The sequence below is a fragment of the Heterocephalus glaber genome, unplaced genomic scaffold (genome assembly GCF_053883595.1).
Source record: "Heterocephalus glaber isolate CG9 unplaced genomic scaffold, H.glaber_assembly_v1.0 deba00001608, whole genome shotgun sequence".
Lineage (NCBI taxonomy): Eukaryota > Metazoa > Chordata > Mammalia > Rodentia > Bathyergidae > Heterocephalus > Heterocephalus glaber.
The window spans coordinates 3,196,122-3,340,300 of record NW_028258379.1 but is presented as its reverse complement, the minus strand read 5'-3'; positions in this window follow the sequence as shown (position 1 = coordinate 3,340,300).

Below are 144,179 nucleotides of genomic sequence, written 5' to 3'. Positions count from 1 at the left end.
TTCCTTGTAATGTTATTGTGCTCATAGTTTTTTTCCTGCTCTAGGGGAGTGATGGATGGCTGTGAAGCTTAACCCAATTTTATGTCAAGTTCTTGCTAATCTCACATAACCCTTTCATAAATCTAAATAATTTGCTGCTGCTCTGAAACCCTCATGTGAGCTTTGGACAGGTTTTGGTCTAAAATTATGTATTATTTCAACCTCCTTTGAAAATGTAAAGGCTTTCATTGTTTCCATAACTGAATTATGCTTTCATATCTTTTACACTGTTGTAGTGGGTATTGCTTAGCAACAAGTCTCCTAGACCTAGGAAATGGAGCAAGCCTTCTTGGCATAATATGCCCAACCCCCAGCCCCATCTCCACACCCCCAAGATAAATTCACTGATGTGAAGCTCAGCTTTAATGAGCTTCAGAATGATTTCTTTTCACCTTTTAAAGTAAGTTTATATTGCTACAAAATTAAACATATTAACTCTTAGTTATATAATAGCAAAGATTACAAAGATAACAAAGCTTACAAAGCAGCACAGCTCACCCAATGGGAACCTAATAATATACATTTAAACCCCTTTTCCTATGGAAATTGATTCATGTTAACATTTTTAAACAAACACCACCTAACAAAGCAGAGCAATGTCACGTCACTACATTTTGCTGCCCTTTGCCTGTAGGTTGAATAGGTGACTTTGATCTTAGGATAGATAGAAACACTGGTAAAAATATCCAATAATCATGGCTTACTTTAAATCAACCATTTTGAATCAGCCAGTTGTGTAAAATAAGCACATAACATGGACACTGTCTATTAAGGATTTAGCTCCCAAGCTGTGCAAACATATTATGATAATTTACTGGCACTGGTTTTAGCTATGTTTTTGCCTTCCGTTTAGCCCTGACTTCACGGGCTTCTATGGGGAGGATTCTTTACTCACTCTACACTGTTGTTCTCTTGAGTGGCAAGTTTGAGGTGAGTGTACTTTTCTTGTGGGATTAATATTTAAAACTGGGTTAACATGCTTAAATATGTTAATAGAGAAAAGCAGTGTAAGTCACCATGAGAAGGATGATTGTCTCAATGTGTGTGAGAACATCTCAGAAGTCTGGAAGAATCACTCTTAAAAATTAGACAATTTCTTTTGAGAAATTTTGTTCCTTATAGCACATCAATAGCCATGAGTCCAAATTTTATTTTTCTCTTTTCCCAAAATACTAAACTTAAAATATAAAATTGATTAATTCCTTATAGAAATCAACATAGAAATATCTATCAAATTGTTCAACTAGGCCAACCACACACAGAAAATATTTTTTTAAAAAACTAATAACTCCCCAGAAGCAATTGGTGTGTGAAAATTAATGATAAAAATTGTGAGCCTTAAAATAAGCAATAATACAGAAGTACAGCAAGTATTAGTTAAAAGTAAAATCTGAAATGTCAAACATATGGCTATATTAGACTAGCATAATTTTTAATATTCTAAAGTTTTTAATTAAATTCAAAAATATCCAACATTGGCTTCTTGTATTAATTTATACACACAAATATACTCTGAAGAAAATGTAATTGCTCTCTGATCTTGGACCCTGCCATCTATAATGAATATTTTATTATGGTATGATTTTATGAAGTTAAATGTTTCTTTTGACAAGGAACATTTATCATACACAAGATTTGGATTGTTCACCCTCACATTGCCATGTTTTTTTTTCCTTAGTCACTCTGATTCCTGTTGGCAGCTCCATTAGGTTGAATGGTAGATCATTTGACTGCTGAATAGAATTTCTTGTATTTTATTTTGATGTTGACTTTATGAGAGATCTACCAGACTATTGAATACTCTGAACAGCTTTTCAAAAAGACTTAAACTTGTAAGAGGCTAATCATGCTCTCACTTTTTTTCTTGTTTCCTCTTACTTCTCAAAGAGCCATTGCTCAAAAATAAGAGAACTTCTCTCTGTCTTTCTGTTGAGAGAATAATTATTGCAACGTCACTATGTCACAGTGGCCATGCACCATTTTTGAAATAAAAACAGACACAGTGATGGGAACACAATGTGTGACAGCTAATGATCACAGAGACAAAATTTTATTTTTCTTCTCAAAGAGAACAGCCTGTACCCTGAAAGTTTAAAAAGTTACATTTTTCTTCTCAAAGAGAACAGCCTCTACTCTGAAAGTTTAAAAAATTACATGGAGGGAATTTTCATTCATGAAGTGGTATTTCATTATCAATAAAGAGGCTGTAACAGAATATCTACACCTTCTAAATTGGACCTCTGCCATAGGCTTCAGTCTCCTGCTCAGTTTATGACACAAGCTGGAGGAAAAAAACCCCTAAAAGACAGAGCTAAGAGACACAGAAAGCAGGGAGCCAGGGCAGCCAATGCTACTTAATTAGCAAAAGTGCCGGTCCGTCCAAGCCACTAATTTTTATTAATAATTAATTGGGGTAAAGGCAAGCTATGTGTGAGGGTGGTATTACATGCAAGGATATGCAATCATGCAGTTTCTATGGAAATTAATAGAGGCAAGGCTTGTAAAAGAAAAAGGCAGCATTCTCAATTTAGGAACAAAACAGACAAAATATGTGATTGTAATTAGAACATTGTCCTTCTAGTTAACAAGGTTTTAACTGTGGTTGTGGAATTGGGATGTGAGTTACTCTGACCTCGGCACATAGGCTTTGGCTGGATTCACTTCTATAAACAAGCCATTTGTGGGGTTAACTCTTTACAGCCTGCACTGCTTACATCTTGCTTTAGGCATAATCAATATTGCAGCCCCCTGCAGATAAAATCCTCAGTTAATAAGAACCGAAAATATTTAACAATTTCATGCATTTTTCTTTTGCAGCAGCTATGGAAGCACCATGCAGGTCCTTGATGCCAGAAGCATCCCTGATGGGCCCAGAGTTATTTAATTATTACAGGATTGTATGGACTCTCTGTGAAAGGAAAACGAGAAACTGAGGGCACTAACAAACAGCCAATCTCTAAGGAGAGGGCCTTTTTGTAGCCTACAATGACTTTACCTCTTTCAGGAGAAGACCAGACATAGTTAAGCCTCAGGCTGAGGGCTTGAATGAGCCACAGTTTTGATTATCAGTTAAGGTGGGTCTGAAATGCCAAAGGGAAAGTTCTAGGTGGAAAGACTTGGAACTCTAAAATATGAGATGAGGATATGTAGGTGAATGCTCCTGAGGAAGCTGGCTCTGTAGAATGCCCTGAATCTTCAGGGATTGAAGAGGGCTCCTCCTCTTCCTTAGTAAGAAGTACTCTTTCTCCTCTGCTAGTAGATTATACAGAGGCCTCTCAGTGCAGAGCAATAGGTGTCCCACTCAGACACTACCTCCACCACTATCATGACAAGTAGGCAAATAATTGCATTAGATCCAGATATAACTGGGCCAAATCCAGACATAACTGGACATGAAAAAGGACAAATGACTATGTCAAAAGAGGTGTAGAATTAGCAAAAACCAGACACCTTGATGTATGCCTGTAATCCCAGCACTCTGGAAGTCTGAGGTAGGAGGGTTGCAAGTTTAAACCCAGCCAGGAAACTTAGTGACTTAGAAAGACCCTGTCTTGGAACAAATAATAAAGGTTGGCTGGGGATGTAGTTCAGTGCAAAGGCCCTGCATTCCCCAGTAAGACACACACACACACACACACACACACACACACACACACACACGGAATTAGATAGTGAATACTGCAGTGCTCCAGTATTTTGAGGATACTTGATCAACCTAGGCAGAATGTAAGATGAGACAAGGAAGAACTCATAGCCTTTGAAAGACATTTTCTAGAGACTTCTGGACCAGGTAGTCCACGGGATCAAGCAAACTCATTGTTAAGGAGGCTTTTAGAAGCTTGCAAATGCTGAGTGGAGTGGAGAGGACTCTGAGTTGCCCAAACAGTGATGAATAGAGCCCAAGGGACTTGGCCATATTGTTATTTTTTAAAAATTGTGTTCAACTTGAAGACTTATAGAAGATTATGTTCCATGGGAGGATACAAAAGGTCATTAGGATCTTGGAGCAAGTCAAACAATTATGTTTCCTCCAAGGAATGGTTTAGCTTTGTTAGAGATAAAGCAGTTGACCTTGGAGCACCAAGGGACCATTAGTCTGGGTCATAAAACTGGGTAGCACTAAGTAAGAGCCAGCCTTCATAAACTGGAAGAGTACACATGGGAATGAACCCAAGGGGGACATGAAGAAGCTACATAGATGGATATCTAGACCACGATAACCTGATATAGAAGCATCAATAGCCCTTTCCCAGCTCTGGCTGGATTTGTTATGAGTGGTAATACCACTAAAAAGGAAAAGAAAGGAAAAGCCCAAATTTAGTTTATAATTGGCTATCTCAATAAGTGTGTACAATCTAAAAACGGTAGTGGCTGTACTCAAGTCAAGTGTCTTTGATGCACAGAGTCACGAATAGTATACCTGGTCATACTTTCTATACTTTGTATGGAAGAAGTAACCCTGGGTGAGAATATCCACATATTTATGGTCAGGGGTCAACAGCCTAGCTTAATGTTAAGAAGCCTGAAAGGAAAACATCTAGATAACTGAAGCCAAGGAGTTGTGATTACCAGTGTGTAGATGAACAGGTGGAAATGATACAAGTCACTTCTGGCTTTTATCAGACAGCATCTCTCATAGAAGAGGCACTGAAAAAGTAGGCAGGAAAAATATGCAGTAGGCCTATGGATGTTAGTTTATCTTTTTTATTGGTCGTCATTAGTGGCATTGGCGGCACATGACAATAGCAGCCATGACAGCAAATATGGTGGCTATGTATGGTGCAAATAGTAGGGATTCTCATTTATCAAAATAGACTCAGCTTCTGATCCTCTGAAAATCTTACCTGTTACTAACATAGATCAGTGCTGCCCCTCTGATATGCCAAGATTCTTGGAGGATACCAAGTCAACTTGGTTACAACTTGAAAAATTCACTACTTCATTAGACCTTTTCCATCTTAGAAAGGTCGATGTTTTATCTCAACAGGATGTACTCCAAGTATACAAATATAAATTTTCCTTTTCTGCCCACAATGCCTCTGTGACTACAGAATGTCTGAATCGCACAGTCAAGGAGTCTCATACAGCATGTTATCCAATGAGGGAACCCACTTCACAGAAAAGAAGATGTGGGAGGATCACCATGGAATGATCATCATGAGATCACCGCTACCAAACAATCCACTGTCTGTTTCACATACCACACCACCAAGCAGCAGCAGCAAGTCTCATAAATCACTGAGATGGATTTCTCAAAGTAAATCTCCAGTACCAGTTCAGAGGCACTTTGAAAGGAAGGGGGAGTCTTCATGGTATTCTGTCCCCAACGGATAATATATGAGTGTAGAGACTAAAAAGTCAAAGCATGAATATTTCATCTCTAGAAGTTCTATTTGAGCCATTCTTTCACATCTTTAACATGTCTATGGCTTTCTCTACTTTCTTGAACATAAGGGATAGAGTTACAGTGATGTTTTCACTTTTTACAGTTCTAGAATTTATTTTTACTTCCTTTTCAAGTATCACTTTTTATAGTTTCTAGTTCCCTGTCAAAAACTTTAAACCTTGCTTTTATGTACTTACAGAATAAGGACAATGGTCTTACAACCTATTCCTGGTCATTCTAATATTGCTAATTTTTATGTTTCTGTTTTTATTTTTTATGTCTTTTGTTTCTGTTGTCTCTTCATGCATTGCATTATTTACAATAACTCATTGGAAATGGCATTTTAAAAAGTTATTTGGAGAAATAATTTGAATTCTAAGATGACAACATTTTCTTTCAGGAAATATTTTTTATTCTTTTCAGTCAAATGGTTGGGGGCTCTAGTAACTCAGAGCTTCTTTAATAAAATGTATATCTTTAGATTTTTCTAGGTTACCCAGATGATGTGAGGTAGGCCTGAATACTATCCTAAAACTTTCTTATTCCCACTCCAATATTATTTTTAACGACTAGCCCTTCAAGATCAAACAGAGGACATTTATGAGAATCTTCATCTTTGGTGAGTCCCAAGTACTGGGTTTGTCTTTCCGTATCTTTTAGGACACTAGGGATGTGGCTTAATGTCTTGGCTGTCACTTGTACATAAATGACCTTAGAACAAAATCTGTCCACATACTTTTCTGACCTCTGTAGATACTCAGCCTCTGGCCTGATCATGTTTTTAGCATCTACATATATTTTGAAATGGACTGTAATTTTTCCGCCAAAAAAATGTTCAGTTCTTTTCAGTGTCAAGTTTAGTCTGAATTACCTAATCTAACATTGGTGAAGAAAGTGGAAGTCCCATGATACTTTAATTCTAGAAATCCATATTATATCAGTAATATTTGAAAAATAGAGAAAATGTGGTTTGACAATGTGAAAGAAGCATATTTACTGATTTCAATTTGAAGTTGAAGGGCTATTCTGGGAAAAAGTCTATGATTCTAAGTGGCATCAGAAATTAGAATGAAAACTAAATTTTCTGAAAATAATTTTAAATAGGATATGTTAATGTTTAGATGATTACATTGGGAAAGTTTACTTTAAGAGAGAGTGAGCTCCCTAAACTTGGATAAATCCAATTAGCAATAAAATAACCATCTGTCCATGACTCAAACATAGGACACAAATTGGAGTAGGTGACATCCAGGGTTTCTTTCTAAGGAGAGAGATCCTAAGATTAGTTGATTCCAAGAGGAAATAGAACTGATCTCTGCATCGTGTTTGCAGCCTAGGAAATAGCAAGTTATTTCATAAAAGTAGTTCATCTTAGGCTAGAAACTCTAGAAGATAACTTTTTAATCTTTTTTGCCATCTCTGATTGAAATGTCTCACAGGCATAGTTCTATAGATGAAGCACATTCTGTCTCTGCTCTCTGGACACTAATTTTCATGTATATTCGCTGCCATTCAAGACCTGGGATACTGTCCTGTAAACAGGGAGTAGCTATTAGCACATTCATTAGGATTCTTTTATAGTCCTATCAAGAAAGATAACTATATGTTAAATTCAGTGCCTCAAGAAATCCAGTGCTCATATTCAGTCAGAGATCTTGTTACAACTGTAAACTAAAACTTGTACAGAGTACATTTGCACACTCTTCAGGTATTTAAGCACATTCTCTTTTACTTAGAAGGAAAGTGACTGTTAAGAATGAGAAATCCAAAATATAAATAATGTAAAAAGCAAAATAAAAGAGAGACTGTAGGAGACAGGGGGATTAACTCTGTGGAGATGAGAAAAGAACCTGGGGAAGGAGAGAAAGGGGAGGGCCAGGAAGGGGAGTAAACATGATCAAGATGTGATATGTACATGTACAAACCCCCCAAAATGAATGTCATTATTTTGTATTGGAAACATATACTACTAATAAAAATTAAATAATAACTCACCCTTTTTTAAAATACATAATTCACGTGAAGTATTATACTACATATTTTAAAAATAAAAGAACCTTAAACTCAAGCTAAGAAGTGATTCTTTGGATAGGCAGTAAGACTTTAAATAAAGCCAAGGTTAATATATTTTCTAAGAACTGACAGGCATTGCTTGAATGCAAATGACATTATTTCCTTTTCAAATCTATACAAGCCACAGTTTATTCTAAATCATCTTGATTTCCCCATTGCTGGTATCAAAAATAGAGGAAACACAAGTTTTTTTATTTCCTAAAGTATAATGTACATGACGAAATATTACACCCTGCATTATCTTAATGGGCAGAGTCATCCTAAGAGAATTCTGATATCTTTATTCAATTTGTGCTTCTGTTGACAATATGTTAACTATGCCATTCAAAGAACATGCTGCTGAGAGCTGATTTCCCTTCCATGGGTTTATCTAACTAAACAGAGAGGAAAGTTTTCGGTTGTCATGTAGCTTTCCAGGAATGCAGCAGCGCATTATGGAGATGCAAGGATTTGTGTGGAGTTTTCCTTCAGGTAAAACATTATTTGCTTTATCAGCATGGAGAGAAATGCCCTGCCACTTCTGTCCAGCTCTACTGCTATTGTGTCGCATCCTTTCCCAATCCTCACATATTTTTCCTTTTCTGTTTGTTTTTCTAAAATGAGAGCTCTCTCCTAAACTATGGATATGACTTTGCCCTTACCCAACAACAAAACTTCTGGATGGCTGACTACAACTCTTGTATCTAATCAAACAAAGCTTGGTGGCTATCAGAGGAAACAACGGAAGTAGGCAAAAAATGAAAGGGAAACAAGGAAAAGAGTTTTTAGGCATTACAGACACATTGATGTTCTTGTAGTCAATACCTCTCTAGGAAAGAAAGGCAATTTTAAAAAGTTAATATTTGTTAATTATTTTGACTTTTATTTTGCTTGGTCTTTCCTACCAAGTAATTTTAAAACATAACTTTTAACATGTGGGTCAATTTTCAAATTGGGCTATAATAATCTCATTTCATAGAGAAGGAAACTAAGGTCCAAAAACATTAAATGATGCTACCAAACATACCCTGGATGGTGATAGACTAGGATCTGAAACCAACTCCTTTATCCTCAGAATTCTATCCACCAATACCTGTTTCAGTTGTTCCTCATATAATACTCTACACAAGTACTAGTGAAATAACACAGAGAGAATAAAAGCTAAAATCTAACTTTCAAAAACCAGTTTAAAAAAAAAGGCCCATCAACATGTAATTTATCAACTGTGCTGTCAAGGTCATAATAAGACTCCTAATAAGAGCATTGTTATAAAGGAGCAAGGCCCAGGTAGAATTATCACATAGATATTTGTCAGAGCATCCACTAGTATGCTGTGATTTTACAAGTCCCTACCCTTTCTAGAAACCTCTCCGTTTTACCTTCTTAGTCACTTTTCTGTCATTAGGACACCATAACCAGTACCCACAACTTAAAAGGTTTGTTTGCCTCACAATTTCCAGCAGGTTCAGTCCAGAGTCCAAAGTGGCTGAAAGAGCCCTGCTCAAGGGCATAGCAGAGGAAAGTTGTCCAACCCATTGCAGCCAGAGAGAGTGAATGGAGGAGCCAGGGTCAGGGATAAACCCTTTCAGGTTACACCTCAGTTACGCACCACTTCTGACCAGGCCCCTTTTTGGAAGAGCATAGTCAGCTATGAATCATGAATGGACTAATCCACTGATGAGTACAGTGCCCCCACGAACTAATCACCTTCCAAACACAGGAAATCTTGGGGGAACATTTTAGATCCAAACCATAACATCTTCTAGACAGATGTACCATTTTCAGCATGTTCCTAGCATGTTACCCTAAAATCCATCTTAGGTTAAGGTTTAGGGAATTTTTCTGAGTTATGTGGAAAATATAGACTACTTCTCACTCCAGAAGCAACAAAGCTACTCACTTTACCAGCCCTCCTATAGAAAGTGCTTGAGCATCAGACTTGGTCTCAGATTATTGATACAATCTACTGGGATTTAAAGTGTGAAATGAGTGACTCAGAGAAACAATGATTGTGTAGAGGAGAACTATTTTCGGATGTTATGGTTAGGCAGAGGCAAACACCGGCTAGTGCAGCAATAGACACAATGTCTGCAGTGGCTTTTGAGGATAGGACTGGAGGTGGTAATCAGTGATCTCTGTGAGGGCAGCAGTGGTCTTGATGGCTGATTCTCTAGGTGTGGCTTGGCCAGGCTATATTTTCTTACATGTTTACAATACATAGTGTTTACCTTTATCTCAGGAAGTTAGTATGTATACATAACTTATCTTAATTCCTTTGTCTTCTCCTACCCCTCCCATACCTTTGTGTTCCTTCCAACTCTTGGTTCCCTTCCAATTTAAAAAGCTCTATTTCATCTAAGTAAATGTAAAAGAATTGAAATTACCCTCTGTATATTATCACACCATAGTGCAATAAAGTTGGATATCAATAACATAAGAAACCACAAAAACACCACAAACACATGGAAATTGAATAACACCCTCCAGAACAACCAATGGGTCACAGAAGAATTTGAAGAAGACATTAGACAGTTTCTACAAGTAAATGATAATGCCAGTAGAACATACAGGAATCTATGGAACACAATGAAAGCCATTCTACAAGGGAAATTCATAGCAGTGAATGCCCATATTAGGAAAACAGAGAGAACTCAAATAAATAACCTGATGCAGAACCTCAAGCTCCTAGAAAAAGAATAGTATAACAAATCCAAAGCTCATACAGGAGAGGAAATTATAAAGATCAGAGAGGTGGGGGATTTAGCTCAGTGGTTTCGCTGCCTGCTGCACAAGCCCAAGGACCCAAGTTCGATCCCTGGTATCAAAAAAACCCAAAAAAACAAAAGATCAGAGGAGAAATCAATGAAATGGAGACTAAGAGAATGATACAAAAACTCAATGAATTAGAGTTGGTTTTTGATAAACCTTTAGCCAACCTTATCAAAAAAAGGAAACTAAAGGCTCAAATCTATGCAATTAGGAATGAAAAAGGTAAAGTCACAACAGATCCAACAGAAATCCAGAGAATCATCAATATCTACTTTAAAAACCTGTACTGTAATAAAATGGAAAACACTGAAGAAATGGACAGATTCCTAGACAAATACGAATTGCCAAAGTTAAATGAAGAAGATATACAAATTCTAAACACCCTGATTATAATCAGTGAAAATGAAAATGTAGTAAAAAATTTACCAACACAGAAAACCCCAGGGCCTGATGACTTCACTGCTGAATTCTACAAGACATTTAAGAATGAACTCTTGCCACTACTCTTTAAACTTTTAAATGAAATTGAAAGGGAAGCAATACTTCCAAATTCATTCCTGAAAGCAAGTGTTACTTTGATTCCAAAACCAAGGAAAGACCCAACCAAAAAAGAGAACTACAGGCCAATCTCCTTAATGAACATAGATGCAAAAATCCTCAACAAGATACTGGCAAACAGAATACAGAGGGTCATCAAGAAGATCATACTACCTGACCAAGTCAGATTTATCCCAGGGATGCAAGGATGGTTCAACATTCATAAATCAATAAATGTAATACACTGTATTAACAGAGACAAGGACAAAAACCACGTGATCATCTTAATAGATGCAGAAAAAGCATTTGACAAAATCCAACACCCATTCATGATAAAAACCCTACAGAAAATTGGAATAGAACATCTTTATCACACCCTGATTAAGGCTATCTATGAAAAACCAACAGCCAACATCATACTAAATGGTCAAAAACTGAAAACTTTCACGCTAAAATCAGCAACAAGACAAGGATGCCCGCTATCACCACTCATGTTCAATATAGTTCTGGAAATGTTAGCCACAGCAATTAGATAAGAGAAAGAAATAAAAGAAATATAGATAAGAAAGGAAGAAGTTAAACTGTGATTATTCGCTGATGATATGATACTCTACATAGAAGACCCAAAAGACTGTGCCAAAAGACTTCTAGACTTAATTGACAGATTCAGTAGAGTAGCTGCACAAGGACAACACAAAAATAGTAGCCTTCTTATATACAAATAACAGACTCACTGAGAGAGAAATTAGGGAACCAATTTCCTTTACAATAGCATCCAAAAAAATGAAATATCAAGGAATCAATCTACTGAAGGAAGCAACGGACCTCTACACTGAAAACTATAGCACTCTGAAAAACAAGATCGAAGAGGATATAAGAAAATGGAATGGCATCCCTTGCTCCTAGGTAGGAAGAACCAATATAGTGAAAATGGCCATACTTCCAAAACTACTATATAGATTCAATGCAATGCCAATGGAAATTCCAACAATACATTTCACAGAACTAGAGAAAACAATCAAAAATTTCATTTGGAAGGAGAAGAGACCTAGAATAGCAAAAGCAATTCTAAGCATCAGAGACATGGCAGGGGGTATCACAATCCCCGACTTGAAACTATACAACAAAGCTACTGTGATAAAAACAGAATGGTACCAGCAAAGAAACAGACCTGAGGATCAGTGGAATAGATTAGAAGATGCAGAAGCAACTCCAGACATATTCATCCACCTCATCTTTGACAAAGGAGCCAACCACCCTCATTGGAGGAAAGATAGCCTATTTAATAAATGGTGTTGGAAAAACTGGATTTCAACCTGCCAAAGATTAAAACTAGACCCATATCTATCACCATGCACTAAACTAAGATTGAAGCAGATTAATGATCTAAATATCAAAACAGAAACACTAAACTTGCTGGAAGATACATTAGGTAGAACTCTTGAAGACATTGGCATAGGTAAAGACTTTATGAACAAACCCTCAGTAGCATGGGAACTAGCACAAAGAATCAACAACTGGGATCTTGTCTTATTAAAAAACTTCTTCACTGCAAGAGAAACCACCAACAGAGCTAAGAGACAACCTACAACAGAGCTAAGAGACAATTTGAGGAAAAAATTTTAGCAGCAGTACCTCAGCAAAGGACTGCTGTCTACAATATATAAAGAACTGAAAAAAATCAGACCCCCCAAATTCAAAGACCCAATTCAAAAATGGGCATCTGAAATGAACAGACATTTCTCAGACAAAGAAGTAAAGGCAGCAAATAGGATAAATCTGACTTGGTCAGGTAGTATGATCTTCTTGATGACCCTCTGTATTCTGTTTGCCAGCATCTTGTTGAGGATTTTTGCATCTATGTTCATTAGGGAGATTGGCCTATGGTTCTCTTTTTTGGTTGGGTCTTTCCTTGGTTTTGGAATCAAAGTAATACTTGCTTCCAGGAATGAATTTGGAAGTATTGCTTCCCTTTCAATTTCATTGAAAAGTTTAAAGAATAGTGCCAAGAGTTCTTCCCTAAATGTCTTGTAGAATTCAGCAGTGAACCCATCAGGCCCTAGACTTTTCTTTATTGGTAAATTTTTAATTAAATTTTCAATTTCACTGATTGTAATCAGGGTGTTTAGAATTTGTATATCTTCTTCATTTAACTGTGGCAATTCGTATTTGTCTAGAAATCTGTCCATCTCTTCAGTGTTTTCCATTTTATTAGTGTACAGGTTCTTAAAGTAGGTATTGATGATCCTCTGGATTTCTGTTGGATCTATTGTGACTTCACTTTTTTTGTTCCTAATTGCATTGATTTGAGCCTTTAGTTTCCTTTTTTTGATAAGGTTGGCTAAGGGTTTAACAATTTTATTTATTCTTTCAAAAAACGAAGTCTTCAATTCCTTGATTTTTTATATCATTCTCTTAGTTTCCATTGCATTGATTTCCCCTCTGATCTTTATAATTTCCTCCCTTGTATGAGCTTTGGGTTTCTCTTGCTCTTCTTTCCAGGAGCTTAAGATTCAGCATCAGCTTGTTTATTTGAGCTCACTCTGTTTTCCTTGTGTGGGCATTTACTGCTATGAATTTCCCTCATATAACTGCTTTCATTGTGTTCATAGATTCCTGTACATTATATTGGCATTATCATTTATTTGTATATACTGTTTAATGTCTTCTTTAATTTCCTCTGTGACCCATTGGTTGTTCAGGAGAGTGTTATTCAATTTCCATGTGTTTGTGGAGGCTTTGAGGTTTCTTATGTTATTGATCTCCAGCTTATTTGCATCATGTCTTATAACATACATGGGATAACTTCAATTCCTTTGCATTTACTTAAACATGTTCTATGAGCTAGTATGTGGTCTATTTTAGAGAATGACCCATGTGTAGCCAAAAAGAATTTATATTCTGATTTTGTGGAGTGGAACACTCTGTAGACATCTATTAAGTCCATTTGTTCAAAAGCTTGGTTCAGTTCTAGTATTTTGTTGTTGATATTTTTTGGTTCTTTTTTTTTTTTTCTTGTACCTCGGATTGAACTTGGGACCTTACTCCTGTGAGGCAGGTGGTGGAATTACTGAGCTAAATTCCCGACTACTGTTGTTGATTTTTTATCTAGATACTCTGTCTATTTGTGCCAATGGGCTTTTGAGATCCCCCACTACAATTGTATTAGTACTTATTTGGTTTTTCATGCCCCTTAATTTGTTTTGTATAGTTGGGGGCATGTGTATTTGGTGCATATATATTCGCAATTGTCATCTCTTCCTCTTGCATTGTTCCTTTCACAAGTATGTAGTGTCCTTCTTTGTCTCTCTTAATTAGTTTTGGTTTGCAATTTACTTTTTCTGCAAATAAGATAGCTACCCCTGCTTTTTGGAGGTTCCTGTCACATGGAGAACTGTTTTCCATTCTTTTACTTTGAGTCTATGAGTTACTTTTGGAACTAGATGAATTTCTTTTATACAGAATACTGTTGGGTTTTGCTTCTTAGTCCAGTCTGCCAGTCTATTTCTTTTGATTGGTGAATTCAGGCCATTAACATTGATTGTTATGACTGATATGTATTGACTTATCGTTGTCATGTTATCTTTCTGTTGTTGGTTCTTTTTTATTTTTTTTTCTTTCCTTTTAATTTCTTCCCTTGCCTGATAAATTTGCTCTGTTGGGCCAGAGATATAACCTTCATCATCTTTTTTAGGATAATGTTTAGAATTGTTTGGAGTGCTGGTTTGGTATTTATGAAGTTTCTCAGGTGTTGTCATGGAAGTATCATTTATCCATCAGTTTTGAATGATAGTTTTGCAGGATACATCAGTCTAGTTTGGAGGTTGTTTTCTTTTAGGGCTTGAAATACCTCACTCCAGGCTCTCCTTGACTTGAGGGTTTATGTTGAAAAGTCTGCTGTGATTCTGATGGGCTTTCCTTTGCATGTGATTTGTTTCTTTTCTCAAAGTGCTTGTAGTATTTTGTTCTTCTGCTGTGTTTCTGGGATCTTGATTATTATGTATCTAGGTGTAGATTTTTTTTTATCATACCTAGTTGGAGCCCTATATACCTCACTTATGTGTATGTCAAATTTGCTCTGTTTGGGAAGTTTTCTGTCATTAATTCTGTGAATAGTTTTTTTATGTCATTTGTATTTTTTCCTGCTTATTCTGGACTCCTATCAGTCTTATAATAGTTTTCTTTGCATCATCTAGGAGCTGTTTGATTGATTTCTCATGGTCCCTTAGTATTTTTAAGAGATCTCTCTTTTCTCAGTCACTGACCACCACCCTGTCTTCTATAGCTGATATTCTGTCTTCACATTGACTCAGCCTGCTGTATATGCTTTCAGTAGAGTTTTTAATCTCCTGGATATTTGTTCAAATCTGCTTCATGAATTCCATTTCTTTCCTATGTTGGGCATTCATGGTTTCCATTTCTTTCCTATGCTGGGCATTCATGGTTTTCATCATGGTCCTGAACTCATCTATTTTTTATCTGTTTCTGTTCTAGAGTCTGTAATCATGTGTTTGATTCTGCTCACCATTTCTGTAGTTATCTGGGAAATTATTTATGTTTTGAATTTTTCTAGAGCCTCATTCATCTGTTTTGTTACTTCCTATGCTATAAGTTCAGGGTGTTCAGGTGGGTGATTATCAGGCTTTTCCACTTGGTTTTCCCCAAAATCTGCCTTTGGTGGGCTGGAAGTCTGTGTTTGTGCCTTGCTTAAATGTCTTTTCATTTTTGTTTTTGGTACTGTCCTTGGTTTTATTCCTGGGTTGATACTTCAATATTACTTATTGTAAGTATCTTTGCTTGTATTTAGAACCTTTACAGAATGATTGCTTCTCAGAGGTGTCTTCCAGATATAGCTGGTCATTAGGTTTTGAGCCTCTAATGATTCTGAAGCTATCCCATTTTCATTATACCAGGAAGGACCACTGACTAGATCAATCACAACACCTTAGCCCAAGTGATACAATCAGCAACACCATAGCATCAAGCACAGCTTAGAAAATGACAATTTGTGGTAGTTATTAATCTACCTATCACCTTTAACTGTGTGAATTAAATCAAAATCAAGGACCAGCCCAACATATGTTTGTGGTACATAAACTCTTCACTATAGCAACTTTACCCTTCAGGATAGGGACTTAGAAGGAGTTGGGGAGGGAGGTAGAAGGATAGGGAAACTTTAGCAGTGAGGCCAGAGGACACATGAAGATCACACAATCTTTAGGAAACTGTTGGAGACAAGAGGAAAAGACAGAATAAAAGAACAAAGACAAGAACAAAACAACCTAACAGCAATAAGGAAGCTAGAACCCATTTACTTTCCTATAATACTAATGACAATCGAGACAAGGAAAAAGAGAAGAAAAGAAAAAGAAAGAAGAAATCCCAATTAGGACCAGAACAGGAACAAAAAGGGAGATGAAGAACAATATGGGACAGTGAGAGAATGAGAGAGAGAGGGCAATGAGAAAAAGAAAAATTTGAAGAGTAGAAAAAAATTAAAAGTAAGAGAGAAAAAAATAATTTTGAAAATAGCAATAAAAAAATAAAAATGAAGGGCCTGAAGGGCCTCCTTCAGGGCATGCCTCTAATGTCACAATAGACAATGTGGGCAGCAGTTTCCAGATATAAGTCAATAAGTCTCAGCAAGCCAGTAGCAGACCCACGAGATTTAGGCAGATTTCTGGCTGCAAGTCCCAAGTTCAGCTCCTCGTCCTCCTGCAGGGTTGAACTCTGCAAGGTTCTACTGCAGATTCCAGCTGCCCTTTCCCTGAAGATAGTCCATGTTCTGATGGGAGGTGATGATCCCTCCAACTTACCAAGTACAGTGGTCTGGTGTTCCTTTATTGCAGAGATTCTCTTCACTTTTCCAGTGGGCTTCAATTTTCATCATGGAGCCTGAGAGAGGCCCTCTTTCTTTTGTTCACTTCTGTTCTATCTTCTGGAGCTCAGGACGATGGCCTTTTTTACCCCACCCCCACCCCCCACCGTGGCTCTGTAGTGTGGAACCAGGTACCAGCGCAGCCAGGAGGCTAGAGGCGGGGGGTGGGGGGTGGGGGGTGCAGCACGGAGCCCAGCTGCATGGGCTGAGGTCCTCACCTTCCGCTCTCTGGTCGCTGGGAGGTGGGGCATGGGCAGTAAATTTTATTTTTAAATAACTTTAGAATGTAAGGACATTGCAGGAAAATGTAGCAGGATGTTTAGTGCATCCTTCACTCAGCCACCTTGAAGTTAGTAAATCGGAATAATCTTAGTACAATATCAAACCAAGTAGCTGGTATTAGGAAAGTCATGCTCATGAAGGTCTTCTTGGTTAATGTGTGCCTCTGGGAGAATAAGTTCTGATTTGCATTGGCTGTTAGTGTGCTGGCTCCTACAAGGAAATCCTAGGATGTGATGCTCATAGCTGACTCACAGACTAGAGCACTGATATGCTTTGAGAAAATAACCTAATATATTGGCAGTTTATTACTTCTTCAGCTCTAGGTATGAGTCACAGATGGGAAATTCACTTCATGTTGTTTCACCAATTGTACTTGAAGTTAAAGTCCATGGCATGAGATATGCTCATTATCTAAGTATTATTGGGAGCCTTCTCTCTCATAGACCTCACAAAAGGATACTGTAGGAAATAATGGAAAGAGAGAGGGATTGTTGTGGAGTCAGCCTAGAGTTCTAATCCTGGATGTACCACTTGTTTTAAACTCTTTTAAAATTACTTTGATTGCAGCCGGGATTTTAGCTCAGTGGTTCCGCCACCTGCCTCACAAGTGCAAAGTCCTGAGTTCGATCCCTGCTACTTACATAAATAAATAAATTTAAAAAATCAATTTGGTACATTTTTGACATGCATAATAATTACATTCATCATAATATATCTTAATTCATTTTTATTCCCATTGCCCTCCCCTCCCTTCAATCCTTCCATTCTCCATTTACAAAATTCTGCTTCTATATTTTCCTTCCATACTTTTTTATTGTTTTTTTCATCCTTATTCCCTGCCTTCCCTCCCCCCTCTCTGCTTCTCTTCCCATTTAAATATAAGCATTATACTACAGCAATATATACACCCCTGTGTTTATAGCAGTACAATTTGTAATAGCTAAATCTTGGAAACAGAGCATATGCTCATCATTGGGTGAATGGATAAAGAAAATGTAGTTTTTGTATACAGTGAGGTACTACTCTGCTATAAAGAAGGATAAACTTGATATACTTTTAGGTAAATAGATGCACCTTGAGAACATCATTTTAAGAGAATAAAATCAGACATGGTTATTAACTCAAACACTAGGCAAGGCCTCATTCTGAGCATTAGTTCTCTTTCCTGCACCAAAGGAAAAAAACAACAATTTTTTAAGGATTATTTTAAGATTGCATTCAAGAATTTACCCAATGTGTCCAATATTTATTAAAGTGTTAAGTGTAGTTTTGCACTTTTCTTAGGTCATGAAAAGTGTTTGTAAAAGCCACTGACTCACCTCAAGAAACCTACACTTAGAAATTATCAAAAGTATCAAATGGAAATATTGAGTAAAATTGCATTTTGCCTAATACTAAAAGTTATCAATCACATTTTAAACATTTACTTTAAGTGTTTATCAGTTGCAATTTTTTCCATGCTTAGTATACCAAATATTTAACATTTATTGTCCCAAAGCTAGATTCTAAACTAGACCTTCAATTTGAATGGCATTGGTGAAGATTTGTGTCCTCTATATAGCTAGAAATTCACCTTTCAGAAATTTTAATTTTAATTTTCTGTGCATTTTTATTATTCATGTAATTTTTCTCACTGTAATCTATGCTGCATGACTGGTCATACCAAAACATACCCATCATATTTTGGGGTACCTCCTATCTTTTTAAGGCAAATGATGTGTTAGACCATATTGCCTATTTGTCTCATGATGTAAACTATATACAACACTTAATGGATTGGAGAATAATCCGTGTAATCATTAGGAAACTTTGTTAGTTTGTAGTTTCTAGATACGTATAGACTCACAGAAAGTTTCTCAAAACAATGTACAGAGACACCTCCTGTAGTCTTCACTCAGTTGCCCCCAATGGGAACATCTTGGCAGAACCATCAAAACTAGGACATTGATGTTGGTAAAATCCACCAATCTGATTTGTTGTTTAGAAGTTTTAATTCCTGTGTGTATGTAATTATATGTAACTTTATCATATGCCTAGCTCTGTGTAATCAACAGAATTGCTGTACCACAACAACACTCCCTCTTACTACCTCTTATTTAACGACACCTACTATCCTGTGCATAAGCCTGGCAGCCATTCATTTGTTCTTCAACTCTATAATTTTATTTCAGTAATGTTATATGAAACAAAGTATCTACTCTTGAGATTGAATTTCTTTTCATGAACATGTATTAATTTTTCATATCAATGGGGTTCAATCAACTTTAACATATGAGAAAGAAAGAAAAGTATTTGTCTTTTTGTGTCTGGCTTATATTACTTAATATCATGTCCTCTAGGACAGGGGTTCATTCTTTTTATGATGGAATAATGTGCCATGGACAGACATATCACTTTTTTAATCCAAGTACCTCTTTGGTATATTGATATGTATATATGATATTAATATGCATTATGGATATATATCATGGAGATATATATGGATATATATATATATATATCCATAAATGAGATGGCTAAACCATACAGTAAATCTATTTTTATTAGATGTATTTTTGAGGGAATTCATATTGTTTTCCATAATGATTGTGTTAAGTTGCATTCTATCAACAGTATATGAGAAATCTTTTTTTCCATATCCTGCCTTTTCTAGCTGTTCTTTCTTTCATCATTTATTAATTCATCATACAGCTCTTATACATATTTTCTTAGACTTATACCTAAGTATTGTGTTTTATTTGGAGCAATGATAAGTAGTATTGACCCTTATTTTTATTTCTAATAATCGCACATAGAAATGCAACTTTTAGGGCCAGGGATTTAGGTCAGTGGTGCTGCCGCGTGCCTCACAAGCACAAGGTCCTGAGTTTGATCTCCATACCAACAAACAAACAAACAAACAAAAAAGAAATGCAACTTTTCATATAAAAAAACACAACTGATTTTGGGTGTTGATCTGTTATCATGTAACTTATTATTTCTAGGAGTTTTTATAGATTATTTGGGATATTCTGTGCAGAAATAGGTTTATATTTTTTCAACCTGTACTCCTTTTTTAAAAATTCTTTTTGCATTATTACATTGACTTGACATTTCATTATGATGTTGAATAAAAATTATAGGAGCAGATATCATCTTGTTCTCTATTTTAAAGGAAGAAAATTTAGTTTTTCACCATTAATTGTGGTATTACCTATAGTTATAATGAGTATGCTTTTTATGGCACTAAGAAAGTTCCACTATGTTTCTAGTTTGCTGAAAGTATCATGTATGAGTACTGAATTTTGTCAAATAAATCTTCTGTATTGTTGTTTATTATCTTGTGATTTTTTTGTCTTTATCCTTTTGACATGAATTACATTAAATGACCTTCTAAACTTGAGCCGTCATACATCCTAGAGTAACCTCTCTTTGTTGTGGTGTGCTAAATTTTTTTTAATACGCCAATGGGTTGACCGATATTTTCTTGAAGATTTTCATTTTAGGTTCACAAGATATACTTTTCCAGCTCCCCCACTGTGAGGAGACACAGACGCCATAACCTTCCATATGTAACATTGTTTAGCACATTCTTAGGCTGTTTGAGTTGAACTGGGAAGTATTTATGTTTCATGTTTTGATATTATCAGGCAAACTCCCAAAATCTCTGTAAAAACAATTTTAGCTATTTGGACTCTTTTTTTTTTTCTATTCTATTCTTAAACAATGAAATTCACAGAGATTTTAAATTTTATTTTTAAAAATTCTTTGCTTTAGTCCTCAATGGGAAAATAAATTGTTGCTACATAAATGAATTTAGGTTGTTCCAACTTCTATCATTAATCTTCAATTTTGTGTTTTTAAAGGGTTTTGGATAATGAAAACAGAATCAGTAAAGGAGTACTCCAGTATGAAAGGTCCTGAAGAGGAATCACATTCATATCTTGATCCTAACCAAAAACTGGTTTGAAATTCATGTTTGTATTTCCGGAAGTTTTCAATTTGACTCTATATATTCACTAGTGGGCCCTATCCAGGCACCTTAATTTGATCTTGTGCTTCTCTTTGTCCTTTAGTACTACTTTGACTGAAAAAAAAGAAAAAACCTAGACGTGTCCCTGAGGAGTGTTGTCCTGCTTCCACAAGGCTGTGAGGGGTGCCCTGACATTTGCTCATGCATAATTCACTTTACTGCACTTTTGTCTTTGCTCAGACAAGGAATTCTGATTCTTGAACTGCTGACACATTGATCTATTGTTGACTTGAAATGTGTGACTGCAAAGACAATGTTCACAATTCTTCAGCAGTGTGGTCTGAAGAAAACCGCCACACACACACATGCCACATCAAGCCTGTCTCTCCACACACCATGTGGTCAGCTGGCTAGTGGCCAGGGGACCCTCACAGAGCTCCCCTGGAGTCTTGTGTAACCACATGCTTGTCACTTCAGATGCAATCAGACCAGGGTTTCTCCAAATCATTAAAACCTTCGAATAAAAGCAAACATGTTATATCTATTACTTTTTCCTCTTTGCAACTTTCTTCCTCAGGACAGCATTATTTTACTTGTTGATGTAAAGGTGGGGCCTTTTTCCATTCTCAGTTTTTAAAAGCTGTACAGAACTTGGCTGGGGACCATGGTCACGGTATCACCCTTGTTCTCCCTTTCCCGGTGCCTTCCGTTTCTGTTAACAGTTATCTGGGTCTACTCCATCTTTACCCTTTATGTCACTCAAAATTGTTCTTTCTCATTTCTTCATATTTGAAATTCTCGTGTTTCCTTTTTTGATCCTTTTCATAAAATTGGAAAGCCTCTGTCGTCTTGAGACTCCATTGAGTTACATCACTGAGAAAGAAGTTAACAATTGGGAGAGAATTTGCCTCTGCTCGAAGGCATGTTCATTTCTCTGATATCTGACCTCAACTAAAGTCTATCACATGGAAAGAGGGCAAGTTCAATGCTCTACATCATATGACATTTTGCTTCTGATAGAAAAATACTCCATCTGATAGGTCGGAACATTAAAAATAGTCACTGTATCCTGTACTTATATCTGAAAAAATGCAATGTGAAAATTTGCTCCCATTTCTTAAAATAAATTACCTGACTTCATATTTGTTTTGGCTTTTGTAACTCTTCTTCCAGGTCAAAAGTAGTCACCTTATTTTATCAGCATAAAGAATTTATTAGTATCATTCTGAAGATGATATTTTTATACACTCTACTAAGGATGCTGCTGCCAAGAAAGCACTGCTTGTGGATGCTTAGTCTTCCCCATGAAATTTAAATTAGAATTACTTTATTTCAGACTCTTTTCTATATTTAGGCAGGGGCAGACTTATGATTGGCAGGACATGAGAAAAGGGAAAAGAAGGTAAAAGCACAGCAAATGCAGTTTTACAATGTTCTTGTTCCTAAATCATCTAAACATTTTGTGATTAACATATCAGGTATAAAATTTAAAATCAAATGTAAGAACTAAAATATTGGTAGAGAATGGACCAGATTTATTGCTTTTCCAAGGTCAGGAGCACTACAGGATGCAGTAAATGATAGCTCTCAGCTCAAAAAAGGTACCCAAAGCATTTATAATGAACTATATTTTCTAAAACCCTGAGGATAAATATCACCTTAATATATAATAGCACCCCTTCTGTTAGTCAGCACCCCTTTGGAGAGAAGCTGCAGGAAGAAACTCAAATATTCTTGGAGAAAGAGGGGCAATCACTAGTTTATATAAAGCAGAAGAGATGCATATAGTGAGCAAAAACTAGAGCCAGGGACTTGCCACCACCAAGACATCTTTTGTCTTAGCCTCACTTCTTTATCTCTCTTTTTTCTTTCCGGGACTGAGGATTGAACTCAGGGCTTTGTGCTCGCCAGGCAGGCACAGTGCCACTGAGCTACATCCCCAGCCCTTCTTCTAGACAACATTCTCTTTTACTGCAGACCAATTTCAGTAGTTTGTGCTTTAAAAATAATTTTATGTTCATTCTGAATAAATTGGGACTCCTTATGCCAATGAAATCCTGTACATCCTAAAGTAAATAAAAACTTCCAATAAATACAAAAATGACTCTCTATGCTCATTAGAACCCTAGAAAAATATTATGAAAAATTACTGCGATGGCCCCTGAATGAATGACCTGATATTTAGCCAAGCATTATTCTGTATATGACTGTCTTTCAGAGTTGATCTTTCAGAGTTGATTGGCTTTCCCAGTTCTCAGGCCTTTGGACCCAAATTGGAAATACACATCAGGTCTCCTGGGTCTCCGCCTTGCAGACTATAGATCAAGGAACTTCTGGTCCTCTTTCATTGTATGAGAAAATTCCCACAATCAATCAACCTATCTGTCTGTCTATCTAACGAACTTCTGGTCCTCTTTCATTGTATGAGAAAATTCCCACAATCAATCAATCTATCTGTCTGTCTATCTATCTATCTATCTATCTTCTTATTGGTTTATCACCAACTGGTTCTATTTCTGTGGAAAACTCTGATACTGCATTAGTATATATTGCATTATGTAAATACATATGTGGTTTTGAAAGCTGAGAAGTCCCAAGGCTGCAAGTTGGATAATCAGTGACCCAGCTCAATCTGAGTATGAAAGACAAGAACCAGGAGCACTGATGTTTGAGGTCAAAATATGATGGAGTCTCAGCTCAAATAGGAAGAACACATTCACTGTTCTTTTGTTTTTTCTTCTATTCCCACCTCAGCAGATCAGATGAAGCTGACGCACACTGAGAGTGATCTGTTTACTCAGTCTACTAAAGGCCAGTTTCCTTCAGAAATACCCTCATAAAACACACCCCAAGACAATGCTTTATCAGTTACTGAGATATTCTTTAGCTCAGTCAAGTTGACACATAACATTAAAAGCAAGTATTTGATGTGTGTATGTATCCTCATGTCCTATTATTCTGCTCCTCTAACAAACCCAGGTTAATACAATTATACACAAGTATAAATTCTCTGCATATTTCCTATACCAGTGTACTTTTAAAAATAACAATAGAAGGTTACTTTTACCCAGAGCAAAAAACAAAAGCTAACATTTATAACGTGCTCCTTCTCTGGTTTGCTTGTATTATCTCATTTGATACTCATAACAACCTTATAATGTCAAAATAATTATTATTCCCTTCTTATGATGAAAAATTGCACCACAGTTTCTGTATGCTTTCCAAGGCCAAAACGCTAATTAACAGTGGAGTAGGGATAACTAATATTTTATGCAGAAAGATTAATAAATGCTAAATATTGTTTTAGGGAGTATTTATATGTCCTCACTATTCCATTAGAAATCACTTTATATTTTATTCTACATTTGTCTGCTCTCTCTGTGGTTCTAATATGGTGACCTTAGTAAGATGAATGAATCAGTGAGGTATGCTCAAAATAGATGGTACACATTAAATACTATTCCCAGCTTTAAAAAAAAACCATGGAATAGAGAAAAAACAACAACAACAAAGATAATTATGATGTCCAAATAGCCATCATCAATGCAATGTTAAATCACAAAATACCTTAGAGTTTTCACTGTAAAATTGATATCTTTTATAGATCAAAAGGACAATCAGCCAAGAGCTAACTCTAACTTGTTATTCACAATGGAACAGAAACAAAGTGACTTCTCTTTCCCAGCCCTAAAAAGCCCATTCTGATCTTATGCGCTGGCTGTGTACAAAGTCAAAGAAAAAAACAAAGGAAAATAATTATTCTAACCCCAATAAACTAGAAAATTTTCCTTTGATTCTTCTATAAAATCTCTAATATTCCACATGTTAAGTGGAAAAACATTTTCTGTTGATTTGCTCTTTAAGAACTAAAAACAGATAAAGTGCCTACAAATGTATTCGTGTTGAATATTGCTGTGATTAAGTCACTACAAAATAGGCTACCAGAGTGAAGATTTTTCACATTATACCTTTATTATGCTATTCTTCACTCTGTCAAAATATTTTGTCATGCATGCAAAGGTCTCTCTTTTGTGAGTTATACAGATTTTTTATCTCTCAACTTATCACAGAAGTTTCAATTAATAAAGTAGCACCCTTACATTTGCAAATGAAGTAGTTCAAGCTGATGCCACTGGCAGAGCAGAGGTACCTGGGACCACATGCTACCTGATTTAAGAAAGTGTTGTAATTAGAAATGTATCATTCAGAAAACTGCAAGAATATGCTCATGAACTGGCAACCCCTTTTGCTGTCATGAGCACAAATGATGACAATTTAACACATATTTAAGAACTTGTGCACCCAAATTTATAGTGCATTATTCAAAGTTCATGGTAACGAATTATATGCCACTATTTAATCTACAATGGTTACTTTTCTTATTTCCCACAGTTTTGTGATTTAATGTACATTTAAGTATTTTGCATTTTCTAAACCAAATTTAATGTACTTCTAACTAAATGTATTTCTAAGTATTTTTAAACAAGCTTGAGTGAAAGTTACAATGTTTTCATAGTATGTGTCTTTAGCAATGTTTAAATAGTTTTTGTGAAACTTTCAATTTATATAAGTATATCTTCCTTTAAGCTGGGCCAATATTTAATAATCCCTAAATTCTTCATTCTTTGACAAAGCTTTTAATAAAATTCAAAGCCAAATGGAAAATAGTGCAAAATTTTATTCATGCAAGTCTATTAACTCATTTCACTTACGTCAACTATTTTTTAAAACTAACATCTTGAAGATAAATTTTTATGTAGGCTTTTCATATGTACATCAAAGAGAACACTTTCTGTGGATAGAAGTAATGAAATGTAAGTGGACTACTTAAACACCACTTGAATAGTTACACACAGTGCTGCCTGGGAGGGCTTGTGTATAATCTCTGCATGTCTATATGCCTGCTCATTTCTGTGAATGCTGTTAAAGAAAACCAGAGCTTGGCCACAGCTAAAGCAGTAAAAACAGATTCTATCCAGGAACTAACATAATCAGGGAAAAGGGATGACTGCAGTGCACAACTGGCCTTCATTCCAAGTACGGCATAGGGGAGTGAGGATTTATAGCCAAGGAGCAGGGTAAGGGGTCATTGATGAAAAATTACCAAGAGGAAACAAAATCGGGAGTTGGAACGGGGGACTCTATATGCAGTAGTTAACAAGATTCTTGATAAATACAACAGAACTCTATAAGGATTGGCACAGAAGCCCAAGGTTGGAGTCTAATCAAGCAAAGGGATTAGAAGAGCCTGAGTAAATTTGGTCGAGGAGCAAGTCTTTATCAGTAAAACAGGAAGAGCCAGTAGTAACCTGAAGCCTTCCCTCTTCCTGCACCTGCTGGTAAGAGGCAGATGACAAGGAGGATCAGAAGTCTTGTGTGAACTTCCATGTTAGCACTTGGAGAGTACACTGGCATTATGGGACAATGTGGGCCTTCTGACTCTGATGTGAATAATTCAACAGGCAGCAAACAGCCAACCAATTGAAATAGCCAGAGACCTTGATTTTATCTGGCTTTTAAAAATATTGTTTGATGCAGCCATCTATTTGTCGAAGAATAGAAATAATCTAAAATTCTTATCAACATTCTGTTATAAGACCCATACTAGACAGGTAATTTGTTCTAAGGAAGAAAAAATTGTTTCAAAACAAAATAATAACAGCACATCTGAAGCAATTCCTTATCATCTAAATAATTTTCTAGAAAATTCTTCTGGAAACTAAAATCAGTAAAAGAAATTCCCAGATCTGGATATCTTTGAATCATTACTTTTTTTTAAACAAAAAACATTTTCTTTATTTGGTCTTTTCATAGAAGTAAAAGCCATTCAGAAGAAAATTATAATTTTTTAAATTATATTTTTATTGGTGTATTTTTTTGTACCAGGGATCAAACTCAAGACCTCTTTTGCTTGTGAGGCAAACGATGACAACACTGAGCTAAATCCCTGGCCCTGGTACGTGTTTTTAATACATTATGATTACGTCTATTGCAGTGAGTTGGTACACGTGCATGACACTTTTCAATTTCTTTTTTTCTTTTACCTCTTCCCTCCCTCTCCCTTCTTGCACCTCTTGGACCCCTTCTGTTTATACATCTTGGCAGTGCATGATGATCACATTCCTCATAGGACTCGGTGCCCCTCCACAGCGCTTCACAATCCCCCGCCCTTTTAAATCTCCTTTCTCTCCCCACCCTCCCCCACCTTGGTCTTTTGGTTCCATCCTGATATGTCAAAGATCTATCTTGCTATTTTCTATTGACTATTCTTAATTTTGTACTTTATTTAAATGTTGGCATTCTCATATAAGAGGAATGGTGTGATACTTAACCATGCGTGTTGGATTTACTTCACAACATTATAGTCTCAAGGTGCATCCATTTTCCTACAGATGACTCATTTGTCCTTCTTTATAACAGAGTAGTACTGCACAGTATGTAAATACCACATTTTCTTTGTCCATTCATCTGGTGATGGACAACTAGGCTGTTCCCAAGATGTAGCTATTATGAATTGTGCTACTATAAACATGAGTATGCATATGTCACTATAATATAACTTTAACTCTTTCAGGAAGATACCTAGAAGGGGAATAGCTGGATCAAATAGAATTTCTATTTTTAGCTTTTTGAGGACTCTCCATACAGATTTCATAGTGGGTGTATCAGTTTACACTCTCACCAAGAGTGAAGAAAGGTTCCTTTTTCCCTGCAGCTTCCCCAGCATTTGTTATTACTCCACATCATTTAACAAGTTTTCTTTGAAGTATGTTTTTATGAATCCCTGAACAGATATCACCCTTACAGAAACTTCAAACTTGATGTTCAATCTGTTTCATTAAATCTTCTAAAATAGAAAAATAAATTCAACTGAGAAGAAATCTGCCTCTCCACTTCAGTTTTTAAATTGATTAACAATTGTAGATTCCAATACTGCCACAATTTCCAGAAGTTTTAAGCCTCCAATGCATAATTTTTAGAGTAACAATTCAGAAGGAAGAAAATGGTCAAGAGTGAAATAGTGTATAGTTAAAATTTTAAAAATTAGGAGCCTGATACTTATACAAAGCCCTAATGAAATTTGAATGTCCATTATGCCAAAGATCCATCTCAGCATTTCCTATTGTCTATTCTTTATTTTGTACCTTACTTATATATTGGAGTTTCTCATATAAGGGAAGCTATGTGATATTTAAGCTTGTGTGTCTGATTTACTTCACTTAACATTATGGTCTTAAGGTGCATCCATGTTTATGGGAGCACAATTCATAATAGCTACATCTTGAGAGCAGCCTATTTGTCCATCACCAGATGAATGGATAAGGAAAACGTGGTATTTCCATACTATGCAGTACTACTCTATTATTTTTTGAATGAAAAATAAAAGCCAAATGAAAAATATAGAATATCAATAAAATTTTCCCATAGAAATATCTTAATGCTAAAGTGGACACCTATAAAGCAAATTCATCAAAGTGGGTTATTTTCATTACAAAAGGATAGTTACTTTAGTAAAGGATTTCACATAGATTTATTTTCCTTTGTATAAATGCACTTAAATATTAAAGGTTAGAAGTCACTACCAACTTAACACATGTAAAAACAGAGAGCATAAATAATTTTACCACACATGTTAGTAAAACAAAATGAATACTTTGGTATACAAAAATCCTTTGATATCTCTTAGCTGAATAAAAGTATAGTAAGTGGAATTTCTGAGAATAAGGTGTATATACGTTTATATTTTCTCCTGAAAATATGAAAAAAGTACACAGAGATACATTTTCAGTGGTCTTCATCAGAATCTTTTTTTAAAAATTCAAATTTCCTAGAACAGGGAAGTAGTTAAATAAGTTACAATATACCCAATGCAAACAGGATACAATTCTATAAAAATATTAAAGAAAATAATGTAGCCAATGGCTGCTCTCCACACCCTGCCACTAGTGAGAAAGATACAAAAGGAGAGGGAGAGTAATACCATTCCTATGAGGAATGCCTGTCCCTGATCTGCATCTGTGAAGACTTAAGATCCATCCCAGAGAGCACAGCATCACTGCATCAACAGGAAGCACAAAAAGACCCATAAATGTTGGGAGCTCTAGTTTCAAAAGTCCTCAGAGGAGACAGATACGACCTCCCTCGGAGAAAAATCTTTCATGTGGTGTGCATCTTGCAAATAGGGAGGGGTGGTTACTCTGGATGCTCTGGATGCCACCAGCACCTGCTGCTACCCCTTGGACCTTTGAATTATACATCTGAGGCAGCAGTGATAGAGAAGGGTGGTCTTTGTGCACAGCTCGATGTTCCGGTCAGGGAATGGACCACCACCAGTGCAGAGCCCTGAAGCAAACCTAGGTCCAATGTGGCTTAGTTATATCTCTGACCATTAGTGTGTCAGTACCATCCCAGTAGCTCAAACTCCTGCAACCCCAAGGAAAGAATATTTTGTAACAGACTCCATGAGCTTCTGAGAGATCTAGTCATCTTAGTGGTTGAAAGTAAAGGTTGGAAGCTAAGAAACAAGACAGAGATGGATTCCACGTGAGTTCTGGACACTGGTTGTCCAGGTGAGCCCAAGGGAACAGGGGGGCCTCAGAATGAGGAAGTACTCCAAAGTTCAGGGAACTCTGAAGCATGGGACTAGGCAGGCCAGCTGGCCCAAGTCCACATGTAGCACTGTCTCTGCTTCAGAGACTTGTGAAAGAACTCAAAAGATATTTTAGTGTCTCCCAAATATCCAGTTTATTTGCTTGGCTAGAACTGGTATAATAATAGATTACTCCATAAATTGTTTGCATCTTTTTGGCTGTATGTAGTACTACTACTTAGATTATGAGATATCAGTAGTTTGGCTCCATTTTTTATGTTTGACTGATGATAACTTCCAACCGCATCTCTTCTCCCTTCCGCTACTGGTAGTCTAGAAAAACTGATAAGAATTCCCAAGAGTGCCCTCCTGTGACTTTGGAGAGAAGTTTAGCCAATTAAGCCTTGTTCTAAATGCAGGAGCAATTATAACAGCTCTGCATCCTAACCATAACAAAAACCAGCCCACTCTCCTATCCCTGTCCTTTTTAAGCCATTTTGAATACATTTATAGCCTTCCCTATTCCCCCAATAGATCTTCATTATGTGAATTATAATTTTTTTCATGCTGTCTTAGTATAATTTTCAGTCATCAATCTTAACATATGAAATAAATTTGGGGTGGGATGGGAATCTATGCACCTCTATGAGTTCACCATAAAAGTAATAAAATTAACAAACCTGATATTTGCAAATGCAAGAAACAGAGATTAGTAATTGCAGGGTAGCCTGTAGCCTGAACTGTTATAATTAATGAGGCTGACCAGTTTGGTTCTTCACAGGACTATCTCTAAGATGCAGACTTACAGTGTATTTCCTTACAGTATTTTCTTAAAGTACATCTGAAGGTTGACCAAGGGGGAAATCTGCTCTCTGTAATGGTTAACAATCACAGTTGCTTTGAAGTGCTCATTCTGAATGTAACATGATGCACCATACCACAAACATGTACAAAAAGAGGAAGGGGATCAATGGAAGGGTAGTGAAAGGATTGAGGGAAACAGAAAGGAAAGGGGATGAAAAAATGAATTATGTGTTATTTACATCTAACAAATTCACACATGAAATGCAAACATTATGTCCTATGTACAGGTAGTAATAAATGAAAATTTTAAAGTAAATAAAATTTAACCTAATACAATTGCAACAGCTTCAGAAACATGTGTACTAGCAGATTGCTTTGGGAAAGGAACATATGGTATTTAAAAACTGTCAAATAGTTACATATGCCTTTCCTAATCAAGCCTATGATTTATTTGTAATAATCTGCTCCCAAAGCAAGACTAGATGTATTACCTCCAGGTTTACCATTCACTTCCAAAATTTATCCAGAGATTCTATGAGTGCTGTATAAACACAGACATGACTCGCGTCCAAAATGATGGATCTAGAGGACTGACTACATGACATCACTTTTTTGAAGTAGTAAAACCTATTTCTCTATAAACTACAAAATGTTAGGGTAATGGAAAGATCAGGAGACAGGGATTCTGAATTGTGTTCTACTTCATGATCCCTACTAGGTAGGTTTGGGTAGCATTATTTAACATTTCTATAAGCAGATTTTGATGTTTCCTTCATCAGTAGAAATCTGTTATCAATTCTTTCTTTATACATAAAATGAGCCAGAGGAAATGTGCACAATACAGACAACAATATTAGTGCAATGTAATTATCACAATATTGGACTTCTGTCAATTAAAGTCCTACGTCATTAACATTTGAATTCAAAGGGATAAAAGTAAAAGCCATATAACCTCTTCCCTCCAATATTCTGGTGATTTCACCTGCCCGAGGTCATACTTCTGAATGAATATCAACCAGGATTATGACACGCACACCCTGATTTCTGGAAAAATCACTCACATACATAAGTCTTATAATGTGGGCCCTGAAATGCCTTTCTCTACTGTCTCTGAGATTTATCTAATGGGTCATATGAATGACATTGTTGGAGTGCTAAAGTGCGAGAAGGTTGGGAAGCACTGCATTAGAATCACTCAAAATCTTGGCACTAACACTTAATAGTGAATACTTTCAGGCAAGTACTTATTTGATTTTATAAAAAGCTTTCAATACTTTTAAAAGTAAACTGCATGTCTTGGTACTGTGATACATTAAAAAAAAGTGTAATTAAAAATAGTGAAGCACGTGGAGGAACCACTGAGCTAAATCCCCAGCCCTAAATAACACACAACTTTCTTTTTGGTTTTTTGTTTGTTTTTTGGTATCGGGGATCGAACTCGGGTCCTTGGGCTTGTGCAAGTAGACAGTGAAAAAAAGGCTTGAGGCAGGTTGCTTTTTGTTTTGTTTTTTGGTACCAGGGATCGAACTCGGGACCTTACCCTTGCGAGGCAGGCGGTGGAACCACTGAGCTAAATCCCCTGCCCATAAAAACTATGAGAAAAGAAAAAAACATGGAAATGACGTTTATGTAAATAGGGAAGGGTGAAGGGGGTAAAGGGCACACAGGTAATGGGGAAAAAATAAGAACCAAGATATATCATGTACAGGTACAAACACCAATGATAAATGTAAACGAATTGTATACCTAAAATGTATCAATAAAAGAACTTAAAAAAAACGGTGAAAAAAGCAGATGTTGCTTTTGAAATTTTCCTAAAAGGAGGAACACAGCGACTTACAAAGGGCATTAGTATACATGTGAATGTTCTGATGAATGTTCCACCAACTTTCCCTTCTCCAATTTATCTCTGATGACAGTGGCCTCTCCTCCTTTCTTCTGAATGAAGATTGTCCCTCATGTGTAAGTAGATTAAATTCCCATTTGTTCATGTATCTCTATTAACATATTTTAAATGAAATAATACAAGAAATAATAAATACAAGAAAATTAAGTAAAAATAATGACATAGGTGAAGAAAATACAGATATTCCTTGTCTAACAACCTACCTGTTTAATGACTGTTTGGACTGAGGACTAAGATATGCTGTGAAGACTTAGAATCCACCAATTGGACTTATAACCTACCGGTTTTTTTGTACAGTTCTGTACATCTTGTTTACAAAGCTTCAATGACTTTTCTGTATAATACATATTTTTATACTATAATTTTTGCTGATTATACCATACAGTATTTTACCGTAATTTTATGTTATCTTACACATTACACTATTATAGGTATGAGTTATGCAAATAAAATCAAATTAATCAAGTTGGAGTTTCCTTTGATCATTCCTTTGTTCTGAATATTGTAATGTAGATACTCTATACAGTCTCTCATTTAGTGACCAATTCATTTAATGATGTAGTCGTAGAATTTTCATTTGGTCATTAAACCAGGAATGACTGTGTTGCTGAATTTGGGAGGTGTGAAATGGGAGAATGAAAGAAGTAAAGTTTAAACAGAACAAAAGGAAGATGAGAAGGAAGAAATAAAAGATCCTTTTAATGTGTAAAAGAAAATTAATAAAATTAAATAAAAGTAACAAATGAAGAAACAAGAAAAATCGAGTAAAAATTTGAAAAGAATAAGAAAAATGTAATAAAAGAAAAAACAAGAAATAAAAGAGAAAAAGGGGGGAAAACCCAGCCCCCTATAAAAAAACAGTGAAGGAAAAAGATTCATGTTTGTGAGTGGTTCATTTCCAGGGTCTGCAGTACTAGAAGCCACCAAGAATGGGAGGATAATGAGTCACTGCTAAGACCCATTATATTTCCACCTTCGTGATTTTACATGTAAATAGGGAATCCTGCCTCACTTTTCCTGCTGAGCATGGTTCATCAACGGTGTGTACCCTAGCACTGTATCCACTCCTGCTATTCCTAGTTTCTGTGTCCCCCTGTGCACTTCAACTCATAGCTTTCTAGCTCTCTCTGCCTAGCTTTATGGCCTGTGGGGTTGTGAATTGCCTCCCACCACCAGGTGTCCAGAAGTCTCTCTGTCTGTACACACCAGGTTGTGTCAACCACTGAAGCTAAGACATATCCCTGACCCTCCTGGCAGATGGAGAAAGCAAACAGACCACTAAGCTCTGTCAATTGCAGTGGGGAAGAGGCTCAACCGGTCCACTGGACTTAATGCTAAGACTCTCAGAATGAATGTCTTCTCAAATCCACAAACATCCAGCCTGGTTTCTCACCACAGAGAGCACAGTCCTTGTGTCATTTTCACTCTGAGCTTACCTTTTTCAGGGGGCCTATATAGATCCTGTACCCTTCTGTGACTATCTCTTGTGGTCATTTTTCACCCAGTCACTGTAGTGAGGTAATGCTAGAAACCCTGAAGTGTAGTTGTTCTGTAGCTCAGTCTTAAACACTTAACTCCTTCCCAGGGAGCTGCACTGGATTTATTCTCCAACTCTATCCTGCCATGCGGAAAAACTTACTTTCAGAGTAAAACCCCATATTGTTTCTGCAGTTTATTAACCATGAACTTTTCTTGGAGCTAGTGCTGAGCCTAGTCTGTTGATTCTTTCTGGAGATGAGACCCTCTTCAGGCTTACCTTGTGTTAGCAGAGACAGATTTCTTTCCCTAGGAGCATAGATTAGCTTTCTAGTATGCTTCGTTCTTTTCTTTGCATTGTGCAAAGTGTCTCCAGCTTCTCAACAGGTTCTAATTTCTATGACAGCTCTCTCCTGATTCCCAGAGATCTACTCTTCCTTCACCAAGTTGTTGTTTTCCGTGTTTCTTGATTCCAGGTCCTGGAGGGTTGTATTTTGATTACAGTCTTCACTCCCTTGGTTTCATCTCTCCCTTTTTAATTTATACTGAATTTCTGTGTTTTCATTTTCCAGGCTTACCAAAATAATTCTCAACCTGATACCAGCCTTTATGTTAATTGTTTGGCTTCAAAATTCTCTTTCATATAGATGGAATATTTCAGACTCCAAAATTTATATAAAAATCAAATTTTTTTTCCTCATGAGAGATTGTCATTTTCCTTGCCAGAAAATAAGAGAATAGAATTTTTACATAAACACATTTGAGAAATATGTATTTATGAGGGATGACTTCCTAACAAATGGGAGAGAAGCTATATAACATTTTGAGGTGTAAGATAGAGATAAGATATTCTACTATAAAAGGTAACTCATAAATCTTACTTAGAGACCTCATCTATGATAATGGAAATATAGCACTTTCTTATTATATAAGGTAGAATCTGGAGAATGAGAAAGGATATCCCAGATCCCTTCCTTTGCTCTTGTACTTGACCATAAATCTCTGAAATTATTAGTAAACCTCGATACTAGGCAACATTTCTGATTTTCCAGTGTCTGTGTAACTTTACTCCCCAGAAAAGGAGAATGGATGAAGAAATTGAGCTATAATTGGATACATAAAAATATATAAAGGTGCCTAATATAATTGAAGTATATGATAGAATGCTGTATAGCAAGGTCAGCAATGTTTTTTCTCTTAAGGGTCAAGTAGCAAATATTTTGTATGTGGAGGTCATACAGTGACTGTTGCTGCTATGCAACTCTATTGCAGCATGAAATCAATCTTAGGAAATATATAAATGATTAAGTACTGTGTAAGAAGAGGGAACAGTCTGGAACTGGCCTCAGAAGAGTAGTTTGTTGACTTCTGATTTGTAGGACTGAGGATGAATAATCTACACTTATACCAAGAATATAGATGGATCTCACATATATAAAGTTGAGCAATTATAAGAACAGGTAATCATATATATAGTGTAATTCTATTCTATATAGTACAAAACCAATTAAATTAATGCATTTTGTTGAAATCAGTGATTAGAAAAAAAAGGAAGCATTCCAGTAATATTTTCTTCTAATTTTAGTAGAGTCTTCTTTTCGACTCAATTTTTATGGCTCTAGTTCTTCATATTTCTTCTCTTTTGTACTATTTCATCAATATAATTTTAATTACATTTTACAGATTTTAAAATTTATTAAAATTGTTTAAATTTAATAAAATTACATTTTATTTTTATTTTAAAAATCAAAATTTTAAATTTATTTTCCAATTTTATTTTTTAAAGCATTTATTATGTACAACATATTTAAAAATGGATGTAGAATACCTAAATCTTACCAAGTAATTTATGCACTACCTCATGGTTATCATTGTTGTGTTGAGAATGCATCTACACTCTTAGCCTTTTTAAGAATATAGCATATTATTTTTCACTATAGTTATCATGAAATATCAGCACACTATTAAAGTGGCTATGATAAAAAAGACAAAATAGCAAGTGTTGATGAAGATGTAGAGAAAGCAAAACTCTTGTAAACAGTAAGCATGTAAATTAGTACAGTCATTATGGAAAATAATGTGAAAGTTCCTAAAAAAATGAAAACAAACCTAATATATGATCTACCAATCCCACTACTGAGTTTTTCCACATATTTACACTGGGATTACTGGATTTGTTTTTTACTGAGGTTTGAGATGAGTTCTGAAGAGATCACCTTCAGCATTATGTAAATATTCTAGAACCAGATAAAAGAAGAAAAGAAAAATTTATAATTTCTTAAATTTAAGTTGGGTAGGTCAGAGTCATTTTATTAGTTAGAGACTGCAACATAAAGATGATATCTCTGAAGAATGAAGAGCAAGAACAGAAATAAAGCACTCTGGGTTTCACTGGAGGAAGTTGAGAGGTTGGAAGGCTCTTAGAAGAACATCACAGTAGTCCCAGTGAGAAAATGAGGACTTGGTCTAGAGCACTAAAAGCTGAATTGGAAAAGAGAAGAGACATTAGAATGAAACTTAAGATACAGAATCACAAGCTATTTGTGGTTATGCCACCCTAGTAAATCACAGAATATTTGTGGTTATATCACTTAAATTAATTGACTGAGCCGTGAATCACTGAATCAGTTTGAGTGAAGTCATTTAATAAGTTCCACAAAGTTATTTTGTGATTGCTAAACAACCAGTGATCCCAACCTTGCCAGCAAACTAGATCTGATCTGATCAATTCTGTTTGAATTTTTTTTAAATTACTACAGTAAGAACACATTGCCATTAATCCCCCTCCACATAGTCCCCCTTACTTCAAACACACTTAATAGATCATTCTTGCCACTTTCTTAAGCAGTTCTGGAAATCTTTCATGAGTGTCTTTAGTTGTGCTAGCACTGCTGCCTCAATTGATTCTAAACATTTAGTTTTCATGATGATCTTGTCTTTGGGGATGAGCCATGATTACACCATGCCAGATCTGGTGAATAAGGTGAATGAAGAAGCACTGTAACATTTTTTACAAGACTGGCTTTCTAATTGAAGTCACTTGGTAGCAATCTTCACTGGATTTTTTGATAACCCTATGTAAGGACATTCACAAAAGCAAGCTTCCATAACTGTTTCAGAAGGTAGTAAGACTGATGGGACAAATGTGATCAAAGTGAATGCAAATATTTTGGGGAAAATTACAGTGTGTCTTTTACAGTAATGATTTTTTAAAATTTTAAATATTCACCATGTATTCTGACTATGCTTTGTAAAAAAATTTTTTCACAGATTGCAGAACTTGGCTAGAGAGTAATGTGGATGATTTGCCCTGTTTTATAAAGTTTGGACCCTTGGGTGGAAGAACTGAATGACTGATAAAGGTGGAAATTACTGGGAACAGAGTCTACCAGGAGGTTTTCTCACAAATATGTTTGGCATCTGGCTGAGAAATTTTGAAGCAGGGGCCTTGCTGAGGCTTTCAACTACAGGACTTACCTGGGGTCTTTCCATGTGGTTCGGACTTCTCACATAATAGCAGATGGATTCCAAAAGAAACCATGGAGTATTAGGAAGTCAAACATTCAAAGATACATGGTAGAAGCAACAATGATTTTTTAAAATTTAGTCTAAAAGTTTACACAGCATCACTTTCACTGCATTCTATTATGAATAGGTTTGCCCACTGAATCTAGCCCAACCTCAAGTAGAGTGGAGCTTCCTGACTATGGTCATCTTAGTTACTTCTCTTGTTGCTGAGACAAAATACCTGACACTCACAAATTAAAGGAAGGAGAGGTGTATTTGGCTCACAGTTTGTAGAGGTTTCAGTCCATAGTTGGCTGGCTCCAAGGCAGAGGGGCATCGCAGAGGAGAAACAGTCCATGCAGAGCAGGCAGGAGGCTGTAGCAGTAGCAGGAAGCCTCTGTTTCTCTTTAATCCCATCCAGCTACAAGCCTTTTGGATGGTGCCACCCACACCCAAGGTGGGCTTTCCCATTATCCACACCCATAACTATGCCAAACCAACCATTGGACTAATTTACTTACCACACACCCTTAATTCATATGCACACACCCATAATACAGCCACTCCAAAATCCCCACCTATGAGCACAGGAGGCTTTGAGGGACATCTAGATACAAGCCATAACAGTGGTCATGGATTTTGGATGCTAAAGAATCCACATGATTTATCTGGATGATTCCAGTGGCATTGGACTCTAGACTGTGAAGTGTCCTCCTATTGAAACTAAAGGGGGAATTTGGTGCAGGCATTGAGTCTTACTTATTTTAAGCATTGAATGCCCATAAAACTGATTTTTCACTGTTTACCATAATACATGATGTTTAATTATTTTAGCGTACTGGATTGAATAGAAAATATAATGGAAAGTACTTTATGACTTTCATTGCAGTGAACTGGCAAATCTCAGACTACTTTTTCAGATACAGTATATATGAAAAAGTCCTACAAGAATTTTTAACCAAACTAACTAGATGTATCATAATTATAATAGTAAGAATAGGAAAAAGGAATTTGTGCAACAGCAGAAGTCTTGATATGAATGAATGGTGTTTTTTCTTTAGAAGAAAAATTTTTTCCCAAGTACAGTTATCTTTAAACAATTTCATTAGCATTGGGGGAAAAACCTGTACTCTCTCAGTCAATTGAACACAATCCAAACCATGTATCTGTTAGAGTAAAACACCAGTTAAAATACAATGTGTTCACATGAGAAAAAGATACAGTCATTGCCAGTAATCCTTAGAAACTCCACTGCTGTTATAACTAGTGCATTAACGGGCTCATTTAGGAGAGAACACAATTTGATTTTCAAAAAGATCAATGTGCTGAGCATTCTGACAGTAATAAAGTCCTCATTGCTATGCACAGTGTCTAGGTACTGCTGAACTCTGCAGTTTAAAAATTAGGAGGAATGATGATGACCTGGTATGATTCTGGTATACCAGTGCTATTTATTGTACTTGATATAATTAGTAATATATTTTATCTCCTTGGTCAAAGGATCCTTCTCATTACATTCTGTTCCTTTTAATGAAATAATTGTGACATATTTCCAATATTGTTTGACACTCTCCTGCTGTGGGATTTTCATGTAGAAACATGGGACACCTAGGCCTTTTTCTCAGGAAGCAGCTTTATTCATGCTGGCACTGACTCAGTGGAGTCATATCCAAAGGCTAAGCGCCGAACATAGTGTAGTTGCACACTTTCATACAATTTTTGTGTTTTTGTCTCCTTTATATGAGCATACACTAACATTTTAAAGTTTGGTTGGGTATACATTAACATCCTACAGTCTGGTTGGGCATGATTTATGTTAGAGTTACATCAAACTACACTGCAAACACAGGTTGGTATCCTTACATTGTAAAAAGTTTCTATCTTGACACGTCTGGAGAGGCCCTACCACATTCCTTCCCCCTTTGATGCTCAGACCCCATCCTGTTTTGTATTGAAGAGCATCATCCTGGTTTAGAGGTTTGTATTTCCATAACACCATCATGTGTGCAGCCATTTTTCTTTCAGACATCACTCAGTGAGGCTGGAGTCAGAACATATAACCAAGGGAGCCAGGCAAAGCAGGATCAAACAGGTTTCCAAATCAGGAGTGTGATACCTATGAGTGTTTTGAATCCGCTGATCATTGAAAACCATCCCTAAACAGTTCCCCGGGGTCCTAACTTTTCCAGGTCTAGCCTGGAACATGAGCAATTTTCCTCATTTGATCTGTAATCTCCTCTGTGATCTTTCCCTCATCATCTATTTGTAGGCAGCAGTTGCTTAGGTTAAATTTTCCATAAACACCTTCTTCAGAACCAAGCAAATAATCTAAGACCAAGAAATTTTGATAGATAGCAGTGCACATTTTGGTCTGTTGTTTAGCTAACAAGTTAAGAGCTCTGGCCGTTTCGTTAGTTATTGTCATGTCCAAGGACAAGGTATAGCCTGGCCACCCCCACCCACACTTACCCAGGCTGAAAACTTTGCCACCTGTGTGGGAAGAGCCCTTGCAGACAAACTTGGTACCGGTGGGAAAAGACCATCACGTCCCAGCCCTGGGTTCCAGGAAACATCCGCAGCGCCAGGTCGGAGGAGCACAGACCACCCTATCTTTGCCCCCAGGCTCCTCAAAGCAATTAATCCTCTGACCAATCCCTGGCAACCACCTAGCAACCACTTTTTCTACTTAAGTCTATGCCCTCCCCCCATTCTACACTGGTTCTGCTCAGAGCCAGTCTGCCTGTTTGGCTGCTGAATAAAACAGCTTCCTTTGCTCACCCAAGACAGGCCCAAGATGGTTTCTCTGCTCTCCCTGTCTCCATTACAGTTATAATCTCCACAACTGATTGCAGTCTAACTGTGAAGTTTAGCACATAAATAGGCACACAATAGCCCCAGGACCCATCTTCTGCCCAGGTAGCAGGACAATAGTACTGAATTCAGGGGGCTATTCATCATCTTTCCAATTGCCAATTCGCAGGGTTCAGTTTTCCATGGGTCACCCTGCCCCCATACACTTAGACTCTCAGATGTTCTCCCTTGCCAAGTGGGAGTAAAAAGAAAGATGGGCAGATTGTCCCTAATACACAAGACCCTGACCAGGGGGAAGTACAGTATATGCGGTTCTTCTGTATATCCAATACAGTACATCTGGGACCCCCCATTCCATATCTATGTGGACATCAACCCAGGCTTCCCTTAGATGAGAAAAGCTGGGCAAGGGGAGAGGGTAAAAGTTGGGCGAAAGTCAGGGGACCCCCACCAATGGGTCTTCTGGGCGGTTGAGCTGTAGGACCTTTGACCCAGACATGTTAGGCTCCCTACAGAGACGTTGTACCATCCTCCCCACTGAGCAAGACAGTGTCCTCTAATTATTGAGGTCTTGAAGAGCCGAACTGCTGAGGTGGAAGTGGGGTACCTTATGCCAATACAAGGTCCCTAGGAATCTAACTGTCTAGTTTCTCAGGGCCATTGATCCCCCATGTTAGTTCCCCCACATACATAGCAAGAAAATACCTTCAAAATCTGAGCTACAGTTTCTGCTGGGGCTAAAAACAACTTTTTGGTTGTGGCCAGGATTGGAGGTGGGCTACTTTCTATTTCCTCATAAAATGAGTGAAAAATCTGACAAAATGAGGCCACTTGGACAGTAGTGACCTTCTTGAAATGTAATGGTCCCTGGGTCAATGCCTAAATCTAAAGACCATTTTCCACTTTGGGTCTCCTGTATTACAGATAATAAAATTAACAAGGTTATAGGTTCCCAAATCACAGCTAAGAGTGGCAGCCCCCTTTTGGGGGAGTGTCAGCTTCCAAGTGGCCCATGAGACGCAGCTCCAATAGGGGCAATAAGCCCAGTCAGTGGTCACCGTATGGGGCAGATTTGGGGAAGGCCTAATCACATGTGTACTGATCATTGAGTCTGTATTCTCATTCCCATGATGACCTCCTACAGTTTAAGTCTATCCAGGGATTTTTCCTAATGGCGGTACATACATCAAACAATACCAATATTGGTAGGTGAGGATTTTTAACCTGGGTTTTGTTAATTAATGGTCCTTCACCTTGGGAGTGTTGGACTTCAAACCATTCCTCAGTGGGGGAATACTTGGGATCAAAACAATGTGCTGAATTTCATGTTGGCAGACAGAATAGATGTCTTATTATGTGTGCAGGTCCCTTAGATCCTCCCTGAGCATGGGAAGTGGGTACGGTAAAGTTCAAGGAACTCCCTGGCCCAAACTGGATAGGTGAATACACTAGTCACATGATGGGGAACCCAGGTTTACCAATGTGGCCCCCAGTAAAAGCAGCCAATGTCAGCAAAACATCCCAACCACAAGAGGAAAGTGAGGACCAGCAGGCACCTTTCACCACATTTCAGTTGGCTGGGGCATTCTCAACAAGGGCTATAGCAAAAAGCAGGGCTAGAGACCTAAATACAGTTAAGAGTAAGAGGTGGCAGTACAATACAGATAGTCACAAAAAGGATGCAGTCCATTTGTTTCGCCAGTTGGCAGCGCCCTCAGGCTTCTGCTGTGCAGAGACTAGTCAGCCTCGGGAGTGATTAGACCAGGGCTGTTTTCTTTCAGTGGTGTTCCTGAGGTCACAGTCTACTTTTCTGAATTGTCAGCTTATACAGCACCAGTGAGTCAGGGATGAACTTTCAGTCTAGAGACGCTGGCTTTATTCTGCTGTGGTGCATCCAGGGGACTATCTCATCCACCTTTACTGCAATGAGAGTGGATAGGATAATAGTGAATGAACCACTCCAGAGGGGCTTCAGGAGTTGGATATTCCATTCCTTTACCCACACAGCAGGTTTGGCTTGAAATAGTGAGCATCTGTGATTAAACTCGTGGGTAATCATTCCTTAACTCATTTGTGTAGAATAGCTAAGGCTGAACCTAACACTTACATCTGTTGTCTCAGAATGAGGTTACCAAGCTCTTTTAAATCCTCCCTTATCCGCTTAATAAGAGGAGGGGGCCACCCATAGAGAATTTCAAAAGGGGGAAAGGCCTTTGAAGGATTTCCAGGCAGGGTTGCTAAAGGGGGTTGGGAGCATGGAGAACTGAATGTCCTTGGAATGAGGTGTTCCCAGAGTCCAAGCTGCATATGTTCCTTGTAACTATAATAACTGCAATCCTGGTACATGGGATGGAGGAAGGCACCTTAGGGTGAAATAAAGTTTAAAATGGAGGTGCTATTGTTTGTATACTTCAATAAAAAAGCAAGGCCACATTTTCTCACAATTCCGCCCTCTCTTATCTTTGTACTCTTTTTTCTTCAAACTCTGTGAGCAGAAGTTCATTCTCCGTTGTGTTCCTTCATCTGGAGCATGTTAGCCAGATAAGGTGAGGGAGCTGGTTTGGTAAGGGCAGACTCTAGGCAAGAATAAATAAACTTTAAAGCACTATGACCAAAGCATGAGTACTAGAATGGAAAGCACAATTGTAACTGGCTGGCTCTTTGACTTGTCTCCTGATGTGGATGGAAACTGCCAGCAGGAGTTGGAGATTGGAGCCCCTGTTTATGTCTAGTCTATATTACTATAACTTTTATATCTTTGGTTATATATTTCTGCTGGGTGTTTAAGGCCAAGTTAAAGTGAAACCAGTATTAACCCAAAATTAACCTTTTTTTTTTCTTGCCAAACACCAAATCAAACTATCAGAACTGCTGAAACAAAAGTTAAAACAAAAATATTGGATATAGAGAAACAAAAGCCACATAACAAAGGAAAAAGTCAACTCTTTAAAGCACTGAAAGAAAACTTTGAGCTCTGATGAGGTCTGTTAGGTGTTCATCTTAGTGTCTGACCAATAGTAACAGAAAAAGTACTAGTAATAATAACAATCATGATAAAAGGTAGCATTTAGCGAGTGCTTTCCATGTAGCAGGCACCACACGTGGATTATCATGTTCAGGTCCAATGACAACTCTACAGAGTAAGATACACTACTGCTCCTCTAGTTACTACAAGGTTACATTTCCAGTGAACCCTGCATGAGTTGAAAATAGTGTAAATCAGAAATTTATTTCATCCGTTATAATTTAGCAGGACAATGCATTATAGAGCATAGTAATTTACCCACATGATTGCAAGGCTAACTGGGGGACTGCAGCTCACTATCATTGTCCAACATTGGGAGAGAGTGATTCAGAGCCCATAAAAAGCCCAGGACCAGAACACTCTTCAGAATTGGAATACAGTTTCTACTGGATGTATGTCACTTTGATACCATCATAAAAATTAAAAATTGTAAGTCTAACCATTATAAGTCAGGAACTGTTTGTACTCAATAAATGCTGACATCCAAAAATGTTAATTTTCTAGTGCCTGGGGGGGAAATTTGTGAAACCAGGGGCCATGACTTTCTTATTTAGATATATGTCACCAGAACCAAGCAAAGTGTTTTGCACATAATAATGATCCAATACTCATATTTGTTGAATCAATGCATTAATAAAGTAAGAAAAATAGACTATCCTTTGCATGCTGGATAAGCAGCTCTACTCATCCCTGAAAGTATAGAGTGATATTTTATCCTCCCCTGCTACTGACTGGCAATCATTTTCGCCTTGAAAAGAACTGAGATTGTCCTGACCACAGTATTAGGATTTTGTTTTACCTCTCTGCCTCATCCTTTGTGTAAAGTATCTACCCAGAAACATTTTGTCTCAGAAAACAAGTAATGAAACATGAAGAAAAAAATAACATGTTGTTCTGTCGGAAATGTATTCACCCAAAGTAAATTCTTGTGGGTTGACATAAGAAGAAATCTGGCAGCAGTTCACATTAAGGACATCTATTATTTACATACCATATTATTTGAAAACTCAAGAAACTGAACAGTCATGAAGTACAGGAGAACATGTTACTTCATTCAACAGAGAGATGCTAGATAAAAGTCTGCACAGCTTTGGAAAGTGAGGTGGAACTCTACTGGTATTTTCCTCTGCAGATGTTAAGAAGACTCCAGCAGTGCCCAAGGAAATGGGCAAGGAACCCAAGGTACCCCACATAGTCTTGAGTGCTGGCAAATTCTTGGGATAGAGCATCCTTGAGGAAAGTAAAGCAAAACATCAAAATTGTGCCTTTTTTGAAACAAAAAGTACTGAAAAATAAAGGAAAGATGATTTTATACTAGACATTTCTGAAATGATTTAGGACAGGAACCAGAAGAAAATGTCAGAAAGTATTTTACTAGTCTCAGTATATTGTAACAGGGCCTCAGAAGAAATAAAAATGATTTGTAAATCCTAAAAATCAAAGCTGCTAATCTCTGTGCCTCTTTGTAACAGCACACACTTCTTTCTGATCTTCTCTTTATGGCTACTTTATTTATTCTCTTTCTCTTTATGACTCTTCTCTCTGAAGCTTTAGCATTTAATGAAAACAATGGGCCAAGATGTAATTATAGAGGATGCAATGTATAAATTACAAACTAAGATGATATATTATACAATTTTTGCATGAAAATAAAATTTAGACCACTAAAGTGTTTAAATATTTAGTGTTGGTGATAAAGAAGAGAATGGCATTAAAGGCAGTCAAATGGCCAAGATAAAAGCCAAACATAAGAAAAACTCTCCAAATTTGTAAAGTGGCAAGAAAGACTGAAAGAATTTACAGAGGAAGAAATAAGAAAATGGACCTAAAGATTATTATTTATTTATATCCCGAAGGGGTAATATGTAAATGATTGGAATTGAAGCAGAAATTATAGATGAAGAATGCATTTCATTGCTAGTTTTAAAAAATGGTTGATTATACTCATCAAAAATGTCAAAAATCACAAAACACTGTCACAAGTTGGAGGACACTGAGAAGATATAAAAATTAACTACATTGCATCCTGGAAGAGAAAAAGAACATTATTGGAAAAACTGATGAAATTCAAATAAAATGTGTCATAGTACTATAAAAAAAGAAAACTAAGAGCAAAGAACTCTATGTCCAGGGAGAATGTTTTTCAAAAATTACTGAAATAAAAGCTTTTTCCAAAGAAGGGAGAATTCACACCCTTCAGATTATTCCTTTAAGTTTTTAATATCACATGGTTTATCTCATATGAGAAACCCAAAGTATAAATAAAGGGCAAAATAAAAGAGAGATATAAATAGATAAGAAACAAAGAGATAGGTCTTTTGCAGATGAGAAGTGGACCAACAAATAGAGGGAGAGGAGAAAAGAGAAAGTAAAAAGAATAAAAATGTGTTATGTACTTGTATCAACTCCCCATGATGAATGTAATCATTATGTACTGCAAACATGTATTAATAAAAGTAAAGAAATTATTTTAAAGAAACGTTTTAATGAAAAAATTTAATCCTGAAGGCCAATTACTCTGGGCAGGAACCTAGATTTACAAAAAAAAGTAAAGTTCTGTAACAGTGATTAAATTGAAGGCAAATCAAATATAACAAATGTAACTATTTTAATTATATACATATTATATGTATACTCCCTCAAATAAATGTAACTATGTTTCACAAGCATAATTAATAAGAATTTTTAAAAATAAAGGCAAATATAAAAAACTTGTTTTCTCACTTGTAGTGTTTAAAAAATTAATTATCTAAAGCAAAATAATAACACCACAAATTTGTACCACAAATACAAGTAAAATATATAACATTATGCCAAAAAGATGAGTAAATGAAAAGTTTATAGGTTTTTGTGCTACAATATACTATTATTTAAAGGTAATCTGTGACACTACTAAAAATATTTTTCAAAAACAGTATCAATAAATAAAAGATGTCAATAAAATAAAAAACAAACAGCAAAAAAATGAAAAGCTGGCTCTTTGAAAAGTTCAATAAAATTAAAAAATTCTAGCCAGCTAACCAAGAAAAAATTACTGAGAAGAGATACTATAATTAATTTTACAGAAATTAAAATGATAATAAGAGAATATCATATAAACAACTTTGTATCTGTAAACACAATACTTTAGATGAAAGATAACTTCTACTCTATATGAATTCATTTGAGAAGAAAAAAAATCTATAGTTGTATACATATTAAGTGTATAGTTATGTATCTTCCAAAAGAAAAAACTATAGACTCATTTGGTTTTCCTGTTTTTACAAACATTTAAGCAAGAAATAATAACAACTCTACAAATCTATTCCAAAAAATAGAAGAAAGCACTTCCTAACACATTGCATTAGGCTAGCATTACCTTAATACAGAAGACAAGGCATTACAAGAAATAAAGTTATCAATTAGTATCTCTTGTGGGCACCTACATGACCAGTTTTCCTTGATACAATATCAGCAAATAAAATACAGCAATATATTAAAGTATTAGCCATCACAGCCAATTGAAATTCCTTGGAGTGCAAAGCTAGATCACTATTCCAAACTCTAACAAAGTAATTCACTACATCTTCATACTGTTTTAGTAAATTTTCTTGTCACTGTGACAGAATACCAGACATAATTTATAGGAGAGGTTTAATTTGGCTCATCTTTCAGGGGATCCGGTCCACGGTTAGCTATCTCCAAAGCAAAAATGATCATGGTGAAAAGACATGACAGAGCAAAGCCACTTATTTCTTAGTGGCCAGAAAGCAGAGTAGGAGAAAAGCACCAGAAAAGAGGAAGCAGGGACTATACATAGACCCCCCAAGCCACGAATCTATTACACACTCAGATATACCCAGAAGTTTTCTTCACCAATTCCCTGGGCTGATCCCAAAGTCAAGATAACACTCCACCCTCAATGCCACATCCTACCCTTTATTAAGATGCTACACAAACACATTTCCTTAAACCATCTGTGATCTCCAAATAAAGACAAATGCAAGTTCATAGTTTCGCCTAACGTGATGCAAATTATCCCATGTAGAACCAGAAATGAAATAAAGACTTCCCCAAAGTCTCAACAGTTCTAGCATTTTTCAAAGGTCCAAATCCTTTTTGATATTCAAGGTAAATCCTTAGCTCTGAACCTCTATAACAATAAAAAATGATTAAGTTATTAATCCCAAGGTACAATGGCATAAAAAGGAAAAATAGAGTGATAGAAAATGACAGGGTCAAAGCAAGACCAATACATAGCAGGACAAACATAAAATACTCTAGCTCCATATTTGACATCTGGGGCACATGGTGAAAAGATGTGAATTCCAAAGCGCTTGGGCAACCCCACTCCTATTGTCTTGCTGGTTACAGCACCCACATAGCCTCTGTCTTGGACTGCCTTCAATCATAGCTTAAAGATATCCTTGCCAGATGTCCCAAAATTCTGGCATCTCCAGCTTCCTTAGGTCTCCACTGCACCTTTGGCTTTATTTTCACAGCTTTATGCATGGCCTTCTCAGGGGCTCTCAGTCTTGTCTCGGAAGTGTGAGAAGAAGCCTCCCTGACTTCAAAACTCTTGCATTCTGCATGCTGGCAAAACCAGCATCAAGGGAACGATGCCAAAGTCTGCTGCCAATGGGAGCAGTAGTCAGGCCTTCTCGGACCATGGCTCTCGCGGCCTCTGAGTGCCAGGATTTCTGACCCCAGTGAAATGAATCCTGGGGAACCAGTTGCCCAGGAGACCAGTCTTAGGGGTCACGGAGACCCTCTTCTCAAAGGAAAGGTCTACACTTTCGCACCCTTGCTCTTGTGATAGATGGGACCTTGCTCCTTTCTAAGATACTCTCAAGCTTCCCTTCCTCTTGCTCCAAATTAAAATATTCGGTTTCTTTTTAACGGCACTAACTTCTTTAACAGCCACATCTCCTTTGGCCCCACCTTTGCACATGGTTCCTTCTGGGCCAAAATGTAATGATTATGTACTGCAAATGTGTACTAATAAGAAACAAAAGTGGGAACAAATCAAAAAAATAAAAAAGACTCTGCAGTTATAGAGTGTGATGGTAAAATATTAGAAATACACATCAAGAGAAAACAATAGAGAGCTCAGAAACACAATCATAAACATATCATCAATTTATGGACAAGTAGCAAAGATACAAAAGCAATTCAGTGAAGGACATTCTTGATTTAAAAGATTGATAATCATCTTTTCAACGAATTATCCTACAACAATTAGACATAATCTACAGAGAAGAAAACCCCTCCATACACCTCACACTTCATATAAATTGCCTCAAAATATATCAGAATAAACACAAAACTGTATGAAAATTCTAAATATAACCATTTTATACAATACTGTCCTTTAACATCATGTATATATTAAATAGACACAATAAAATTTTTTTCTTTAAATAGATAGAAATAGGATTTCTAGATCAAAACATGAGAGAAAATGTGTGACCTTGTGTTTGATGATGAGTTTTTTTTGTTTTGTTTTGTTTTGGTACCAGGGATCTAACTCAGGTCCTTGTGCTTGCGCAGCAGGCAGCAAAACCACTGAGCTGAATCCCCGGCCCGATGATGAGATTTTAGATACATCAATTAAAAAAGCGCGGTCTTTAAAATAATCAATTGGATTTTATTAAAACTGAAACAATAAAAATTGTTCTCTAAAGGAAACTTTTAAGAGAAAGGAAGATAATCTGCAGTAGAGAAGAACATTTCCAAAGAGGTATTTGAAGAACATTGGTAACCAAAACATGTGAGGAAATTTAAAAATTCAAAGAAGACAAATAACTCAATATTATGGACAAAGATAGGACCATGCACTTCCCCAAAGATGACTGTATTGATGCTTAATAAGTTCATGAATAGATGCTCAGCATCATTAGCCATAGGCAAATGCAAATTAAACTACAATGAGTTGGCACCTACCAGAATAGCTGAAATTATAAAAACTTATCAGAATGTGGTAGCATGTGCAGGATCCAGAACTATCATATACTGCTAATGGAATATAAAGTGACATATTTAATTTGCAAAATGATATATTCAATTTGCAAAAACAGTTTGGCAGTTTCTTATAACATATTTCTCACATTAGCCATTTAACTCCTGAGAATTTGTTTAATAGCAATTAAAGTATATATCTGTTTTAAGATTTCAGTATGAATGTTCAAAGTAATTATTTGTAATAGAAACTGGAAACAGTCCCCATATCTAGCAACAGATAAACGTTAATAGATAAATTTTAGTGGATCTATAGAAAGGGATTCCCAGTAATAAGAGAGGTGAACTATATACACACCACAAAGATCGCTCTCACAATAATTATGTTGATTTTTAAATGCCAGATGTATATATCCTTTGTTATTCTATTTATATAAAACTCTAAAATATACAATCTAATATGTCATACAGTGGTTTCAGGGATGTTTGAGAATGAGACACGGAGGGGGAAGCAGTAGTGAAGGGTGGGAAGAACTATTTTCTGATTCTGAATGTGTTCATAATCTTGAATGTGCTAATAGTTGCAAATGTGTTTAAATATTAAAACCTATAAGATTGTGCAATTTATTTTGTGTGGAGTCTATTGTATGTTAATGATGCTTCAATACAGCGACTAAAAGAAATTGTAGTAATTCCAAACTTATGTGTGCTCAGCAAGATTAAATGTAAAACAAAGTCTCATGTCACCATCCCCCACATCACTGAGAATTGGATGTTCACAGACCCTTGAAATGTAGATTCAACTCCTAATCAGCACCACTTTGCACATCTTTGATTTCTTCTTCTAATTGTTCTTCTTTTTAACATCAGAACTCTGGCAAAAGGCAGCCATCCCTTGCCACTAGTCAGGCTTTGTCTTTAATATTTAATTAAGGATGAAATGAGAGAATCATTTGGTTCTTCACTTCCATCAATTATTTTTGCTTCAAACTGCATGATAGATAATGTGCTTCAGAAGAGGTGGCTGTTGGTTAAATTGCATAAATATTGAACAATTCACACCTATTTTTTGTAATCATTGCCTGTACTTGGTTCACAGCCTGCACCGTGGGGAGTATTGGAGGAGGAAGATTGCTATGCAGCACAGGCAGTGGAAAGCACTGGAAGGAGGCTCCCTTCCATTGTAATTGAAGTGGAGGGATTGGAGATATCCCTCCATTGTGCCCAAGCATGGGGGAGGGGATTATGTGAGCTTGATCATCACCAACATTTGTTGAATGCTTACTAAATACACCAGGCACTGGGGTAAGCATTTCAATTGTACACGTTTTTATAATCTCCATTTCTATTCTTTGAGCTGTTTTAAAATGAGCATTATTATCTTTATTTCATATGAGAAGACTAAAACTTAGAGAATTCTAGAGGAAAACCAGCAGAAATGAGAAAGTACACCTTGTTGAGGAGGAAATAAACTTCATGAGTATAATCCACACCTGACCTACGCAAACCTTTATCTTTAGCATGAATTCTTTGCCTAGCACATAGTAGGCACTTAACATTGCTCAGCTGAGTTGCTGGGATATGTGTTTCTTTAATCCTCTTACTGTTTTCCATTATTCATTCTTCATTTAAAATCATAAGTATGGGGCCGGGGATTTAGCTTAATGGTGCCACCGCCTGCCTTGCAAGCACAAGGTCCCAAGTTCAATCCCCGGTACCAAAAAAAAAGGAAAAAAAATAAAATAAAATAAAATCATAAGTATGCAACAGTGTTTAAAGTAATGAAGAAACCGGCCTGTGCTAAATATATTGTCCAGAAATATACATGCACCACACGTTGCAATTGATAGCCAACTGGCAGTGGAGCAGATAACCCCAGAGAGGTCTACTGGGAAATGTAGTAGTATGGGAGCACAAGTCTGAAGCTATGCCATGACATAGACTGTTAAATGGTCCCACTGAAATAACAGTCCAGTCAAATCAATTAGTGGGAACCTGTCACCATGATGAATCTGACCACACAGCCCATAGAGTTGCAAAGTTGATACTGTACCAAGTGGAACCCAGGAGAGACCCTTCTCTACTATGGCCATCCGTCACCCATAGAGTTCTGTGCTCCACTGTCAGGGAGTCACTGGTCAGTACTGGCCCTTTCACACTCTAGCTGGGAATCTGACTGGCATTGTGAATGCTCAATCATTTTTAACCAGATGTCATAACAGTTCACATGGTACTGAGGCTGCAGGACAACTCTCTACAGGAGAAGCTATGCCCAAGAAGGATCCTATGGGTTAATATCTGCCACGGGAGAGGGGTCCCATTTGCACTGGTTGTTAGTGAGCTTGATGCACATGTATTCTGTTGTTTCCATGACAGTGATATAAGCCATAGGCCAGAGAGCACATATTATTGAACCAATTGGACTGAAGATTAAGCTGATGGTCTCATTAATCAACAAGTACAATGGAGTGTTTTCTACCTGACAAGCTCTGTTAAGCATTTTGTAATAAGGGAAAGAAAAAAAGGTACTGTTAGTGGTGAAAAGAAAATCACTTTTGGAATCAGACTAGAGTTTCTATCCCGAGTCTATTAACAGTTAGCTGTGTGACATTGGAAAAAGCAACTAATCTCTCTGAATTTCAGTTCTCTTTTCTGACCAATAGGAATATTAATAACTTCAGAGATTGTTTAAAAATTACATTGAAAATGAACAAAAAGAATCTGTTATTCAGTAAGTTTCAATAAGTACAGGCTTGAATACTTTAGACCAGTGATGGTTAATCTTTTAGAGCTTTTACTAATAACAAGCAGCTTGCTGTTATTAGACATGTGCCATAGGTCCGCCACCATTGATTTAGACCATGTAAAGTACATATAATAGCTATGGCCAAACTCCAAAGAATCTTTCAGTCTATGTGGAGAGAATATTATTTAAAGATTATCAGAAGTATGAAACTGAGTGTTGGATTTAAATAGAATTAAATTAACCTAATATTCATAAATTATCAATCATATGTTTTAAGTTTGCCTTAGGTTTTAATCAGTCTTTATTTTCTTCATGAGCTCTAACCAATTGCTTAGTTTACAAAGTATTTAACATATTTTATAATTCCAGAATGAGATTTCAAGATGCATTTTTAATTTGGTTATCATTACACAAGACATCTTTGCTGAAGCACATGAGTCCACCAATTAGTCCTTTAGGAAACATTCACATTTCCTACATCTTTTTATTATTCATATAATTCTTCTGGTTGACAAGATTTTAGATGACTATTTACACTGTAACAAACCTATTATATCTTTGTGTTCTTCTAGTTTTACAACGTAGATTATCTTTTAAATTATATTACTTAGTTTATGATTATAATTATATGTAACATTTAGTGGATTGGAAAATAATAATTCATGTGATATTCAGGAATATTTTCTTAAGCATTTTATTTTAAATAATAGCATACACACAAACAGTTGCAAAAAAATGTCAGAGAGTTCTTTCAGACTCTTCACCCAGTTTACTGGGCATCCTCAACTCAAATTTCCCTACTTCACAGCACTTAGCATAGCCAATAGCCATGCAAAAGCCAATACCATAAAATGGACCACTGTTGGTGTAATCTACTGATCTTATTCATATTTCAACAGCTCTCTCTCTCTCTCTCTCTCTCTCTCTCTCTCTCCTATCTCTCTCTCATATGTGTGTGTAGGATTCTACGCAATTTCATCACATGTATAGCTCCACATAAACAGGATGACAAATCAAGGCACAGAATATTTCTGTCTCTGCAAGGCTTTCCTTTCATATATTTTATGGTCATGCCAACCTCTCATTCTCATTCCTAACATCTTGCAACAGATGTCATGTTCTTCACTTCTGTAATTTTGCGATTTAAAAAATGGTATATAAATGAATAACAGAGTATGTAATCTTCTGAGATTAACTTTTAAAAATTCAGTATAATTGCTTGGAGAGCCATCCAGGTAGTTGCATATATCAATAATTCATTGCTTGTCATTCCTACATAATAGTTCATGACATGATGTATCCTAATTTAAACATTAACCAGTTGAAAGATACTGGACTTGTTTCTAGTTTGAGCCATTATGAATAAATTTGCTATGAACACTCAAATACAGATTTGTGTGTGAGCATAAGATTTCATTTTGGTGGGAGGAAATGCCCATGAATAAAATTGCTGAGACATTTGTTTGGTAAGTGCATGTTTTGTTTTATAAAACACTGTCCAAGCAGTTTTCTAGAATAACTATATCATTTTTCATTTGCAAAAGTAATGTCTCAGTGATCTAGTTTCTCCAAATTGTTGCTAATGCTTGTGACATCATTATTTTTCCTTTTAGCTATTCTAACAAATATATAGTAATATCTCATTGTGGTTTAATTTCCATGTTCCTGATGGCTAATAATGTTGATCACCTTTTCATAGGCTTGCATGTCATCTGCATGCCCTCTTTGGTAAAATGTCTATGTCTTCTGCTCAGTTTTTAATTGAATTACTTCTCCTTACTGTTTATTTTTTAAAATTTTTTATGTTCTAGATTCAAAGACTTTGTTAGACAAATAGTTTGAAACTTACTTCTTTTAAGTGTGTACCTCATCTCTTCATTCTATTCAGAGTTTCATGAAACAAAAGGTTTTACTTTTGATAGGCTCCAATTTGTTTAACATTTCTCAGTGGATTCTTGAGTATTCCCCTTTTAAAAACCTTTGAAAGATATTTTGGTGTCACACATAAAAACTCTTGCCAGTCTTCAAGACTGAAGAATATCTGTCTATTTTTCTGTAATATTTTTAGTTTTACATTATACAATTAGCTCATAATACATTGTGAGTTAATTTTATTTTAAGGTATCATATTTTAAAAGGGATAGTAAATTATTCCAGCATCATTTGTTGAAAAAGCTATCCTTTCTCTATTGAGCTACTTTTGTATCTTTAGCAAAACATCCATTCAATACAATTGTGTGGATCTATTTCTGGATTCTCTGTTCTGTTCCATTTACTTATGGGTTTATCTCTCTGCCACCACCACAATCTCTTCATCAATGTAGCTACATAGTAACACTTAATATAGGATAGAATGATTTCTTCTACTTTCTTCCTCTTCTTCAAAAATAGCACTTTTACCTATTTAGATATTTTAAGCTATAAGTCCTTTAACTTTCTGCATAATTTTTAATGTGAACTTTTATATCTAAAAACATCCTTGTTGAAATGTTGATAAAAATTATGTAAGTAAATAGACTGACTTGGAGAAAACTGACATCATTTTTACATTGAGCCTTCCAATCCATGAATTTAAGAAACTTTTATAAAGTAATTTTCAATAGGCATCAGTGCAGCGATATGGACAGCTAGAAAGAGCATTGCTCTGCTGACAATTAAACAGAAAGCTGGACTAAGTGGTCATTAACACCTAGGTTGTACCAGTGAGCTCATGGAACAGTCTGGTTAATTAACCAAAAATATGAAGAAAGGCAGGCACTTACAGGAGAAGCAGGGCCTGAGTATCTCTTTCACTTGGGGCAGATAAACTCAAACACCATATAAACCAAAAAAGAAGAATTCGGGTGAAACTAAATAAATCACTAAAGACCAATTGTTGGCTACAGCAACTGTAGAAGGCCATTGGGGCAGCAAGTCCAGGAGCATTAGCACATACTTGCTGACAAATGCTCCATGAACCTCACTGTACATTCAGAGAGAAAGCATGAGGGAATCCAGAGAAAGCTGCCCTCCTGGTGTTAGCAGGGATATTTTCCAAACCAGTTTCCTCCATCTCACATGTGGAACACGAGCCTTAATCTATGGGGAAAAAGGCCACAGGAAGCAGAGTATTAGGGCCCTGGTAGAAGCTCACTGAAGCTGAGGAAAGAGAATAGAGAAATTTCCATACCCGGGAACAGGAAAGGAATACACATGAGGCCCAGGCTAAAGCTGCAACTTCTGAAACTCATGGCCACCTCTCATTGAGGATAACAGAGGTTAACCAGAGGACCCTACACGCTTCTGTCAGAAGGCTAAAAATCCCAAGTGTGACTACCAGTGGGACACAGATAGAATAACAGCAAGGGAAAGTTTCCCTCTAGGGCAGAGCCTAAGGAAAAGACCCAAAGGTTAAGTAGAAATTGGAAAAATAATCTCATACAAACAAATCCACAATTTATATACACAATAATCCTAGAAAAATTTGAAGTTTTTGGTAGCATAGCAACAAAGATCCCCCACCAAATCCAAATCAGTTCCTGTCTAGATTAACATAAACCTCCATACTAGAATGTCATTAGATGGCATGGTGATCAGCAGTCCTTTCCGGGACAGTACCAGTGATAAACATAGAAATTCAATGTCTGTTTAAGATAAAAACAGAAAAGTGAAAGCAGGAAGAGAGATGTTTAAGAAGAAGAAATTCTCTGTGGAGAGAAGATATACCCTTCATGCAAGACATGCCACTGCAACAAGAGGGGAGCACCAGCAAAGTTCATAGCCGTCCTCTTTTATATCTTCTTTTAAAGTCAGTTCCTGGTCCCTGGAAGCTCATGCCTCCCAGCCATGATTTTCCAGCTTTCCATTACTGACAGGTAATGCCATATTGTCTAGCCTCTTTGCCACGCCCTAATCACCTGCTTAGCAGAAAAAGAGCTGGGCTCATATGGAGGCACAAAGAGTATATATACAATGGAGTACGACTCAGTCATAAAGAAAGGTAAATTTGAGTCATTTGTAGAAAAATGGATGCATCTTGAGACTATAATGCTAAGTGAACCAAATCAGACACAAAAGGTTAAATATTATTTGGTTTCTTTTACACGAGAGACCCAAAATATAAATAATTTAAAGAGAAAAATAAAAGACAGATGATAGGAAACAGAGAGGTTCGGATATGGGGATGGGGAAGGGATGTCAGAGAGGGCAAGAAGAAATAAAAATAACTAAGACTTAGCTTTGGTCACTTCCTCATTTCTCCAACACCCACAAATTACAGGAGGAAAGGTTTAATTTGGCTCAAAGTTTGTACAGGGTTTAGTTCATGGATGGCTGGCTCCAAGGCAGGGTGGCATAGTGAAGAGCTGCTCATGTCATAACATCCAGGAAGCTGAGGAAAGAGAAGTCAGGAAGAAAAATAGACTCTTCCAAGCCATACCCACAGTGACCTGTCTCTTTTAACCAGACCCTTCCTCCAAACTGCAAGTCAGATAGACTGTCCCCATAATTTAATCACCATTTCAGGGCCCTGCCTAATGAAGATTGTAGTTAGAGTTAAGATTAGAATTGGGGGCATTTCAGAAATGTGATGTGTATATGTACCAACTTCCCAGGATGAATGTAATCATTATGTTACACATTGCAAACATATACCAATATAAAAAGAATGAATATATCATTATCTATTGCACTGTAGAAGATGACCAACTTCCAACAAAAAGCATGAGGCTCAGAAAGGCAAGAGAAACACACACCAAGGAGACAAAGCAATCTTAATAACAAGTCTCAGATATGACATACATGTTGGAACTATCAAAGAGAGGGTTTAAAATAACTATGATCTTAAGGGCTCTCATGAGAAAACTAAACATGTAATATATGGATAACTTCAGCATAGTGATGATAACCATAAGAATACAATGGAATGACTAGAAATAAAAGAGACAGTAACTGGGAGATAAAAAATACTTTTAAGAGCTTGTCTGTGGAACTAAGGAAATAATTAGTGAGATAAAAGATTGACCAATGGAAATCACTCAAAGTGAAATAAAAACAGAGGAAAAAGATAAAAAGAACAGCATGGTCAAAAACTGTGGGATAGGATTAAAAAGTCCAACATACAACTAGAATCTTGAAAAGTGTGGAGAGAGAGAAATAGATCACAATATATATCAGAAGAAATATTCAGTCAAACATTTTCCAAAATTTACCACATATATTAAACCAAAGATCCAAGAAAATTAGATATTACCAAATACAAACAAATATGCAAACTCATGAAATAGTCAGACAGAGAAATCTTATAGGATTAACATTTCCCACAGAGAAACAAGAATAAGGATGATAGGGCATTTACTGTCAGAAACCGTGCACTCAAGAGGACAGCAAAATGTTTCTTCAGAGTACTAAAATAAAATAATCTGGGAACTTGGAATTGTAGGTCAGTGAAAATATGTTTCAAATACAACAGAAAAATGAAAGCTTTCCTCAGCAAAACAAAGACTAAGAGAATATATTGATAATAGACCTTTTATAAGAAAAGTTAATTTCTTCAGGCAGAAGAACTTGGATCAGGAACTTTAATCAGTCAGAAATAAGGATCTTGGAAAAGCATAAAGACTATTTAGAAATAGAATAAATGAACATAAATAAAGATGATTTTAATATAAAATTTCTGTAACATATATTTGTTTTTTGAGACAAGTCTTGCTATGTAGTTCAGTTTGGCTTAGAACACACTATGTAGGCCAGGCTCCCCTTGAACTTATGGAGATCTTACTGCCTCAGCCTCCTGACTGCGGAAATTACAGGCATGCACCACTACACCTGGCTAAAATGCCTGAAATAAATTTTAATAATGTATTCTATAAGTGTAGCATATATAAAAATAATATAAATGACACAAATACTACCAAAGATGGAAGGACAGAAATTTCAATATACTGTGGAAAATTCTTGACATTGTAAGTGAAAGAATATAATATTATTTGAAGAGTCAGATTAATTTAAAAATATAAAACAAAAAATATAAAATATAAAGTAGTTATCTTAAAACCTAAAGTAACTGCTAGAAGTGTTAAAAAAGAAGTAAAGTCATAAATTCTTAAAGAACATAAGGTAGGATCATAAAAAGTGTTCAATTATCACATGACAGAAGAGAGAGGAAAAACATAACAGATGGAACAAATAGAAAACAGTAAAGCAACTAGCAATATGGTATATTTTGATTCAAACATATCACAATAATTATTTCAAATGTAGATGGCCTAAATACACAAATTATAATAAAATATCTTGTCAGATTGGATTGAAAAAGTAAGGCCCAACCATATGCTTTTCATAAGAAATCTACAAAGGCATAGTTAAATTAGAAGTAAAAGGTTGGAGAAAAATATGCCCTACAAACAATAACCAAAAAACAAGTTGAAATGTCAATGTCAAACCAACCAAACTTTAAAGCTTAGACATTGATTGAGGAGGGAGTGTTGGAAGACAGTTGTAACAGCATAATTAAATAGTTGTCATCTGGTGCTTGCCATGACTCAGATGAGCTACTTAACTAAATGGTCCAGTTTTCCTCTTTCACTGCTTGGTAAGGTAGAAAGAACTTTTTAGAGTGAGGCACACGTTTTAAATTTTTTTTTTTTGATCTAGCTGTACATTAAACCTGGTGAAACAGTTGTCAAAGGGTCACCCTGTGAGAGATCCCTGGATGTCCATCACAAAGAACTAATAGAGACTGGATTATATCCACTTCTATCTATGGAAATTCACTCAAAATCAGCTATGGAGTCTTCCTTTTCCCCAAAGGATGGTTAAGATTTTCCACAGGCCTCAAATTTGTAGGTGTTGTATATTTACATTCTATTCATGTAAATGACCTCAAATCCATATTTTGCACATCAAGCAGCCTACGGTCTCTCTGACAACATTACTGTAAAGCTTATACACAGTGGTTGAGTGTTTGGGGGAGGAGAGAAGTTTCATCCCGTGAGACAGGCGCATAGAGCAAAAGCTATAGAAGCCTGGCCACATTATGCCTCACTGTGAGCATATGAGGAGAGGGGCGAGAAGAGGGTGGGATTCCTAAACTCCACTTGCTTCTTCTTTGTTTTCACTTTTTCAATAAAACCTACCCTTAACCCACAGCCTGATACAGCGAGCAATATCTTCTGAACTATGGATGAGAACCACAAAAGCAGCTCTCTTATCATGGAAGCCTGTAGTTAAATCTTCTAGAATTTATTCACCTCTTGCCTATGATAAAGTAATTTGAATGAGACACCAGTTTTCTTTTTTTTTTCTTAAATTCTTTTATTGGCACATTTTAGGTATACAACTCATTTACATTTCTCATTGGGAATTGTACCTTTACATGATGCATCTTGGTTCTTATTTTTTCCCCATTCCTAGCCCTCCCTTCATCCCCTACACCCTTACCTATTTACAAAGACTTTATTTCCATTTTTTCCATTTATCAGTTTTCAATACTTAACAGACTTCACAACTTTAATAGTGTAACACAAATATTTCACAAGTCATTTGTTGCACTAACTAGTCTAACTTGACTTTAGGATGGGATTGAGAGACAGTGTCTTTTAAATTGTATAGACATCAGGTAATAAGAAAGAGTCCTCTAGAAATGTGAACAGCAAAAGAATTTAATCAATTCAATCTGCTTTATATATAATTGAGTTCTTTTCAGAATCAAAGATGTCCCTGATTAAAAATATTGTACTATGTCCATATAAGAAAATTGTCCTTAAAGACTAGCAGTAGCATATATAAATATAAGGAATTAGGCTTAGAAATTTCAGACTTGTATTGATATCATAGCCTATCAAGTATAGGTAGAGTTCACACCCACACCTAGAGAATGCTGTGTGAACATCCACTTTGAATAAGTTTTCACCAATACTTTCCCTAGCGACAACTGACAGTGTAGTTGCCTTAGGAAGGGGAGTTAGACCCAGAAGAACTTGCCAAAAAGTGTCAAATTTAGTGACCACACAATCACTGTTATCTCCACTGGCTTCCCTAAACCAATATTATTTTAACTCATACAAGCCCTAAAATCAATATCATGTCTCCATGATATGCCAAGAAAATATGGAACAACTCTGTCATAATGAGTAAGAGAAAAAAAATCAAAACAAAACAATCAGGTTTTCTTCCTATGAATTTCAATAAGCCTCAAAGTCAAATGTATTAATAACAAATAATTAGATAAATTTGGCTAAAGTCAAGATGAAGATATGAAAAATTCTGAACCTTAACTAGATTAAAGAAAACATTTTATGGTCTTCACACAACCAGGTCAATGACAGAATTTCAGGTTAAGAGTAATATCAGTTTTATCAGTAATATCACCCTGAAATCAGTAATATCACCCTGAAATATCAGTAGTATCAGTAATATCAGTAATATCACCCTGAAATATCAGTAGTATCAGTAATATCAGTAATATCACCCTGAAAGCAGAAACTGAGGATTTGGGTGCTGGTAGTGTTTGAGGAGGAGTGACCTCAGAAAACAATAATGATGGCTCTGAAATACAAGGAAGGGGAGCATGAGAAGTCAGGCTCCCCTGACTTCAGGGAAGACTGGAGCTGAAGAGATTAAGAAATGCACCCACCACTTTCAAAGAGATGCTACTCATCTAAGCAGGTGCTCTGGCTTCAATCAGAGCTGGGTGGAGGGGAAGTGACTAGAGAAGCAGAGGCATCTGCTCTAGAGCCTTAAGGATGTACTTTAATGAATAATGAGTCCAAAAATTCTCAATATTTATATGTAAATGTTCCAGCATAGGAAAGGTTTTCCATAAGGAAGTTGATTGCGTTAAGAGATTTTTCAGGTGCATATTTATAATAGCACCAGCAAAGATGCAATCTGTATATATTCTAACCTAGTTGTTATGGACCAAATGTTTGTACACCCTAAAAATTTGGAGTCAGAGTCCCAAACATCAATTGAATGGTTCAAGAAGGTGGAGCATTTGAAGGGTAAGTAGGTCATGAGGGTAGAGTTTTTAAGAGTGAGACTAGTACCCTTATAAAAGGAACTCCAAAAATCTATGAAGAAAAAAGGTATAGAAGGACCTTATTTCAATCTGATAAAAGCCATTTATGACAAACCAAATGCCAACATCATATTAAATAGGGAAAAACTGAAAATTTCCCTCTAAAATCAGAAATGAGACAAGGATATCCACTATCACTCTTCTGTACAATATAGTACTCATATTATTAGAAAGAGCAATCAGGCAAGAGAAAGAAATACAAGGGATATATATATAGGAAAGGAAGAAGTCAATTATTGTTATTTTCAGATGGCATGATCCTCCACATAGAAGAACCAAAAAAATCCCACCTAAGGACTCCTAGAATTAATAACCAAATTCAGCAGTGTAGCAGAATACCAAATCGATAGCGTTCCAGTATAGCAATAATGAACTTACTGACAAGGAAATTAGGCAAACAATACCATTCATAAAAACATCAAGAAAAATTAAATATTTATGAATTAACCTAACCAAGGAAGTGAAAGACTGTTTTCAGTGGTAGAGAACTTGCCTAGCACGTGCACACTCCTGGATTCCATCCCGGTACAACATAGATGTGCAAAGGGAACAGATCTCTCATATATATAATACACCTGCTAACCCAGATTCTCAGTCTGAAGACATTCTGCAATGTGAACACTAAATCTTTAGCTTTTTCAAGGGAGTGGGGGGATCAGAAAGAGAGGGGATGATTTATTCCTCCTATTTGAAGCTTTTACTCCTTGACTCTCATCTCCCCATTCCCCGCTCTGTGCTTCTGGTAGCCACATTCTACTTGCTAGGTATGAATATTCTCTCTCATCAATTGCACAGCATGTTAAATATAACTTCTCATTGAGTACTATTCATTTCCATATCATTAGGAGAGTAAATTTCTAAAGTTCTCATCACAAAGATACTAAGTATTTGAGGTGATGAATATGTTAGCATAGTGTAAACATTCCAGGTTGTATTAAAAAATCATAGCCCCACTTCGACCCCTATAAATATCACAACTAAAATTTGTCAGTATATAATTTAAAATAAGGGGAAAAACAAGAAACTAAGGAGGCCAAACTTGCAGAAATTGAAATTTGTAGATGGAGATAATCTAAGAAAACAAAACCCCAAAAATACATTCCATGTACCTGCCAGTGGTATAATTAGAACAAAGGGAAGCTCAGGTAGGGCCTGCAGAGTCCCATGCCCAGCCACCTCATCTAGCTCTCAGGAGTGAGGGGCACGCAGGACTGCTTCTGACGCTCCTGATGGTATATTAAGGATGTGCTTGCACCCTCTCAGGGCATGTCATTTGTCCACAATCATCTGCTACTTTCTATCACTCTAGGTTACAAACAAGGAGAAGGTGGAGACCACTTGCAACTTCATTGTTCATCTCTGCAAGCATTGGTGGGACAGGGTCTGTCACCCGAGAATCATTCGATTCTGTTTTTTGTACAAATTAGAGGAGCTATCAAAGGTGAGCTTGCCAATATTCTCTCTCTGGTCCTCACCAGTCATTCTGGGATGTGCAAAGGTAAGAGAGGTAGCAAGATAGAGCAACAGAAAGAACCTTGCCTTCACTCGGGAGAGGCAATTCAATCAAACAAATTTGTAGCAATGTGTTCTACAAATTTTGTATTTCCTCTGAAGAATTTAGAAATTTTACTGCAGAAAAACTTCAAGTATAAACAATAATTATAAAAGCTAAGAAAAAAACACAATGTGTTATAAGTAGGTGCAAAACCACAGTCCAAAAATATATTACACTGTATATTTGTATGAACACCAGATCAGAGTATTAAAACTGAATATATTCAATCAAAAAGGTCAATATTGTGATGTATTATTTCTGGAGCTGTTGCAACATTTGAACAACAAATAAAACATTTAAAAATGGAAATAACCTTAACTATAACACCAAAGATATAGGCATACATCAGAATTTTACAATCTGTTATAAATACAGAAAACAAATAGGGACTGAAAATTTAGCATGAATATTTGCCCTTGTTTCAGTGACTTAAAATAAGCATCAACCTCAGACCAATAGATTGAAAAAGAAAAAAGCCTCTGGTATCCTTAATGCAACTCTGAGTCAATTTCACCTTATCAGTCTGAAACTTCCAAAACATATGGCTGAGAGACGCCAATGGTAATCATTTTATCATCAGCATATGGACAGGGAACTTGCACTTTGCCATTTCTAAGCTAGGCATGAAGTTGAAAGAAACTCCAACTTTTAAAATTCACTGCATTAAACTCTGCTCCTCAGACTATTATATTTGATGTTATTTCTCCCTATCTTGACAAGAGATTTAAGTGAATTTTTCTAATTGGTAGAAATTAATCAGGACTGATTGAAGCTTTGTGCTACCATGGTAACCATCATCTTATTGAGGAACTGTTCTCCATTTCAAAGAATTAAATCTCTGTCTTAATAAATTGGCACTGAAGTTGTTTCCTTCTCCATACCCCATACCACCCCTGATCCCTCTGACCTATTCAGTCCATATCTTCATTCTCAAATGAGTGACACTGAAGTAACTTACAAGCTATCTGTCTGGCAAATAGGTGACTGAGGAATTTGCTTTCCAAAATCCATCAGCTTTTCTAAACAATACATGGATTTTCAACCTTAACACTTCTGATATTTGGGGCTGGACAATTCTCTGTGGGAAGCACAGTTCTGTGCATTGAAGAATCCTTGGGCTCTACCTTCCAGATTCCCATGGCAAAAATCCCCAAAGTGTGTTAACAGAAAATGTGTCCAGACATTGCCAGTTATCCCCTGGAGATCAAAATCATCCCTAGATAAAAAGTGCTAAGATAAAGAGTCACAAGGCATGAAATATCTTGGTAGAATATATATAAAATTTATGCATCTGAGGTGAATGTATTATGGCCCCAGTAATGTGTTTTATATAAAGTACATGTTTATTTATATTAAATGTATGTATGCTTTTTATAGTATCCAATGGCACATTACATTTTTGTTTATTTAAATCTTTTAGTAGTGCATGTTTGCAGTATATATGTTTACATTATATACTGCATAATGTTTACAATCCTTGTGTGAAGTTGGGACATGTACATAACACACCTTAATTCCTTGCTTCATCTCTCTTCCTTTCACTCCCTCTGCAGTCTCTCCATGTCTTGATACCCTTCCCATGTAAGAAAAGTCTATCTCCCTACTACCTGTTATCTATCTTTTATTTTGATCTTTACTTACAATTTGGGCTTCCTATATAAGATAAGCCAGGTGATGTTTAAGCTCTCTGTCTGATTAATTTCACAATATTATGACCTCAAGGTGCACCCATTTTCCTACAAATGATTCAAGTTTATCTACACTTTGATGGTATTGGACTGGGCTTAAAAGCGTATTAAGTGTATGGCTTATTTTTTGACCACAGAGCCTATCTACCTTTAAGCTTGGTCTAACACAATCAAGGTCCAAATGGATCCATTCAGTGTTTCCTTGAATATTTTCAAAAGCTTTATAAAGAAATTTGAACCCAAATTAAACTTTAGAATACATCTATTAAATGTGAAATTCAGAGACCACAGAGATGGTATCTCCTTCATTTTATATTTGCCTATTTGCATTATGTTCGGCATGGTGTTTCACATACCACACCTGGCAGAACATTTTGAAAGGACTTTAAAATAAAAACAAAACAGGGCCTATAGTAACCCATGGCCCTGCAAATCAAACAGCTCAATGGCAGGATTCCCAGCCAAACACCTATTGAGAGGGGCGGTTGTGTAAATAGCAGGGACACTGGAAAATAGATTGTTTCTTCTGACAAAAGAAAAATCAAAACAACACCCCTCAGTTGAGATTTCTGAGGATGCTTCGAGGAGGAAAATCACACCTAATATTCAGTCTCCTACTTAAACACCTAAAATTAATTAACTATAAATTTAGACATCAACTTTAGGAATTCCTGGTAGATACAAGTGTTATTTTTTTTCTACAGTTAAATCTTCACAATTTTGCTCAATTTTCTTACCAAGAGTAAATATGCCAAACAAGTAGTAAGTAGTTCAAATAACCCATAGATTTTCCCTATCTCCTAGCCCTTAATTCTAAGATTTACATTCTTGACTGGAAAATGTTCCTTCCTGCTTTATGATATCACACCTGCCAGTTTAATAGAAGAGAACTCATTTTACAATGCAATTATAATATTAAATGTGGATTAGAAGGACTTTTGTAGCAGTTTCATGGAGCTCTATCCACACCTCTATCCTTCAAGTTGTTTCTACTCTGAGCATGTTTTTGCCCTCATTATATTCATTATATTATATTCCCAAAATAAAATTATTGTTATCACTTCCCACATTCTAATATAAAAATTCCATGGATATAAGAAAATTAGAGCAGAACCTATTAAAATTCAATACAGCCTACAAAATTGTTACCTAAACTGTCCCAGTATTTGCTGAAGCCAGAAATAAAGGATTTGTGGCTATAGTCAAAGGCCTTATATCCTAAGGTCTGCACGGACCCTTACAACACTCCCTTCCTGCCAAGAAAGAATGAAAAAGAAAAGAACAGGCTACTAGGATCTCAACACTCTCAACAGAATTATTATTCCTCTCCTCTCTGTAGCATGTAACTCACATGCCTGCCCATCATCAATTCTATTGGCAGCCACTTGCTTCACTATAATTAATGGATTTTCTCATGTGCCCTGTATCTGCTCCTTTATCTGCAGAGGATGACAATATGCCCATGTGGTCATGTGACAGAGGCCTCTTCATTCCCCCTTCTATTTTTCTCAGGTCCTCCATCAAGACTTAGAATATCTAAATTTCCCTGATGATTCAGTTCTGATGGAATATGTGGTGATTCTTACACTTTGTTCAGAGGAAATAGAAGCCTGCACCAAATAAGCCTGTTTACTTGCTCCCAGCCTTAGCAAGAAAAGAATATAGTTTCCAAAGATAAATTACAATTTTATCAAATCTCAATGCACTACTTAAATCATTTATCTAAGGTGGGAAAATCATTTTCTCCTAATAGACTGAACTATCCAAATTTTTCTGAGACCCTATCCAAAATGACAATTAGGAGGATTTTTTGGTATAATTGTCTTGTGTTGTGCAGAACTGGAGTCATATTTTCCTGTGATGGAAACCCTTCTCTAGGACTTCTTTAAGTAAGTCCTGGGTAAGAAACGCCTTTCCCTGGGAGCCAAGCAGGAACAGGATTTCCACAACCTGTCACGACCTTTACAATAGATTCCTTCCCTAGGCATCCCTAACTGCAAAGCTCCCTTTCGTCCATTTGTGCATGAGCCATCTGGACAAGCTCACAAGAACCATCCCAACCCATCACTTACTCCAACCTCAGCCTTGACTCCAGGGCAAAAGCTTCATTACCTACCCTACAGCAAGAGCTGCTGCAGCTTGCCACTAGAAGTGGCCAGAGCTTCATCTTTTTTTTTTTTTAATCACTTTTGTGCTTTTCTTCCCCCATCGCATTGTTTATTGGTACCTTTTAGGTATAAAATACATTTACATACATCATTGGGATCTTGTACCATTACATGAGTATCTTGGTTCTTATTTTTTTCCCCTACCCCTGCCCTCCCTTCACCCCCTCCACCCTTCCCTATTTGCAAAGATTTTGTTTCCTTTTTTTTCTTTTCTCAAATTTTTTCTTTTCCCTTCTTTCCTTTCCCCTACCCCTCCCATTTCCCCTGCTCCTTTAGACCTTTACATCCTGTTACACAATATCAATTATACATTTTTAAAATTACAATATCAAGATCTAGGAGACATTACCACAGATTTTACAGAATTGAAAAAGATATAGAAAGTACATTTCAAAAATCTGTTTTGAAATAAATTTGACAATTTATTGGAAGACAATTTAATGAAACTAACTCTGGAGGAAATATAAAATTTGAATAGCACCTATTAAAGAAAGTATATTGCTAGCTTGAAAACCTACCTATATGACAACAACAGACTCATACACATTTTAACAGATAAATTATATCAAATATTTAAAGGAGAAAAAAAAGGAAAATGTCTCCCCTCATTTAAAGGAATCAACATTGTGGTAATCCTAAAACTGGATAAAGATAAGAGAAGAAAAAAGTATGAACATAGATAGAAATTTGTTTAACAAAACAAACTATTAGAAGTCAGATCTGGCAGGATGTAGAAAGTGGTTTTATTATAGGGATGGCAGTGTTGGTTCAGCATTGGAAGATCCACCCCCAAAAGTCATCATTTTAACAGAGGAAAGGAAAAAGCCACATGATCCTGTCACTAGTTGGAGAAAAAGTATTGGACTAAATTCCACAGTTGTTCATGGTAAAAGCTATCAGGAGACTAGAAGTAGAACAAGAACCTTCTCAATAGATTAAAGAAATGTACTCCATACTTCCAATGAGAACACCTTATATGAATGGAGAAGATACAATGCTTTCTCCTTAAGGTGAGGAACAAGGGCAGATATGCTTACTCTTCATCTGTCCATTAAACTTTGAAATCTAGGCCCCACCAAAATAGTCTGGCAATAAAATGACACAATTAGGATAGGATTGGCAAGGTAGAAGCAAAATCTTTATGTGTAGATGAAATGATCATCTACAGAGAAAATACTAAGAAATCTCTAGGAGCCCCTAGAACTTGTATTTGAATTTAGCAGGATTAGAAAACACAAGGTATACATAAAAATTCAGGTCTATGTATACTTGCTATAAATGAAGAATTGGATATTGATATTTAAAAGTTATGTAGGAGTACAAAGGACCTAGAAAAGTTTAAAAAAAAGTGTTGGAAGATGTTTAGCACCTAATTTTAAGACTTCTTCTAAAGCTACAGTAAGGCAGTGTTGCTGTAAGGAAAGACGTATAGATCATTGGAATAAAACAGAGACTCTAGAAATAGAACCACACAGATATGGTCCACTGAGTTTTGAAAGATTATTTAACATTAACATTTTATAGAATATAAATTCAGTTCAAGAGCCGAGGAAAAGATAGTGTTTTCAGCAAATGGCACTAGAACACCTGGTATCCATATGTAAAAAATTAACCTCAACCCTTTATTTCCATACATAAAAACAACTTGAAAGGATCTGTGAACCAAAATATGAAAGCCTAAAAGTATAAAACTTTAAGATGAAATTATAAGGGAAAATGTTTATGAATTTAGGGTAGGCAAGAATACCTAGGATACAAAAAACATGATGTATAAAAGAAAAAAAATTGATAAATGAGATTCCATCAAAATTTAGAACTTTAAAAGACATTACTAAGAAAATGAAAAGTAGTCCTTAACCAGAACATGTTTATAATACATATAACCTATGACTAGAATATATAAAGAACTCTTACAGCTCATTAATAGAAACCCAATTAAAAAGTAGACATAAGAAGATGATAAATAGCCAGCACAGCACAAGGAAAGGTGTGCAACTCTAGAATCAGAAAAATACTAATCAGTACAATAACAAGATTGAATTATACACTCATTAGGGAGATGAAGTTAAAAGTTTCAAAAGGCTTTTCATGACTTTTTCTTTTCGTTAGATTCTCCCCCTTTGGGTTTAATTTGTCACACCCTTTGAATTCATTCTGCTGGGCTTCCTGCAGTTGTGATCCTCATTGTCTTTTGCTATGGTATTGTCTAAAATGTTTTGGAGTGCTAGTTTGGTATTCATGAAGTTCCTGAGGTGCTTTTTCTCATGAAAGTATCTTATTTCTTTATCAATTTTGAAAGATACTTTTGCAGGGCACATCATCTGGGTTGGAGGCTGTTTTCCTCTAGGGCTTGAAATACATCACTCCAAGCTCTTCTTGCCTTGAGGGTTTGTATTGAGAAGTCTGCTGTGATTCTGATGGGCTTTCCTTTGTATGTGATTTGTTTAATTTCTCTCACTGCTTGTAGAATTTTGTTCTTCTCTTGGATTTCTGGAATCCTAACTATTATATGCCTATGTGTAGATTTTTTTTTGATCAAGGCTAGTTGGAGTCCTATATGCCTCACTTATCTGTATGGCTAGTTCTTTTCCCTTGCTTGGGAAGTTTTCTGCCATCACTTCTGTGAAGAGTTTTTTTAGGTCATCTGCACTCTCCCCTCTTTCTTCATTGACTCCAATCAGTCTTATGTTATTCTTCTTTGCATCGTCTAGCACCTGCTGGATTGATTTCTCATTTTCCCTTACAATTTTAAAGCAATTTTTTTTCCTGGTCACTAATTGCAATCTTATCTTCTGTATGTGAAATTCTATCCTCACATTGGTTCATTCTGCTGTGCAGACTTTTGATGGAGTTTTTAATCTCCTGGAAATCTGTTTGCATCTGTTTTATGGATTCCATTTGTTTCCTATGTTGGGATTCCATCATGTTCCTCAGATCCTCTATTTTTTTATCTGTGTCCTCTCTAGATTTATTAATCATGTCTTGCACTATGAGTACAATCTTTGCTGTTATCTGAGTAAGTATTTCTGATTTCATTTTTCCCAGATCTTCTTTTGTTGCCAGTTCAGAGAGTCCAGGTGTTTGAGTGTCTGATTCTTCCATCTCGTTTCCCTTTGGAGTTGCTGTAGGTGATTCAGAAGTCTGTTTTTGAGGCTTGTTTATGTGTCTTCTCATTTCCATGGGGGTGTGGGGGGGTGCTTCTGGTGCCTGCGTGGCTCACTTTCTCTGCCCTAGGAGTGTGAAATGGCAGCAGGGGAGCTTCCTTCCGGGTGCTGGGACTGGCTCACCTTCTCTGCCCTAGGAACGTGGAATGGTGGAGGGGGAGCTGCCTTCTGGGTGCTGGGACTGGCTCAGCTTCTCTGCCCTAGGAGCCAGCCAGAGCTTCTTATGAACTAGGTCCAGGTTCTCCACATGATTCAGCAGTTCTTTCTGTAGCACAGACACACAACACTGCCATCCAGCCAACTAATGTCTTGTGAGCATCTTCTGCTCTCTCTTTCATACACTCTTTTCTGTGGAGTCCTGCCATTCTTCTGTCTACAAGAATGTAGACAAATGGTCTCAGGTAAGAAACTTCCTGTAACCTAGATTTAATAGGCTTGTACTCTGAATCCTGACCTAAAATTATCTGCAGTTGGAGCATGCCTCAAAACTGAAATTGAAGATTATCAAGAAGAAAATACTGTCCCTAATTTTAATGGCATTTGAGCCTTGCCAAGCCAAAATGAAAATGTTAAAGAACTTTTAGATGTATTCTTGCTTCCTAGAAAGATGGCTATTATAAAAATGGCAAAATGAAATTATGTAGAAGTTTAAAATTATTCTAGCCAGCAGATCATGTCAAAGAAGTCATCCTCAGTCAAGCTTATAGTTCTAACCAAACTCACAGGCTAAATCTGTGGAAGAATTTGAAGAGGCCTTTTATAGTCTATTAACAATTAGTTCCTGATTTAGAAAAGGAAGAATGGAAAAATGTGATTGTACCCTTCACTCAGAGAATCTTGGGTCACCTGTGATGGTCACTGGGATATGCACTGATTTTGAATGATTATCTAATTTTCTTCATAAAATAATTCATTATAGTAGAGACAAAATGGTTAGTATATTAAATTAATGCTGCTGAGGAAACTGACCCTTGGTTCCTGCAGAAGGATATGATTTGCTTATTTGGATAATTCCACAGACTGAGAAGGAAGTAAACCTCATTCAGTTGAAGACTAGATAGGCTGCAGTCTTTTCTGCTGACAGGGCATCTAACTAAGATAGGGAGTCTTTCCTACTACATGAAAATTATATGTGGCAAGATAGGAGAGCCACACACAGGTTTTTGCAGCTCTATGAGGCTCAAAGACATCAAAACAGCACTTAGAATTTTAGGTCTTAAAATATATCATGGGTTTAAAGAATTTGCCTCTATTATGAGACCATTCTCTTCTTCATATAAGCATGGAAAAAAATTTCACATGTACCAATAATGCTATTACCTACAGATTAACCTCCCACATCTTCCTAAACAGCTCTATATGATCTTTAATGAGGAGAGCAAATCTACTTGAAGATATATTAGTGAAAAACTGCTCTTGAATCTTATTGAAAATACTGTTAGCTTTATTAAAACAGTGCAGTGGTTGAAGCCTCAGAGATTCATTCTCTGCATTCATATTTTGCAAGTAAAAAGCATTTCAGAGTTCCACACAATTGCAATACTACTGCAATAGAAGACCTCAATTCAGGATTCTTACAAACTCTTTAGAAGTATTTGATCTTTGGAAGTAGATACAACAAGCAGATGATCTTACTTAATAGCAGCGTCTGCCCAAGACATCAGACTAAAACTCCTGTTTAATCTCTGCTTTGTTTTTCACCTACTTGCTTATAATCATTCTTCTTATTTTATAGATCTCTGGTTGTTGTACAGCCATACTGACCCTTTTCTCCTTCCTACTTATGATAAAAATTAAGTCAGAATATAATCATTTCAATGCTACCCTCAAATTATTCCAAATATTAGTCACTGCCAATTTACCAGTTATTGGATATATCCTCCATCACCAGATTCCAATCATCAAAATCTGTGGATAATGCTGGTTTTATCAGATGGAACACTGGAGAATTACAGTCAAATATTTATGTTATTATATAATTATCATAAAAAGTGGAATGATCCACTTGTACCTATATGGACAAATAACCTAAAAAATCAAACTATGATTTTACTAGTGTTTCTCTCTCTAATAAAAATAAAATAATCATTTTACAATCTATTGGTCAAAGCATAGGTAGTTCTAATATGATTTCAAAAAACCTCCACAGGACAATGAGCCAATCATTTTCATCAAAAATAGATTAATAAAGATTTCAGAATATGACCTAGCTAATGCAAAGTTGCAGTCCTGGCCTTATGAACGAAAAGTTATTTTCTTGGATCTCCTTGGAACTATCAGATAATACTCTCTCCCAGGCTGCATGTTCCTATCTGCCCCTCAGACATGTGAGGATAATTGTTATCTAAAATAAAAAGTTAACTAGTGCCTGTGAGGATGTAGGAAAAAAACCATGAAACTCTTATACTCTGTTGCTAGGAATATATAATACAGCAGCCACTATGAGAAAACAATATAGAAATTTCTAAAATAATTAAATATCATGTAATACACAAATACCATTGTAGATGTTAATCCAAAAGAATAGAAATAAAGATCTCCAAGTGATATTCATATTTCCATGCCTATTTCAGTGCTATTCACAATAACCAAAATGTCAAAACAACCTAGATATTCATCAATGGATGAATGAATAAAGCTAATATAGCATAAACATATAATGGGGATATAGTGGGGTACTATCTTATTTTCAAAAACAAGGAAATTCTGCAAATGTGATAACATGGATGAACCATTAGAAAATTATGCTGATTTAAGAAATAAGAAATAAGCCAGTCATTGAAAGATGGATACTGCATAATTTCATTTATATGAGGTCTGTAAGAATATCAAATTTATAGGATCAGAGTAGAATGCTGGGCACCACAGGCTGCAAGGAGGAGGAAATGAGTGACTAATAATAGACATAGAGATTTAGTCAGGAAGTGTCCACAAAACACAGCAAAACAGTTAACAGTTGTCTGCAAGAAAAAAAAGAAAGAAAGAAAGAAAAGAAAAACTCAAAATACAGTAAGCTAGAAATCTGCTATAAAACATTGTATCTAGTCAACAATGATGTACTGCACATTTAAAAAGCAAAAAGTAAACCTTATCATAAGTTATCTCCACAATAAAATTTTTTAAATGGCATAACCCAAAATATTTTAATTTTGGAATTACTACTTTTCCAATTTTACTTTAGAATGGTTTTAGATTCAAGAAACAATCATGAAGATAATACAGCCTTCTCATATATCAAAACCCAATTTCCCCTATCATTAATATTTAACATAAGTGCAGGGCATTCATTGAAATTAGTGAACCAAAATTGATATATTATTATTGTTGTCCAAAATTTAATTCAGATGTGCTTAGCTTTTCCCTAATTTCTTTTTACTACCACAGCTATGTGGTATTGCCACAGTCTCCAACCTGAAGGCACCTGAAACCTTGATGAAATTCCCCTCCCACTTTGTCATGTGAAAATAAAAATTCTTATGTGAGAAATCCAAAATATAAATAATTTAAAGTGAAAAAAATAAAGACAATGGCAAACAGGGAGTTAGAAATTGTGCAAATAGAAAGGAGATCTGGGCATAAGAGGAGATGGGAGGGTGGAGAGAGGAAAGGGAAGTAAAAATGATTAAGATGTGATATATATATATGTACCAGTTCCCCAAGATAAATGTAATTATTACGCATTGCAGACATATACAATACTAAGAAAAAAATTAAAAATAAGATAAAAATTAATCTGGCCATTTTTAAACTTGCACATGGAAAATTTTCAACTTGAAATTAAAATGCCATCACACATCCAGCTAAAAGATTTCTAGCTCTAAGGTGGTGAAGTCCTGGGCTGTACTAGCAGTCAGTCTCTGAAGTGACGGCCCCAGGTGGGCTTCTTTAGTCTGCCCTCAGCCACATGCACAAAGCCTCCCTGCAACTGCTGGACCTGTCAATCCCACCACCCCGTGCTCTACAGTTCCTTAGCTCATTAAATGCATGTTTCTGAGTAGACAATGGTGAAGATTCTCTGTCCAAACACATCCCCATTATGGGTAGTATTAGTAATAACAACCCCAGCTCATGCCAAGCATATTCAGGACACAAAATAGAACACAGAATTGTGCTCAGGACCTGCCCAGTGGAATCAATATCAGAATTTAAATGGGAGGGCCAGAACATGAAGACAAAATGAGAATGCTTTCTGCAGGGAAGAAAGAAGCACTCTTTGGTGGGGCTGAGGTTTCTGGGAATTCTGTCAGATTGAGTCATTCTTGTCTTGCAAATAGTTTCTATGAGTTTCCTTTAAATTTGTGCAAATAGAATGAAGCTAAGAAGCACTACCAGAAATATAACACCATTCAGGCTTGCGTTTATTTTCCTCACCTTAATTTCAACAATAACAAGAGTAAAAAGATATCACCCAAAGTCATGGCAGATGCACTAAGAATTTCTTATGCAGATTGCAACCCAATTACACATCTCAGCGTTCACTCTAACCCCCTCCCCACTCACTCTACTTCCCTCAGTGTTATCTTTTCAGCTCTCAACCTCCTTGGTTTTGAAAACTGGAGGACAATTTTGAGAGCAGAAGAATGCTGTCATATTCTACTACCTAGAGGTAATTAATGTCATCTGGGAATTGCTCTCTACAGGAGTCTATGACACCATAACCAGAGTTTGGGAAAGAGCACAGTATGAAAGTGTGAATCTGAATTTCCCCAGGCTTCCTCTAAAGCTGCCTCCCCCTTAGAATCCAGAGAGCCCTGGTGAGCTCTGTCTCCATCCAAGCTCTATTGACTGTCTCAACCTCTACCTAGCTGTTCAGTGAAGCTGTTTCACTTTAATAGATAAGTCTAAAGACACACAAAACAATAAGAATATCTTAATCATAAAAAAGTATTTGATGAGTTTTAGAAAAATCACAACAATTTCAATGTCATTACAATCTACTGTAAAACCTACACGATGCTAAAAAAAAAAAAAACCTTTGGTGAACAAAATAATGACTTTTATACTAAACAAATGTGGTGGAATTGACATTTCCACACATTATTGTCCTGTATCATGGAAGAAACTCCGGAGAATTTATTATTTGAGGTTTGTGTACTTCAACTGTAGTCCAGCTGAACTTTATTTTTACATTTGATCACAGACTTTAAAATTCTTCCTGACTGTTTAGGCTCCCAAGAATCAATATGGCTTTATGTCGGAGAAGGGACATGGACTCCATTAATAGAAAATGAGATTCCTGGAATATTTGAAAACAAAAACAGCTAGTGAACCACAGTGCCTTAAGAAGTTCTATAAAAATAGCTATATGACTTAAGGCAAATCATTCCACCCCACTTCAGTCCCACTCCTTCCATTTATCCGTTTTCCATTGCACTTTCCATTTAAAATGGGACTAAGATTTCCTTACCTTTAACTGACAAATTGGCTGTGAAAATTGAATAGTCATGTGCATGAAGGAATTGTGCCTAGTGGAAACAGCCCTGCCACTGTGATCCAACATTATTAATAAAGTCTATTTATTTATCATAGGGTTATACTTTAAATTCTTTCTCCTCAACATTTTTACTAGCTATCCTAATTCTACTCATATCTCTGCCATTCTTCCCAGTAGTTAAGTATTTTAAACTATGTATGTTCTTTAGATCTGAAAGCAATAATAAACTGCATGCATATTCAAGGCTTTTTTTGTTCTTGTATTTTATTTTCTACCTTTATGCTTTCATTACCTCTGTACTTCCTAACTTAATGACCACAGCAGTGCAGCCTCCTTTAATTGCCTCCCTGCATAGACATTCTAAAATGTATTGTGTCTTTTGCCTTGGAAGTCATTTTTTTTACCAAATCTAAATATTTAATTTGATTTTGCTGAAGCCATGATATACTGTGCTCCTCAAGCCTATCATGAGTAGCCTTGCCCTCCACAGCTTCTCTGAAGGTCGCAGTTGTGAGCTGAGGGCAGGTGCAATTGTGGAGAGGGGTGAAAGGCCACATGGGGAGTGGGCAGCCTGTGAAGAGGGTGAACAGAGACAGATTAGAACTGAAATTCCTGGTCTCTCTTTTGCAAGGAGTTCTCCCTCCCCTCATTACTCTTTACCCCTATTCTTGGGCTTTTAAGGGAATATTTATTTAGAAAGTGTAAGTGAAGGCTGTAGTAGTTAATTGGAAATAGAAAGGCCCACAATCATATGTTTATCCCATTAGTGAAGTATATCATAATGGCAAATGTTCTTTTAAAAAATATTTATGTTTTCAGTGTTCAAACACATAGGTAAATATGTGGACAAGAGTAAACTGCACACATGCCAAAACTTTTGAGGCCACCGCCAAGATTAACCTGTTACAGAAGGGGGTGAGGTGAAGACCCAGTGTGATCTGTCCCCCTCCTCCAGTCTTCCTCCTGGACTTCTGCATCTCAAGCTCTAGTCATCTGAGCATGTTTCTGGCAGGCTAATGACACCTAAACATTGCAGTTCTGATACAATGGTTATATTTCTATTCACACAGCAACAAAGAAATTTTGAAAATTAGCTGTGGAAAGACTCATTTTTTTCAGTGTAAGGTTTTTTATAAAGTGCTTTTTTGCAAATTTATTTGGATGATTGTTTTATTTCTATCTTTTGGACCTTCTTCAAAAATATTTCAGGTGGTTTCTTCTGGAATTGTCTTACTGGGTTAATTTGGGCTTCTTGATAGGTGAGATCTGATCTCTCACTGAAGGTCTTTGAGCATAATTGTGGATATAAACACCCAAATATTTATTAGAAAAAGAAAATGCGGAAATCAAATTACTTGTTTGGGGAGGTCAGCAAAATGTTCATGGAGTAGCTTATATTCCAGGCATCCTTAAATGAATTGGATCTGAACAGATTGGAGAAAGCCATTTCCAGACAGAAGGAACAGCACAGTCAAAGGTGCAGAAGTGACCACATGAGGTGTGTTCTAGGAACACCTGATAGTCTAGTCAGGGGTGGGGAGATATAAAGTTCATTCAGAGAAACAGATTAAACTGCCAGTGTCAGGTGAGTTCAGATGGCCAGCAGGCTAGTAACCATGGTACACAACTAGGTAAGCAATAAATGCAAACTGAAGCTTGTTGGCCAGGGGAGAGATCTGATCATAACTGCTCTTTCTACAAAGAATAATTCTGAGGTGTCAAATAGAGCTCAGTGGAGAGAGACAGATGAGATTTTAGAAGGTTTGACAAAGTAGGAGCAGTGGGAATTATAAGGAAAATGTATCATTCAGTGCTTACCAGAGAAAGAGATTTAATGTAAAATATATAAGGATTTACAAAGTAGGCTTTCAGCGGCTGCCTGAAGGTTCAAGTGTAAAAGGGTGCCAAAGGGCTGTCTGTGCACTGGAGATGTGAAGGGTCCAGTCAAAGGGTGGGGCAAAGGTCGAAGGCCTGGAGCTCACTGTAGTGTCCATCGGAGTCCCTATCATGATGCAAAGTGTCTGTGCCAGAAGGCCGAAGAGTCTGAAGCAAGGAGATGATGTCCAAGGTGAAGGTGAAGACTGGAGCTCCTCTGAAGAAACAAAAGCAAACTTTCCTTCTTCATTTCCCTTTATACCATCAGACAGCAAACCCATTGGTTTTTGTCACTCATCCCCAGAAAATCCCAGCAAATTTTCATTGAATCGCCTCAGCCACACCCAGAACAATGCCGATCCAATTTAGTTGGGCATTTGTTACTCAAGTTGGTACAATCAGTTAACTATCACAGAAAGGACAAAAAAAGTAATGTAGATGTCAAACCCACAGGATTTAGGAATTTAATGATTATGAAAGTCTAGGAGAAAACACAATAAGGACTACAATGGTGAGGACTGGGATAGCAAAAGAGAATGTGTTTTATTAACTGTAAAGTTTGATAGAAATGAACAGACACTAGTGGACTTAACAAGAAATCAGAAAGTGTGTCTTTTTATGGAGAAGGTTACATACATCAGCATCGGGTATTAGAAGAACACCATGGGGTGATATCCTTCAGGCAAATTATTTAGAGCAAGAGTTGGCAACCTTATCCTATAAATGGCCAGGCAGTAGATATTTTTGGTTTTGTTAACCCTACAGCCTTCTCTCATAACTACTGAATGCTTTTGTAGTGTGAAAGCAGCAATAATGCTGCAGATTTGGCTATGTTCCAATAAAAGCTTATCTGCAAACACAAACAGGGAGCCAAATTTGACCTAAGGGTCATAGTTTGCCAACTCTTGCTTTAGATAAGAGAATCACATCTCAGAATTTTAAAATAAATAAATAAAATCATACCACATAACAGAATTTAAAAAAAAGAATTTCTAAAAGAATGAAGGGATTTAGATTATACTGCAGAAAGGTGAAGAATAAGGACTGAAAAGAGACTGTCACATCTGATCCTCAGTCATTCTCTGCAGAGCGCTTCCCACAGTGTGAAAGAAGCAGACGCCGGCTGCCTATGAGTGAAGTTCTGGGATACAGCCAAGCAGGGTGCATATCACTGAGACTTGTCTTAAGAGAACCATGGTGGGGGCAAAGTAATAGGAAGTAGCATCAGTGGAGCAGAAAGGGGTTAAGTGACATCTTTGAGGGTGAGAGTGATTATAGCACATTTGTGGAGCTCAGAGAAAGAATGGGAAATGGAAGTGAAAAGATACAGACAAAAAGCTCTACAAATATTTACATAAAAATGGAAGTTTTTCATCAGACAGAAGAATAGTGGGGGACATCAACAAAAGATAAAACCCTTAGATGCCTAATTCCCTAGGGCAGTATTACGAGATGCAGGCTAGGAAAACTGTGCTCAACTAATGCAATAGAGAAAAAAGCTAAGGCCAGGTATTGAAACTTAACTAGCTCAGTACTATTTCCAGGTCTATCCCTTAGGCAAGGTCACTGCCCTTCTCTAAACCTAAGATTCCTCATTTGCAAATGAGGATATTAATCATACCCACTGTACAAAATTGTAAGAATCCTATGACTTTCAGCATAGTGCAAATATAAAGAATCTAACATATAATTAATTTTTTTTTTTGGTACTGGGGATCAAACTTGGGACCTTGAGCCTGCAAGGCAATAGGCGGAACCACTGAACTGAATCCCTGGCCCCAGAAAATATAATTTTAAAAGACACTTTGGGAAATTCCATGGTCTTTCAATACAGTAATCTTAGGCTAATGAGATCAAAATTCACCCCAGTTTTCAATGTCATTGTAGTTTAATTCTAGAGCAACTTTATTTCGAGCTTTGTTTAAAATTTTGCCATATTTGCAGAATGCTGATGTTCTTTTTACTGGTACTACTGAGAAAGTACTTTGAAGGTAATGGAAAAATATTGAACATCTGGCAAATGTTGAGTCTTATTTCCTGAGCTATGATTTCCTTGTCCTTGGTAAGAATGAAGAGCCATGTAGAAAATTTATCATTTTTGTGGTGCCATCTTCTCAGCTGGATTCCAAACTTAAACATCTGATTATTTCACCTAGAAATTAAATTCAAAGTCATGTTATGATCTAAATGATCATTGATCCCATGCTAGTCAGCCTTACTGTCAATACTCCTGGCATGATGCTGTGTATGGCTGTTTGTGTGAGACAGGATCATGCACATATGATAACCATTAACTCTCAAGTAAACAGTTACGGACTCGTGCAGCTACTAGCACTTCATTTGTAACTTCTCAATTTAAATCCTGCATAAATGGAGAAAAGATAATTTGCCATCTTGATCATCTCTCCAATAGATTCCCCAGTAACAGATCTACAGTTTTACTCTTTCCAGTTTGCATCAGATAAAAGAGTGATCATTTTTACAGTCAAATAAATACTTAACAGATATTTCTGTTGAATAAAGTAATACTTATTTCATTTCCATCACAGTCTGGTAGATTGAGAAGAAATTTGTATTCTAAATGTACTACAGTGTTTTTCATGTTCTAATATTTTTCTGCCTGTTACAACTTACATCTTAGACAGAATGTTAAGCCAAAGAATTAAAACTATGGCTGTTTCAGAAATGTGTATTCCTGACTCCCAGGCTCCCATTCTGTAATTTCTAGGATTGGGAAGCAACCTTGTTAGAGTGATCTTAGAAAAATTCCCCAAGAGCAGTTACTATTTAAGGCTAGAAAACACCTCAAATCAGCCTTGTGAATAGGCACAGACCAGGACAAGGAGCAACACATGAGGTGTGATCAAAACATACGTTGAATGTTTCAATTTTTTAAAAATGATTATAGCGAAATGCTGTAATGCCACTAATCTCCCCTAGTTTGAACAGACTTATTCCACTGTTCTTGCCACTTTCTGAAGCAGGTTTGGAAGTGCTTTTTAGTGAGTGACTTCAGTTATGTTGTTGTACTGCCTTGATGTCCTAAATGGATTCAAAACTTTTACTTTTTGTGGTCATTTTGACTTGGGGAAAAGCCTGAAATCATATTGTACCAGATGCAGTGAATAAGGTGGATGAGGACACACTGTGATGCTTTTGATGGAAATCACAGTAAACAATGGATCAATGAGGTGTGATCAAACAATAACATGAATTTTTAAATTAAAACTATTAGAGTAAAAAGCACATTGTCACTAACCCCTTTGAAATACCAAAAATACACCTTCTGTTTGAACATACTAATCCCACTGTTTTTGGCAATGTGTCTTTTACTGTAATAAGTTCCTTTCTTATATTTATACATTCACTGGATATTTTGATCACACCAGCATCTCATTCATCATCTAAAGTCAAAGGATGTTGGGAGAAAAAAATAAAATTACTGGCCATTTCTTTAACAACCACCTGCTGATCTGCCCTACTGGGAAAGTTAAAAATGGTCATACTTGTTGACATATTTCTATATTTTTCCAGTCCTTATTGTTTTTGGTATCCTTAGTAACAAATGATGGGCAGAGTGACTTGGTGATTTAGATTCCTAGTGCCTTTTTTGATGCCTATCATTGACAGGTAGCCCAGTTGACAAAAGCTATCCCCAACCTGGGAAATTTTCTGGCATTTAGATTCTATCCTTAGAGCCATATTTGCTGAATATAAGATGAGAGACAGTATAAATGCACTATCATACAATTTTATTTAGACTCTGTAATCACATTATTTACACAAAAGATGTGCCTTCAGAGCCTAAGAAATTTTCACACTTAGTTCCCTATATTTATATAACCCAATTCCACCATTGTGCAGGAAGAATAGTCAAATATTAAAGAATGATTTTGGAGAAAGGCACTTTAACCAGTCAGAATGGATGCAGGCTTTAATGAGAGAACAAATAATTGGACTACTGTTAGGTAAAATTTTAGGCCTTCAGTTACCAGCTTATGAGGAAGTTCAGTGGTACTCCAAGGAAGAGCCAGACAGAAGCTCAAGGAAGTATCTTTGTTCTACCAGAAACAGAGACATTATAATAAATGAGACTTGTTCTGGAACACCAGATCTCCTGGTGATCTCATCTATTTTCCATTACACAGACCTTGACCAACACCTTATCAAAACATCATCTATTCCTAAGGGAGAATTATTTACAACACATAGTAACCCAAGTCTAATTACTGTTTATTTGTATGTGGATTTTCTCATTATAATGCTGACCTAACAAAAAATCCCATCAAGCTCGGTTTCTATCACATCCATGTAGATGAATCAGTTCTACTGTACTTTGGCTCATTTCTATCTTATTATTGTATAATTGCATACAGCCCAAGGTTACCTAATTATCACACCTATGGCATTCCATTAATAGAAAATTTTCCAATTTTATTTCCTCTAATTTTAATAATGTCCTTTCTTCCATTATTTTAGATTCATTTTCTGATTAATATTGGACAAAAAGAAACCTACTGTGAATTACCTGGCAAAGTAGGTAGGCAAGAAAACTCTCTTGATATCTTGATATCTGCAGCATCAGTATTTGAAAGAGACATACACTGTAAGCATACAATTAAAAAGTATAAGCTTCAAACAATAAAACATACAAATATATGTATTTGTGCATACAGATGGATATAGATACAAATTCAGATTACACTCAGTACTAGTTGCTTTAATATTTTGAACCCCTAATTAAATTATCTTTCTGTATTGAGAGAACAAAAAGATGGCCTCAGAAAACTTTTACTCACACTTTGTAACATTTCTAGGCACATACTCCAGCCAACTAAGAGAAAAATTAGAAGAATTTATGTAAATTCTAGTTTCTATACTTCTTAGCTGGCAAATCTCATTCATGGCCACTACACTATTCCTCAGCTATTATCACTGTCAGACCTTTCCAGTCACAAGACAAGTGTTCTCTGAAGTCTGTGTGTATAAGATGATTTTCTGAGTTTAGATGGCTACACACTGTGGGTGTCTGTCTCACTATTTCAATTCCTCATCCTCACTCTCTTCTAAAGCCATATGTCCTCTGCTTTTTGCTAGGCTAGTTGGCTGCCCCTCCCACCATGGGCTGAATATACTCTCCTACCTCTTTGAGGTTGGTCATATGACTCATTTTAAGCAGTGAAGTATTAGTTCACATGCCATGAGATGAATATAGCTTGTCTTGTGTGCTCTTGGTCATCTGTAATCACTGTGTGACCATATCTCAGGTCACTGTTGGTCCTACCATTATGTTAGAAAAGAGAAGTAAACTGAACCTAGTGCATGGCTGAGTATCAAGCCAAGCTAACACACATTAAATCTTCTTAAGCAAACAATTATGAGTTTTGTTCTAGACATATATATATATTACTAAAATGAATGTAAAAGTCACACAAATCAAATATATTATTTTAAAATTTGAAAGTTTCAAATATTTGTTTTATTTCCTTTTTATAATCATTCAGATCAATTTTCCTCAGTAAAATGAGTAGAAGCTATTTTTAAAAAGATAATGATGTTCTGTTATGAAAGTATTTGAATGAAAATTAAAATCCATTAAACATGAAATTAAGACTAAATATTTGCTATTAAATTTGTTACATAAGCAGATGAAGTTTTTCTTTATAGTCTGTGATATCATACTACATGCTGCATTAGTCCTCATCACAAAAACCAAAATACAAACAAAATATGTAAAAGAAACAAAAAAATAGTTTCTCGAACATTGAACATCCTTTATTACAGGACTATGATTGCTAACAGAAGGAAAAGTAACAAGTTGAGCTTTCTGCCCAAAACCATGTGATATTCATCATGTATGAAAAGCGAAGAATACAGCACTCTGCTTAGATAAGCAAACAGAGCAGAAGTTTGGAGGCTAGAGGTGGCTGTAATTTGTAAAGCAACATGTCAGAAAAGAGAACAATGCAAGAGAAAAGCTAAAATATGTACATTGAACTCCCTTCACAACTTTTATCAAATTCTAACAAATAGTACAGACATGAGGTAACAAAAGCAAGACCCAGCAGAGATCCACCACCAAGGAAAGAACTGGAAAGAAGTTGTAGGTTGAATTATTTTCAGAGTTTTCATAGGTTTGGAGACATTCAAATTCTTACCAATCAAAATGAAGGGCCTCATTAAATATCCAGGTCATTAAGCAGAGATCCCAGGACAGGAACACCAAAAGTAGAAGTATACTAGCTCCACACTAATGTCAGTCCTTTACTTTTTTCTTTACCCACTCTCAGCTTAAAAACAAGTGATGAGGAAAAAAAGTAAACTATGTGTAAACTAAAACAAAACTATATTTTTTTAAAGGAAGAAATAAAAACCCAACATACAACAAGCTAACATTTACAATGTCCAACAATTACCAAAACCAAAATAAATAAACTGGTGAAAGAGCAGAAAAATATAATCATAACCATGTGAAAATTTAGGCAACTGAAACAAAATCAAAATTATAAAATTAACATATATATCATAAATTAATAGCAATTTTAAAAGACTAATGAAGTATTATAAATATGTTCAAAACTATTAGGAAAAATATGAAAATGAAGAAAATCCTAAAACAGCTAAGATTCCTGAGCATCTTAAATAGAATTTTCACTGATAGATGTACTAACAAATAAACATTGCAGAAGTAAGACAGATTAACTTGAAAACAGTGGAAAAGAAACTATGAAAACTGAAGGACACATGTTAAAAAGTTATAGGAAAAAACACATATAGTCTCAGCGATATGTGAGACAATGTTAATAAGTCTAACAGATGTATAATTGGAGGCCAAAAGAAAATGACAGGAAATTTATCATTGTAAGTGCATACATTAGAAGTTTTTTTAAAAAGAAGATTAATTTAATTATTTAAGATTCCCCCTTAAAAGACTAGAAGAGAAAATTAAAACCAAATTACACAGTAAGGAATGGTAATGATGGTAGCATTGTATGGTTTACATAAGTGTTGCCCAAAGACCCATGCATTAAAGTTTTGGTCAACAGCCAATAGTGCTATTGGTAGGTGGTGGCCTAGGCTAAGGAACTTAGGTCATTAGTGGGGTGCCATTGAAGAGAGTAGTGGGACATGTGCCTTCTATTTCCTGTCTCCTGCTCTTTCTCTCCTTTCTGCTTCCTGGCCACCATAAGGTTAGCATCTCCCTCTGGCATGCTCTCCTGTCATGATGTGCTAGCCACAAAGTGACAAACCAACCGATTGTGGACTGAAAACTCCAAAACTTTAAGCCAAAATAAACCCCTTCTCCTTATACGTTTATTTATCCCAGGTATTTGTCACAATAATAGAAAGCTTACTAACACAGAATAAAAAGCAAGGGAAAAAAAGCACATAAAAAATAAGAAAGAAAATCAGTAAGGACAAAAATAGCTTTTTTGAAAAAAAATAAAAATAATGAATCATTAGCTTAACATTGAAAAATCACAAATTAAATGGGAGAGGAATCAATATGACCTTAATACTAAATACATAAATCGCTAATTTTTATGGCAAATATATTTGAAAAATAGACCAATGCAATTCACTACAAACAGAATATACAAAATAAATACTTCTCAACAGATACAGAAAATCCATTTGTCATAGTCAAATTATTGAATCATTAATAATAAAGTGAAAGAAATCTAGAAATTAAAGAAAGCAGAACATTTTTAAAAATTTAATCAACAGCATCAAAGAGCAATTATAAAGATCTACAGATAATGTGAAACTTAATGGTAAAACAATGAACAGTTTTCTGTCAAAATCTAAATGAAGCATTAATACAAACTCTCACTCTTCCAAGCTAATATTCTTCTTAAGTTTCTATCCATGCAATAAAGCAAGAAACATGAATAAAACACATGCTACCTGAAAAGAAATAAATAAGGCTAACTTGATTTTCTGTAAGCAAGGTTGTATACATAGATAAACACTAAAGAATTTATAAAAGAACAAAACAAAAAACACAGCCAATAAATCTTAGTTAATTTATCAAGGTCACAGTAAATGAGGTTACTACATTAAAATCAATCCTAATTCTCCATACTAGAATTCAAAAAATTTAGAAAATAAAATATAAAATAAGATTCAATTTATATTAGGATAAATGATGCTGTGGAATAAAGTTACCAAAAGATAGGTAAGATCTCTATCCCAAAAGTAAAACGTATTACTATAAATAAGCAGGTATTCCAGGTGTATGGAAAAGGTAAAAATTACAAAAATGGCAATTCTCTCCAAATTGATATCCATCCCAATGAAAATTCCAAAAGGCAATTTTGTAGACATTGCTAATCAGATTGTATGATTTTTATGGAAATGCCAACAATCTAGAACAGCAAAAATCTTTTTGAACAAGAACACAATTAAAGGATCCATATTATCTGATTTGAAGACTTTATCATGCTATTCATTGAAGAGAGCATATAAATTATTTAGTCTTCAAACCACACACTTCAAATTGGTGTATTATATATAAATTATGCAAGCACAAATTTTGTTTGAAAAAATGAAGTAAATAAATTTATATTTCAAAAATTATGATTAAAATTTATGCAACTCATGTTTAAAATAGCACTCTTTGAAGAGTATATATCATATGTAAAAACAGCAAGCCACTTTTATATCCTAAGGTTATATTAAGAAAGGCCTGGATGCTGATTCCGAATTACTTCATTTTTCTTGACGCTATTGTGAAAGGTGTTGTTTCCCTCTTCTCTCTATCAAAACGTTTGTTATTTGTGTACAGGAATGATTGATGTTTGAGTGTTGACTTCATATTCAGCTAATCTACTGTAGCAGGTTATTAAATCTAGAAGTCTTTAGGTAGAATTTTTGGGGTCTTCTATGTAAAGTATCATGTCATTGCAAATAATGGTAATTTAACTTCTTCCTTTCTATCTTTATTCTTTTTATTTCTTTCTCTTGTCTGCTCTGGCTAATGTTTCCAGAATTATATTGAATAGGAGTGGTGACAGTGGACATCCTTGTCTTGGTCCTCATATTAGAGGGAAAGCTTTAAGTTTTTGATGATTTAGTATGATGTTGGCTGTTGGTTTGTCATAGATGGCCTTTATCAGATTGAGATAAAGACCATCTATTCCAATTTTCTGTAGGGTTGTCATCATGATTGGGTGCTGGACTTTGTCAAATGCTTTTTCTGCATCTATTGAGATGATCATGGGATTGTCTTTGGCTCTGTTGATACGGCATATTACATTTATTGACTTGCGTATGTTGAACCATCCCTGCATCCCTGCATTCCTGGGATCAATCCTACGTGGTCATGGTGTATGATCTTTTTGATGACCTTCTGCATTGTGTTTGCCAGTATCTTATTGAGGACTTTGTGTGTGTGTGTGTGTGTGTGTGTGTGTGTGTGTGTGTATTAAATTCTTTTATTGGTACATTGTAGGTATACAACACAATTACATTTCTCATTGGGAATTGTACCTTTACATAATGCATCTTGGTTCTTATTTTTTCCCCATTCCTAGCCCTCCTTTCATGCCCTCCACCCTTCCCTATTTACAAAGACTTTATTTCCATTTTTTCCGTTTCTCGTCATTTTTCCTTTCCCTTCTTTCCTTTCCCCTGCCCCTCCCACTACCCCTACCCCTTTGGACCTTTTCTCCCTATTTTACATTATTGATTATTCATTCTAATCATTGGTACATTTTAGGTATACAATATAATGACATTCATCATTGGAAATTTGTACCTTTATATAGTCTCTCTCGGTTCTTATTTTTGCCCAGCCCTCCCTTCAACCCCTCCAGTCCTCCCTATTTACAAAGATTTTGTTCCTATTTTTCCATTTTCTCATATTAATGTCATTCCCTTCTATCCTTTCCCCTAGCCCTCCCACTTTATTGCATCTATGTTCATTAGAGAGATTGGTCAGTAAGTCTCTTTTTTGGTTGGATCCTTCCCTGGTTTTGGTATCAGGGTAAGGCTTGCTTAAGGAATATTGCCTCCCTTTCAATTTAATTTGAGGAATAGTAGCATTAGATCTTCTCTAAATTTCTTGTAGAATGCAGTACTGAATCCACTCAGGACTGAGTCCATCAAGGGCTTTTCTTTTTTGATAGGCTTTTAATTACATCTTCAATTTCATTATATTAGGCTATTTAGAATCTTTATATCTTCTTGATTCAGCTTTGTTAATTCATGTGTATCTAGGAATCTGTCTATTTTTTCTATGTTTTCTGTCTTATTAGAATACAGGTTCTCGAAATAGGCATTGATATTCTGGATTTTTGAAGAATCTGTTGTGATTTCACCCTTTTCATTCCTAATTGTGTGGATTTGAGTCTTTTCTTTCCTTGTTTTGATAAGGTTGGCTAATAGTTTATTAATTTTATTTAATCTTTCAAACAACCAACTCTTCAATTCATTGATTCTTTGTATTGTTTTCTTAGTGTCAATTTTATTAATTTCTGCTCTGATCTTTACAATTTCCTCCCTCATATAAGCTTTGGGCTGGATTTGCTCTTCCTTTTCTAGAAGGTTGAGGTTAAACATTGGGTTGTTTATTTCAGCTTGCTCTCTTTTTCTGATATAGGAATTCACTACTATAAATTTCCCTCTTTAATTCCCTCTTTAATTTCATCTGTGACTCATTGGTTGTTCAGGAGGGTGTTATTTAATTTCCTTGTGTTTATGAAGTTTTTGTGGTTTCTTCTTCCACTGATTTACAATTTTATTGCACTATAGTCTGATAAAATGCATGGGATAATGTCAATTCCTTTGCATTTACTTAAGCATGTTTTATGAGCTAGCGCGTGATCTATTTTGGAGAACATCTTCTGTGCAGCTGAGAATGTATATTTTGATTTGTGGAGGTAGAACAACACTCTATAGATATTTATTAAGTCCATTTGTTTAGAAGTTTGGTTCAGTTCTGATATTTCATTGTTGATTGTTTGTCTATTTGATCTGTCTATTTATGATAGTGGGGTATTGAGTCCCCCCATTACAATTGGGCAACAAAAGCAAAGCAGGGGGCATCACAATCCCTGACTTGAAATTATACTGCAAGGCTACCATGATAAAAATAGCATAGCACTGGCTAAAATAAAGACCCAAGGGTCAATGGAACAGATTAGAAGATGGCAGAAACAACTCCAAACATACTCATCCACCTTATATTTGACAAAATGGGCATCTGAAATGAATAGACACTTTCCTGGTAAAGAAGTAGAAATGTCAAATAAATATATGAAAAAATGTTCAACATCACTGGGTCATTTGAGAGATGCAAATTAAAACAACATTGAGATTCTATTTCACTCCAGAAAGAATGGCTCTTATCAAGAAATAAATCAATAACAAAAGCTGGTGGGACTGTGAGGAAAAAGAAACCCTTCTCCATTGTTAGTGGGAATGTAGATTGGTCCAACCACTGTGGAAATCAGTGAGGAGATACTTCAAAGTACTAAAACTAGAGGTTCCATTTTACCCAGCTATTCCTTTTCTTGGTATCTTCTCAAGAAAATTAAAAGCATCATACAACAGTGATACATGCACACCCATGTTCATTTCAGCTCAGTCTGTAATAGCTAAATCTTAGTAACAGCCCATATGTCCATCAACCAACAAATGGATAAAGAAGTTTTTTTTTTTTACAATAGAGTAGTACTCTGCCATAAAGAAGGATAAACTCGAGACATTTCTAGGTAAAGTGATGCACCTTGAGACCCCATATGCTTAAGTGAAATAAATCAGACATGTTTAAATATCACATTATTTCACTGGTGTGAGAAACCCAAAGAGTAAATAAGGAGCATAATGAAGGATAGGCATTGGGAAATAGGAAGAAAGAGTTCAAATGGGAAAGGGCACTAGATAGGGGAGAGAGGGAAAAGAAGAAAGAGAAAAGAAAAAAAGAGAGGAAAAGAAGGAAACAAAGATTTTGTAAATAAGGAGGGGGAGATAGGTTGAAGGGAGGGGAAGGGAATGAGAAAAAAGAAGAATTAAGATGTATTATGTACTGGTACAAATTCCACATGATGGACATGATCATTATGTATATCTAAATTGTGCCAATAAACCTATTAAAATAGCTTATAAACAATAAAAATCAATTTCTCTACATTCTGAAGTTCAAATATCTAAGATCATGGTGCAAGCAGATTTAATGTCTAATGAGGGCCCAATTTCTGGCCTACTTTCTAGCTTGTAGGAGGCACCATAATATTGTGCTTCCATGGTGAAAGGAGCGAGAGTCTCTCTGGGGTCTTTTTTGTAAGGAAACTGATTGCAATCATGAAAAAGCTCCCATCACCTAATCACTACCCAAGGACTCCATCTACAACACCTTGGGAATTAGGATTTCAATACATCAGCGTGGGGGAGAGAGTCACAGACATACAGAAAATCACAAGACTGTCACAAAATAGAATTTGAGGCAGGCCCTACCGAGGTTGTGAGTCATGTGGAACACGCTGAATCAGCCAGCACCCCAGCAACAATCCACTGGACAATGCACCCCGCTCCTCTGTACAGCCAACCAGTTCCACATTACAAAAATGCAGAGGACACCAGACCACCAGACCACTGTACTGAGTCCCGCCGCTCCCAGCCCAGAGGGCAGAGAAGCTCAGCTGGTCCCAGAACCCGGAAGGAAGGTCCCCACCTCCATTCCAGGCTCCTAGGGCAGAGAAGCTCAGCCGGTCCCAGCACCCGGGAGGAAGCTCCCTAGGGAAGGTGAGCCATGAGGGCACCAGAAGCACCGCCCCCTGTGGAAATGAGAAAACACATAAGAAAGCCTCAAAAACAGAGTTCCAGATCACCTACAGCAACCCCAAAGGAAATGAGATGGAACAATCTGATACTCAACCACCTGGACTCTCTGCACTGGCAACAAAAGAGGATCTGGGAAAAATGAAATCAGAAATAATTACTCAGATAACAGCAAAGATTGTGCTCATAGTGCAGGACATGATTAATAAATCTAGAGAGGACACAGATAAAAAAATAGAGGATCTGAGGAACATGATGGAATCCCAACATAGGAAACAAATGGAATCCATAAAACAGATACAAACAGATTTCCAGGAGATTAAGAACTCCATCAAAAGTCTGCACAGCAGAATGAACCAATGTGAGGATAGAATTTCACATACAGAAGATAAGATTGCAATTAGTGACCAGGAAAAAAAAATTGCTTTAAAATTGTAAGGGAAAATGAGAAATCAATCCAACAGGTGCTAGATGATGCAAAGAAGAGTAACATAAGACTGATTGGAGTCAATGAAGAAAGAGGAGAGAGTGCAGATGACATAAAAAATCTGTTCACAGAAGTGATGGCAGAAAACTTCCCAAGCAGGGGAAAAGAACTTGACATACAGATAAGTGAGGCATATAGGACTTCAGCTAACCTTCATCAAAAAAATCTACACATAGGCATATAATAGTTAGGATTCCAGAAATCCAACAGAAGAATAAAATTCTAAAAGCAGTGAGAGAAATGAAACAAATCACATACAAAGGAAAGCCCATCACAATCACAGCAGACTTCTCAATGCAAACCCTCAAGGGAAGAAGAGCTTGGGAATGATGTATTTCAAGCCCTAAAGGAAAACAGCCTCCAACCCAGATTGATGTACCCTGCAAAACTCTTTCAAAATTGATGGAGAAATAAGATACTTTCATGAGAAAAAGCACCTCAGGAACTTCATGAATACCAAACCGGCACTCCAAAAAATTTTAGACAATACCCTAGGAAAAGACAATGAGGATCACAACCCCAGGAAACCCAGCAGAATGACTCCATTGGGCATGACAAATTAAACGCAAAGGAGGAGCATCCAACAAAAAGAAAAAGTCATGGGGTCAGGGATTTAGCTCAGTGGTTCTGCCACCTGCCTTGCAACCACAAGGACCTGAGTTCAATCCCTGATACAAAAAGAAAAAGAAAGGAAGAAAGAAAGAAAGAAAGAAAGAAAGAAAGAAAGAAAGAAAGAAAGAAAGAAAGTCATGATAAGACTTTTAAAACTTTTAACTTCATCTCCCTAATGAGTGTGTAATTCAATCTTGTTATTGTACTGATTAGTATTTTTCTGATTCTAGAGTTGCATACCTTTCCTTGTGCTGTACTGGCTATTTATCATCTTCTTATGTCTACTTTTTAATTGGGTTTTCTATTAATTAGCTGTAAGTGTTCTTTATATATTCTGGTCATAGGTTATATGCAATGTAAATATGTTCTGTTTAAGGACTACTTTTCATTTTAATGATGTCATTTAAAGTTCTAAATTTTGACGGAATCTCATTTATCAGTTTTTTCTTTTATACATCATGTGTTTTGTATCCTAGGTAGTTCTTGCCTACTTTAAATTCATAAACATTTCCCTTATAATCTCTTCTTAAAGTGTTATACATTTAGGCTTTCATATTTAGGTTCATAGATCCCTTCAAGTTATTTTTATGCATGGAAATAAAGGGTTGAGGTTAATTTTTTATATATGGATACCAGAGGTTCTAATGCTGTTTGCTGAAAACATTATGTTTTCCTTGGCCCTTGAATTGAGTTTATATTCTATAAAATGTTAATGTTAAATAATCTTTCATAATTCAGTGGGCCATATATGTGTGGTTCTATTTCTAGAGTCTCTGTTTTATTCCAATGATCTGTATGTCTTTCCTTACACCAACACTGCCTTGATTACTGTGGCTTTAGAAGAAGTCTTAAAATTAGGTGCTAAACATCTTCCAACACTTTTTTTTTAACTTTTCTAGGTCCTTTGTACTTCTACATAACTTTTAAATTTCAATGTCCAGTTCTTCATTTATAGCAAGTATACACAGACCTGAATTTTTATATATACCTTGTGCTTTCTAATCCTGCTAAATTCAAATACAAGTTCTAGGGGCTCCTAGAGATTTCTTAGTATTTTCTCTGTAGATGATCATTTCATCTACATATAAAGATTTTGCTTCTACCTTGCCAATCCTATCCTAATTGTGTCATTTTATTGCCAGACTATTTTGGTGGGGCCTAGATTTCAAAGTTTAATGGACAGATGAGGAGAAAGCATTGTACCTTCTCCATTCATATAAGGCATTCTCACTGGAAGCATAGAGTATATGTCTTTAATCTGTTGAGAAGGTTCTGTTCTACTTCTAGTCTCCTGATAGCTTTTACCATGAACAGCTGCAGAATTTAGTCCAATATTTTTTCTTCAGCTAGTGACAAGATCATATGGCTTTTTCCTTTTCTCTGTTAAAATGATTTTGGGGGTTGGATCTTCCAATACTGAACCAACACTGCCATCCCTATAACAAAACCACTTTCTACATACTGCCGGATCTGATTTCCAATAGTTTGTTTTGTTAAACAAATTTCTATCTATGTTCATACTTTTTCTTGTATTATCTTTATCCAGTTTTAGGATTAGCACAATGTTGAGTTCCTAAAAGGAGGGGAGAAGTGTTCTTTTTTTTCTCTGCTTTAAATGTTTGATGTGATTTATCAGTTAAAATGTATAAGAGTCTGTTGTTGTCATATAGGTAGGTTTTCAAGCTAGGAATATACTTTCTTTAATAGGTGCTATTCAAATTTTATATTTCCTCCAGATTTAGTTTCATTAATATGTCTTCCAAAGTACTTCTTAGAAGTTGTCAAATTTATTTCAAAACAGATTTTCAAAATATGCTTTCTATATCCTTTTAAATTCTGTAAAATCTGTGGTAATGTCTCCTAGGTCTTGATATTTTAATCTTAAAAATGTATAATTGATATTGTGTAAAAGGAAGTAAAAGTCTAAAGGAGCAGTGCAAGTGGGAGGGGAAGGGGAAAAGAAAAAAGAGAAAAGAAAAAATATGAGAAAAGGAAAAAATGGAAACTAAATCTTTGCAAATAGGAAGGGGTGGAGGAAGTGAAGGGAGGGCAAGGGAAGGGGAAAAGAAATAAGAACCAAGAGACTCATGTAATGGTACAAGATCCCAATGATGTACGTAAATATATTTTATACCTAAAATGTACCAATAAACTTAATAGGGAAAAAAAAGAGTATGGCATTAATATGCATCCATTAGCTATAAATGTCTCTAGTTTCTCATTGTCTATGGCGGAGTAGTACTCCATTTTATTTTTTAAAAACCACACACATCTTCTTTATCCAGTCTCCAGTTGATAGGCAATTGGGCTGTTTCAAAGTTTTAGCTAATACAAACTGCACTGCTGTAAGCACAGGTGGGCATATATCCCTGTGTTATGATTTTTAAAAATTCTTTTGGGAAGATACTGAGCAGTGGAATAGCTGGGTTGAATGGGACCTCTAATCCTAGTTTTTTTGAAGTATCTCCATACTGATTTCCACAGTGGTTGCACCAGTCTACACTCCCACCAGCAGTGCAGCAGGGTTCCTTTCTCCCCACAGCCCCACCAGCATTTGTTATTTGTTGATTTCTTGATAGCAGCCATTCTTTCTGGGGTGAGGTGGAATCTCAACATTGTTTTCACTTGCATCTCTCTAATGAGAGTGATGTTTAATATGTTTTCATTTTTATTTGCTGTTGCTACTTTTTTGTCTGAGAAATGTCTGTTCATTTTGATAGGAAAAGCTTTAGATAACTTAATAGATTAAATATTAAGGTAGTTGTAGAAGCAAAATAAGTAATGTGTTCTTTTAAGATTTGCTTTTCCCATAACTCCTTGTTTAAGGTGAGGATTGTCTGACTCTAACTGGTAACTTCATTAACCTAACAAAGTTACCTTGCCAGGGTGAATTTACAATGTATATGGCCTATCTTGTGTCTGTGACTTGTAAATAGGAACTGGAGTTGTATTTACATATCAAAGACCACTAGGGATGAGATAATGGCTAAAAAGGACACAAAAAAGGGAAATGCTGAACAAAGTGGGAGCAGATACTGACCAGACTGGTTTCTGGAGTTCCTGCCTCCTCAGGAGAAGAAATTTTATTATTTTATCTGAATTCTGTGTCTCTGTGTATTTCTTTCTGAGATTTCTGCAACACTTTCAGATGCCCATTTTTGGATTGGATCTGTAAATTTGGGAGGTCTGATTTTTTTAAGTTCTTTATAGATTCTAGATAGTAGACCTTTGTCTGAGGAACAGCTGGTAAAAATTTTTTCCCACATTGTGGGTTGTCTTTTCAAGCTGTTGGTGGTTTGTCTTGCTGTGCAGAAGTTTTTAATAAGATGAGATCACATTTGTTGATTCTTTGTGCTACTTCACATAGAACTGAGGTTTTGTTCATGAAATCTTTTCCCACACCAATGTTTTCAAGAGTTCTACATAACCTCTCTTCTGGCCAGTTTAGTGTTTCTATTTTAATATTTAGATCTTTGATCCATTTCAATTTTAGTTTAGTGCATGGTGTGAGATAAAGGTCTAATTTTAATCTTTGGGAAGTTGAAACCCAATTTTTCCAGCACCATTTATTAAAAAGGCTATCTTTCCTCCAATGAGGGTGTTTGACTCCTTTGTCATAGATGTGATGACTTAGTATGTTTGGAGTTGTTTCTGCATCTTCTAATCAGTTCCACTGATCCTCAGATCTGTTTCTTTGCCAGTTCCATGCTGTTTTTATAACTGTAGCTTTGTAGTATGGTTTCAAGTTGGGTATTGCAATACCCCCTACCTTGTCTCTCTTGTCTAGAATTGCTTTTGTTATTCTAGGTCTCTTCTTGTTCTAAATGAATTTTTGGATTGTTTTCTCTAGTACTGTGAAATATGCTGTTGGAATTTCTTTTTTTTTTTAAACTTATATTCTTTTATTGGTACATTTTAGTTGTACAATATATCTACATTTATCATTGGGTACTTGTGCCTTACATGATATATCTTGCTTCTTATTTTTTCCCCATTCCCTGTGCTCCCTTCACCTCCTCCACCCTTCCCTATTCACATAGACTTTGTTTTCATTTTTTCCTTTTCTTATAATTTTTCCTTTCCCTTCTTTCCTTTCCCCTTCCCCTCCCATTTCCCTTACCTCTTTGGATCTTTTCTTCCTATTTTAAATTATCATTTATTCATTTTAATCCTTATTTACACTTTCAGTTTCTCACACTAGAGAAACTATTCAGTATTTACACATGTGTGTCCTATTTATTTCACTTAAGAGGATGGCCTCAATGTGCATCCATTTAGCTATAAATGTCTCTAGTTTCTCATTCTTTATGGCTGAGTAGTACTCTGTTTTATATTAAAAAAAAACACATCTTCTTTATACATTTTCCAGTTGATGGGCACTTGGGCTGTTTCCAAGCTTTCACTATTATGAATTTCAATTGGGATTGCTTTGAATCTATATAGCAGTTTTGGATGTATGGCCATTTTCACTATGTTGGTACTTCCTACTCAGGAGCAAGGGATGTCTTTCCACTTTCTGTGATCCTCTTCCATCTATTTTCAGAGTACTGTAGTTTTCAGAGTAGAGGACTTTGATTTCTTTTGTTAGGTAGATTCCTAGGTAATTCATTTTTTTTAATGCTATTGTGAAAGGAGTTGTTTCTCCAGTTCCTCTCTCAGTGAGTCTGTTTTTAGTGTACAGGAAGGCTTTTGATTTTTGTGCATTGATCTAGTATCCAGCTACACTACTGAATTTGGTTATTAAGTCTAGAAGACTTGTGGTGGAGTTCATGGGGTTTTCTATATAGAGTGTCATGTCATCTGCAAAGAATGACAATTTGACTTCTTCACTTCCTATATTTATTCTTCTTATTTCTTTCTCTTGTCTAATTGCCGTGGCTAATAGTTCCAAAACTATATTGAACAGGAGTGGCAGGAGTGGTCACCCTTGTTTTGTTCCTGATTTTTGTGTGATGGATTTCAGGTTTTGACCATTTAGTATGATGTCAGCTGTTGGTTTTTCAGAGATGGCTTCTATCAGGTTAATATAAAGACCATCTATTCCAATTTCCTCTCAGGTTTTTATCATGAATTGATGTTGGATTTTGTTGAATGCTTTTTCTGTATCTATTGAGATGATCATATGGTTTTTGTCCTTGGCTCTGTTAATATTACATTTACAGATTTGTGTATGTTGACCCAACACTGCATCCCTGGGATGAATTGCACTTAGTCAGGGTGTATGATCTTTTTGATGACCTTTTGCATTGTGTTTGCCAGTATCTTATTGAGGATTCTGCATCTGTGTTCATTAGGGAGATTGGCTTATAATTCTCTCTTTTGGTTGGGTCTTTCTCTGCTTTGGGGATCAAGATGATGCTTGTTCTAGGAATAAATTTGAGTGTATTGCTTTCCTTTCTATTTCTTTCAAGAGTTTAAACAGTAGTGGCAATAGTTCTTCTCTAAATGTCTTGTAGAATTCAGCAATGAAGCTATTAGGGCCTAGGATTTTCTTCATTGGTAAGTTTTTGATTGTGTTTTCAATTTCATTGATAGATATAGGGCTGTTTAGAATTTTTAGGTCTTCTTTGTTCAAATTTGATAATTCATATGTATCTAGAAATCTGTCCATTTCTTCTGTGTTTTCCATCTTATTAGCACATAGGTTCTCAAAGTAGGTAGGTATTGATCCTCTGGATTTCTACTAGGTCGATTGTAATTTCACACTTTTCATTCCTAATTGCATGGATTTGGGCCTTTTCTTTCCTTTTTTCAATGAGATTGGCTAAGGATTTGTCAACTTTGTTTAATCTTTCAAAGAAGCAACTCTTTGCTTCATTGATTTTTTTTGTGTCATTCTCTTAGATTGCATTGATTTTTACTCTGATCTTCATAATTTCTTCTGTTGTATGAGCTTTGGGTTTGTCCTGCTCTTCTTTTTCTAGAAACTTGAGGTTCAGCATCAGATTGTGTAATTGAGCTCACTTTGTTTAACTAATATTACTATTGACTACTATGAATTTCCCTCATAAGACTGCTTTCATTATTTCCCATAGATTCTGATATGTTGTATTGGCATTGTCATTTAATTGTAGAAACTGTCTGATTTCTTCTTTAATTTCCTCTATGACCCATTGGTTTTTCAGGAGTGTATTGTTCAATTTCTATGTTTATGAAATTCTTATGGTTTCTTTTGCTATTGATCTCCAATTTCATTGCACTATAATTTGATAATATACATGGGATAACTTCAACATGTTCCTAGAGCAAGTATATAGTCTATTTTGGAGAATGACCCATGTGCAGTGGAAAAGAATATATATTCTGATTTTACAGGGCGGCACACTCTGTAAATATCTGTTAAGTATATTTATTCAAGAGTTTGGTTGAGTATAATATTTTGATGTTTATTTTTTGTCTAGTTGATCTATTTGTGACAGTGGGGTATTGAGGTCCTCAACTACTATTGTATTAGTGCTTATTTGATTTTTCATAACTATTAATATTTTTATATGGTTGGGCGCACTAGTATATACATTTATGATTATCATCTCTTCCTCTTGGATTTTTCCCTTTATAAGGATGTAGTGTCCTTCTTTGTCTCTCTTAATCAGTGTTGGTTTGAAATCCACTTGATCTGCAAAGAGGATGGCTACTCCTGCTTTTTTTGAGTTCCTGTCACATGGAATATTGTTTTCCACCCTTTAACTTTCAGTCTGTGAGTTTCATTTTAAATAAGTGTATTTCTTATATGCACCATATTGTTGGATCTTGCTTCTTGACCCATTCTGCCAATCTACTTCTTTTGATTGGTGAATTGAGACCATTACTTGATAGTTATAACTAATATGTATTGGCTTATACTTTCACGACCTTTTCCTGTTGTTGGAGTCTCCCCTTTCACATTTAATTTCTTCTTTTGCCAGATGGATTTATTCTGCTTGGCTTTGTGGGGTTGTGACCCTCATTGTCTTTTCCTAGGATATTGTTTAAAATTTTTTGGAATGCTGGTTTGGTATTCATAAAGTTCCTCAGGTGCTCTCTTTCATGAAAGTATCTTATTTCTCCATTGATTTTGAAAGGTAGTTTTTCAGGGTACATCAATCTGAGTTGGAGGTTGTTTTTGTTTTGGGCTTGAAATACTTCACTCCAGGCTCTTCTTGACTTGAGGATTTGTGTTGAGAATTCTGCTGTGATTCTGATGGGCTTTCCTGTGTATGTTATTTGTTTTGTTTCTTGAACTGCTTGTAGTATTTTGTTCTTCTGTTGGGTTTCTGGAATCTTGAATACTATATGACTATGTATAGATATTTTTGATCAAGGCTAGTTGGAGTCCTATATGCCTCACTTATCTAATTGTCAAATTCTTTTCCCCTGCTTGGAAAGTTTTCTGCCATTACTTTGTGAACAGTTTTTTTTTTTTATGTCATTTGCAATATCTCCTGTTTCTTTACAGATTCTGATCAGTCTTATGTTATTCTTTTTTGCATCATCCAGCACCTGCTGGGTTGATTTCTCATAGTTCCTTGCTATTTTTAAGAACTCTTTCTTTTCCTAGTCACTAATCAAAATCCTGTTTTCTTTATCTGATATTCTGTCTTCACACTGGCTCATTCTGATAAGTAAACTTTCAGTGGAGTTTTTATTCTCCTGGATATCTGTTTGTATCTGTTTTATGGATTCCATTTGTTTCTATGCTGGAATTCTATCATGTTACATGACTCCTATTTTTTTATCTATGTTTGTTCTAGATTCATTAATCATGGCTTGCACTATGGACACAATTTTTGTTGTTACCTGAGAAATTATATTTTATTTTATTTTTTCCAGATCCTCTTTGGTTGCCAGTTCAGGGAGTCCAGGTAGTTGAGATTCAGATTGCTCCATCTCCTTGCCCCTTGCAGTTTTCTTTGGTGATCTGAAAGTCTGGTTTTGAGTCTTGTTTAGGTGTCTTCTCATTTCAACCATTGCAGTCTACTGTGCCTTTATTGTGGTGACTCTTTGCTATCCTAGTTGGCTTCAATTCTCAGCAAACCTCAAAGAGGCCTTCTCTCTGCTGCTCACCACTGTTCCACCTCCTGGATTCAGAATGATTGCCTTCTGGACCCCTGTGCTGGACTGTTGTCTGGGCAGGATTCTGGCTGGGGCCTGTGCACACCCTGCACACACTTACTGATGTTGTCTGGGTGGGCTTCCGGCTGGGGCCTGGGCATCCATGCTGCTGATAATCAGGCAGGCTTCTGGCTGGGGCCTACACACACTTACCAACGGCATCTCTGAAGTTCAGATTTTAAAAGGAATTATGAGTTATCTTGTGGATTTTAGTTGTGTCAATTGTTATTTCATGTTTTCAAATTCTAAATGCATTGATATGGGTCTTCTCTTTCTTTTGTACATTTGGCTAAAAGTTTGTCTATTTTGTTTATTTGTTCAGGGAACAAGGTCTTTGATCCACTAATTCTTTGTATTTATTTTAAAATTCAATTTCATTAATTTCTCCTCTATTCATAATTTCCTTCTTCAACACCTGGATTTAGACTCTTATTTTTCTAAGTTTTTGAGTTGCATCATTAGGTTATTTACTTGGGGCTCACTTTATTTTTCTAATGTGAGCACACAGTAATAAACTTCCCCCTTAGGACTGTTTTCATTGCATCACATAGATTTTGATATGTTTTACTGGGATTATCATTTGATTCTAGAAATTGTTTAGTTTCTTGTTTTCTTCTGTGGCTCAATGATTCTTCAAATGTGTGTTATTTAATCTCTAGGTGTTTGAAAAATTTATGTGATCTGCTTTGCCATTGATTCCTAGCTTCCTTGTACTATGATTTGATAATATACATAGGATCCTTTCAATTATTTTGTATTTATTTAAGCAAGCTCTATGGGCTAGTATCTGTTCTATTTTGTGGAATATTACATATCCACTTGAGAAGAATGTTAATTTTACTGTAGTAGGGAAGAATACTTTGTAGATATCTAATAAGTCCATTTATTTAAAGGTGTGACTCAACTCTGTTATTTCTTTTTTAAATTCTTTTTTCAATTTTTGTCTGTTTGTGACTGTAGGGTATTAAGATCCTTCACCATTATTGTGTTGATGTTTTCTGATCTTTTATGTCCAGAAGTGTTTTTTTATGTTGAGTGTGCCATTAGTCATATATGTATGTATGTCTGTATGTGTGTGTGTGTGTGTGTGTGTATATATATATATATATCAATATATATGTCTGCATTTAGTATATATAATATAGATATGTATAATAAACAGACTATTGGCACACTCAACTACTATATATATATATATATATATATATATATATGTATGTATTTACAATGGTATCTCTTCCTGCTGAACTGTTCCCTTAACTGATATGTTGTGAACTTCTTTACTTATTCTGATTTGTTTTTACTTGATGTTCTCTTAGTTTGAAAGTAGGATAGCTCCCCCTGCTTGATTATAGGGTTCTGTTGCATGGAATATTGTTTCCCATCAACTGATTTCTAGTCTGCAAATTTTGTTTTGGATTAATTATTTTTCTTGTATGCACCATTTTGTTTGTTTTTAAATACAATCTGCCTATCTGTGTGATTTGATTGGGGAATTAAGGATATTTACATTGAGAGTTATTATTGTAAGGTATTGACTTATTTCAGTCATTGCATTATTTTTCTGTTGTTTATTCCTTTATTTTTCCCTTTTGTCCAACTGCTTATCCTGATTGCTGTACTCATTCCATCAGACTTTTTGGTTTTATTGGCTTCATCATGTTTATAATAGACTTGAAAAGTTTTGGAGTGCTGGTTTGGTGGTCATGAGTTTCTTAAGGTAGTCTTTGTCATGAAATACTCATTTCTCCATCAATTTTGAAAGATAAATTTTCAGAATGTATTAGTCTTGGCTGAAAGTTGTTTTCCTTTACAACTTCAAACATCTCACTCCAGGCTCTCTTGACCTTCAAGATTTGTGGTGAGAAGTCTGCTGTAACCCCAATTGGTTTCCTTTACATGTGATTTGTTGCTTTTCTTTACAGCTTTTAAGAGTCTGTCCTTGTGTTGGATTTCTGGGACTTTGATTATTATATATCATGTAGAAGTCCTTCCCTAGTCATGGTTATTTGGAGTTCTGATGCCTTGCTTAACTGTATGCAGAATTCTTTTCTCATACTTGAAAAGCTTTTGCTATGATTTCTGTAATGAATTTTTTTTTTATTCCATGTGGGCTATCCTCTGACTTTTCTTTAACTCTGGTTAGTCTTCTTTGAATCATCTAGTAGCTGTTGGATCAATTTTCTTTGCTCCCTCGATGCCTTTAAGGTATTTCTGAGTATATGATCTTTTGCATTATATCTATCTTCTAGATCTTATATTCTCTCCTCACACTGGTATCTTTTGCTTCTCATATATTCTATAGAATTCTTTATTTCTGGGATTTCTGCTTCACATCTTTTCATAGACAAATTCTTTGGTAAATTTGTTGTTCATGTTTTGAATGGTTTTGGTTAGCTCTTTTTATTTGACTCTTTTTGAAGGCTGTTGAGATTTTTTTATTCACTGGATTTATTGGTACAATTTAGGTGTACATTAAGATCACATTCATCATAGAGAATTTGTACCTGTACATGATATATCTTGGTTCTTATTTTTTTCCATTCCCCTTGCCTCCCTTTCACCCCTCCACCACTCCCTATTTACCGAAGCTTTGTTTCAATTATTTCCTTCTTTTCTCATTTTTTCTCTCCCTTTTTTCCTTTCCCCACCCCCTTCCCTAGTTCCCTTTCCCCTTTGAACATTTTCTTCCTATTTTTCAATATCTATTATACATTTTATACCTCATTCACACTTTGTTTCTCATACCAGAGAAACAATTCAGTATTTGCACATGTGTTTCCTACTTACATCACCTAAGAATATGGTTTCAAGGTGCATCCATTTAGCTATAAATGACTATAGTTTATCTTTCATTATGGCTGAATAGTACTCCATTTTATAAAAGAACCACATCTTTATCCAATTACCAGTTGATGAGTTTGTTTTTTAATTGTAATATCTGTTAATTATATGCTTTTTGAGTTCACTAAGTCTGTTTCCTTTTTGATCATCTCATATAATTCAGCCATTTTGTGTTTTAATTTCTCTCCATTGATGTTCCTTGGAACTGCTTTGGGGTATTTGGAAGTTTTTGGAGACACTTTATTACCTTATTTTCTCAGGTTTCTATTTTGTGAATGTGTGTGTGTGCATGCATGTGTGTGTGTGTGTGTGTGTGTGTGTGTATGTGTACTGAGGTTTGAAGTCAAGCAAAATGGAAAGAATTTGTTGTTGGTATAGAGATCTCTTTAGTTGTACTCTGAATTCCAGTCATGTGATTTTGGCTTTATTTGCCAAGTGATATTACCTACCATTTCAACCCATTCATTTTGATAGCATTGGAGCCAATCACTGTATTATAACGAGAGAATTTCTACTGGCTTAAACACCTTCAACAGCTCCAAATATACATGTATGTATCATGAATATTAAATTTCTTTTTAAATTTTCACCCTTTTATCAATATACCTTATACACTGTACTATATTTGTACTAGTAGTTAGACTGGGATGTGGAGGTAGGGAGGTATGAAAGAAGAAAAGAAATAGAGAATGTCAGTAAAAGGAAAGGTTGAGGAGATAAATATTAATAGGTAAAAACAGATAAGAGGTTAGATACTTAATAATATTTTTATAGCTAGAATAAGGGGCCAGTATTGAGGAGGTTTGAGAGAATATTTGTGGAAGTGGGAAGAATGATGGAGAGGGACAGAAGTGTAATTAGAGGTTGAAGGAAGCTCAGAGATTTTTAAGAACTTGTTAATATATTTGTAGTTAGTTTTGTTTAGATCCTCTGGGCACAACTTTGTTGAAGTTTAGCTAGAAATGACCATGAAGGGTACTGTTTAAGATAACACTGGTTAATTCTTACTTCATGCAAACAGCACAGAATAGAAGCAGTGGAATGCCACTTCACAGATGAGATAATTTAATTAAAATATTGTCTTCAGTCTTAGGAATATTTTTCTTTCTCTTTTCTGCTCCACTACTCTGAGGGAAGCCACCTTTAATATTCTGGTGCCCAATGAAAAGGCAACAACAAGGAACAGAGGAGGTCCCAGCCATTTGCCTGAGTGAAACTGAATTTACCAAAAACCACTTAGGTGAGTTTGGAATTAGAGCTTTTCCTTGGAAATATCTTTAGCCTGACCATAGACCAATCATCCAGCTTCTCTGCAACCTCTTGAGTGGCTTTAAAGCAGAGACAACCAATGAAATTTCATCCATAATACTAACCCATAGAAACTGTGAAAAAATGTGTTTGCTGCATTAAGCCATAAAACAAAGTGGTAATTTTTTATGAAGCAATAAGGCATTCAAAATGGCATTGTTTTATGAGAACAAAATAAAAATATTTTGAAAACAAAAATTCAAAACTATACTCACCCACAAATCATTCTGAAAGAATTACTGAGGATGTGTTCCAAGCAAATGAAAACTAAACCAAGATGTATTAGAAACTAGATATAATACTAAATATTTTAGGCAACAAAAGGTACAGATAATTCCAACCTGTTGAAAATATAGTTTTGAAATCTAAGGCAATTTATATAATCATAATATGTAATAATAATAAAAACAACCTAGAATTTAAATTCTAGTGTTATCAAGGACACTATACCCAAGATGAAGGTAGGGAAAGTATAAAGGTGCTAAAATTTTTGTCCTATCCTTGAGAGAACAAAGAACTGATCTTATAGATCATCAATTATCTATATTAATTAAAAGTCTTTTCTAATGTTTACTAAAAATGAAAACCAATAGAAAAAAATAAATATGATGCATAAACATTAAACAGGGGAAAGTATAGACAAAATTCTATCATTACAGTTAAAGACAGGAAAGAAGCAGAAAACAATAGAAAAATACTAAAAATAGAAATAGATATTAGGAATATGATCAACTAATCAATCATTTTCAAGTAATTATGTTAAATAACTTGTTATTCACAAGTAGTGATTCTTAGATTGGCCTTCAAAAATTAGCTATATGTTATTTACAAAAGACATACCAAAAAACATGAAAAAATCTTTTGAGAAATGTTCATGGGCAAAAATAAGTCAGCTGAAGATTAATAAAGGAAAAGGAATGAAGAGAAAAATGTGGCAATATAAGAACATATAGTTTATTTTAGGTAAAATAAATCCTTAAACCAAGTTTAAAGTTATATAAAATATACAGAGCTATTTCACATTGATAAAGAAGATGTTAAATATCATGCATTTAATAGCACTGCATTGATATACATGTAAAACAAAATCTGTTAGAAACACAGAAGAAGGGCAAATTTTTTAGAATAGATGGAGGATTGAAGGGACCTACATGTTTTCTACTGATTTGATTTTCTCACCCACAAAATATGAATTAACTTTCTTTTCTAAAATATTTTAAGTGTTTACTGAATTGATCATGTTGTAGTCCAGAAAGAATAATAAATTACCAAGCCGAAAGCCATATTTTCTCACTACAGAGTAAGAATATTTGAACTTAACACCATAATTGAACACAAAAATCTATAAAATTAGAAACTGAAACTTGTATATAAGGTGTTTTAAAGGTGAAATCAGTACAAGAGTTACAAACTACAAGTAAGTTAATGAAAATGTATCAACCTACAAGATAAAACCTATAGAATGTTGGGCTGGAGATTTAGCTCAGTGGTTTCGTCACCTGCTGCGCAAGCAAGCACAAGGACCCAAGTTTGAGCCCCAGTACCAAAAAAACAAAAACAAAAACAAAAAAACCTATAGAATGTTTTAAAAGTGATATTCAGAGAAAATTGCATGAAGTTAAATATATTTACTAAAAAATAAGGAAGATGGGGCAGGGATTTAGCTCAGTGGTTCCAGAGCCTGCCTCGCAAGTGCAAGGTCCCGTGTTTGATCTCCAGGGTACCAAAAAAAGAAAAAAATAAGGAAGATAAATAAGTATTCAACCAAAGGGTGCAGAATATGAGTTTAATAAACTAAGTACAAATAGTACCAAAGATAAAACTAGAAACTGATCATATTCAATGATGAGCAGGGTACAAAGACATTACTACTCTATACTCTCAGTTTTAATGTAAACTTTGAGCTATTTGGGGAAATTAATTCATTAAAAATTAAAATTTTGAATATGTATGTATTTGTGCTTTTTGGAAATCATCCTGAATTAATAGCCACTCCTGTCTCCACATATATCAGGGAAGGATGCTCATCCCAGCCCTGATTTTACTGTGACATTTGGGAAAGCATTAATGCTTTTTAATAAATCTGTAGTTAAACAGATTGCTATATTCATGTACAGCATACACTATATTAGTTGCAAATTATTGTTATCTATATATTCTGAGAGAGAAATAATGGATAAATATAAAAAGTATTCCTCAAAATAATTTTGTAATATGATGACATTTTAAATGTTTTAAATTGCACAAGTGTGTTAAAAGTTTACAAACATCTGTAGATGAATAAGTGGAAAGATATATAGCAAAGTACAAATAGTTTTCCCTGTGAGATAAGAAATTAGGGAACTAGAATAAGTGAATCTTTTCTTTGAAACTCCAACTGTGGTTCACTTTTATAGGTAAGAGTTGTGACAACAGACTAGCCTTTTTTGTCCCAAATCTATCTACTGCATTGCACGTGATTCATAAATGACCTGAGACTTGGCTTCTCATTTGTTATAGGAAAATGTTTAGACCAGTCCAATCCACATAGCTGAATTGTTATAAATAGTAAATAAATAAGTGAACAGTAACATTCTTTAAAAATCTACTGAACATTATGCAGGTCCCAAGGATTCAAGAAATTGAAGTAAAGAGATATGAAATGTTATCCAAGGAGTTGGGAAATAAGACTGTTTGAGTTCAATCTACTTCCTATAGATAGAGACACTAATTCTTCTGACAACTGAAGGTAACAGAAGGAGAAATCACAAAAAAAGCTAAAGGTGACAACCTCAAGGAACGAGATTATGGAGTAAAAAGTAAGGATTCAATCTTGGGAGGGACAAGGAAGAAAACCGCATCATTTAACTCTTAAAGAAGTCACTCATATCTTCTATTAAGATTCAATCCCTCTTGAGAAAATATGGGGTTCTAAGAGTGTGGACTGTCACTGACCCACATTTGCAAGTTTCTCCCGAGTTTTACTCAAAAACTTGTGGTCTTTTAAAGGTCAAGGTTGAGTCCAAATTCAAATTTATTGGGCTATTTGATCTTTGTTGATGAGAAGATATCCATTTTCATAATCAAACCCCAGAAAACAGAGAAGTGCACAGAAACAACTGCACATTTTCTTTGAAATATACGCCTTAGAGAAATCCTTCATAGATGTCTTGTTAGCCTACAGCAATAGATACATATATAAAACTAATGTCCTCAGAAAACAATTTTAAAATTACATAGATAGATACATAGTAAATGACCTTGTTGAACATTAACATTTCAGCAGGAGAGATAATAATATTTAATAGATTATAAGACTACAGGGCAAAAACCATGATTATTTTTCATTTCCTGTACTATGTACAGGCCAGCATTACTAAATAAATGTTAAATTATTGTAAAACTTTGCCAGAAAGGAAAGCCCTATGAAAAGAATAATATATCATCTTACAGTCTTCACAGTAGCATTTATAAGACTTCTGGTGGGTGTGCAAGCATTTGAATAAAATATAAATGTTTTTAAAAGCCTTGCTGATAAGGTAAAATAAATATCTGGGACAAGATTTACCTTAGTTCTTAAACCACACTTTCAAATCTGCAGATATATGAACTTTGTATTTATTGTTTGCCTATGACATCTCCAAAATCCAGCACAGTATTTGGCATAAAACTGGTTCTCAGTTAACATGGTAAATGAATCTATGAAGAACTTATGGAGGCTGAGGCAAAAAGATCACATGTTCAAGTCCTACCTGGGCAACTTAGCAAGACCCTGCTAAATTTTTTTCAGGGCTGGAGATGTAGCTCAGTGGTGGAGTGCCCCTGGGTCCAATCCCCACCACTGCCAAAAATTACAGGAAATGGAATTTTTTCTTCTCTTCTCATAATATGAATCGTAATATAGTTTCATCTTCATTGTCAGTCTTCCTGATTATTCTATGTTTGAAGGAAACAAAAGGAAGAGATTGAGTAAAAAGATGGATGAAAATAAGTAATTCATTCTTTTTCACTTCTGATAATATGGTAGGATGTTAAAAGGGATGCCAAAACTGCCTACTACCTCACTTAGGTAATATTTTTACAAGACAGGGTTTTCAGTAAATTAGGTCAAAGGATACTGGAGATTACAAAGAAAGGAGAAAATGCAGACACAGAATCAATCTAGTCCAAAAGTGAATGTATCTGCATTTGTTTGTGTTATATGGAACCTTTAGACAGCTTCAACTCCCTGGCTTGTCCATTCATCCTGTTTCACTGAGCTACTGGTATATCTCCAGTTTTTCCTTTCCTTGCATGTATTCATTTTTTATGTTCTGAAGAACATCCAGCTATTACTTCTATCTTTAAAAATCTCATGATTTCGTTCTCAGGGTATCACAATGCCTCATTAAAAATTGCAACAGATTCATACTTGTATTCTCTCATTTTAATACTCCTATGTCTGACTCATCATTCTCCAGCAAATTTATCTTTTGCTTCAATGTATTTTACACATTTGTATGTTGATATATAAATATATAGCTAAATATTTTCACAGTCTAAATATTTGTGCTTTGGCATGCATTGCTACATACCTATCCATTATCTGCTCCTTACCAAGTGAACATTTTTTGGGGGAGCTAGCCTCAAATAATTTCCTAGCTTCTATTGTACCTGAAGGAATCATATAACATTGCTTCTGGCTGAGGATGTATGAGCAGAAGTTGCTAAATGGAATTCCCATTCAAGCTCTTTAAAAAGGAAAAGATGCTGTTGAAGACCCTTTCTTTCTTAATATTTGAAATGTGAATCTATCTGTCTATTTGTGTAGCTACCATCTTCCACACCTCAAGAATAGATAAACAGAAATACTGAAAAGTGATACTCTGTAATGGCACTTTTGAGGATACACTGGTGCCACATTACCAATCTTCACATTCCTTTGTTTTAAACCATGACTGTTAAGATTTCTGTTGCAGCCAAACACAATCAGGACAGGTCCTTTCCTTCCCAACTACATCTGCTGTTTCACTCCTGTAGTGGCTCCTTCTACGTCAAGATCAACTGTTCATTAACACCACAATGACTCATCAACTCTGAGCCTTTGTTTTTTTCTTACCTCAGTTTGGATATAAACTTTTTCCTCTTTCCTTTTTAGGTATCTAATTCCTACTTTCTTATCTAAGGGCAAGATAGTAGGGAGAAAGACCAGGAACTGTTCCACCAGACCAGCCTATGTTTGAAGTATGAGTCCTAGTTCTACCACTAATCAACTTTATGATTCTGAACCTTAAACCCCTCGCCCTTTCGTCTCCTCATCTGTAACACAGAAATGCCACTATTTCAGAAGGTGGCTTTAAGCAGGGGTCAGCAAAAATAATGATGGCCTGTGGGCCACAGGCAGCATGTGACCTGTTTCTGTAATGTTTTATTAGAACAGTTACACCCATTCATTTGCTTACTATCTATACAACATGATGCCACAGCAGAGTTGAATAGTTTTGATGGTGACTGTACAGCCCACACTTACTATCAGGATGCCAAAGAAGGGAAAGCACATTAAGAGCCTCACATACCACCAACAGGAAGTAGAATGCTCAGTAACTGGCAATGAGGAGGGCATGCATGGAAGGAACAAGTGGGAGGGAAGCACTATTAAGAAAACTAACAGAGAGTGCTGGTAAGTCTTTCAGGAAGTTCAGAATGTAGGGAAGATTCTACCTTCTCAGGTCAGTGCCCTAGGAATAGGATCTTGTCTCTGGACAGATATAAAACAATTGAGCTCACATAGAGTAATAGGTAAAACAGTGTGAACTTGCTAAATGAAAAGCCAGAGCATTTGTAAGGAAAAAAGTTCTTTCAACTAATTGGAAGTCATTGTTTACCTCTGTAAGACAGTAATGTGTCATTTTTTAAGGAATAAATTTGCACCCCATGATTATACAGAAAGAAGACACTTTGACTAGTGAGTAAACCTCCTAACCACTACATATAGCCCAGCAAAGCTTTTATTCCTCTGTTCATCAGAGCTCAGTTAAATTCTACGATGTGATGTATTAATTTCTGTTAAAAAATTACCCCAGATTCCCCTAAATAAAATCAAAGCAGAAGACATTAACTGATCATGCTACAATAGAAGTGAAAGAGAAATCAAAGTGATGTTCCTTAGCCAATATTAAAAAAAAATGTTTATCCATAGCCTCAAGAGTGAAATTTCCCAATATAGAGACTCATTATACCTCTTTGGAGGAAAAATATATATCTTACATGGAGAAAATTATCATATTTTAAAGAAAAATTATATATCCTATAAGAATATCAACAAGTCTGAAATACTTTTTTCATGGCAGTGCTAGGGATTGAACCTGGGGCCCTGAACACACTAGGCTAGTGCTCTAGTACTGAACTACATCCAGCCCTGTACTGGAGAACTCAGGGAAATAAATAAATCCCAAATGTGAAGAGCAGGTTCTGGTGAAATACCTCCTCCAGATTTTTCATTACACTATAATCTTGGAATATGCTTCTCCAAAGACAGGGTGATATGGTCAAATACATTTGAAAATGATTAATGTCCATCCTCTCTCGAAAAATCAGACGTGTTGAGAGAGTCAAGCTCTGAAGGGCTGATTAAGAGAAAAATCTTAGATACTTGATTTAACCAGCACTGTCCTCAAATTTATCTCCCTGAAGGATACTCTATTAAAATTAGTATGTTCTAAGGCAAGGCTTATGAAATGGTCTTCAAATAAAATGCACCAACACCATAATCTTAAACAAAATATATCCAGAATTCACATTATTTTAAAATTGTGTTTGTGTCTACTGTTGACCAGGCTTATATTTGATGAAGATATGGTTGTGGCTTATATTCTGCCATTATTAAGCACATGTAATAACTTTCGATAAAATTTTGTATTGGGATATGTTTGTGATACATAGTGATTACATTCAGCTTGCAGAATTGGAATTGATATATTAACATATCATATCTTGTTCATTTTTATTTCCCCTCCCCCCTTCCCCTCCTTTCTCCCTTATTCTTCAGATTCCCTTTCCATCCGTAAAGAGTCTAAGTTTATAAATACTACATTTATTATCATTTTTATCTTTCTCTTTTCCTCTCATTTTTCATAAAGTGATCAGTGTAGATGAAACAAAATAGTCAAACCTTGTTTAAGCAACTATCTAGACTAAAATAGTGTCATTTCATTTCAGAAACTAAACTACATATTGGCATGTTCATTTGTAGCTGACATAAGAAAATGCAAGTTTCAAAAGCCAACCACACCAACATCAAGAATCTCCATAGGAAACAAAGAAGTGGGTCAGACAGATGTGATCAGTGCTTCCAGGATATCAAGTGAGTCTGTGTGAAAAAGCATTTGTTGGATTAGCATAGAAGTAAAGTTACCAACACCCAGCAGAAAGGGACATAGAAAAGAGGGCCACAAGGCACTATGAATAAGCATATGGATCACAAAAATTGGATGCGTTCAAGATTATCAATAGTATATTGCAAATATTATGGCAATGTTTGGTGTTGGGTGTTGCCAATTATTCCTTAAAATCTAGATTAGGCATGCATTCTCCACTTCAGATTAGTTCATGCTTATGTTTCCTGCTAAAACTGTTCTCCCAGCCCTCTAAACTCTTAAGTCACTGCTCTGTTAGATCAACCCATACAATTCTTCTGACATGGCTTCCAATTGTTTCTGGCACAAAGCCTCTGAGCCACCTGCCTTGATCTGCTACTGTCCTAAACTGTCCTCTGGATCTCTCCAAAGGATATTGTCAAGTCTCAGATTGGTCAGTTCATCTGGGAGACAGAGAATTCATGTGCTCTTGGTCTTATCATCTTACCAGTATAATCAGTTTCCTCATAAGTTCCAAATTAGGATAAAAATTAAAGTATTTGTAATAAATGCATCTGCTAAAGTCTGCTCACAGAACTATAATTGACTTTGACTCCCTCTTACTTCTCTTACTCCTCACCCAGTGGTTCTTCCCATATATCTTGGGAGTCCCCCACATTTCTCTGAAGTGGTCTCATCAAATAGCATATGGAACAAGCAATTTCCCTCCTCTTGCCCAAACTTCTTCTGGTAGCATCCACTGCTAAAAGCCACTGTTAGGACAAAGCATCTGTAAGGATACTTCAAAGCTGCCTCTTCTTGCTGTTGCAAAAGCCTCTAGCACCAAATCTGTGGCATCTTTCCATGTTGGGTGAGTCTTTCTATCCCCAGGATTAAAAAATATTTTTCTGCATATGGTAGACTTGATGGTATTATAGTTATTTCAGGATATCTATTCTTTTCTCAATATCTGAGGCATTATTCGTGGATAGGGTGACAATATGTCCTGATTTGTTCCAGATAGTCATTTATACCATTGTCCTGGGTTAATTATCAGTAGTGCCCTCTACTCAAAGATTCTGTGGTTTCAGTGGTAAATTACAGTCTTCTCATCCACAGACCAATACCGTGCATCTTATTCTCTCTTCCTCTGAAATCCCTCATTCATACAGACTTGTGTTAAATGTTTCTGCATTCTGTATTCACTCCTGTAAATGTACTCAGGATGAAAAACTGGGAACCAATTATATTAATGTCCCATAAATGTTGCATTTGCTTTCTAAACCTCAATATTGATTTCTTCAATTTGTTCTAGTTCATGTATTCTCAATCGAAATCATTTGGTGACCTAAAAAAGGCAACATAGAATATGGGACTCAAGAATGGCTTAGTCATAGAGCACTTGGCTAGCATATGCAATGACCAGGGTTCTGTCCCCAGTACTAAATAAATAATGAATAAATAAATCCAGAAAGAGAAAAACATTTATCACCAAATATGTTTTACCCATCTCATTCAAGTTTTCTACTCTGTAGGTAAATAGTGGAAATCCTATCAATGATATTGAAATAACTATTGAAACAACTTCTCATGAGGTTTTCTTGAACCTGCATTTCACCCTTTTATTCATCATAGGAGCACTGATGAAGTCATGATTAAAGGATGGTGATGTATCCACAGTACAAAACTCTAAATGAGCTGTGTTGGCTTCCAAATTTCCCATAAGGTAAACTATCAGGACAGCATAAACATGAAATATCCTTGAAATCTCATATTAGGTGAAATATAAACTATAAATATTTTAGTGAGAGAGATGCAAATTAAAACAATACCGAGATTCCATCTCACTCCAGAAAGAATAGCTAAGGTCAAGACATCAACCAACACCAAATGCTGGTGGGGCTGTGAGGAAAAAGGAAACCTTTTCCACTATTGGTGGGAGCGTAGACTGGTGCAACCACTGTAGAAATCAGTGTGAGGATTTCCAAAAAAACTAGGATTAGAGATGCCATTTGACCCAGCTATTCCTCTTCTAGGTATCTTCCAAAAGAATTAAAAGTATCATATCATAGCAATGTATGTGTACCCATGTTTATAGCGACACATTTTGTAAATAGCTAAATCTTGGAAACAGCCCAAATGTCCATCAACTAATGAGTGGATAAAAAAGATGTGATTTTTCTATGCAGTGGAATATTACTCAGCCATAAAGATGGATCAACTTGAGACATTTATAGCTAAATGGATGCACCTTTTTAAAAGAAAAAAAAAGGGGGATTTTAGTGAGAGACTCGTAGAAACCAAGCTTTCCCAATCTGGGCACTATTGAAATTTGGGGCCAGGTAATACTTTGCGGACAGGGGATGTCCTGTACATTATCAGATATTACAGCACACCTAGCCTCTCAACAATAGATGACAGTATCAGCCTTCACTCTCTCTGCCCCACTGTCAAGTTGTGGTGGCCCAAAAGACCTCCAGCTATTGGTAAATGTCACCTAGAAGGCAAAACTGTCCCTGGGTGAGAACCACTGAGAGAGTAGAATTGAGCCCTAATGTTGCAAATAGTAACAGCATCATAATAAATCCCTAATAACTCCTTAGGTAAGGGTTGATTTCACCTCAGCAGACATTTGTTGAAAGCATCTACTATGCTCAAGTTACTTTTCTCATCCTATTGTGATAGCCAACCCAACTCCATCTTGAGCCTCAACACCATTTTGTACCTGTGCTTGGACAAAATGCTTGTGCTTGGACAAAGCACCAAAACCCACAACCTGCTTGGCAGAAAATTTTCTGCTCACCTAGTGTGTCAAACTTCCTGTGCCGCCCCCTGTAACCTGGCATGGTTCTGCTTCTGGAGGATTCCGCTTGCCACCCCTGAGCCGTTCCCCACTGAAAGCATGATTTTTAAAAGGAGAAATCAAACTGCTTCCCATTGTCAAGAACTTTCCTGGCACTAGCACCCCTCAGCCACCAACTTTAATACATGGACTCAGATCTGGCACAGAGTATGGTGCATCTCCATTGTTCTAACTCGCTGGCCCGTAACTAAGAGGAATTGAGGAATGCAAAGTGGAATATATTTTCTGCCATCAAAAACTTCACAAGATAAGATACATCTGAAATAACTGCTTTCATTTAAATTCAACATATGCTTATTTTTATAGTCTTTGGGAAATGTAGTAATATGTTTACAGAACATCTAAGCAGATCTATGAAGTAATATCTTAGCAAATATTCTAAATAGAATGACCTGAAGGAAAAAAATAAAAGCACAGAACTGACATATATTATTGAGGTCACAAATATTTGATAAATTAATAAAGAAAATCATACAAATTACTAAAAAGAAGGCTTCAGAGATGATTCAGAAGGATGGATGGAGTTTTCTTCTGGACTAAAGCATATGACAAAAAATGCCAGTCTTTTTCTACAGATCAAGAAAAAGCTTACAGAAAAGCCCATAACGTAGTCTGGAATTTATGATATTTTTCTTCAGTACTTTGGATATTAAGCTTGCCAAAGTGAGAAGCTTTGAGCTTGAGGATAACTAGGTGCATTGGCTGTAATCTTGTCTTGGAGCTGAGGGCCAAGATTGTTTTCCTGGATTCAACGTGGGCAATACATCTACAGGATGAGAACCAGCCTCTGTGGCAGGGAACCTAGTTCTAAAGTTCATTCTAAAGTTAGCCTGCTGTATTGTAGGTTTGTAAGGTTATAAAACCTGAAGTAAGCTTTCTTTGTATAAATGAGAATTATATATTCTCAGTCTACTGCAAATGAAAATGAGATCTGAAATTAGTTATATAAATATAACCAGCTCCCTCTGTATCTGCAGTTTCTGCATCTATGGGTTCAATCAACCATGAATTGCAAATATGCAGAAAAAAATAATCTGTACTGAATATTACAGACTTTTTATTATTCCCTAAACAATTTAGTTTACCAACTATTTAGATAATGTTTGCATTGAATTAGGTATTAAAAGTAAATCTAGAGAAGATTTAAAGTATATTAAAATATGATCATAGTTTATATACAAATACTAAGCTGTTTTATATAAGGATGTGATCATCTGCAGATTCCATTGGAGGAAGGAAGTCTTAGAACTAATCTTTTGTCAGTACTGAGTGACAACTGCATAAGCTGTTATCTATAAGATGGAATGATTACATTGAATATTCTCTCAGATTGCTTCCAGATATTTAAAAAAATGTAGTTTTCCTATAAAGCCCATTCAGACTTCCAAGATAGTATGTGTATTTATGAAAGAATAACATATACATATTAGCCCAATAAGATTCACTTGTCAACTTCACCAAGCAGCTTGGCTGATGAGTTAGATCAATCTGTCTGGTGATTAGTATGTTTAAAAGGAATTACAAATGAATGGCAGATCAGTCACAGGACCTAAGGAAAACCCCCACTTGAATTTCAACATTTAGGAGAAAATATTTTCATATTTTTTTGCTCTCAACTTCTCATTATCAATTGATAGTAAAGAATAATAACCCAGACTTCAGTACACCGAGTGCAAAGGGAGCTACAAAGTACATTTTGTATTTTTATAGTAAGCTGTATTTTCATACAATGGTGAAATCCTCTTGGATTTTACTGGGGAGATTTGACTAGCCAACATTTTCTGGCCAAAAAGGAGTCAGTATCCTGAGGCTTAAGCAGAAAGCCCAGGGTATCATATTTATAAGAGCAAAATGGTCAACATGCTTTTAGTTTCATGTTCTTAGGAAGAACATTTCCATTGTCTTCCTGGCATTTGAGAACATATTTCCATGTTCATTATCATTTTTAATAAGTGATTGAATTCATTTTGTGAAGCTGTATAATTTTACTTAATAAAGCAGACCTTTGTTTTCATTTTTAGTTTTTCCCTGAGGGAAGCCAGTCATTAAAAAAAAAACCATGAGAAGCTGGTGGCATGTTGATAGGAGATTTTTAAAAAATTGTTCTTCAGGCTGAGTTTAATATCAGTCACAATCAGTTTCCCAATTCCATCTATTCTTCAGAATTCATGGAAAGCAGAGGTGCCAGTTGGACTGAAAATTCCTACTGTGACTTGAAAATTTCTTACATCGAACCTAGACTTAGTAGCCTGTCAGAAAATACAAGATTTGCATGTTTTCTGAAAATATTTCTCAAAAATAACTCAGAGTAGCTTGAGAAGAGTTTGAGAAATGATTGAGTCAGGAACATCACGTCCGCGGAGAAGGACACCTGTGTGTGTGTGGTTCTAGGCTTGGCCAGCCAGGTACCCATTCCTGTTTGCTTCTCGTCTGTGCATTTTCCCTCCCCTCTGATGCCGCAGCTCTGTGGGGTACATCTAGATTTAGTACTTCCTTTTTCTAATGGGAGTCTGTAATGTCTTCATGCTTTCTGAGGATGATTCACTGAGTTTTTTTCTTACAGTTGTTGCTAATTGGTGAATTACGTTGCTGCAGACTTGTACACAAACTACAGCTCTACTCTAGTTTGCATCTTCAGTAGATAAGATAGATGCTAGTAAAAGTGATTCAGAAAGCACAGTATTTTAATGCAATTCCTTTAACCCAAACTGCTTAATGGTGAAGCATCACTAGTGATTTTTGTACAATTTTTTAAAACACAAAACTGAGAAATTCATAAAAAATTAGTCTGTGATTACTTAAAATATAGTCACTAAATGGTTAATTGGATAGTAATTTTACAGATGGATGAAAAATAATCATGACCAGATATTTTATTGATTTTCCGTTTGCCAAGAAATTGTGTCCTGGTGGGGGGGTGCTATGTGGTGTTGAAATAATACAAGTAGCCTAAAAAGTTTAATATAAACATGAGAATTGAATAGTAAATCAACTAAATTTATAATAGCTGTCTAAAATATTACTTGAGATATTTCCACTGTTGAGTTCATTGAGGTGAATTCATTAGGGGTGAATGTCTGTACTGAAGTGGAGGCCTTGAAGGACTAACACTGAGGCTAAAAGTTGGTTAAACTTTGTTGGGGTAGAGAAGAAAGGCTAAGATGAAGAAAGGATCAGGTGAAGAACTCCAGCAGTGTGGGTCTAATTAAGTGCAGACTGTGCTCTGTGTCACACCCTTCTCTAGTTCATGGGCCCACAAAGGTGGACACCACATATAATCCCTGCCCTGATGTAGTTGGTAGTCTGGTCCCATAAACTGTAGCCATGGCAACAGCAAGTTGGTGTTTAGAATTTGTTTATATCCTGGAAAGTCCACATCTCCACATAGCTCCAAGCTACATAGATCACTAACGCTTATCCTCAATTGATGAAAATTACATCATTAGTAAGGTAATTAATAGCTGAATTACGATACCATTTTAATAAAATCAAGTGGTATCTTTTCTTGGCTCCATGTACAACTCAAATACAGATCACAAATTATGAAGCGGTTGCCCTTGTTGAACCAGAAATCAGCACAAACCTTCCAGGGGTGATGAAAAACCAATAAGCTGAGATTCTTACTGTATCTGTTTTTCTTCTTTCTTGTAATCAAATTGAAAAGTATTAGCTAAGGGAATGTGTCCAATTTGAAGATCAGCAATACTGAAATTGTGCATATTTCCTGTTCTATATTAAATTTCTTAACAGATAATAACTACTTTTAAAAATAGTTTAAATTATATATAATACCTATTTTAATATATAATATCATTATATAACCTCTGAATTGTGGGGTTTTTATTATATTCAGGGCCAGTTGGCATTGACTTCAAAGGACCAATTAAAAAATACAGCATGGAGCCAGGGATTTAGCTCAGTGGCACCACACCTGCCTAGCAAGCACAAGGTCCTGAGTTCAATCCCCAGTACAGAAAAAAAAAAGTAAAAAAATACAGCTTCTGTTTATGTAAACATTTTATTTCAGTAAAAGACACATTGGCATAAATCCTCCTAAAAATACTCTCTTTCCTTTAAACACACTTATCCTACTGTTCTTGGCACCTTCTGAGGCAGTTCTGGAAGTCCCCCTTCCCAGTGTCTTTAGTTGCACTGTTGCAGCTGCCTCAGTGTCCTGAATGATTTCAAAACATTTGCCTCTTGGTCATTTCGGCTTTGGGGAATAGCCAAAAATTTCACAGTGCTATATCAGTACATGAAGTGAATGAGGACACAAATTATTTGACAGAAATTGCTGTAAACATTTTGAATCAATTCAAGACATCAAAGCAGCTGCTATAGTGCAACTAAAGACACTCACAAAAGATGACTTCCAGAACTGCCTCAGAAGAAGGCAAGAATGATGGGAAAGAGTGAGGGTGATGAGAAACAAACTGAGATTCTTGCAGTGTCTTGAAGGGGATGAATGGCAATGTATCTTTTCCTGTAATAATTTTTAAAACTTACATATTTACTGTAAGTTTTGATCACACACTATATATGTAATATACATATATATAATAGGTATGATATATATGTATGCACATATCATAGAATTACAAGGAAGTGAGAACTTTTAAAAAGTAAAATGTTATAAAAACATGAATATTTCAGATTTTTACACTTGCAACATTAAAAATTTATATTAATACAGACCTAGGATTAAAAGAAACACATGTAGTTCACAAACAGGTCTTCTAAGATTTCTCTGGGGACACATCATTCTGTGGGATTTTTTTTTAGTTTCAAATATGGTTGCTGTTTACTGTCATAACCCAGCAGACGGAGGAAGAAGACATTTTCCTCTCTGGCTACCCAAAGAATCAAATTTGTAAAAACGAATGTGTAAAGCTAAAACAGAACTAGCATTTTATTTACACACACACACACACACGCACACACACAAATTGAGACAGCAGCTAAACTTAGCCTGTTCACCAACACTTAACAAGATGCTCAGCCATCTAGCCTGTCCGCAGAGAGCAATGAGTTACTATTACTTGTACAGTACTTTTGAAAGATGCTTGAAACATAAATTCCCTACATGCTTCAGCAGACAGAAAAAAAAAAGTACAGTCATGTTTCTAAATTTGTTTGAGGTTCCTGTACTGCTTTCTTCTCTGTGTAAACTTAGGCAGGTCATGTCATGTTCTCCAGAACTCTGATGGCTCCTCTATGACTTGACAGGACCAAGTAAGACAATGGCCCCCAGAGCTATGCAAGATATGAATGTGTGTGAGAGTGTGTGTGTGTGTGTGTGTGTGTGTGTGTGTGTTTCCTCTGGACGGTTTCTTGGAGAAGAACAGAGAATCCTGTTTCTGGTACTTTTAAAGAAAGATGCACCAACTCACAGTTACTACCAAAGAAGTCGATACAAAGCTGATCCCTCACCCCTCTCTCTCTCTCTCTCTCTCTCTCTCTCTCTCTCTCTCTCTCTCTCTCTCTCTATATATATATATATATATATATATATTTGTTTATTGGTACATTTTAGGTATACAATACATTTACATTTATCATTGGGTGTTTGTACCAGAACATGATGTATCTTAGTTTTTATTTTTTCTCCCATTACCTGTGCACCCTTCCCTATTTACACAGTTTGATTCCATTTTTTTTTCTTTCTCATAATTTTTCCTTTCCCTTCTTCCCTTTCCCCTTCCTCTCCCACCATCCCCAAACCCTTGGACCTTTTCTTATTTCAAATTATCAATTATTCATTTTAAGCATTTTCATCCTTATTTACACTTTCAATTTCTCACACTAGAGAAACTATTCAGTATTTACACATGTGTGTCCTATTTATTTCACTTAAGAGGATGGCCTCAATATGCATCCATTTAGCTATAAATGTCTCTAGTTTCTTGTTCTTTTTGGCTGAGTAGTACTCCATTTTATAGAAAAACCACATCTTCTTTATCCAGTTTCCAGTCGATGAACAATTGGGCTGTTTCCAAGCTTTAGCTATTACAAACTGTGCTGCTATAAACATAGTGCACATATATCGCTGTGGTATGATTCTTTTAATTCTTTGGGGAAGATTCCCAATAGGGGAATAGCTGGGACAAATGGGACCTGTAGCCCTAGTTCTTTGAGGTATCTCCATACTGATTTCCACAGTGGTTGCACCAATCTACACTCCCACCAACAGTGGAGAAGGGTTCCTTTCTCTCCACACCCACGCCAGCATTTGTTATTGGTTGATTTCTCGATAGCAACCAATCTTTGTGGGGTGAGGTGGAATCTCAGTGTTGTTTTCATCAGCATCTCTCAAATGACCAGTGACATTGAACATTTTTTCATATATTTACTTACTTTTTTTACTTCTTTGTCTGAGAAAGGTCTGTTCATTTCAGATGCCCATATTTGAATTGGGTCTTTCAATTTAGGGGGTCTGATTTTTTTTCAGTTCTTTGTATATACTTGATAGTAGACCTTTGTCTGAGGTACAGCTGCTAAATATTTCTTCCCACATTGTAGGTTGTCTCTTTGCTCTGTTGGTGGTTTCTCTTGCAGTGCAGAAGCTTTTTAATATGATGAGATCCCAGTTGTTGATTCTTTGTGCTAGCTCCCGTGCTACTGAAGATTTGTTCATAAAGTCTTTTCCTATGCCAATGTCATCAAGAGTTCTACCTAACTTATCTTCCAGCAAGTTTACTGTTTCTGACTTAATATTTAGATCTTTAATCCACTTCAATCTTAGTTTAGTGCAGGTAATAGGTATGGGTCTAGTTTTAATCTTTGGCAGGTTGAAATCCAGTTTTTCCAACACCATTTATTAAATAGGCTATCTTTCCTCCAATGAGGGTGGCTGGCTCCTTTGTCAAAGATGAGGTGGCTAAGTATGTCTGGAGTTGTTTCTGCATCTTCTAATCTATTCCACTGATCCTCAGGTCTGTTTCTTTGCCAGCACCATGCTGTTTTTATCACAGTAGCATTGTAGTATAGTTTCAAGTTGGGGATTGTGATACCTCCTGCCATGTCTCTGTTGCCTAGAATTAATTTTGCTATTCTAGGTTTCTTCTGCTTCCAAATGAATTTTTGGATTGTTTTCTCTAGTTCTGTGAAGTAAATTGTTGGAATTTCAATCAGCATTGCATTGAATCTATATAGTAGTTTTGGAAGTATGGCCATTTTCACTATATTGGTTCTTTCTACCCAGGAACAAGGGATATCTTTCCATTTTCTTATATCCTCTTTGATCTCCTTTTTCAGAGAGCTGTAGTTTTCAGTGTCTTTTGCTTCCTTTGTTAGGTTGATTCCTAGATATTTCATTTTTTTAGATGCTATTGTAAAAGGAATTATTTCCCAAATTTCTCTCTCAGTGGGTCTATTTGCCTATAAGAAGGCTATTGGTTTTTGAGTTGACCTTGTATCCAGCTACTCTGCTGAATCTGTCAATTAGGTCTAGCAGACTTTTGACTGAGTTTTTGGATATTCTGTGTAAAGTATCATATCATCAGCAAATAATGACAGTTTCACTTCTTCCTTTTCTATCTTTATTCCTTTTATTTCTTTCTCTTTTCTAATTGCTATGGCTAATGTTTCCAGAACAATATTGAACAGGAGTGGTAATAGTGGGCATCCTTGTCTTGTTCCTGATTTTAGTGTGAAAGTTTTCAGTTTTTGACCATTTAGCATGATGTTGGTTGTTGGTTTTTCATAGATAGCCTTAATCAGGTTGAGATAAAGACCTTCTATTCCAATTTTCTGTAGTGTTTTTATCATGAATCAGTGTTGGATTTTGTCAAATGCTTTTTCTGCATCTTTTGAGATGATCATGTGGTTTTTGTCCTTGACTCTGTTAATATAGTGTATTACATTTATTGATTTATGGATGTTGAACCATCCTTGCATCCATGGAATAAATCTGACTTGGTCAGGGTGTATGATCTTCTTGATGACCCTAGGTATTCTGTTTGCCAGTATCTTGTTGAGGAGTTTTGCTTCTATGTTCATTAGGGAGATTGGTCTGTAGTTCTCTTTTTGGGTTGGGTCTTTCCCTGGTTTGGGGATCAAAGTAACACTTGCTTCCAGGAATGAATTTGGAAGCCTTACTTCCCTTTCAATTTCCTTGATGAGTTTAAAGAGTAATGGCAATAGTTCTTCTTTAAATGTCTTGTAGAATTCAGCAGTGAAGCCATCGGGACCTGGACTTTTCTTTGTTGGTAAGGTTTTTATTACATTTTCAATTTCACTCATTGTAATTGGGGTGTTTAGAATTTCTATAGCTTCTTCATTTAATTTCGGCAATTCATATGTATCTAGGAATCTGTCCATTTCTTCAGTGTTTTCCATTTTATTAGAGTACAGGTTCTCAAAGTAGGTATTGATGATTCTCTGGATTTGTTGTGGCTTCCCTTTTTTCATTCTTAATTACATGTATTTGAGCCTTTTCTTTCCTTTTTTTGATACGGTTGGCTAAAGGTTTATCAATTTTATTTATTCTTTTAAAAAACCAACTCTTTGATTCATTGATATTTTTGGACAGTTCTCTTAGTCTCCATTGCATTGATTTCTGCTCAGATCTTTATAATTTTCTTTCTTGTATGAGCTTTGGGTTTGTTATGCTCTTCTTTTTCTAGGAGCTTGAGGTTCTGCATTAGGTTATTTAACTGAGTTCTCTCTGTTGTCCTAATATGGGCATTCACTGCTATGAATTTCCCATGTAGAACTGCTTTCATTGTGTCCCACAGATTCCTGTATGTTGTGCTGGCATTATCATTTACTTGTAGAAACTGTCTAATTTCTTCTTTAATTTCTTCTGTCACCCATTGGTTGTTCAGGAGGGTGTTGTTCAATTTCCATGTATTTGTGGGAGTTTTGCGGTTTCTTATGTTATTGATCTCCAATTGTATTGCACTGTGGTCTGATAATATACAGGGGATAACTTGGATTCTTTTATGTTTACTTAGATATGTCCTATGAGCTAGGATGTGATCTATTTTGGAGGATGACCCGTGTGGAGCTGAAAAGAATGTATATTCTGATCTTGTGGGGTGGAACACTCTGTAAACATCTATTAAGTCCATTTGTTCAATAGTTTGGTTCTGTTCTAGAATTTCATTGTTAATTTTTTTTTTAGTTGATCTATTTGTGATAGAGGGGTGTTGAAGTCCCCCACTACAATTGTGTTAGTGTTTTTTTGGTTTTTCTTGTCCATTAATATTTGTTTTTTACAGTTGGGGGCATTTGCATTTGGTGCATATATATTTATGATTGTTATCTCTTCCTCTTGGATTGTTCTCTTCACAAGGATGTAGTGACCATCTTTGTCTCTCTTAATTAGTTTTGGTTTGAAATCTACTTTGTCTGCAAATAAGATTGCTACCCCTGCTTTTTTCTCGGTTCCTGTCGCATGGAGAACTGTTTTCCATCCTTTTACTTTCAGTCTATGGATTTCCTTTTGAGTTAGGTGTGTTTCTTGTATACAGCATATTGCTGAGTTTTGCTTCTTAATCCATTCTGTCAGTCTATTTCTTTTGATTGGCGAATTGAGATCATTATCATTGATAGTTATAATTGACAGATATTGACTCATCCTTGTCATGATGTTTTACTGTTGTTGGCTCTTTTATTTCTTATTTTCCCGCCTTTCCCTTTAGTGTCTTACCTTGTGTGGTGCCTCCTCTCTGCTGGGCCTCATGGATTTGTGACCTTCATTGTCTTTTTCTAGGATATTGCTTAAAATTGTTTGGAGTGCTGGTTTGGTGCTCATGAAGTTTCTCAGGTGCTCTCTGTCATGAAAGTATCTAATTTCTCCATCGATTTTGAAAGATAATTTTGTCGGATACAAGAGTCTAGGTTGGAAGTTATTTTCTTTTAGGGCTTGAAATACTTCACTCCAGCCTCTCCTTGATTTGAGGGCTTGTGTTGAGAAATCTGCCATGATTCTCATTGACTCTCCTTTGTAGGTGATTTGTTTCTTTTCTCTAACTGCCTGTAGAATTTTGTTCTTCTGTTGGGTTTCTGGGATCTTGACTATTATAAGTCTAGGTGTAGATATTTTTGGGTCATGGCTGGATGGAGTTCTATATGCCTCACTTATCTGTATGTCCAATTCTCTACCTCTGTCTGGGAAGTTTTCTACTATTACTTCTGTGAACAGTTTTTTTATGTCACTTGTACTTTCTCCTGTTTTTTTGTGGACTCCTATGAGTCTCTTATGTTATTCTTCTTTGCATCATCTAGCAGCTGTTGGATTGACTTGTCATGGTCCCTTACTATCTTTAAGAAATCTGTTTTCGTGGTCCTTAACCACAACCCTGTCTTCTATATCAGATATTCTCTCTTCAGATTCTCTTAGTCTGCTCTCCATGCTTTCAATGGAGTTTTTAATCTCTTGAATATCTGTTTGAATCTGTTTCATGGATTCCATTTCTTTCTTATGTTGGCTGATCATGTTTTCCATTTCTTTCTAATGCTGGGCATTCATGGCTTCTAGCATGTTTCTGATCTCATCTATTTTCTTATCTGTTTCTGCTCTAGAGCTTCTAATCATGTCTTTCACTGTGCTCCCCATGTCTGTATTTATCTGGGAGATTATTTCTGCTTTGAATTTTTCTAGAACCTCATGCATCTGCTTTGTTACTTCCTGTGCTATCAGTTCAGGATGTCCAAGTGGTTGCTTGTCAGACTTTTCCACCTCATTTCCCCCAGAATTTCCTTTTTGTGGTGTGGAAGCCTGCATTTGTGCCTTGCTTAAGTGTCTTCTCATTTTTGTTTTTGGTACTGTCCTTGGTTTAATTCCTGGGTTGATATTTCAAAAGTACTTAATGTAGGTATCTTTATTGCTTGTGTTTAAAACCCTTGTGGAATGATTGCTTTTCAGAGGTGTCTTCTAGATATAGCTTGTGTTTGGCTGTTTTATTTTCCTTATACCAGGTAGGAAAATGACTCTGAGGCTATTTTATTTTCCTTATACCAGGAAGGAAAACTAATTAGATCAATCACAACACGTTAGCCCAAAAGACATAGTCAGCAATACCATAGCATCAAGCACAGCTTAGAAAATGACAATTTGTGGTAGTTATTAATCTATCACTTTTAATTATGTGAATTAAATTAAAACCGAGGACCAACCCAACATATGTTTATAATGACTAAACTCTTCAATATAGTATCTTTCCCCTTTGGGGTGTTGAGTTAAAAGGAGTTGGGGAGGAAGAGACAGGTAGAAAGAACAGGTAAGATTAGCGGTGAGGTCCAAAGACACAGAAAGATCACACAAACTCTAAGAAGTTGTTAAAGGCAAGAGAAAATGGCAGAATGAAAGAACAAAGATGTGAATAGAATCACCTAACAGCAACAGGGAGGCTAGATACCGAATTTACTTTCCTTTATACCTGATGATAATCAAGAGAAGAAAAAAACAATAAGGGAGAAATCCGAATTCAGTGCAGAAAGGAACAAATGGGGAGATGAGGAGCAATGTGGGACAGCAAGAGAATGAGTGAGAGAGAGGGAAAAAAAGATAAAAGAAAGAAAAGAAAGAAAAGTAAAACTTTGAAGAGTAGGGAGAAAGTAAAAATTAAGAATTGAAAATAGGAGAAAAAAAAATTTATTTTCTTTTTTGCAAGTAGCACTAGAAATTATGGGCCTTCTTCAGGGTTTGTCTCTTCTGTCACAGCGGGCAACCTAGGAATCCATGTGCATATACGAGTCAATGAGTCTCAGCAAGCCAGCAGCAGACCAAGTACAGTGGTCTGATGTGCCTTTATTGTAGAGATTCTCTTTACTTTTCCTCTGAGCTTCTGTTTTCATGAAGGAACCTGAGAGGCCTTCTTCCTGTTACTAACTTCTGCTCTATCTTGTGGCGCTCAGGACGAGGGTCTTTATAATCTCCTGTACCTCTCTCTGTAGTGTGGGACCAGGTAGCAGAAAAGCCAGAACGCCAGAAGCCCATGGGGGGCGGGGGGGCAGATTGGGATTTGAAAGGCGCCTGCGCAGCTAAGCAGACCTCACTGTGGCTTGGACGGGGCCCAGGACGACCATGTAGCTTTAAGCTGCTCCTCTCACCTAGCAGGTCCAGCTTAGAGAGCATCGGATGGGGGTTGGGCTGCAAGACGCCCCCAGGACCTCACCGCCTCATCCCTTTTTCTAATGTCTTCATCTGGCACTGAACACAATAAAAAATCAGTAATTGATAGATTTTATATGACCCAATGAAGAGAAAGACATGGAATCTAGGTCTCACTCTGCGCTGTTGCCTCCTTCCTGAACATATATATGCATTATCTATACAATTCACATATTCTAAATATTTTGCTAATTTGTAGATTCATTGCTAAATCAAGAATTTGAGTATCGCATGGGAGTTCTCAGCCCTTTCCAGTTGCATTTCAAGACTCAAAGAAAGCATAAATAAGCAGTACAAACTTTCACCCACACTTCTAACAAGACACCCAAGACAGCTCAGATAGACTTACTCTCTTTAAACAAGATGGAGAATTAAGGAAAATGATAGCTTGTGTACTAGATTTGTCCGGAGTACAGGCTTCAAGTACTTATAACTACTTGAAATCTTTGACCAGCCAGTTTAGGTTTATATCTTAAAGAAATCAGCTCTAATGTCTGAATAAAAAATGTATTTATTGACATGTTATAGGTATAAGATTCCAGGTAGTCCAGATTAGAAATAAGAGAGAATGATCATGCCTGCATATGTTAACAGGATCACCCAGGCCAGATGCTGCCCCACCCACTTCCAGTCTCAGAACCCTTTCATATTGTATCATACACAGCAGACTCACTTTTCCTAGCAACTGGCTAAGTTTCAGTCACATGCTCATACTTGACTGCCATGGGATAAAGGGAGGTTTCCTGGCTACATAATCATAGCCACACAATTAGGGATTCTGTAAAGTCAGTAAAAGGATTCAGAAGCTGAGCAGCACTCCCTCCCCCCCCCCACAAAAAAGGCAGGAGTCCATTGCCACATTATTCAGATTATATGAGTCATAAAGCTGCATTGTTAGCCATTTAAATTTCAGGTGAATATAAGACAGAAGTACAATTTTCAACTCCAGGAAGAGGGAAAATTCTTAGACCATAAAAGACAAGAGGAACTGTGTTTTAAGGTCCAGTACCTTCATTTTCTAGAGTAGTTTTATCCAATGTATATCTGATTGAGGAGTACACACTGTGTCATGAGATGCACATCATGTTTTTAAAAATGCTTCCTATCATGTATGTCCATTTTGGACCCTTAAATAATAAATGCTGGTGAGGCTGTGGGGGAAAAAAGAACCCATCTACATAGTTGGTGGGAATCTAAACTAGTACAACCACAGTGGAAATCAGTAAGGAGATTCCTCAGAAAACTGAAACTAGAAATTTCATTTGACCCAGCTAGTGGTCAAATTATTTCCCTTCTAAGTATCTTCCTAAAAGAATTAAAGGCATCCTATTGCAGTGCTACATTCATACCCATCTTTTGTTTGTTTGTTTGTTTGTTTGTTTGTTGGTACCAGGTGTTGAACTCTGGTTCTTGCGCTTGTGCAGCAGACAGCAAAACCATTGAGCTAAATCCCCAGCCCCATACCCATCTTTATACCAGCACAACTCATAATAGGTAAATCTTGGAGGTAGCTTATATGTCCATCAACAGATGAATAGATAAAGAAAATGTACACATTGGCAACATACACATTGGAGTCCTACTTTGCCATAAAGGATAAATTTGAGTCAAATCTTGAGACCATAATGTTAAGCAAAATAAATCAGACATGCAAGTTCAAATATCACAATGTTTCTCTTATATGAGCAACCCAAATTATAAATAAAGAGCAGAATAAAAGATAGATAATAGGAAGCAAGGAGATAGATCTTTCTCAAAGGGGCAGGGGAGCAAGAGATGAAGGAAAGGGGAGAGATAGACAATGATGAAAGGAATTAAGATATGCTGTGCACATGCACCACCTCCACAGAAGTAATGGAAACGTTATGTCCTGCAAACATGGACTAATAAAGAAAATGATCTGAAAAAATCAGATCATTAAATGTCCGTGTGAAAAAAAAGACATTAAACACTCAAACCATTCATTTTATCCAGTTTTCTCTAGCTTCTTCATCATTTAGCCCTCAACATCCACAGAATCAGTTTTCAAAATATTTTGAGAAATGTTTATGATAAAAGAAACATTTTACCTCATGAACCATTTGAAGCCATTTCACAAGAATTAATTTCTTTCTGGCAAGGGCAGAAGGAATTCTCAAATACACAGTGTTTCAGAGTAATTTAATAGATGGACATTATTCAGTCTTTGATACTGCAGAACTTATAGTAGCTTACTTTAAGTCAAATTGCAGTCTGGGACAGGTAGGAATTTTGATACCACTATGAATGCTATACCTAATGCTCAGTGGGTAAATAGCTATTTTTCTCTTCCAAATCAACTAACAGAAAACAGAATGTGATGGAATAGCAGAGGTCCCCTTGCAAAAAAAAAAAAAAATGATATAGATTACAGGGAAAATGCTGGAACATTTGGCCAGAGTGAGCTTAGATACTGTATGTACTCACTTTCCCCCATCCATAAAAACCCTGGGCCCTTTTTCTCTAGCAGTCACATCCAACGCTCTGCCAGCCTTCATGTTGCCCATTTCCTAATAACCAAGAACATGAAAACTGAGACATCACTGAAATCACTTCCTTTTATTTTAACCCCTTTAATTACATGGAGATGAAAAAAATTAGTCCTTAGCATGGACAGTCTGAAAGTGAGAGGTGTCATCACATCCTGCCGACAACTTTGTACTTGGCTTTGTATCCAGGCAGCAGATTATTGTAGTTTGCCTGACAAACATGATTAATAACTCAGCGAGAGCCTTTGTACTGGACACAGTGTTTGCCAAAAATGGCAGAACTCAATGGAGAAGGGGAGCACTGCAGTGACAGTTACTTCCCTGCCCTATGACCCATCTTTGTAATTAAAACCCAAACTCAATTATGTAGCTCACACTCAATGACATGTCTCCTCCCTCCTGTAAGTGATCACAGCTGACACTGAGGTTATTTCCCCAGCTCTAAAATAAAGTAAAAAGAAATATGGTGATCTCTCACAATGTAGCCTCCATGTTCCAGCTTTGTGGCCACTGAGCCCTCTCAGACTTACAAACCCTACTGCTCTGCATGGGAGATATAGTGGCTTTGTTGGGGACAGAAAGACAGTGAATATGTGCTCTCTGCACCCCCTTTACCTGCCACCATTTGAAAGTTTGCTGCAGTAGAAATTAAAGAAAATCCCCGAGGCCATGCTATCCCCAGACACTCTCCAAATCAGGCTGGGGGTTCAGTGACACAGTCTAGGCTCAGTGGCTACTGTTTCTGCTGCTGAATAGATTTGTCATCTGTCCTATTTTCCCCCTTTGGTACAGTTTGTTCCTTGCAGTTTAGTGCAGTTTCTTCCCTGCTGAGGCAGCTTCCAAACAGCAGCTGTGATACCACCCACCAACATCCCAACAGTGTCAGCCAGCTCAAGTAAACAGGTTGTGCAATTTAACCCCTCCCACCCACACGTGCAAGGAAGTGTTCTCAAAGATGCAGATTTCAGCTAGGGGAATGCCTCTAAGGAAGTAGCAGACCCACACAAGGGAGGCTAAATCCTACCTGGTCTGATTTTGAGGGAATAATCACTTTATTTATAAGGTTTCCCTCCTACCACCACACTGCAAAAGCAGTCACAAATGGTGACTAGATAAAAACATTAATTAAGACATCATAAGCCACCCTGAAGGCACAGGAATAAAAATAAAGAAGGAATTTGCAAATGTGGAGGTTTCAAAAGGGTCTAAAGAGAGATAAACAAGTGAGAGATCTATGGAAAGCAGAGAGGCCAGCTTCTGAACAAGCTCCAAAGCAACAGCTCTGTAGCCTCTAGGCCCTCTTCTAGAAAGGTAGGAGCTGCACTGAGAAACACAGGTAGGAAGTGCATGAAACATGTGAGTGGCTTACTGGAGAAAAATAAACTGCTGGCACTCTGACATGGGTGAATCCGAATGCTGTGTTATTTTCTGTGAAAGTCAGAAGGACTAACAAGGGAAATTCATTTTTGGTAGAATAACTCTTCATGTCAAAATAATTTTTTCTCATTCACTAAAAAATTATGAGCTCCTGGATTTTCAATTGCAAACTTGTAATCATCTGATATCCCTTATTCTGTGGTTTGAATGTGTCCCCCAAAAGTTTGTGTGTTGAGACTCAATTCTCAAATTTATATGTCGATAGTATGTGGAGATGGGGCCTTTAGGGGGTAATTAATGCCAGATGAGATCATGAGGGTGGGAGCTCCCTGACTGAATTAGTACTTCATAAGAAGAAGAGAGGCCTGAGCTGACAGCCTGCTCCATCTGGCCATGTGATACCCTTGCACGTGTTAATGATACAGTAAGAATGCCCTCACCAGATGCTGAACACATTCTCACTCCATGGTTTTGGACTCTCCCATCTTCCAGAACAGTGAGACAAATAAACTTCAATTCTTTATAAATTGCTTGGTCTCCGCATAAGGTCAACATTAAACCTAACCATTGAATTTGATTCAATTCTCATCCAACTCGGTTTGCAACCAGAATAGTACAATGAATCAAGTTCATGAACCAAAATACCATTGTATTTTTTAATAGAATGCAAAAAAGACTAAGATATCTTCTAATTTTTAAGATAATAGCTATTTCCAAGCAGAAAGACAAAATTAATCAAGAGCTACAATAAATGATCTTTGTTGATACAGCATGTAAGAAAGGGTGTTTGAGTGTGCATTTTAGCATGGATTTCACATGTGCATGCATACATACTCCACTCTATTCACTCGCTTTGACCCATTAATATCTAATTCCATAAAATATAATCCACCATACACAGCCAACAGGAAGTCCTAATAAGTAAAATACTATCCCTTAGCTTTTTCACTATGTTGGGGGAGAAATTCTAGTTCTTTTGAATAAAGGAATAAATTATGTTTCAAGTACTTCTGTAAGAAATCTTATAATAATTTTAAGATTACTACAATATTTAAGGTTATTGTATTAATACATAATGTTATTATGCACTATAACATGTTTGGATCAGCTTATCAAGTAGAGTTAGAAAAACATAGTTATTTTTTAGTAATTTGTATATACAAAAAAATGGTTTCTTTAAAACATGTTTATAGAAGATAGCCTTCTCACCTGACATAGCCCACAGCCAAGTACCTAGATAAAGAACTTAGAATGACATCAGATTTCTTAAAAATATAACCAAACGTGTTTTGAGAATGGCAGTGTATCATTCTCTAACAAGAATTGCAAGGATAATTGTATTCATTTTATGTTAAGTGTCCCCCTCAAAAAAATGTGCTTCAAATTTGCTGATGTTCATCAAAGAAAAAGACCCTAAAACATGACTCAAGATTGTATATGACATATGTGTGTAACACTAACCATCAATCCACAAAGCTCACTTACTTAAGTTTTCATTGAGGATGATAGTCTGTGATCAATACCTTATATAAAGTTAAAAATTAAATTTATCAAAAGCTCCCCCTCAAAACATCTAAACTCATTGAATTCCAAATAGAAAGTAATTTTCTGGGATAAAAGCCCAATCTTGTCTTTTTCTCATTTATTGTGAACTCTGCCAGTATTTTCTCTCTTAAATTCAATAGTGACAAGTTTCATATAAAACTATGAAGTTGATAACACAGATGACACATAAAAATCAATCTTTTCATTTTAAAATCATATGTTATTACAGTGAATTATACTTAGTTATAGGTTTTATGGATAGAATTATAATATTAATAATAATCATAATAATGACTATCAACATAGAGAAAATAAGCTTTTGTTTTTTTCCAGTACCAGGGATCAAACTCAGGACCTTGTGCTTGTGATGTAGGAATGGCACCACTGGAAAATCAGCTTTTATAAGTAACACACTTTATAGATTCACAAAAGATGTTTTGAGCTCCTGCTGTGTGCTAGAGGCAGGCTTGGTGCTGAGAAAACAAATAAAGTACAGTCTTTTATCTCAAATTGCTCATCAACTAGTAATAGAACAAAGAGTAAGCAGTGACTAACTGCACAGTGATGGTACATTATTGGTCAAAAATGAATTGGGCTGCAAGTAATAGAAACCAAATTAATAGTGGTTTTCAGAGGAAGGAATTTGTTTGTTTCATTTAACAAGAAACCTGAGGATAAGTCAGCCCACTGCTGGCTTCAAGGTTTAATCATAGCATCAGCTATCCAAAGGCTTTTTATCTTTTCATTTCATATCTTTTGGCTGTGACTGTCATTCTCATGGTCACCCAATGGCATAACTAAAAACACTCATTATATTCAGAGTCCAGGAAAAAAAAGGGGGGGTCATAATGGCAAAGAAATGTATACTAACCAAATCTCTCCTCTTAAAAATAAGTCTGTCTTAGAAATTTCCATATTTTTGTGGCCAAAAGTGGGTTAGTCACTCCTAAGAGAAGACAGTCTGGAAGAAAAATATTCTGATTATGTCTTGATACGTTCTACTAATAAATGAGGAAGAAATGGAGAAATACAAATGGGTAGACAGTTAGCAGTATCTACCACAGAACTGCCCAGTGTAGGGGAGATGCTATGCCAGAGGACAGGAAAACCCAGTGCTCCCAACTGAAATGCTACCAAGAACAAATTAGGTGGCCAGACTGTGAAGAAGCACTGGGAAAAGAGGAGGCAGAAAGTGCATTTCCAACCAATGAAACAGAGGTGCTCTTGGCACAGCTAGGAGTCCAGTATATCTGGAACTTGGGCTTATGCGGGGGCCTGGACAAGATGAGCCTGGAGATATGAGCAAAGATGGGGGACAGTAGGTATGGGAGCATTCTAAAGAGCATTCACTGTGGGCTGGACCACACTATGAAGTGTGGCTCAAAGTGAAGATAAAGGGCGCTTTTACATCACCATAAGCCCTATGGTTGACACTATAACCTTGCCCTCTGCCTCCCTATGGAGGAGTCTGGTGGAACAACAGTGCTTATTTTTCTCTCCCTTCTTGACCCCTCACCCCCACAGAAAAGGAGAAAGTGGTCTGATTGATAAGTTGGGAGAAGGCACTGGGGGTGCTCAGTTGCCCGCCCTCCACTTCTGCCCAGAGAATCTGCCCTCCACATGGTTGTCCAGTGCTGCCTACGACCATTTCCGTAAATCAGATTCTGGTGTAGGTTAAGAAGGTCAGTAGTCTTAGGAAGTAGCTGACTTATTCGATCTAGCTTTACCAGCAACAATGCTGATATTTTACTTTTCTTCCATTTAGTGCCTCTCATGATGGGATCCTCAAAAACCACAGAGCCAGTGAATCTCTGTCATCTCTCTTTACCCTAGCACTTGTCCTCAGCCAGTTTCCCTGTCTTCCCCATCAGGGCGCACACAGATGGGGGAGACTGGAAACCTCCCAGGCTGGTGACAAGCTAGGCCAGGCTTTGTCCAGTAGTCATGTGGCAGGCACTCCCCTCAGGAGCATTTTGTATGCTATGTTACTTTTCATTAGAAATAAATTTAGCTGGGAACTCTAGGCCTGGCACTCTCATCCTCCCAAATTTTGGCCCCAACTCTCCAGGGTCTCTCAAACAAAGGTCTGCCTTAATTGCCTCTGGCAAAATATTTGAAAATAAATCCAAAAAGCAAAGGCAGTATATTGCTGACATTGATGGTACTCAAATAGACACATTTCCCTGGCTAATGGACTTGTGTCAAAAAAAAAAATAGAAATTCCAATCACATGATCCTTACCTAGGCATGTTTGCTGGACTTATGTGGAAAGCTCATTAGTATATTCCCTAGCCTCTCTTGATTGGAAAACATAGGGTGCAGCTGTACAAATATTGCTCAGTGTCCAAGAGCATCAGCAGAGAATGGTGATGTCCAATAGCAGCTCTCATGACAGCATTGTTGCTCAGAGATAGGAAATTGCAAATGCTGTGTATGAGGTGGGAAGTACAGGAAAAGCTCCATGGAAGTAAATGCCAAAAAATAAAGAGAAAGGTTGGAATCGACCTACTTCAGCCCCAGGGATGCAAAACAAATAGGACAACTACTTCTGGATTTCATCCTGTGGGTAAATAGAAAACATATAGATTTTTTTGACAAAACATTTCCACCAACAAGTTATCGTTCAGTTATATATAATTTTTTTTTAAACATCAGAGGCATCAGAGTTCCTACTAAGTAGCATGGAAACTCATTTTGGAACTCATTTGGAAACTCTGATGTTTCCCATTTTTTACCTTTGTTATGCTTTTCAGGCATCACATTGTCATGATTTACATATAAAAATATATTTTTATTATCTCTGGTTCTTCTAGAAAGTAGGACATATAAATGAAAGGTTCTAGCAAAGGGAATATACTAGGGGTAGCTAACTACTTCACTGGAGTTTGGAGCTTTCTATGTGATTTTCCCTTTCACAGAGGTAAATGTCACTTATTCTTTAAAGAGGAGATACTTGGCCTTATGCCCAGGATCAGTCCTGGTGAACAATGTGGACCAGAAAATCTTTCTATCCTGGACCTTTTCCTGCTTGATTATACCTTTCCCTTCCCTTTAGTATTGTAGTTATCCCATTCTTTTGCCTTCTCTGTTTAGAATCCCTATGAAACTCAATTTCAGAAATATCTGGAATATAAGTTGATTGTACCTCTGACACAACTTGGTCACAATTTAGATGCATTGGTGTCAGCTGCCACTGGAAACCCTGTAGGTGAATCCCAGTCTTCCATATCTGAATATATGATTGAGAGAAAGTTAGCTAACCACATAGTTTACTTCCCTGAAATGGGTATGATGGATAATTACATCTACCACAGAAGGTTGCTATGAGAATTAATGGAATGGTTTTAAAATAGCTTTCCACAGAGTCATCCCAAGAAGCAATAATGATTAATAATATGGTTTATCTTCCAATGATATTTGCACTGTAAATTTATTTCAAATTCAAATGAATGAAAGACTAAGCAAAGAAATATGTAGTTGGAGTTGGAAAGTAGCCTAACCTTAAACTTAAATGTAAAACAAAATCTTCAAATAAAATCTGTTAAATAAATGTTATGTTAAATAAATGTTATCGTCTATGTTAAATAAAATCTATGTTAAACAAATGTTTTGGAGTTTGCAATGAGTGTGTCTGCAAATGGAGATTTTCAAAAGGCATATGGTGCCTTTTAGGGTCCAGCAAACCTGACTGCAGCTGTGGATTCCAGGGTACCCTTAGACTAACACAAAGATCAACTTTTAAAAGAAAGCACCCCAGGCTGGGCGTGGTGGTGCGTGCCTGTAATACCAGCACCCAGGAAACTGAGGCAGGAGGATCGCTGTGAGTTTAAGGCCAGCCTGAGCTACATAGTGAGTTCAAGGCCAGACTGGACTAGAGTCAGACGCTGTCTCAAAAAACAAAACAAAACAAAACAAAAAGCACCCCAAAGCCCTGACCATACTTTAGCTATTCCTAAACTTGTTAAATCAGTGGAATATATTTTTCACAATTCTAAAACAAAAGATAAAACAGCAATAAGCTGAGTAGGGAAAGAATGTAGAAAATACATAAATCATTCTTCCAAATGGAACAGTTCACTAATATAAGGACATACAAGAAATAGCATTTGTGATATCTTTTCATTGCCCAGAGTTGGGATTCAGTAAATATTTAAAAAGGAACTTATTCTGTCCATTGTTTTATATATCAGGAAAAAGAGATCAGGACATTTGAAAAGGGTCTTCTAAAAGCTATTTTCCATTTAAGAAAATAATTTTCATACTTCCATGAACAAAAATTGCAAGGTTATTTCTAACTAGAAAAGTATCATGAAAATTGGTCTTAAAAAAAAAAAAAAAGAAATGTTTAGGCTTGGAAGAAACAGCAAGCTTTGCCTGTGGCAAGTTCATAAAATTTTATAATTCCACCACAGGCAAAAGCGTCACAGTTTTCCGCACAGGAGCTACATTCCCAGTTGGAAATGTGAAATTTTTGCTCACAAAAAAGTGTGTTTTGCAAAAAAGTTAAAATTGATTCTTTTATTTAAATTCTGGGCATGGTCAAGCTGTGCCCCCAGGGGGAGCACAGCCATGACTGAAATGAGGATGGGAACCAGAAAAGGGAGAGTTGGGAAGATGGAAGTACTGGGCACAAGAGGTCCTGAGAGAGATGGAAAGGAAAGGCTGTGCTGTTGGATGTGTGGGAAACTCATAGCAGTAAGAGGCTTAGAATTGTGTTTAAATGCCAGGATCAGAGTATCAAATATCCTCACAAAGATCCTAGGACTGGCATGCTCTAAAATGGACTCTATTTCTGTACAAATCCAACCTCTTCTCTATGTTCCTTCCTCTGGTTTTTTATTTGTTTGTTTTGTTTTTTGTTTGTTTGTTTTTGGTACCAGGGATCGAACTCAGGTCCTTGTGCTTGCGCAGCAGGTGGCTAAACCATGCCTTCGATATTTTTGTTTGATGAAAACTGTGTCAGGTTTCACGAAGAAAGGAGTTTGCTTTTGTATTTGGACTAAATTTTCAAGATGTAATTTTCAAAAACCAACTTTGTAGAAGAGTATAAAAGTAAAACTTTAAGGTCTTTCACAAATATCTGATCCCTTTCTCAAAGAATTCCAAAGCTTTATAAGGCTTTGTTCTGTGGGTTCCAGCAATAGAATTGACAGAACTTGCAACTACGTAGTATATATGCGACAAAGAAATTGTACTTGGACAATGTTGTACATGGGGATATTCAAATACATCATTTTAATTCTACTAATAAACTACAACTTTTGGAGATGTGATGGAGACTCAATACAGCACTGAAAAGTGATTATTAAATAAGACGTACTTTCCACTATCCCTGAAGGCCTCCGTATCATTCTCTTCCTAACCAAAAGAAACTTCTAATTACTCTTCATACAGAAAAATACTGCAATGGATTTTAAGTATCAGAATAGTCAAATTTTGACCATTCAAAATAGCCTATTTTGAGTACATGTATCTTTCCCAGATAACAGATTCATAGAATCCACAATAAATATATATTCTCTCATCACTCACAACTGAACTGCCTCTCATATAAAGGAGACTGGGCTCATAAAACATTCAATTTACCTGCATCATGCCACACAAACTCCTATCCTAAACCAAGTAAAGCAATTCAAGGCAGCCCTCATATTTCTGGCATATAGGACATTTCAGCACGCTCAGAAAGGATACATGTATATGAGTTCTGGAATATTTCATTCACTTAGAATCATTCAAACAAAAAAATACATCAGGAAGTGACAACTGAAGCAGGGATCATCCCATCTCACAGTACAGAAAAGGAGTTAGATAAGTGCCCAGCTATTTGCAATAATAAATCATTTGAGAAACTCATGGCTCAAGTACCACATTCCACACCCTGAGATAGATAGAATTCTAGAAAGAGAGAACTGAAAGACATACATATTTGCTGAGTTGGTAAAGAATTATTTGAAAATTTCCTCACAGTGGAGAATCATGTGCTATTTTTCCAGAGAAGAAGTTTCTTTAATGAGGAATATTTGCTCAGTTTGAGGAGATGAGAACTTTCATGTGCAAGATAAGTGATAAACAAAAGGGAGATCCCAAATTAAACATTCCAAGAAATACATCACACAACAAGACAGAGTAACTATGAGCCTGGATGAGCAGAAAGTGCTGCATGCACTGGGTACTCATAAAAGGGGCTTTTGAAAAGAACCATGCACAGATATCCCAGAAAGTCAGTGAACAAATTAGGTGAGAGAGTGAAAAATACCAGGGACAGATGTACTGAAAACAGGAAACCACAGAGACTGATAATACATTGGAAGGAAAGAAAGAAAGAGGAGAAACAGGAAAGAAGGAAGGAAGGAAGGAAGGAAGGAAGGAAGGAAGGAAGGAAGGAAGGAAGGAAGGAAGGAAGGAAGGAAGGAAGGAAGGGTTAACAGCAGAACAGGTTTCAGTACGCATTAATTTAGCCCACTATCTACAGAAGGAGTTATCCTATGTTTCTCAAGCTTTATTGTGCATCTGAACTACCTGCAGAATCTTGTTAATATAGATTCTGATTCAAGAAGTCTGGAGAGAGGCCAATAATTTCACTTTGACCTGATGCAGAAGCTGCTGACCCATAAAGATATGCTGAGTATCAGAGTTTCTAGGACTGATGCTCATCAGACCAGTGAAACCTTTGCAAACCAAAGTGGAGTGCCTAGAAGCGATTTAAGGTAATGGGCCATCTGGTTCTGTGGAGTCTCTCTGGATCCCTTTCACATTCTGCACACATGGCTTCGCCCTCCTCCTGCTAAACATGAAGCTGAAAGAAATGAAGGTGGCACTCAAGTTTTCATTTGAGTTCTGTCCTCCCCACTTTCTGACTTTACAATCTAGGACACTTTTGTTTCACTTTTCTGGTCTTTAGTTCTTTTAAGTGGAATGATTACAAAATCCTTAATGGGGTTATTCTGAGAATCAAAACTGGGCTATGTAAGAAAAATGTATAGTAAGATTTTCTGTATTAGTCAGCTTTCCTGTTGCTGAGACATGATAATCAACACTAGCAACTTAAAGGAAAAACGGTTTAATTTGACTCACAGTTTCACTGGGTTCAGTACATAGTCAGCTGGCCCCAAGGCAGAAATGGTATATCAGAATGACACGGTAGAGCAAAGCTGCTCACACCATGGTGGACAGGAAACAGAGAGAGAAAGAGAGGAGCTGGGGTCAAGAATACACCCTTCCAGGTCATGCCCCTGGTAACCACACCTTCCAAGCAGAACCTACCTCTGAACAGCACAGTCAGCTATGAACCTGCTCAAGAACAACCACCTCCATTATCCAGTCACCTTCCAAAAGCCTGCCAGTGAACCTCAGATTTGGGGGACATTTTAGATTTCAACCGTAACACAAGACAACTATCAGTCCTTCTTTTTTCTTTCCTATGCTGAACAATAAGTATAATTAATGCTGATAAGATCACTATGAATAAAACACTTTCACAGACCCTTATGTTTTGTCCTTTCAAAATCTATTGGCAAGATCCATTTTACCACTCTCTAAAGATGAGGAAACTGAAGTTCAGAGCAGTACAATACAATGAGCAAGACTCTAAGGTTTGAATTGGGTGCACCTCAATTCTAACCTAATACAAATCTAAGCATTATGGAAACTTTATCATTAAAAGAATGAAACTTACATTAAATAATATGTGCAAAATACCTACAAGAACTTCCTGCTAAACTGCCATTATGATGATGAAAAATAATTTGTTGAAGTCATTGTGTTAGTTTCCTGGCACTCCCATAACAAAAATACCAGCAACTGGGTGGTTTTAACAACATAAATTTACCGTCTCACAGTTATGGAGACTAGAAGTCCAAATCTGAGGCACTGGAAAGATTATTTCCTTGTAAGAATTACAAGGGAAGTATGTGCTCCAGGATCCTTGGTTCGCAGAAGGCAATCTTAATCTTATCCCCCATGTCTCTTCATATCATCTTCACTCTATGCATGTCTTCATGACCAAATTTCTCTTGCTGATAAGGAAACCAGTTTATTGGTTTGGGGCCCACCCTCATGACCTCATTTTATCCTGATTATCTTCATAAAGACCCTATATCCAAATAAGGTCACATCCTGAGGTACTGAGTTAAGACTTAAATTATAAATGTGGCAAGAGAAAGGGAAAAGCACAGTCATAAACTTAAAAAGGCCAAAAAAGTGAAATTAGGGACAAAAGTCAAAAAAAGTTTGGATGATGAAAAGGATAGAATAAGTGATCTAAGCACTGGAACGTCAAATGTACATAGGGGAATACAAACAGGGAACTTCATGAATTAGAACATCAGAAAAGCTTGAAAAATGGTGGTAACTCATTTTCTCAAAACAAGAATATTTGTTTGAAAATAAGTATAAGGAGAAGTATATTCCAAGGTATCATCCCTGTCCATATACAGTATTTATTTGGCAGAGAAAGTGAACCTGGATATTTCAAATAGAGGAAGGATTGATGTATGTGGAGGTGTCTACTGAAAATAGGCAGATTCAGGTTAAAGTTAGCATATTGGATGACAAGCTCCAACCTGTTTCCATAGTACTTCTCAAAAAGGGAGAAAATAGAAAACAAAGAAAATGAAAACAACCTCAGGATACCACTACTAACATCATAATTCTAGGAAGAAAGCCAAACAAAACAGAAAGAAGGAAATTGTCAAAGACAAAATACAGGAAAAATTACCAGAACTACAGAACATGATTGCCAGATAGATTGAGCCTATCAAGATATTGTGGCACAGTGAATCAACACAAAACAAAACAAAAGCTACACCAAGCCACATTATCACTTAATTTCAGAATGCCAGGCATAAAGAGATTTGGAGAATAAATCATAGACTACACACAAAAGAAATAGAATAAAAAATGTTGACAGTGCTCCACAAGAGCAAAACAGAAATCAGAAAACAGTGAAACAGACAAACAAACAAAATTCACACTTCAAAATTGGGAGGTGAGAGAGCCAGGCATCCAACCAAAGAGGAAAAAAGAAAGCAAAAAGACCACACAACAAAAGTGCATAGTTTCAGCTCCCTTACTCACTGAGTTAGAGTATGACATGGGTGTGTTCAGGCGTGTACGTGTTTCATACAAATAAATGTAATGGAAGGTTTAGAAATATTCTGAGAATAATTATTTCCAATAGAAGAATCTCTACGTGGCCAAGAAATCAATCATTTGTGAAGGCAAAATAATGAAAATTTTAGATGGTCAGCATATCAAAATCTTGATCCCACTGCAGTTTCTAAGGAAGTTGAAACAGGATTTATTTCATTGCACCAAATAGGTCCAGGAAACAGAGAGATAATGGAGGTCCTTAGAGCAGGCCAAGACAATTGCTAGATCAGGGTTAAAGAAGACAGAGAATTCCAGAAAAATGTTCCTAAGGGACATGGGGTGTGGGGGCTGATATATTAGCTGGCTTATTTGATCTTTTATAAGATACAATCCCATGGGGCTTTGCAATTCAATTGAGTTTGTGAAAAAATTAAAGATGATCTGTGCACAGTAACAGTGTTACTATAACTGGCTGGATATATCCATTGCATATGAAGGGGGAGTGCTAGGTATGACTACCGAGGAGGTAAGCAGATCCACCAAACTAAAAGCCAACAGGCAATATGCGATGTCCAAAATCAAAAACATTATAATATTTAGTTATATGTGGAAATAATCACTAAAAGGAACAAGTTGAATGTACTTTCCTCTTGGGAGCTGGATCAAGTATAAAGGGATGGAGAAAGGGACTTTTTATTGTTATATCCCTCACTGTACTTTGGCTTTTTAATCTCTGTACATTAATTCCTCTGATAATTTTTTTTCTTTTTGGAGACAGGGTCTCACTTTGTAGTGCCAGCTGCCCTTGAAATCGCTATGTAGCCCAGGCTGGCCTCAAACTCCTGGCAATCCTCCTGCCCTGGCCTCTCCAGTGCTGGGATTATAGGTGTGTATCACCATGCCCAGCCCCAAGTAATTCTTATTAGAGATAAAAATAAAAAATAAAAATTAAATGCCTAGTATAGTACATTGCACAAATAAGCAACAATAATGGCAATATAACTAATATTTACTGTGAGCTAGACAGTATGCTATTACTTGAATCATCCAATTTTTTTGTGTGCAGGGGATTGAACTCGGGACCTTGTGTGGCAGAACCACTGAGCTAAATCCCTGGCCACTAAAGGAAAGTTGGAACCTTTTTTTTTTTTTGGTACGGGGGATCAAACTCAGGTCCTTGTGCTTTTGAGGGAGGCAGGTGGCGGAACCACTGAGCTAAATCACTGGCCCTTGAATCATGTAATTTAGTCTTCTCCTCAACATCTTACCATTTTACAGGTAAAAGGCAGGGTCACTGAGTGGTCTTGCCATTTTACCAGGTGAACAGCTCATAATGGGAGAGCCAAAATTTAATTCCCCAACCACACCATACCATTATAACAGTGTCATCATAGGGCTAGGGAATTTGTGAAGATCTCACATAGCAAACTTCTGACGTGAAATCCTATGCTCTTTGCAATATATTGTGTTTTTTAGAAATTTCACATTTTATTTCCAAGTTAGCTCTAGAACCATTTTGGATATGAAATATTGTTTTATTTTCTTTTTCAACAGAGGCAATTGCTAATAACCACAAAAATTAAAAATATTTTGCATTTGAAAATTCAAAATACTTCCCCAGGAAATCCTCTCTCATTTTTCTATGCCTAGAATGCTGTACCTGTCTGTTTCCCTCAATCCAGTACACTCCAAAGCTCCTACAAAGGTAACTGAGTGGTCACCCAATGCAGCACCATGCAAACTTCTGCTACTGACCATCCTGACCTCCCCGGGATGACCAAGACAGGAACGAGAGGGAGGCAGGAGTCCTCAGAATCCTGGCACCACAACTTAAACAGGATTTTTTTTTCCTCTCAAAGCACTCAGTTAATTACTTAAGCAGGTTGCAAAAATAAAGATAATGAAAAAGAATTCAGTCCTGTTCTCCGCCAACATTTTGATGGAAATGAAGATTTAAAGAAATTTGCTGATTTACGAAGTCCATGTCACAAAGCTTATGTCAGAGGTGATGTCATCCAACAGTGCCCCTGCCCTTAGTTGTTGACCAGACTCAGCCTCAGTGGCCCTCCTTGTTGTTCTCAAGTATACTTCATAGCCTTCACGATTACTCCTTCTCTTTGGAACAGGTTCCTCTCAGACTCCATTACAGCTCACTGTCCTGGGTCAGCCTGATACCACCTCTCCAACAAGGACTTCCCTCACAACCCCATGTCTCTGCGATCTTGTTCCTCATGTGTTTGGGTTGGCCAGCTTCCTGTGACTGTAAAAATACCTGAGATGATCAGTTTATAAAGAGCAAAGGTTTATTTTGGTGCATGATTTTGAAGGTTTCAGTCCATGATGAGCTGTTTCTTTGGGGCAGTGGCTACACAGTGGATCATGTCAGGACCACAAGACAGATGAGCCCATTCCTCAAAGCCAGGTACAACAAAGGAAGAGAAAGGGGTGGGGCTTTACTACACCCTTCAGGGAGCACTCTCAATGATCCACAACCCATTAGGCTGCACTTCTTAAAGTACCCAAAATGTCTTAATAACAAGGCATTGGGGAACAAACTTTCAACACATAGGCCTTTGGGAGGACATTTAACATCCAAACTTCAGCAGTCTCTGTCAGAGCACCCTCATTGGGCTTCTTTGGAACACTTAGTTTTACTTGAACTGTCTGCTCAATTTTTCCTTGTTTCTGATTTCCACTAGAATATAAAGTCCATAGTTTTGCCTATGTCAAAGTAAGTCCATTCCTTACCTGCCCTGACATCATCATGATTACAAGGTTTAGAGCTGAAAATGCACCCAGGTAAGAAAAGAGGGCCCAACAAGTAACACAGAAGAAAATGAAAATGTATAGAAACTGAGCACGAAAGATATTTTGGAGAAGGAATACGTGCCATGTCTTCTAAAACAAGTCAAGAGAACTTAGAAAGTAGAAAAATAGTAGTTAGAAACAAGTAACCATTTGGAAACTGGAATTTCAAAGTCAGCTTTTCAATGCCAGCATCCAAGAATATAGCTGATCTCTATTTTAAGAAGCAGAACTGTCAGTGAAGTGATCCAGAATGTAATTTAATAATAGCACTTCGGGTGAGGGGAGCTATAAAACCACAGTTTTCTCTGAAGAATCCAAAAGCTTAATTTATATGAGGTGCCTTAAAAGGACGAAGTCCTACTTGGAAAGACCTACCTCTAACTCCTTCCAAAAACTCAAGCAAGTTTTTCTAAGTGAAGAAATTAATTTATTTCAGCCTAGCTCAGATGCTCCCATGGACAGAGCAAAACAAATCCTTTAAAACTTATACTGTATCATTAAGTGACAATGAAACATTGTGATGGTTTGTCAAAGGCCAGGCTAAGAGGAGACTGTGCCTGTCCCTCATCTCCTCTGACAGGTACAGGGTCCTCTGCCTTTTCATGCTGGTCCAGAAGTTCTGCAGATCCGCATTCATATAAATGAGGCCTCCCTAGGCTAAAAGCTTTATGCGGGTCATAAATCAACTGTTTTCTCTTTTAGGTGACTGGAAGAGCAGAAGGAAAGGCGGAGTAATTAGGGAAGTGGAGATGCCAATACCAGTTAAATCATCCCTCTAAAGTTAAGCTTAATAAATTTTAATTCTCCCTTCTGTATCCTTTCTTGAACTGAACGTGGCAGCATCTGGTAAAAGCAACCAATGCAGTAGCACCAAACCGTCTCTCTTAGGGACAAAGCACCTTGATTCTAATTTCATGATGGGCCAGTGTTACATGTTTAGATCTCAGGAGGTTTTCTACCCTCCTCTCAATACTTGATTATGGATAGGAATATCTCAAATGTTAATGTACATACCAGTCACTGGGGAATGGAGTTGAAATTCAGATTCTGTTTGCAGAGCTAGATGGGGTCTGAGATTTTGCAGTGCTACTAACTCTTAGGTGATTCCAATGGGCTAGTCCATGGACCACACACTGACAGCAAGAATTAGAGAATGCAATTTGAAAGCAAGGGCCAATCTGTCCCCTATATGAGTGTCATGTATAAAAGCTAGCATCCCTATAATGATCTCTGTGTTCGGACACAGTGATCTAGCTCACTGCCTTCCCTCTGCTTTCTCACCTCTCAATCCTTTTCCCTTTACTCTCTGCCTCATTCATTCCACTTCAGTTAAAATGTCCTTATTATTGTACTTTTCATATGCCAGATACACTCCTGCCTTAGAGCTTTGTCCTGATATTCCCTCTACTCAGAACATTGTTCCTCAAACACATACATGGTTCACTCCCCAAACCACCCCCTGTCTTTGCTCAAATGTCACCTTCTGAATGATACCCTCCCTAAACACCAATTTGAAATGCAAACCACCTCCTTCCCTTTGTACTGTTGATTTCCCTTTTTCTCAATATCTCACATTCTCAGTGTTATTTATCCTGACTAAAACAATAACTGGAACCTAGTGGTGCTCAATATACATTTGTCCAAGGAGTGAATCAGTGGTGAAATCAGAAGACCAACCTAAAATGTCATCAAGAAGTGGTGCGTTTTTAATCCGTTCAGTTCTCTTGATGTGAAGTCCTGGCTATATCAAGAAATGAAAAGAAGAGGAAGATGGTAGAAAGGGAAAATTAGATA